The sequence below is a fragment of the Schistocerca serialis genome, chromosome 1, assembly GCF_023864345.2.
Source record: "Schistocerca serialis cubense isolate TAMUIC-IGC-003099 chromosome 1, iqSchSeri2.2, whole genome shotgun sequence".
NCBI lineage: Eukaryota > Metazoa > Arthropoda > Insecta > Orthoptera > Acrididae > Schistocerca > Schistocerca serialis.
The window spans coordinates 1,160,183,565-1,160,327,743 of NC_064638.1; the positions used below are offsets into that span (position 1 = coordinate 1,160,183,565).

At 42.3% G+C, this 144,179-nt stretch overlaps 1 protein-coding gene across 1 annotated transcript; it reads right to left on the minus strand.

The window, feature by feature from the left end:
* Positions 1 to 305: 305 nt before the first annotated feature.
* Positions 306 to 73,719, minus strand: LOC126418187 (zinc finger and BTB domain-containing protein 17-like). Its single transcript, XM_050085174.1, has 9 exons — positions 73,588 to 73,719; positions 73,148 to 73,354; positions 57,045 to 57,384; positions 56,393 to 56,759; positions 34,074 to 34,247; positions 23,979 to 24,182; positions 14,901 to 15,071; positions 8,377 to 8,566; positions 306 to 1,567 (listed from the first exon to the last, which is right to left on the minus strand). Exons 1-9 carry the CDS (start codon positions 73,708 to 73,710, stop codon positions 323 to 325), a joined length of 3,021 nt encoding a protein of 1,006 aa, XP_049941131.1. The 5' UTR covers positions 73,711 to 73,719; the 3' UTR covers positions 306 to 322.
* Between the last annotated feature and the right edge of the window lie 70,460 nt (positions 73,720 to 144,179).

The following is a 144,179-nucleotide window of genomic DNA, read 5'->3' on the forward strand; positions in this document are numbered from 1 at the left end:
ACGCTGATCTAAAAACATGTCTAAAAGCATTTTCATCTTTTTCAGCAGCTTTAGGAGGGCAATTATGATGATGATGATGATATGGATGGAGATGAAAATGCTTAATAACAAAGAGATTACATATATAGGTGAAACATGACTGAGCTGATTTTACAATGCACAAATCTCCACCAAAAGGTGGTTATTAAAAATGTTTGGGCAAAAAATACATCTCTATTACAACATAAGCCCACATGAAGGAACACACAACTCACAGGAAACCACACTGTCTTTGTTAAGCTAATTTTCTACACTAGAATCACACAGGCATAGTGTTTATGATTTACATATTTCCACTCCTTGCATACCCTATGTTATGATGGACATACGGATTCCCTGGGAAAGCTGGCACGGCAACAGTGCCGCTGTGTGCAATTGCAGCGGCTACAGCCGAAGGCATTGCATCACCATGATGATACAAATGATTGAGAGTTGAATATCCTTGTACCTGCAAAGGGGCCACAGAGTCCATGGAAACAGCACCAGAGTGTTGAGTATGTTGCATTCTGCTCAGTGCTGCAGGTTCAGGAAGAGCGCGACCAACGTGTCCCAGGCCGTGATGTTGTTCCTGATGATGGATCTGAATATTTGGATTCAAATTTTGCAGATGGTGACGGGAATTTGCAAAAGAATCCGTCCTCCTCGTTCCTGTAAGGTAACTCGCTTCTTCATCAGTCACTGACGGAGATTCTGGAATATGCTGTGAACGACTGGCATGCACTTCAGACACATTTAGATTCAGAGGAGTTATGGTAGCAAGGCCATGCGAATTCAGTATGTCTACTGCAGTCATGCCACGTCTTGTGAGGTTGGGGTTTACAGTTGACATGTTTCTGTCTGCAGAGCCATCTTCGACAGCTGACATATGTTCGTTTCTTGGAATTTGATTAGGGTTTCTGCAAGAATCATTGACCCTTACCATAGATGCTGCTGAAAGAGCCATCATGGGTGTTATTGTGTTTACACTATGGTCAGTATGTGAAATTACAGGTCCCACTGCTACATGGCCCGCATTGCTCATGCCAGTAGAAGAGATACCATAATCTGAATTTGAGGCAGGAATCACACTCTGATGAGGCAACAAATGGGGAACACTGTTAACAGTTGACGGTTTGACACAGGAACTAACGATAGCATTTGTTTCAAAGACAGCTGGCCTCCCATACTCTGAAGAGGGCACTGAAACAATGATGTTACCAGCCTGCGGCCTTCCGGATGAAGTATTCTGTAACACAGGATTTGCATTCAGCCCTGACAGTGTTTCTGAATTCACCATGGCACTCTCTGATGAGATTAATGTAGGAGGAGCAGGTGTTGTTGCACCTGGGGTCTGAGTGGTGGCTTCACTGGTTCCAGAACCATCATCCTCAGCAGCAGCTGCTGCCGCAGCCAATGATTCTTCGTATACTCGCAGTTCTTCCGGATGCATTTTTCTTTTGTGTGCACGACAGTTGGAACCATTTGCAAATGTTCTGGGGCAAAACATACACGTATACGGCCTTAGTCCAGTGTGAAGATTATGGTGGTTCTGAAATACAAGAAAACCAATATTTCACAATGGACTGATAACATATGAATATCTCATCCATTAAACTGAAAGTAAATCCAAAATCAATAAAATCTTGTCACTGCTGTTATCTTCAATATTCATCAGCAAATCACAATTTTTATGACACTTAACTGAATCAAATTAAAAAGAACAATGACAAACAAAAATACATGTCCTTCAAGTGAAATACACGTCCATCAATTGAAGTGACAAACCTGAAGAAATATGATCAGAATTGTGAAGATTTATTCTTTAACAATAATGACGAGAGAAAGACTGGAAAATTTGTTACAATCTCATGCCTATGAATATCCAGTTTTCTTTATACTGTCCAGTATCACACACTTATAATTGTAACATGATACTAGAACATATTCTGGTTTCAAAAATAACTTACCTAAACAAATGAACTTTATCATAGCAATTAGCATGGTTTCCCAATACAGTGATAATGCAAAATGCTTTCAGACATGATATACCACAAGCCACAGACAGATTTAATGTTCCTTGATCTTTTACCAATATGCAAACTTTTTGACAGACAAAACAACCATCTTATGGATGGCACATCAATCACAGACAAAGAAGTAAATTCAAGTTTTTAACAGAAATTGTGTGGTGAAATCCTAAACTTTTTACAAATGGCACCAATATCTGTGAAAATCAAACAATGGAAAATTAAAGATGGAATATAACAATATTATCTGTTACTTGTGAGAAATATCTCATTAAAATGTCAAGGGTGTAAAGCCTGGCAAGTAATTATTAATACTGAGAACTGTGAAATTCACAAAGCATAAAAATGTAGCTGCCTCTGACTACATATAATTATTTAATCACAATTCACTGGTGTCACATCGTACAAACAACAGAGAGTAAAACCAAGTATTGGATTCGGGGTCCACCTATTATGCAAACAATGGTTATTTATAAATGATCAAATATATGAGGGTTGTTCAATAAGTAATGCCCTACATTTCTTAAAAAGCCATTAATACACATGGATGGCGATGGCTAAAGAAATTTACAGCCTCAGGAAATCTGGAAACAGAGCTCCGTGGTCAGCTACCTACAGGACTTCCTGTCACAGCCACTGCTCCAGACATGCTTTCGTGTGCAGGCCTGTGAACACGGATACTGACACCTTAGAAGACTGAAGTGACCACAGCATACTCATCAGCTAGATGTAGAGGAACAGGCAACACTTGGCCACTGAGTATGTTGAAATACACATCCAAATCAATGTTGAAAGTAACCTGAACAAACGGACCCCAGGTGAGGTACAGAAGGTACTACTGAAACATCACAGCACCACCTCTAACCTGAATTATACCCTCCACAGACTGCAGGTTCAACACTTGTGTAGGCTCTAGGTCTTGTTTCTGTGTTATTTGGTCAATTTGAGATATCCAGCTTGTATGCCACAGAGAGTAATGGCCTTTTGTGAGGTACAGGATGCTAAATGTCCACTGCATGCAATCCACTCACAATATTCACTCAGTAATTGGTCGAGATGCACCTGCATTCACTGACAGCAATGATTCCTGCTGTGTTTGAAACAGTGTGTGATTGAGAAGGTGTGATACTCATCTCTGCTCCCTGTTGGTTACGATCTTTTTACAACCATTGTTACTATGTCATGTTACATAGCTGTACGCGGAACACCATTCCTTGTAGACATGTTGGACAATTCACTTTGATACACCAGCAAATTTAGCAACTTCAATTGTAGTTGGGTCGATGACAAGTCGCGTCTCCAGATCAACACATCTTACTGCACTGATTCCATACAACTGTCACACAATTTCACTGCCACTACTTATGCTGACAGTGAAGCATCACATGACCATCTAGTACCAGTTCTAGGCCAACTACAACATTATGAAGTATCCAGTGCGCTCTTTTGAGAGTGTGACAAATTTTTTTCCTGTGAACTTATTAAATTTGTTGTAGACACATGGTAAGTGCTTCACGCTGCACATGCGTGGACGGCGGGGTGGTGCACCGAGCCAATCCAGTGGAGTATGAGCGCTTGTGTGTGTGTGTGTGTTTGTTTAGACTTTATTGGCACTCAACGGTGAGCTTGTCAGTGGCCTAAAATATTTCAAAGACAACAAATGTGGATAAAATCACTAAAATTGTTGCACACAGCGAGAACGAAATCTACAAAATGACACTCATGCACTGACTCTCACCTCATTAACATTCACTCACACAATAACTCCACCTCACACACCTGAAGACAACAGAGAATGCTTGCAAGGAGCTACATCATGGCTTAAACAGAAGTAAAACAATAGAGGAGCTAAAACAATGGCACAGGGATATCTCACCGGCTGGCTGCTTACAAAACTGTGGGTAAGCCAGTCACCCTGTTAACACATTAAGAACATCTCCCTAAAATTTTGGAAACACAATGGATAAAAGACAAAACCTTAAAAGTCATCACATTCATTTGAACATCACTAGATCTGGTGGCAGATATTCCGCTGCCCTCAGTCCGAAAATAAAACACAGTCAAGTAAAATGTGGCACACAGTGATCTGTATGCCACAAGCACTGCTTATTGGAGGGACGTCACATCGGAGCAAGAAGCCATGCGTCAGGGGACCGTGGCATATGTGAAGACGAATAAGGAGGACATCATCCCGTCTTTGTGGCTGAAAGGAGGTACGCCATGGCTGCAAAGTGGGCTTTACTATATGCAGCTTATTATCTTTCATTTCTAGCCACTCACCTTTGCACCGATGCATGATTCTGTACCTCATTTTCTTATTTATTATTCAGATATAAACCTAAGTACAGATACATAAACATAATTTTGTGCTAATGACACTGGGCAGAGTCACGCAGTCTTTGTGTCAGCACTCTCTGTCAGAGCGCATATGCCAACAGTTTACTGCTCTACACAGCAACTCACAACAATATAGAAGTGGGCAGCCTCACCACACTGTGCACCACTGTCAACTCTGCTACGCTACGCCCCCTACTCAGTCACTCTGAACGGAATAGCAGAAAGTGTAGCAACAGATAATGTACTCTTTTATGGCAAACCCATGCATTTCCTATTGGATAAAGATTACTCTTTCTAACTTGAGAAAGTAATTACCCAGCTTGTTCTGTAAGCTAATAGCTTGTGGCTGTGATGACTCCTCCAAGGGTCTTTCATTGGGCATTATCGACACAGGAGCAAGTCCCTGGGTAAATCTTGGAGGATGCCGAAACTTTTTGTAACAAAAGTGAATCAAGTTATTATTAACAGTTAAACAAGTCGACAAGAGCTCATTTATTTATTCCATTTTTTAATCTGAGTAGACCATCTTTGACATTGTTTAAAATGTCAATCAAAGTTTACAATATTATGAAAAGGAAAGTTGCTACTCACCATATAGCAGAGATGCTGAGTCGCGATAGGCACAACAAAACCACTGTTACAAATAAACCTTTCGGCCATTAAGGCCTACGTCAACAATAGAACACACACACACACACACACACACACACACACACACACACACAACTCTCACAAAAAAACAGCTGCAGTCTCAGGCAACTGAAACTACACTGCGAGCAGTGTTCCACTCTCATCATGCACTGGTCACTGGTGCTGCTGCTCGCAGTGTGGTTTCAGTTGCCTGAGACTGCAGTTTTTTTTTTTTTGGTGTGTGTGTGTGTGTGTGTGTGTGTGTGTGTCTCGTCTATTGTTGACAAAGGCCTTAATAGCCAAAAGCTTTATTTGTGACAGTCTTTTTGTTGTGCCTATCTGCAATTCACTATCTCCGCTATAAGGGGAGAAGCAATTTTCTCTTTCATAATACTGTAACATTCCATTCTGGATTTTCCATTGTTTGACTTTTACTATCAAAGTTCATTCAGTTAAAAATGATGTTTAGATGCTTTATGGTGTAGACAGTTTTTTTTCTCTCTCTTAACAAATATTAATGTGTCTGATGACGATTTTATTCTGCTGCAACAACGGATATTGGCCCAGGAGTGCTAGCAAAAAAAATAAAAAAAAAACTGCATTAGTGTTCAACAATGCCAACTGAGTAATTTTGTGTGATGCATTTGGAAAATGTTAACTGATGCTGAGCTGTGTTCATGAAACTCATGGAAAAGAAAACATGTCCTCTTAACAACAGTAGTTGTGATTAGTTCATGTATGGAGATGACAGAACAGGCACATCCTGGGGAAATTAAATGGAGTGAATTACACTTCCTGATCATACCAAATGGAAATGATTCTAATAGATTCTGGTTTGTGGAGTATAACTGAGCCAGGTGAGATGGAACCTGGTGAAGGTGCATCAGCTGCTGATAAAAAGACATATATATCACACCAAGGTAAGATGCTAGATTGTATTTTACACATGTGACAGGCAGCAAATACAATTAAAAAATCTGGTACACAGCATGATAAAAAGTACAGAGAGAACTTCAAAAATTATACACCCCAAAGGACAGCACCATTTCCCACTTGAGATGAAGCAAGCTGGGATATTTTTACTTCCCCTCTTTTTTTCCATCTGCCTCCTTAAATTCGTTTTTTCACTTTTAACTAATTGCCATTAACATACGTGAATACAATCTGCATTTTCATAAAAGGGAGAGGTTGGCTCTTAGTTTTAAAGAATATAACAACAGATCTAATTTTGTGCTTAGTTTTATGAATGTAATTGATTTACCAATTTATTTTGACTATTCCTAGTTAGTATCTTTCATTATAGGGTGAAATCAGTAATTGTTTCATAACTTAAATTCTGCTGTTGATTTATAAACAAATATAAATTCTGCAATAACCATAAACGTTTGGAAGACTAAACACTAGCATTCTTTAAGTATTTATTTGGCTCTATTAGAAAACATGTTAGCAAAGCTAGCCCTTCATTAATTCCAAAGTAATTAACAGTTTTGTCAAAAGTATTGTTTGCGTACTTGCAATTGTTAATTTCATGATTTAAACAAATAATTCGAACTAACTCTTGTAGCACAAGAAAGGGTTAAAAGGAATGAATTTTTCAATGTATTCAGTTAATTTAATGAGTTAAGTTCTAGTTGCAATTTTGTAAATTAAACATCGAACAATGTGAAGTTTCAGTGCCTATTATTGTGAGGCTGTATAAGGGCCCAATTTTTGGCCCCGAAAGAGTCAGTCCATGGCCGAGTTTCGGACGAGAAACCTGAGTTGGTTAGAACAACAACAATGCATCAGCATAACTGTGAACTAAGTGTAACACAATTCAACCATATGTTAAAACAATGATAGTATATGCTCCATACGCACATTGCTATTCTGTAAGAACTGTGAACTGTGTGGTTAGGTTTTTACTGCTCGTAGATGTTCAACAGGAAACCACTCTAGCAGTATTTGGATATTCCCCTGCAACCTATTAATGAGACTTATCGAATGTTGAACAATAGTGCACTGGCCATATGAATATGTATTATTGGGGGTGTGTGAAAAGTGAAAGTAAATAACTGAAACACAAATGTGCACCTGTTGGCTAGATTATTTACAGTGGACAGTATTGCAGTTCCACCCCCTACTTTTTGAGCCAGTACGTTGACACAGAGGACAACAAGCGAAGAAATAAAAGCAGGGCGAACTGTCACAAGTGGTGTCCCAACATGAGGAATTTTGTACGTAGCCACATTAAACAAGGACTCACAAAATTTGTACAGTGAACTCAAGAGTGGTTTACAGTCAGTGATGCAACAGCCAATCCGCACTTGGGTTTCATGGCCACAGTACGACAGCAGCCCATCAGTGAACAGAGGTTCTATGGAAGCAGCCATTGAGTACAGGAGCAGCCAATCAGCACGCAGGTGGACACAGCTGACCAGGATAAACAAGACGCTTCGCTGAGAGAATTACAACTTGCCACAGCCATGCAGACGATGGACCGAGATGACAAACAGCAGCAGCAGCAATAACAGAGCAGCAGAAGAAGAGTGAATAAGAATAAGGTAATTTCATAGCAAAAGCTGTTGTGTATTAAGTGATACATTATGAGTGACCTTAATGAACAAGGCAGTGCTTATGAATTAATTTACAGTTTATATACAAAATTTTACTACACCAAAAAAGTGTTCATATCAGCACTGAACTTTTTTTTAAAAAAGTACCAAACTGTGTATAAATATTACCTTTTGATTTGGCATTCAGAAAGACAAAGTTACTTTCTTACACAGGACAGTGAAAGAATATCTTCACAGTAATTTGTTGTGAAAATGTTACTGCTTATGAATCACACTGAATCAATGAAGAACTGAAAAAGGCATAACGATAACACACTACTGTGCTCTCTTGCACCCTTTTATTACAGTTGCTAAAATGTAAAACACTGTTCACAGCAAATGTAAATATCTAATTGTCATTTTGGTATGGTTAAATAAATAACTTTGTGAGTTAGAATTCCTTTCAGTTCTGCCTGTGTAGGTTGGGCAAGGCTAAAATGAAAGTTAGGTCCCAGGGAGAGAGGGAACCACATGGTGAAAGGTGGGCCCCACTCATCCTGGGGTCTGAGTGACCTGAACTTCCCTTGAAAATTCTCCAACCAATCCCTCTCTCCTCCCCAAGATAGGAACAAATAGTTACGATAGTGTTGTGCACTTTTACACATTAGTATCAATAATGCTAAATATTTCACATCCAGAAGTTAACTACTGCACAGCAACTCTGTCTCACAAATTTCTAAACCACTAATTTAATGGTCTGATAAATATTTTATCTCAAAGCTGCCAAATACAAACAAGCTGCATTAATAATAGACAAATTTAACACAAACCTTGAGATCCTTTGGGCGTCTGAAGGCTTTGCCACATGTAGCACACTGATAAGCTCTGATATCCTTATGAATAAGCAGATGTGTACGTAATGTGCGACGTGTCGATAACTGGTGAGGACACATGGGGCATTGGTACGGCGTTTCACGATGTGTATCCATGTGAATTTTTAGTCGGTATTTTGTTTTGAAGCTGAAGCAAACAGTAAGTCTTCATAAGAAACACTACAGTATATATTTCTCAGACATACTACAATCATTCCATAAAGCAAAAACTCTTTGTGTACTTTTCCTCTTTCTGAAACAATCATTTTCCTTCTTCAAATACCAAAACACTGAAACAGATTTATGATGAAATAAAAATGGACTGGTTCTGAAAATTGTCTCTGGATGGGAGTCTGAGTAGGAATTTCTGAACACAGTAGGGAGATGCAGGGAGGGAGAGAGAGGGCGGGTAAATATTTTATATATACCACATACAAGTCTCTCATTATAACAGATATTGTCATGTTTACAATGTTTTCTGTCGACTAAGTTCTGTGAGACATCATAGGGGCAGGCGGAAGGGGGGGGGGTTACAGAAGCTACAGGTTGAATAATTCAATAATTATCTTCTCACTGTAAAGTTGCAAGGAAACAAGTGGTGGTATATTTAATCAGAACATCAATAACTTTAAGCAAAAAAGTGTAAGTTAATTGACTTTTATCTCACAGCGTAAAAGAGTCACATATATTTAGATTTGATCTTAGCTAACTGTCCCTATTACTCTAAAAGTATCTGTAGAGCAAACATATTGATATAATGATTCTCTTTAAGAATGCACTTTACAATAAAGAATTCTACTGACACTGATATCAAATGCCAAATTTTCTTTATTTATTACAGCAACACCTTCACAAAAAAGATACACTGACAAGACCAATTTCACAACCCCCTTCCCCAACCAGCAAGTGTGTGTGTGTGTGTGTGTGTGTGTCCTGCACTAAGAAACAGTGAGTGTGTTACTTTACATCAAATACATACATCTGCTCAACAGCCATTTGTCTTGTCATGACAGCTGATGATGCTGCACAGAATTTAGTTAAAGGGAAACATTTATATACTATATTTAAGTCTCTCACCATAACAGATATAGTCTTGTTTATAGTGTTTCCCATTAACTAAGTTCTGTGAAATGGCCTTTAAGCTGAACCCCATTTTTGCATTCCTACATTTTACATTTTACCACTTTTTGCATTCATCTTTGTCGGTCTCAATAGATGTCTTAGTCTCTCAATACAATGCTTTCCCATCATTAACGATTCTGTGTTACAACATTTCCCACAATTTAAGTTTTCTTTGACGTTATCACGACCTTCAACATTGATTTTTATACAGATTTCCTCAAAAAGTGCATTGTGTTCCTGCTCAAAGTCAGCCTTGGAACAAAGCAGAAAATGCAGATTATATGCAAAGTTACTGATTATGTAACATAACACTAGTGCGATAAGCAACATTTTTATTGTCAGCATGTTGGATCATGGCCACCTGCATTATAGGTCCACAGTGTTTGGGAAAATGGGAATGTCCTGACATAACCACAATCACCAGTGTTCGGAGAATATTTCGAAGTATATGGATAGGCCTAGCAGAGAATGCTACAATAGCAGTTATTAGTGATCCGCAAACTGTGTGTCAAACTTGCATAAACATTATTCATAGATAAGGACGCGGATTTATGTTGCATGTTGCCCATCGCTTGCGACACCATTGTTATATTGTAGTTAAGTACTGTCAATCTGCTTCATTGAATTAAAACTACTTATGTTATTTACCTGAATTGTTGTATAGCATTCTGAGAACACAGCATCCCTTAGGCACCCTACACAAGATGAGTGGGCAAGACCCATAGGGCAGGTATGCTAAATCACGATCTTATGACAGAGATTCTAGTAGCAACCTTCCTTCCGCTTACTGTGTTAAATTACAACAGCTTTAATTTAATTTTACAGTCATTTACACAAATAAACACCACTTTTGAAGACAGCTGTCTCTATAATGGGCTTTCACGAATTGTCACTATTTACACATGAACTACGCCAATTCGTTCTAGGCGCATAGTCTTAGTTTGGTAAGACCTGACATCATCAGAGGTAAACATTCCTCCTCGAGATGCTCCGTAACATGGTGATAATTTCCAACCTCTTTCTCACCCAGGATGTCCCTGAGCTGAGTGACTTTGTTGGCAGCAAGCTGTAGGTTACATGCCTATTTTTCTCTGTTTACAAAGACTGCTAACTTTAGTGTTTTAACCAATATCATGTTTCAAGTTTTGTTTACCATAATTTCATAATAATTATGGATAATAAGTCTCACATTTGAACAAAAATATCTTTTTAATGTGGTTGCATGAAACACTTTTGGTTCCGTGTTTTATTTACACCATCAGACGTGACTGAAACCAAGAGGGAAACCACTGTGTGTTTGTGTCAGCACTTGGCCACTGCCTTTGTGAGTGATGATTTTTATAATGTGGAGAGACACTTAGAGCTAACTGCTGTTAGAAAGGAATGAGAACAATTAATTATCTCAGATTTTTTAAATAGGCAAAATTTAAACTGTTTTAATTTCATATTTTGAACAATATAAAGGGAATGATAATAAGAGTAATTTATTCATTTATGCTTGTTGTGGTTCCTGTTCCTTCCTGTATTGTACACTTTTTTGGGTTAGTCTGCTGAAAAGTGTAACAATGGGTTTTTTCTGTATTTCACATAGTGGTGCACTCACAGTTTCTTAGAGTAATTACAAAACTATATATTGTGAGTGCCACAACCTAATATGCAAGCAGGTACAGGTGCAGGTGTGCATTCACCAGATTTCAGTGCTGGTTTGGGGGGGATGTTGAAACTGGTCATATCAGTGTATCTTTATTGTGGGAGTGTTGCTGAAGTAAGTAATAGCACAGAGAACATCTACATCTACATCCATACTCCGCAAGCCACCTGACGGCGTGTGGTGGATGGTACCTTGAGTACCTCTATCGGTTCTCCCTTCTATTCCAGTCTTGTATTGTTTGTGGAAAGAAGGATTGTCGGTATGCCTCTGTGTGGGCTCTAATCTCTCTCTGATTTTATCCTCATGGTCTCTTTGCGAGATATAGGTAGGAGGAAGCAATATACTGCTTGACTACTCGGTGAAGGTATGTTCTTGAAACTTCAACAAAAGCCCGTACCGAGTCTTCCACTGGAGTTTATCTATCATCTCCATAACACTTTCGCAATTACTAAATGATCCTGTAATGAAGCGCGCTGCTCTCCATTGGATCTTCTCTATCTCTTCCATCAACCCTATCTGGTACGGATCCCACACTGCTGAGCAGTATTCAAGCAGTGGGCGAACAAGCGTACTGTAACCTACTTCCTTTGTTTTCTGTGCATTTCCTTAGGATTCTTCCAATGAATCTCAGTCTGGCATCTGCTTTACCGATGATCAACTTTATATGATCATTCCATTTTAAATCACTCCTAATGCGTACTCCCAGATAATTTATTGAATTAACTGCTTCCAGTTGTTAACCTGCTATATTGTAGCTAAACGATAAGGGATCTTTCTTTCTATGTATTCGCAGCACATTACACTTGTCTACATTGAGATTCAATTGCCATTCCCTGCACCATGTGTCAATTCGCTGCAGATCCTCCTGCATTTCAGTACAATTTTCCATTGTTACAACCTCTCGATATACCACAGCATTATCTGCAAAAAGCCTCAGTGAACTTCCGATGTCACCCACAAGGTCCTATATGTATATTGTGAATAGCAACGGTCCTACGACACTCCCCTGCGGCACACCTGAAATCACTCTTACTTCGGAAGACTTCTCTCCATTGAGAATGACATGCTACGTTCTGTTATCTACGAACTCTTCAATCCAATCACACAATTGGTCTGATAGTCCATATGCTCTTACTTTGTTCATTAAATGACTGTGGGGAACTGTATCGAACGCCTTGCGGAAGTCAAGAAACACGGCATCTACCTATGAACCCGTGTCTATGGCCCTCTGAGTCTCGTGGACGAATAGCGCAAGCTGGGTTTCACATGATCGTCTTTTTCAAAACCCATGCTGACTCCTACAGAGTAGATTTCTAGTTTCCAGAAAAGTCATTATACTCAAACATAATATGTGTTCCAAAATTCTACAACTGATTAACGTTAGAGATATAGGTCTATAGTTCTGCACATCTGTTCGACGTCCCTTCTTGAAACTGGGGATGACCTGTGCCCTTTTCCAATCCTTTGGAACGCTACGCTCTTCTAGTGACCTACGGTACACCGCTGCAAGAAGGGGGGGCAAGTTCCTTCATGTACTCTGTGTAAAATCGAACTGGTATCCCATCAGGTCCAACGACCTTTCCTCTTTAGAGCGATTTTAATTGTTTCTCTATCCCTCTGTCATCTATTTCGATATCTACCATTTTGTCATCTGTGCGACAATCTAGAGAAGGAACTACAGTGCAGTCTTCCTCGTGAAACAGCTTTAGAAAAAGACATTTAGTATTTTGGCCTTTAGTCTGTCATCATCTGTTTCAGTACCATTTTGGTCACAGAGTATCTGGACATTTTGTTTTGATCCACCTACCGCTTTGACATAAGACCAAAATTTCTTAGGATTTTCTGCCAAGTCAGTACTTAGAACTTTACTTTTGAATTCATTGGACGCCTCTCGCATGGCCCTCCTCACATTACATTTCGCTTCGCGTAATTTTTGTTTGTCTGCAAGGCGTTGGCTATGTTTATGTTTGCTGTGAAGTTCCCTTTGCTTCCGCAACAGTTTCCTAACTCGGTAGTTGTACCACAGTGGCTCTTTTCCATCTCTTACGATCTTGCTTGGCACATTCTCATCTAACACATATTGTACAATGGTTTTGAACTTAGTCCACAGATCCTCAACACTATCTGTACTTAAAACAAAACTTTTGTGTTGAGCTGTCAGATACTCTGAGATCTGCTTTCTGGCACTTTTGTTAAACAGAAAAATCTTCCTACCTTTTTTTAATATTTCTATTTACGGCTGAAATCATTGATGTAGTAACCGCTTTATGATCACTGATTCCCTGTTCTGCGTTAACTGTTTCAAATAGTTCGGGTCTGTTTGTCACCAGAAGGTCTAATATGTTATCGCCACGAGTCGGTTCTCTGTTTAACTGCTCAAGGTAGTTTTCAGATAAAGCACTTAAAAAAATTTCACTGGATTCTTTGTCCCTGCCATGTGTTATGAATGTTTGAGTCTCCCAGTCTATATCAGGCAAATTAAAATCTCCACCCAGAACTACAACATGGTGGGGAAATCTACTCGAAATATTTTCCCAATTATCCTTCAGGTGCTCCGCCACAACAGCTGCTGAGCCAGGGGGCCTATAGAGACATCCAATTACCATGTCTGAGCCTGCTTTAACCGTGACCTTCACCCAAATTATTTCACATTTCGGATCTCCGTCAATTTCCTTCGATACTATTGCACTTCTTATTGCTATAAACACGCCTACCCCTTCACTGTCCAGCCTGTCTCTGCGGTATACATTCCAATCTGAGTTAGAATTTCATTACTGTTTACATCTGGTTTCAGCCAACTTTCTGTCCCTAGTACTATGTGGGCATTGTGACTGTTTATTAATGAGAGCAGTTCTGGGACCTTTCTATAGACGCTCCTGCAGTTTACTATTAGCACATTAATATTGTTATTCCCTTTTGCATTTTGCCTACTCCTACCTTGCCACGTCTCAGGAGGCATCTTGTCGGGCCTAGGGAGGGAATTCTCTAACCTAAAAAACCCACATGTGCACTCCACACGTACTCCACTACCCTTGTAGCAGCTTCCTGTGTGTAGTGCACACCTGACCTATTCAGGGGGACCCTACATTTCTCCACCCGATAGCGGAGGTCGAGAAATTTGCACCCCAGATCTCCGCAGAATCGTCTGAGCCTCTGGTTTAAGCCTTCTACTCGGCTCCAAACCAGAGGACCGCGATCGGTTCTGGGAACGATACTACAAATAGTTAGCTCAGATTCCACCCCGCGAGCAAGGCTCTCTGCCTTCAGCAACTCCGAAAGGAGGAAATACTTAATTTTAGTCTTCTGAAATTGCTTCAGTGGCAAAAGCCCCAAAATAATTTCTCTCTTCAATCGTTGCACAATGTGGCTAACAAGAATAGTTATCAAATAATATCACGATGTCCCGATAGTCAAACAATAAGTTTTCCTTTACTTTCTTATTTTCTCCTTACATCCTGCAGCGTATCCACACCATTCTTCTCTGTGTTTAAGTTGTATGTGCATAAAAGTTGCTCAAGGCATACATAAATATGATTACTACTTTCAGAAATGTGATGAAAAAATTGAACTTGTTGCTACAGCAAAATAATAATTTTGGTACGAATTACACTGTCGAGATACTCCAGATGTGGATGAAATTAATCACATAATAAATATTAATCGTCATAATGCCTGATGAGGAACTCATAAACTAATGGCAGCTTGTTACCTCTTTTTGCACTTCGTACACCGAAATGGTGTTTCATCGCTGTGGATTGTTAAATGTTCCTGCAGAATCCCTTTTGATGTGAAACTGTGACCACACTGCTCACACACAAATGGCCTCTCGCCAAAGTGGACAGCTTTTAAATGAGAAGATACATTAGACCTGCTGCTGAACCTGCAATATATTAAAATCATCAATCAAATCAAATATGCACTTAATTAGAACAATTTTAATAGTAAATGTAAAGGAATATGCAAAAGTATACACTGAGTTGCAAATAGGCACAGCAAAAAGACTGTCACAAATTAGCTTTCGGCCAGTATAGCCTTTGTAAAAAATAGATGAGACACACACACACACACACACACACACACACACACACTCACTCACTCTGCAGTCTTGTGTATGCAAGTTGCATTTGTGTGTGTGTGTGTGTGTGTGTGAGAGAGAGAGAGAGTGGTGTGTGTGTGTGTGTGTGTGTGTGTGTGTGTGTGTTGTGGCAGTCATTTTGATGTGCCCATCAGTGACTCAGCATCTCCACTATATGGTGGGTAGCAACTTTCCTTTTCATAATATTGTTACATTCCATCCTGGATTTTCCATTGTTTGATTTTTACCAGAAGTATACACTCTTATTTGTAATAAAATCTGCAGAGTGAGTCACTGACCTGTGAACCATGAAAGGGAAAGTATTTGAAGTAGATGATGAGTGCAGTATACAGTGTTTGCTCAAATCTAAGGACTTCTTTCTGTGCATTTTGTAGAAGAAATCACTTGTTTATTGAGACATAAGATCCAAGAGAGGAGAGCAGAAACAGCAGAGGGCAGGAGAAGCAATACAATATACAGGGTCAGAAAGAAGAAAATCTGAGCAATGTGGAAGGGGTGGGTGGGGAGTTGGAGGATAGGTGATCATATTTTGCTGCAATCTCAACTGATTTTTCACCATGCCAAGCACATTCATGAAACAGTTTCATGAGCAAAAAGGATCCAATTGATAGTAGCAAATACTCTTTATCAACGTGAAGACACTAACAACTATCATATTACATAAGCTACTGGATTATCCCTCTCCCGATACGAACCAGCTCGACTGAATGTTGTGTACAAGACTTTTTATTTTTATTTTTGAGTACATTGTATCTGTTCCTGTCACAACAAATTTAGCCAGCTGTGTACTACAATCCACTGTTGTCCCCTCTTCTTTGCCCACTTCTAATAATTAAATTCATAAACGCAAGCTTTTACTTCCCTACTGGTCCTTTTACATAGCTCGAGCCTCAAACTAGAAATCTCCTTCCCCCCCCCCCCCCCCCCCCCCAAACTCCACCCTTAATAATTCAGTTCATCCAAAGAGTGGTCTCAGGAAAACAGCCTCATCAAAAATAGGGGTAAGACAAAAACAATGACATTAAGGACAGAAAGAATCCTGGCAAACAATGTCACATTCACTTGTGGGGAATAATAATCAGAAATTGTCAAAAGCTACAAATAAATAGGGCTTACATGGCAGGTGATTGGCCAAGTGTTTTCCAAGCACACTGAAGATGGTAGTATGAGCAATGAAGGCAACATTTGACATACTGAAGCTGGATCTGCTACCCATAAGAACAATCCTGAGGCTGCTCAACATCTGGCCCACCACATCAAACGATATCCATTGAAGTCCTGATGGCAGCTCATAACCTAATATCTACCCCACAAAGCACCAGCCTCCTTAAAGACAGGCAGGAAAAAATACACAGTACACAGACACATCAGCAACCTTGCAATGACAAATAACGAATGGATGGAAACCAGCTTCCAGCCGTGCCACCTGTAAACAAGGGTAGCAGCCCACAGACTACATGTCTGAGTATGCTCAAAAGAGATAGAATGAATCGACTGGGGAGGATCTCACAATACAAATCACATCACTGAGTGTAAAAAAAATAACACTATGACTGTCTCACTATGCAAATGATGAAAACTTCAATTAACTAATTAATACCTTTTGCACTTGACTGCACAGTCTACTCCCTCTTTACTTCTCTCCTGAAGAAGACTCAAAACGACCTACAGATGAGAAAAACAATCAACAAAATTTTAAGGTATAGGACAACGATAACACTATCAGAAGGTAGTAACAATAATTGATGTAACACAGCAAAAACAAAAGAAAAGAGGGTACACGGTTAGCCTATGTGGCGAGAACGCCAGTAGCCAGAATACTTGCTAAAGCACAATGGCAAGAATGAAAAGAAGAAAAGAACAATCATTAGAAAAATAGGCACACACACAAGCACACCTATGCCCCTATATCTACATGCCACCAGCTGCTTGTGTGAATAGAGGGAAGGAGAGGCAGGATACAGGACAATGGACTGGGATGGATAGCTAATGGCTTGGAGGGAGGAGGCCGGTTTGCCAGCTAGGAATGGCTGGAATATAAGCTAGGCACGTGATGCATGGGTGTTAGGACCAGTGGGGAGTGGTGCACATTGAAGGTGACATGAAATCGGAGGGGGTGATAGAATGGAGCAAGGATAAACTGTTTGGTGGAGTGTATGGGGACTGTGGGTTACTGGATACTGAGGCCTCGACAGTTACGAGAGTGAAGGATGTAGTCCAAGGATAACAGTGTGACTCTGGAGAGTTACTTGATGAAAAAAATTGTGCTGAGGGCAACAGGACAGTTTTGTAACAAGAGGATATTTGATTGTGTATAAGTTATTGCCACACATGGAACACAAAGAGGAATGACACAAAATTCTAATAGCAGCATTGTATGAGGGCGGGTGGGTAGAACTGGATGTGACATGTACTAGTCAGTTGCTAGGAGAGTATTATAATTGTACTACAGTGGATGAGGAGTACACAGAAAAATGTGCAACCCATTTGTAACAGCCGTGAATGATGCTACAGGATATCTCTCAAGGCGCACACAACCACGTTGGTCGAAGGTGAGAGGGGAAAACGTGAAATAAGATGTGGGTGAACAATGCATGAGAGAGATACAGATTACTAAACAGTAACAAAGGAAGGACAACATGGGGTTTGAGATGGAAGGGAGCCATAATGTGGTATAGTTTTATAGGGAAGTTCTGTTAGAATATACTCTAACTACTACATTTCACTTTTGACTACAACCACCCCTCTTCACACATTGCTTCCATTAGAATTTTATGTCTTTCCTTTCTGCTTCGCATGTGTGACATAACTTATGCGCTATCAAAGATCCTCATCACAAAACTATCCTATTGCCCTCAGCACCATTTTACCTCCTTTTCACTTCCCAAATTCACACCCTGTTATCCTTGCAACACTTCTTTAGCTCCCAAAACCATCCTGGCCCCAACAACAGGTAACCCACTGTCCCTCCACCTTCTAGCCAAAAGTTTCCCCTTCTTCCATCCTATCACCCACTCCCAATTCATGACCTCACTTCACCTTCAGTGTATGCCACTTCCCAACACCTGTGCATCACATGCCTAGCCAGTGCACCTGCCACCCTTCCCTCCCACATTCCTAGCAGGCAAACTAGTTGCCTCTCTCTGAGCTGCTAGCCACCCACCTCAATCCCTCTCTCTGCCTCCAACCTTACTCTCCCTCTACCCATCCCACTGAACACAACCCCCTCCCAAACCCAGTCCACCTGCTAAAATGTATGTTCAGGTATGGCCATAGGCATAAGGGTGTGTGTGGGCGGGTGGTCTATCTGTACTTGAGGAAGTACAAACAGCTTGAGAAAAGATTACTCTGAAAGTTAGTAATTTTCTTCCTTTTTTGTGTGTGCCTGTCAATAGCTCAATGCTTCTGCTTTTCAGGGCATGGTCTCCCTAACTCCTACAGTATTTACATTCTACCAGAATTTTCCTACAAAATCAGAAAAATAGTGTGGTTATAAAATAATAAAGAATCACAGAAAATGAATCAAATGATATGAGAATCAATAAACCATGGGGGTGCAAGTAATAACTTCCTTACACTGTGTTTATGAGCTCATGGAGATGCAAATGGATCGGATTTACAAACAGTGCAGGCAAGAGGCCTGAAGTTTCAGCTGACTACATACGAAGTAATTTTGAAATATTGGTCTGATTGCAGATATTATGAAGTCTACATGTATGTTAATGGGAGATTTTCCCCAAGTGAACCTTAGCTATGACGCACTTAATCATGTAGAACAGGGTTATCAGAGAACTTTAATGTGTGAGATGATGTTGAAAGGTTATGGAGAGAGTACATTTCTCACTACCGCAAGCATGACTTTCAATACATTTGGAGGTGAGCAAAATAAACAAGGCAGAGAAGTGGAGTGAAAGACTGAAATTAGATTGGTGGAGGATAGTTATAAGAGGACTTTAGGGAACGATGTCAGTGGTGACAAAGGAAGCCAGGGAATCTTTCTATAATAGAGTAGTGATGAATGACAGATTTGAATGACAATTTTTGCAATTTGCTTTCCATGATGATGATTAGGGAAGAAAACTGCGTAAGTCAGAGAGTTTAGACTGTACTGGGCATGGGTAATCATTTAAAAGTGAAAAACTGTCAGAAACAATCAATATGGGCTTATTAAGGCATAACAGACACAATAAAATAATTTGATGCGCTTCAATATTGGTGGGATGTTCCTCTAGGACTATCGTGCTCAACCCGTTGATCGCGATCGACCTGTCAGTCTGCCACAGCTTTACGAGTCGATCTTTTTAAAACATTGGCTGAAATCTGTTTAAATGAGCTGTTTTTGTGGTATACCAATTTGTTCACACTTAGTGTTTCACACGATATTTGTAGGCAGTAAAGCCGATGACAGTCTCCATCTGCATTTCACCACCTCTAGTGTTTGTACCAAGCAGCAAACACTACATGAGGAGGAGATTCTTACAATGCACTCAAGTTCTTCATTTTTGAAAATGATTTGCCAATCCAGAAACCTGCCCACCTTTCTTTAAGTATCATTAAATCATGCATCAACAAGTGCTTTGTGGACATATTTTGAGACTGTAATATGTTATGAGTATTGCCACAAAAATTATCAATTCAATTCACTCACAACTGCTACAGAGAAGAAAATTTAAGAGTGCTACTAGAAGATTTCATTGACCAGTATGGAGACCTGCTATTGCACACCGAGGTTCAATGACATGAGTACAGGTGTGACACTTAATAGTTTTGAGAACTTCTGCCAGCGATAAAATCTTCTGTGTCTGAAACAGAGGAAGATAACTGCCAACTGTATGATTTAAGCTGTTTGTTGGCTCTGGCATTTGCAATAGTTAAACTAAAAGAGTTAAACAAGAAACTGCACAGCAAAAACCAAACCTTGTGACTCTTTGTCTTCTATAAAGTGTTTCATCCAAACACTTTGCCTTTGGATTGCACAGTTACAGAAATGAAATGTGAGATACTTTTCTCAAAGACATTTAAAACTGCAAGATCGACAAACATCATTGGATCAAAAAGCTGCAAAGAGTACATGGCCAACCTGACAGCACTGAAGACAAGAGTTTGAAAACCAATTTTCAGATTTCAAGGCAATGGAATCCATCCTATCTTTCATAGGTCAACTTTTCCAAAAAATTGGATTTGGAAAATATTTCAAGTAAAATGTGTACTCTTTTCTCTTGTAGTGAGACTGGACTTGAAGAGGAAATAATTTGATTTCAAAGACACACCTGTATAGTCAGACTGGAATAAGGATGACATTTGGAAATGAGAGAGTGTAAGAACTTTCCAGGAGAACGAAAAGTGGCATCAGATGTTTCATCGATTTTGGATCAACTTATCTATGTGAGGCAGTGTTTTCAATGATGAACATAGTGAAATTTTAAGTGTAGAAGTAAACTGACTGATCTTCATCTTTCAGACTGCGTAAGGTTCACTCTGACAAATTATTCAGTAGATTATAATAACCCTGTCAAAGATATATAAAGCCAAGTATCTCACTAAATGTTTAAGATGATGCATATTTTGATTTTTTTCACATGTGTAATGTCTTGAAAATTGAGAGGCCTACAACTTTTGATGGAGAGAAATTACCTCTTATGTACTTTGTGTAATTAAAATGGTTAACTTTGGCTTTGATTTTGTTTTGTGCTTAGACCTCTATGAATTTTTAAGTCAGTAGATCTCTAAATGGATTAGATTGCATGTAGTAGATCTCAAGTGTAAATAGGTTGAGCAACCCTGCTCTAGAAAGGAAAAAACTGCCTACCATTTCCTTTTGGTGGTGGTGAGGCTTGAATAATTAGCGATGCTACCTCACAGCATTTAAGTGAGCATGGAGGATGGGAAGTGTATCAGGTAACAGCTGGCAGTAGACAGTATCGAGGTGGCAAGCAATTCGTACATAATTTACATGCACATGATTATACAAATTAGCCTACAGGAAGTAGTATCTGGCATTCTTTGCCTCTGTAAGTGACTGCTTCCTAATTTCAAAAGTTCATTTAATGTATGGCAGAAAAAGTTTCAGTATTACACTCAAAAAGTACAAATGTGTCTTCTTTTTTTGAATTCTATGTCAGCCATTGCCTTGTTAGTCGTATTTGTACTGAATGCTGCTCCACCAGCAGTGAGCTTCAAAGTTGTGCAAAAAAATACATTTATGGTAATATTTGAAATAAAGACATACATTTAATAATGACAGGATATGACTTTTGTCATAGACACATGAGACTTGTGTGGCCATGGGAGTGTGGGTTTAGTTACCTATGCGAGTGCGTGCACTACTGCGGGAAAAAAAGCAGCGCTCAAAAGGTTGTGTGAATGGTGTTTCACTGTGCAGCACACGTCGACCTGTTGTGAGTGGTTGTCTTTCCCTTATTTTACATACATAGTCTTTCCATTCAGAAAACACAACGTGCAAGCTAATAAAATACCAAGTACAAACAGTAACACACAGAAGGGAAGTATAATATTAAAACTCACAGCCAATTGTCTTTTTACAGCATACACAGCTTGTCTACTCGATGTCAGTTGCCTAATCTCCAGGCAACAAGCTTTACAGTATGTCATATAGTAACAGCATTGTTATATGACACACATATTTAATGGCAATATTGTGAAAAGGACAGACTGCTACCGTATTTACTCGAATCTAAGCAGCACTTGAAAAATGAGATGCGAAATCAAGGAAAAAATTTTTCCCGAATCTAAGCCGCACCTGAAGTTTGAGACTCGAAATTCAAGCGGAGAGAAAAGTTTTAGGCCACACCTCCAAATCGAAACAAAGTTGGTCCATTGTAATATGAGACACAATTCAGGTCGAATAAATGACGATACAGCTACAGTAGTTTGGTTCGAGTTGTAAGCTTAGCAGTTAAGCTTTACCAGGTAGCCATTGCTAGGCATCAGGCGCTCCATCCATATTCATACGGGTACCCTTCCTTTTTCACGTGCTTCGTCTGGTTTGAATTGATTGCTTATTTTTCTTTGATCTGATAAGTGCCATTCACTTTGTTACAGGTGTTTACGTCACTCTAAGCTGAAATTGCATTACTGTACTGTGTCATGCATTGTTTGTCGCATTCTGATAATTAATGTTTACGGCCTGTCGCTGCTTGCGGCATGGCTTGCTTTTGTGTACGCTACCGCCGCTTACAATTTCAAAAGAGAGAGGAATCGCCTCATTATCGAAACAATGGCAAGAGACTGCTATTTGTTGTTACTTACACTGCTGCTTTCTTTGATAATGATCAACAAGAACCAAATAATAGGCTGCATATGATAGATGTTCTGAACGAGAGTTTAGCGAAAATTTTTCTCCGTTTGAAAATCTTTGCAGATGCCTCTTTAGTACATTATATTCTGCATAGAAATTAGTCATTTTAGATTAAAAAAATCTAGTCAATTGCCATGCTTCAATTCTGACTGTATCACTATTAGGCATAAGAATAATACGAATATAAACATGACATGATATGTATAATCTTCCGTGTTTGCTGTTGTCTCACTCTAGTTTCGTAGTTTATTAGGCAGACAAGATTTAAATGAGATAACAGCAAACACGAATGAATACATGACAAAATGTTTATATTCGTATGGTGAAGAGAATACTGCGTGTGATTCACAATTCATAAAAGTTCCTATTAGCAACCATCTCTTCTCACAGGTAGGAAAAAATTCAGAAAGTAGAGTTGGCCATATTGGCAAACATCCCAGTCTTGCCTGTCGGATTTTCGTTGTACATTGAAATGCTGCTACATTCGAAGATGAACAATATGAAATTTGTATTTACTTCGTTGGATAATGTATGAATATGAAGTGGTCGAAACTCGGGGCACAGAAAAAAGCTCGTCTTTCACCTTCTTTTTAGTTTTTTTACTGACGCAGAGATTTTGGCGCCAGTATTTATCTTTGTGCCTGCAAAGCATGCCTGTGCAGCGCTACATATACTGGTATTCGACGGCAGAAGTTAGTTGTGGCGGCACCTACCAACATTTTTCAGAACTTCCACTTACTTTGCACTCGATTCTAAGCAGCAGGCGGTTTTTTGATTACAAAAACCGGAAAAAAAGTGCGGCTTAGATTCGAGTAAATACGGTACTCACCGTATAGTGGAGATGTTGAGTCACAGAGAGGCACAACAAAAATATCTGTCTGGCCTCGGCGGCCAGAGGCAATGATCATAAGTGTATGAGTTGTGCTTGTGTGAATGTTTGTGTGTTACCTACTTTAGAAGAAGGCTTTTTGACCGAAAGCCTCACTTGTTCAGCAATCTTTCTGTTGTGCATGTCTGTGACTCAACGTCTCCATTATATGGTGAGAAGCAACCTATCCTTTTCATAATATTGTCATTATTCCATCCTGGATTTTCCATAGTTTGATTTTGTTTAAATACATATTTAACATTAACTAAGCAAAACAGAAAAGTAAGTATTCTCCCATATTAGTTGCTCATTTCTTTTCACACTTAAACGTAGCCACAAAAATAGCATTTGGTAAGATGTAAATTTAGATTGTGCTGCAACCTTCCAGAAAAAAAAAAAAAAACACACACACACACACACACACACACACACACACACACACACACACACAACAATGCAGTGTGACTTAAACAGCACAGAAAACATAGTTCACACTTTTCCTTACTTTTTGTTGCAAACACTACACGGGTAGATGAGCCTCTCTTCCCGAGGTAGGTGAACTCGCTCATGGTGCCTCAGTAGTGCCTCACAGTGGAAACGACGGGCACACTTGCAACATACAAATGGTTGTTGCTCCTTTGGCACATGTGATAAGACATGTAGGTCATACAGTGACTTGCGGGAGAATGCTTTGTCACACTTATCACATCTGCAACAACAAACATTCCAAAAATTTTCATTGCTGAGTGGCATTAAATGTTTTATAAACCATTTGGAAACAGGCAGAGAGGAGAGGGGAGCTACCCTTATCTGCACATTAGCATAAAACTGATTTCCATAGAGTTCTCAAAAATAAAAGAAATGGAGATGGGCTAAGACTTTAATAAAGGTAAGGGAAATTTATTCATGCTTTAAATGAAAATGTGACAGGTTGCAATCCTTTTCTTTCTCCTGATTACAGAGGAAAGATTATGATACAGATAACAAACCCCAAAACAGCTCTAAATACTAACGCGATCTTCGCAACTAATAATTAAAATTTTTGGTCTGCATCATGTAGCTGCTTCTGTGAGTAACAAGTGAAGGACACAGACAGTATGCTCAGAGGTGAAATATGTGTTCCTTTAATTAACTGCTATGACATCAGTCTTTTATCAATACCAAAATAACCAATTTAACTGGAAATGTCATAAACAGGATTTAGTTACTCCCAAATACATGCATAGCACTATAGAACTTTAGAACATACTCTCTGTGATCAAAAGTATCCGGACATCTGGCTGAAAATGAGTTACAAGTTCGTGGCGCTCTCCATCAGTAATGCTGGAAGTCAATATAGTGTTGGCCCACCCTTAGCCTTGAAGACAGCTTCCACTCTCGCAGGCATACATTCAGTTAGGTGCTGGAAGATTTCTTGGGGAAAGCCAGTAAATTCTTCACGGAGCGCTGCACTGAGGAGATGTATCAATGTCGGTCGGTGAGGCCTGGCACGACATTGGCATTCCAAAACATCCCAAAGGCGTTCTATAGGATTCAAGTCAGAACTCTGAGGAAGCCAGTCAATTACAGGCATGTTATTGTCAAGTAACCACTCCGCCACAGGTTGTGCATTATGAACAGGTGCTAGATTGTGTTGAAAGATGCAATCACCATCCTCGAATTGCTCTTGAACAGTGGGAAGCAAGAAGGTGCTTGAAACATCAATGTAGGCCTGCGCTGTGATAGTGCCACACAAAACAACAAGGGGTGCAAGACCCCTCCATGAAAAACATGACCACACCATAACACCAGTGACTCCGAATCTTACTGCTGGCACTACACACACTGGCAGATGACAGTCACCGAGCATTCGCCATACCCACACCCTGCCATCGGATCGCCACATTGTATACTGTGATTTGTCACTCCATGCAACGTTTTTCCACGGTTCAATCGTGCAATGTTTACACTCCTTACACCAAGCGAGACGTCATGTGGCATTTATCGGTGTGCTGTATGGCTTATGAGCAGCCGCTCGACCATGAAATCCAAGTTTTCTCACCTCCCGTCTAACTGTCATAGTACTTGCAGTGAATCCAAATGCAATTTGGAATTCCTGTGGGATGGTCTGGATAGAAGTCAGCCTACTACACATTGCTGCCCTCTTCAACTGTCGGCAGACTCTGTCAGTCAACAGACGAGGTCGGCCTGTAAGCTTTTGAACTGTACCTGTCCCTTCATGTTTCCACTTCATTATCACATTGGAAACAGTGGCCCTAGGGATGTTTAGGAGTGTGGAAATCTTACTTACAGAAAAATGATGCAAGTAACACCAAACAAACTGACCACGTTCGAAGTCCATGAGTTTCGTGGAGCACCCCATTCTGCTCTCTCACAATGTCTAATGACTACTGAGGTCGCTGATATGGAGTATCTGACAGTAGGTGGCAGCACAATGCACTTAATATGAAAAATGTATGTTTTTGGGGGTGTCCAGATACTTTTGATCACATAGTGTATGTAGCAGTGAAAATATAAACAACATAAATGTGCAAGAATTAATTCGGAATATAATTGTATTAAGAAATTCTCAGTTGATTTCCAATTTTGAAACAACGAGGAACTGTTCTTTTCTCAAATTAAGAAAATTAATTTCACAAATTCAGTTGTATTAGAGCACTGTAAAAAAGCACAATTTTTTATCATGGTGCAAAACTTTTACTTTTTACATGCGTCACTAGTACTGCTTTTTTTAATGAAACATTTGCTGAACTATGTGATAAGGATCAGCCCATTAATCTGAGGCCACCTAAAAAGTAATTACTATTATTTTATAAAAGTGAGTAAACCCACAGTGTCTTGAAATTTCAGATATTTGATTATTTGGTGTTATTTATGGGGTGTTCTCAAATTCCTCTTAGAGTAAAAAGACAGTGTGTGTAAATTAAGAAGTGAATACTGTACATTTCTTGTCTGTCTTAACGAAGGGTGTTGTACCACACTAGTCAGTTGCCTACACATTGTAATAACTGCTACTCTTTCACTCAGCTAGTGCAACAGAGTGGAATTCATTGGCTTACAAGTTTGCTCCTGTAGCATAGAATTCGGATGTCTTTGTTTCTGTGGCGTCACCGCCAGACACCACACTTGCTAGGTGGTAGCTTTAAATCGGCTGCGGTCCATTAGTACATGTCGGACCCGTGTGTCGCCACTGTCAGTGATCGCAGACCGAGCGCCACCACACGGCAGGTCTCGAGAGACTTACTAGCACTCGCCCCAGTTGTACGGACGACTTTGCTAGCGACTACACTGACGAAGCCTTTCTCTCATTTGCTGAGAGATAGTTAGAATAGCCTTCAGCTAAGTCCATGGCTACGACGTAGCAAGGCGCCATAGCAATTGATAGTTATCGTATGAAGCATGTCTCATCAAGAATGATGTATACAAATGATAGATTAAAGTTAAGTATTCCAGAAGCTATGTACTTTTCTTTATAGCATTCATTACGTATCCTGTTTCAGACCTCACGCCATCCTGCGTGAGCTTATAGCGTGCATTTCGGCCTTCTCTAGCAATATAACAAGTGGCAACGAGGCTTAAAAGAGGATTTCGCGTTCGTATTGCTCTAATTTACTTGTCATGGCTTCGCCACAATCTCCAGATGTACTGTCCGAATTTTATCGCTTGCAGAATCAGCAGACGCAGGCGTTATTGGATGCCCTTGGACAGCTCGTCCAGGGTCAACGTGCAATGCAAACCGATGCGGCGGCCGCCGCTTCACCGCTACCGCCGCCACAACATGCTGTTGCACCCCAGTTTCGTCCGTATGATGCGGCGATGGAAACCTGGACGGAGTGGTCACGCCAATTTGGATTTCATCTCGCCGCCTACAGAATTCAAGGTAACGAGCGGCAGCCTCATTTATTGACGTGTGTAGGGGTGCAGACGTACCGTGTGATAGTGAAATTATTTCCCCGACGCGACGTAGCAACTCTGTCCTACGAAGAAATTTTGTCTGCTTTAGATGCCTATTTCAAGGGATCAGTCAATGTAGTTGCAAAACGGTATACGTTCTTTCGTACAAAACGTACGGCCGGTCAAACTAATCGGGAGTGGGTTGCAACTTTGCAAGGCCTTACAAGGGATTGTGCTTTTGAGTGTGAATGTTGACTCCCTTATTCAGATACAATGGTGCGTGATGCAATTGCACAGAACGTTTCTGATGTTCGTATATGGGAGCAAATTTTGAAACTAGTCAATCCCTCCCTTCAACAAGTGATAGACATATTGGATAGGCAAGACACACTTGACTTTGCTCAGGAATCATTCGAAACTTCGCCAGCTGTGTGTCACATTAACCGGCCCGCCACGCGAGCTGCACGGAACTGTAAACAGCCCTCGCGCACGTCCGCGCAGCCACGTGTCCCGCGCCAGCATGCAGATGCAGTAAAATCATGCCCGCGGTGTGCTACTAGACATTCGTGTGAAAATTGCCCGTCACGCCAAGCTCTTTGCTTTTACTGTAATAAGAAAGGACATGTTCAAAGTGTTTGCCAGAAAAAGCTCCGAAAGGACACTCACAACCATTCCAGGCCCTTTGCTTCGCACCGGAATCGAACCAAGAATACTCAGGCTCGTGAACCTTCGCCCATGGAAATTCATGTAGTTAATTCCACTCCGTCCAGTGCCACTCTCTCTAAAAGTGACTGTGTGCGTCCCACAAAAAGTGTGCGTCGACGTCGCCGGAAATCACGTCAATTAGCAAGTGATTCTGTACCAGTGTCTGTTCACGTTGCACGAGACAGTCGCTCTTGTCGTCAGCAGGACAATAAACTGTTTGCAGACTTAGACATTCATGGCAACGTGATCCCATTCCAGCTCGATACCGGAGCTGTAGTTTCACTAATCAATAAAGACACGTACAAACAACTGGGCACACCTCCGTTGCGTGCCGCAAATGTTAAGCTCACTACATATTCAGGTCGCCCGATCCCTGTGTTAGGACAGTGCAGCCTGCTTGCAACATACAAGGGACAAACAAAACTTGTGTCATTTTACGTCCTTCGTTCTTCTTCTGCAGTGAACTTGTTTGGTTTAGATTTATTTCAGTTGTTTAACTTGTCTATAGTAAATCAGGTCCTATCAGTGAACCAGACTGTGCCTTCAGCCAGTGTTTCTAGTCTATGTGAAGAATTTGCAGACATTTTTGCACTGGGCCTTGGTTGCGCTAAGAACTATAAAGCACATTTGGAACTGAAAGTAAACGCACAACCGAAATTTTTCAGAGCGCGCAATGTTCCCCACGCATTGCGTGATGAGGTCGCAAGAAGATTACACGATTTAGAATCACAAGGTGTGATTGAACGCGTGCAGGCTTCTCTCTGGGCTTCACCCTTAGTAATATTGCCAAAACCTTCCAGAAAATTGAGACTTTGCGTGGACTTCAAGGCAACAGTGAATCCACAACTAGTCATTGCAACTTTTCCTTTACCCCGCCCGGAAGATCTTTTTGACAAACTGTGCCCGGGTACATATTTTTCTAAGCTGGACCTAGCAGATGCGTACTTGCAAATACCGGTGGACGAAGAATCCCAGCGTGTGTTGGTGGTTAACACGCATCTTGGTTTGTATCAATTCAAAAGACTGCCATTCGGGTGTGCGTCCGCCACTGCATTGTTTCAGCAATATCTGCAAACTGTTTGTGCGCCGGTCCCTACTGCAGCAAACTATCTGGACGATATTGTGATTTCCGGAAAGACAGAAGGCGAACAATTTAGCAAACCTCCGGACATTATTTCAGGTCTTGCGACAAAATGGTCTTCGCTTGCGGAGGGACAAATGTGTGTTTTTTGCTCGTGACTTACCATATTTGGGACATGTAATCAATGCCCAAGGCATACATCCGAGTCCAGAGCACCTCCGTGCAATACAAGACTTGCCTTCGCCGCATAATTTGAAGCAGCTACAGAGTGTGTTGGGAAAAATTAACTATTACACCCGGTATATCCCACATGCCTCTTCCATTTCAGCTCCGCTTCATCGTTTACGCCGTAAAGATGTTCCGTTTGTCTGGACGACGGAATGCGAACGCGCCTTTCGCCAGTTGAAATCGGCGTTGCTTTCAAATACTTGCCTTACGCCATTCGATCCCCAGAAACCCCTTTTGTTGATGGTAGATACATCGGATTTTGGGATCGGTGCTGTGCTTGCGCAAAAAGATGGCTCGCATGATCGCCCTATTGCCTTTGCATCCAAATTGCTGTCGTCTGCGCAAAGAAATTATTCACAGATCGAGAAAGAAGCTTTGGCTCTCGTATTTGGTGTTACAAAGTTTCATGATTTCTTGTATGGTCGTCACTTTACCATCATCACAGACCACAAACCTTTGACATCGCTTTTTTATCCGAACAAGCCTGTACCTCCACGTACAGTGCAGAAATTTATTCGCTGGTCTATTTTCCTCTCGCAGTACCGCTACGATATCTTGTATCGGTCCACTGCTAATGCACGGAAATGCTGATGCGTTGTCTCGTTTCCTGTTGCTGAGGATTGAGCATTCGATTCTTCCGAACTTGCTTGCATGTTCATTGATTCGGAAACCGATGACGTGGTCGAATCGTTTCCGATTGATTTTCGGCGTGTAGCTACAGCCACAGCTGCTGACCCTGTCCTTGCTACGGTTTTGCGTTTTGTTGCTACGCAATGGCCCTTGTCAAAGTCACGGATCGAGGATCCGTTGGTTTGCAGATTTTTTGCTCACAAGGAGAGACTTTTTGTTCGACGTGGTGTTTTCCTGTTGCGTTCTGATAATGATCAGTCCTGGGTCGTGGTCCCACGTTCGTTACAGTCCTCTGTCTTACGGCTTCTCCACCAAGGACATTGAGGTATAGTGCGAATGAAACAGCTTGCTCGTCAGCACTGTACTTGGTTCGGCATCAATGCTGCGATTACAAGTATGTGCTCTTCTTGCATGGCGTGTGCCGAACAACAATCCGCACCACCGCGGAAATTCTTTGCATGGCCAAAAGCCACTTCCCCATGGCAATGCTTGCACATAGATTTTGCTGGTCCATTCTGGAATGCTCGATGGTTGGTTGTAGTTGATTCCTTCAGTAATTTTCCTTTTGTTGTCAGGATGTCTTCCACGACGTCTTCAGCCACCATCCAAGCGTTATCCGCTATCTTTTGCATTGAAGGTCTTCCACAGACTATTGTTTCCGACATTGGCCCACAATTTATGTCCGCAAAATTTCAGTCATTCTGCAAGGCTAATGGTATTCAACATCTCACATCCGCGCCGTTTTCGTCTCAGTCAAACGGTGCCGCTGAACGATTGGTCCAGATTTTCAAGTCACAGATGTTGAAGTTGAAAGAGTCGCATTCTCGGGAGGACGCGTTGTTGCTCTTTTTGTCTTCATATCGCTCTCAGCCCCGAGATGGTCGCTCGCTGGCTGAGTTGCTCCATGGTCGTCCTCATCGAACCTTGATGTCTTTGCTGCATCCGCCGCATCAGGTTCCTGTGCAGCGGCAGACTCCTGCTTTTGCTCCAGGCGACGTTGTATTCTATCGCAACTATCGCGGTTCACGGCGTTGGCTCGCAGGGCGCATTCTTCGCTGCCTCGGTCGCGTGATGTATTTGGTTCTGGGGGCCTCTGGTGAGGTGCGTAGGCATCTCAATCAGCTGCGCCTCTGTCGTCGCCTGGGTTCTGCCACTCCCCGTCTGCTTTCAGCGACGGTGCCGTCCGATCAGCGCCCTGGGGACCCATCTACTGGCTCGCCTCATCCCCAGGTGTTACCGACGCTGCCTTCCATTTTGCCCCATGGCGACGCGCTGCCGCCGCCTCCTGTTCTCCCACCGATGCCGCCCGCAGTGGACGCGTCGCTGCAGCCGCCAAGCGCCTCCCTGGGTCACGCGCTGCCGAGCGCTTCCCGTGACCAGCAGTCCTCCGCCATGGAACTCTTGCCCGCTCCGGACCACATGGCGTCTTCGCGCGTCGGGTACCCCGACGCGATGGAGGTCGACCCTTCGGCCCCTCCTGTCTCTTTACGGGCGCATACACCGCATGTTGGCGTGCACCCTGGACTAGGTTTTCAGGCGTTTCCTAGATCCCCTCGGACCGAATGGCCGGGTGCAGGTGGCACAGCCTCGCCAGTTGTTAGGCTCCCCACCTCATCGCATACGCCAACATGGGGTCCTCCCCACGGCGGGCGGAGGCCTTATAACACGACCGTTCGCCGATTTGCGGGGGAGGAATGTGGTGTCACCGCCAGACACCACACTTGCTAGGTGGTAGCTTTAAATCGGCTGCGGTCCATTAGTACATGTCGGACCCGTGTGTCGCCACTGTCAGTGATCGCAGACCGAGCGCCACCACACGGCAGGTCTCTAGAGACTTACTAGCACTCGCCCCAGTTGTACGGACGACTTTGCTAGCGACTACACTGACGAAGCCTTTCTCTCATTTGCCGAGAGATAGTTAGAATAGCCTTCAGCTAAGTCCATGGCTACGACGTAGCAAGGCGCCATAGCAATTGATAGTTATCGTATGAAGCATGTCTCATCAAGAATGATGTATACAAATGATGGATTAAAGTTAAGTATTCCAGAAGCTACGTACTTTTCTTTATAGCATTCATTACGTATCCTGTTTCAGACCTCATGCCATTCTTGCGTGAGCTTATAGCGTGCATTTCGGCCTTCTCTAGCAATATAACAGTTTCCTAGTCAAATCATGATCTACATACTGCTCATGTCTTACTACTATGTGCAGTTTTATACTTTATTTATCCATTCTTTTCAGGCCATTATTCTGAAAGTCTCTTTTCTTTTGAGAATCTTCATCATCATCATCATCATCATCATCGTCATAATCATCCTTTCAACTTGTTTAATGTGTTATATAAAGCCTCTTGCTGAAACATATTTATATTGTATACTTTCCAAACGATGCAGGCTTCAAAAGTTTTTATCCTGAATTAAATGTTTTGTCAAGCATATTCCTTTTTCCATAAATATGCAATCAGAAATAATATATTAGTGATTTATATCCAGCTTTATATGTAACCTAATCAATAGCTCTACCATTGCTACTCATACATTTTCATGCACTTACATCATTACTACTGGGTGATTTATTTCTTTAGAAACTGCCAAAGTGCACGCAGAAAGGTTTACAGTTTTATCAACCAAGACAAAAATTACCTATTTTAATCTTGATCTGCACATATCTAGGAGGGGAGAACAATATTAAAAAGTTCTGCCACCAAATAAATGCACCAGCTGCATTTTTCTTTTTCTTTTGAATGCCATGAGCAGTTTTAGCCCCAAAGGCCATTTTCCAGTTGTAATGGGGACATCCTTCTCTAGAATTACTTTTCCTCAACAGTAGTTGTCAATACCAGTACTTATTATTGTTCAAATTTTGCACAAGTCAGTATCATCTCAGTTGCTTTTCAGAAAACTTTCATATAATTTTATACACAGTATAACAGAGATGCTGAGTTGCGATGCTCCTGTGTGTGGTTTCAGCTGTCTGAGACTGCAGATGTGTGAGCAAGTTGCGTTCGCAAAGTTATGATCTGTCCGTTCATTCATTGATGTCTCTGTTCACTGTAATAAGTTTAGTGTCGGTGTTTTGTGACTGCACCGCAAAACCGTATGATTAGTAGACGAAAGTAGTTGCCTCTCCAATGGGAACCGAAAACATTTGATTGCAAGGTCATAGGTCAACCGATTCCTCCACAGGAAAACATGTCTGATATATTCTATATGACACTGGCGATGGCATGTGCGTCACATGACAGGAATATGTTGTTGACCCACCTAACTTGTACACTTGGCGAATGGGTAAAATGATTCTTCTACCTTGCCCGATTTAGGTTTTCTTGTGGATGTGACAATCACTCCCAAAAAAGTGATCGCACTGGCTGGACGGACAGACAGATAATAATTCTCCGGATACAAAAAATTAAACTTTTCACTCAAGGGGAGACTTGAACCAAGGACCTCTAGTTCCGCAGCTGCTCACGCTAACCACGGGGGTCCTGAGCTCACATTATCCTTGACGTTGCCTATCTTGCACATGGGCTACTGAGTTTGTATATTTTGCTTATTTTTTTCATAGTTCCACACAACTTCTTCTTGTTTTCTCGATTGATCTGTGTTCAGTTTTTCAAGGCCTATCCACTGTGCCAATTTATAACTAAATCTGAGGGGGGTGCGATCGGGAGGTTCCCTTGTACGAGTTCTTGGGTTCAGAGTCAGCTGTGTGCACTGTTATTTAATGAAAATTTTTGTGCATACACATTACTCATTATGTCCTGTTGAACTTGAAACTTTTGAAAACATCATAGTGCACCTACATAAAATTGCTGGAAATTAGGGAATTCTTTTTCTGTCCTATATGGATGAAAATATTACGTAAACACTCAACTTGGTACTCGGATTTTCCTAATTAGACTTCTGGTTTCAGTGAATTAATAATTGAGAAAGTACTCTGAATTGTGGATAACAAATAACAGAAAACATGGTTATGGTAACAGAAGAGATTACCACAAATGTCTCTAACATTGAGGGTAGCAAAATGGAAAATAATCTTGAGATTTTTATCTGCCACAGTACCTGTACTGGAAAGAATCAGTGTGAAGCTGCCTATGCTTTATGATTGAACCTCGATTTGATAACACTTGGGAACAAATACAGACGACTTGTGCCTGCACGTCATGCACCTGGCGGCAGTGAACAGCAAGCGAATTCCAGTTGGCAAGCACTTCGTGGCACACGTGGCACTCCCACCTAAAACAATGAAAATTGCAAGCCAATATGTACATGAAGTGTAGCTCTGATTAACATACAATAGGAAAGACTATTTTAAGCACTCAGCAAATACCTCTACTTTCTTCACAGATTCCCTATATGAAGGCTGGGATGGAAGCATGAAGACATATAAACATAAATGCAGGCAATCATAAGTGTTGGCTAAGAAATAACAGTCATACACAACCTGAAAACAAATCCTGACCTAATCATCCTACCTGCAGATAAAGGTTCCGCAACTATTGTTATGGATCACAGTGTCTACCTGGTAGAATGCCTCCACCAATTATCTGACTCCCACACCTATAAACTCTGCCAGATGGATTCTACCCCAGAAGTCCAACACAAACTCCAATTCCTCCTTAAAGCATTAGGTTCTTCACTGAACATCTCCTCACCCTGTCACATCCCACACATCCACCTTCTAGATACTCCCTTCTAGATACTCCCCAAAATCCACAAACCCAACAATCCTGGACATCCCATTGTGGCTGGTTATTGTGCCCCCACTGAAAGAATTTTGGCCCTCATTGACCAACACCTCTAACAAATTGCCCATATCCTAGCCTCCCAGGTCAAAGACACCAACCACTTCCTTCACTATCTCTCCATCATCCCCATCCCTTTACCCCCTGAGTCCCACTTGTCACTGTTGACCAACCTCCCTATAAACCAACATTCCTAATGCGTATGGTCAAACCACTATTGAATGCTACCTTTCCCAATGTCCCTCACACTCCAAAGACACACCTCATTCCTCATACACCTTGCTAACTAACCCACAACTACTTCTCATTCGAAAGAAAGGTGTATAAACAAATCCACGGCACAGCCATGGGCACCCACATGGCACCCTCCTACGACAGCCTTTTTATGAGTCATCTAGAGGAGACCTTCCTAGCCTCCCAAAACACCAAAACCCTAGTCTGGTTCAGGTTCATTGATGATATCTTCATGGTCTGGAGCCAGATGTTGATTTCCTCCTCTCTGATGGCTCCATTCACACCTCTGTCCACATTAAACCCACCAACCACCTACAGTACTGGCATTTTGCAGCTGTCATCCCTTTCGTACCAAAAAATCCTTCCCACATAGCCTGGCCACCCTCGGACGGCGTATCTGCAGTGACAGAAACTCACTTGCTCAGTATGATGAGGGTCTCACCAAGGCCTTCACAGACAGGCCCTATTCCCCAGCTCTAGTCCGCAAACAGATTTCCTGTGCCATTTCCCCTTACACCACCAATTCTCCCAACACACCCATGAGCCAGCCACAAAGGAGTGTCCCCTTCATCACTCAGTACCACCCCAGACTGGAACAACTGAACAGCATCCTTTGCCAGGGCTTTGATTACCTATAATCATGCCCTGAAATGAGGGACACCCTACCAAAGATACTTCTGACCCCTCCTAAAGTGGTTTTCTGTCACCCACCAAACCTCCAAACATCCTAATCCATCCCTATGCCACTCCCAATCCCAACACCTTGCCACAAGGGTCATATCCATGTGGAAGACCCAGGTAAAAACTTGCTCAATCCACCCACCCAGCACTTCCTACTCCAGTTCTGTCACAGGTTTATCTCACCCCATCATGGGCTGGGCCACCTGTTAAAGCATCATTGTCATTCACCAGCTCTGCTGCAATAACTGCACAGCTTTTTATATTGACAGGTCTACCAACCAGCTGTCCACCAGGATGAACTGTGGTCATGAGCAAAATAGACCACCCTGTGGCACACCATGCAGCTGAACAGAACACGCTTTATTTCAATGGCTCTTCACCACCTGAGCTATCTGGATCCTTCCCTCCACCACCAGCTTTTTTGAACTGCACAGATGGAAGTTGTCCTTACAACACATCTTCTGCTTCCATAATTATCCCGGCCTCAACCTACGTAACACACTGTCCACACACTGTCCACACACCCTCAACCTAATAGTTTCCACCCCCTCTGTCCTATCATCGCCTCCCCATTCTCACCTCCCATCCTGTTGATTTGCAGCCCACTCCTCTCCTTTTTTTCTGCACGTCCCTGCCTCAAGACCTACTGACACTGTGCCTGTTGGCGGTCCAGTCCCCCCACACTCCACCAGACAGCGTTGATCTCTCTCTACCCACCTGTACACTACAATCCTGTTCACTACCCGCCCCCCCCCCCCTCCTCCTCCTCCTCCCACTTCATGTTGCAATCTGAACTGAGATGCTGGAGAAGGCAGTCATTTGTGCGTGAGGTGAGCTTGCCTGTGTGTGTGGGAATGGTGTGTGTAATGTTCTAACCAACCCTTGGGTACATGGATTTTTTAATTCTAATCATTTCATTTATGAAGAAAATATATATCCACAAACATAAGCTATATGTATTCAACCAGGTATTTTGTAAAGGAGGTAAGAACACAAGACACAATATTGTCATCTCTACACATAAGTAAGACGTTCTCAATCTGTTCCCAACATTGGTCGTACAGCATGTATTTTAAGTAAAAGACTACCAGCCACACATCAATGAGCCACTCTTCAAAATGACAGCTTAAAAATCCACCTTAGCTAATGATAAATTCTATAAACTCCCTGACCTGTACTGAGGAAAGTTATTCTCTCTTAACACCTGGAGATATCTGGTACTCTATCACATACCAGCATTTCTCATGTACAATATTTCGACAACGTGGATTGTTATCTTCATCAGCTGCTACCTGAGACTGCTTGTCAAGTGGAATAGGCAGTCTGTTTGACGAGCGGGCAATGAAGTCATTTGAGACAGATCACAAGCTCAGATCATAGAAAGATGGGGTAGGAATTTGGTAATGCCCTTTACAAAGGAATCGTCCTGGTGTTTGTCTTAAGTGACTTAAGGCTGCATGGGGATCTGAACAGTCATGGTCCTAAATGAGAGCACAATGTGCTAACCACTGCATCACCTCACTTGTTTTCTTTTTTTCTTCTTCTTCTTTTCTTTCTTTTAGTCCCTTCCCACCCACCCTGCCTCTGGCATTAAGGCAGCAATAGAATGAGGAACTGTATTATGATTTTTAGACAAATAATATTGGATGAAAGAATTCAGTACATCAGTCTTCTCTCTGCCACACTCCATTTTGGCTTCAGTACAACCACTGTGCTACTGTGCTGATTACTTCCAATGATGTACTGGCTTTGTATAAGTCTTAAATTTCCTAGGATTTTGTTTTATTTCCTAGGATTTTGTTTATTGGATCAGGAGGAAGAATTTTGCCCTTGAATTCATTAAATGTATCTCACATTGCTGTCCTTACACTAATTTTGACTTCATTGCTTTTAATTGTTCACTCCATTTACATCTGTAATCACACTCCTTTTGGTTTCATAATGCTGTAGCAACATGGCTACTGAACTAAAGCTTGGGCACCCATCCTTCACAACCTTGTTGAGAACATTCCTGTCTAAAGCATAACATACAACACTTCTGCATTTTATTCAATGATACTCTGCATTTTCAGTCACAGAGTTTGTTGTTGACTGCTGAAGTAGTACATAATCTGTTTCTTTTCGCATTTGCTAATCAGAAATATTGTCTTATTCCTTGTAACACCTGTAGTCATTGGCACTGTAACAGTCATATGGTACATGAATCAAAAGTTTGAGGTCAGCTTGTCACCAAGAGATCTGGGATGTTACTCCCGTGAGCCTTTTCTGCCACTTTTGAATGTAACTTTTGGGTAATGCATTTTGTATGCAATTATACAATTCCCTATCTCCGCCAACCCCCCCCCCCCCCTCCCCCCATGAACCATGGACCTTGCCGTTGGTGGGGAGGCTTGCGTGCCTCAGCGATACAGATAGCCGCACCGTAGGTACAACCACAACGGAGGGGTATCTGTTGAGAGGCCAGACAAACGTGTGGTTCCTGAAGAGGGGCAGCAGCCTTTTCAGTAGTTGCAAGGGCAACAGTCTGGATGATTGACTGATCTGGCCTTGTAACAATAACCAAAACGGCTTTGCTGTGCTGGTACTGCGAACGGCTGAAAGCAAGGGGAAACTACGGCCGTAATTTTTCCCGAGGGCATGCAACTTTACTGTATGATTAAATGATGATGGCGTCCTCTTGGGTAAAATATTCCGGAGGTAAAATAGTCCCCCATTCGGATCTCCGGGCGGGGACTACTCAAGAGGATGTCGTTATCAGGAGAAAGAAAACTGGCGTTCTACGGATCGGAGCGTGGAATGTCAGATCCCTTAATCAGGCAGGTAGGTTAGAAAATTTAAAAAGGGAAACGGATAGGTTACAGTTAGATATAGTGGGAATTAGTGAAGTTCGGTGGCAGGAGGAACAAGACTTCTGGTCAGGTGACTACAGGGTTATAAACACAAAGTCCAATAGGGGTAATGCAGGAGTAGGTTTAATAATGAATAGGAAAATAGGAATGCGGGTAAGCTACTACAAACAGCATAGTGAACGCATTATTGTGGCCAAGATAGATACGAAGCCCACACCTACTACAGTAGTACAAGTTTATATGCCAACTAGCTCTGCAGATGACGAAGAAATTGAAGAAATGTATGATGAAATAAAAGATATTATTCAGTAAGTGAAGGGAGACGAAAATTTAATAGTCATGGGTGACTGGAATTCGAGTGTAGGAAAAGGAAGAGAAGGAAACGTAGTAGGTGAATATGGATTGGGGCTAAGAAATGAGAGAGGAAGCTGCCTGATAGAATTTTGCACAGAGCACAACTTAATCATAGCTAACACTTGGTTTAAGAATCATGATAGAAGGTTGTATACATGGAAGAACCCTGGAGATACTAAATGGTATCAGATAGATTATATAATGGTAAGACAGAGATTTAGGAACCAGGTTTTAAATTGTAAGACATTTCCAGGGGCAGATGTGGACTCTGACCACAATCTATTGGTTATGACCTGTAGATTAAAACTGAAGAAACTGCAAAAAGGTGGGAATTTAAGGAGATGGGACCTGGATAAACTGAAAGAACCAGAGGTTGTACAGAGTTTCAGGGAGAGCATAAGAGAACAATTGATAGGAATGGGGGAAAGAAATACAGTAGAAGAAGAATGGGTAGCTCTGAGGGATGAAGTAGTGAAGGCAGCAGACGATGAAGTAGGTAAAAAGAAGAGGGTTAGTAGAAATCCTTGGGTAACAGAAGAAATATTGAATTTAATTGATGAAAGGAGAAAATATAAAAATGCAGTAAATGAAGCAGGCAAAAAGGAATACAAACGTCTCAAAAATGAGATCGACAGGAAGTGCAAAATGGCTAAGCAGGGATGGCTAGAGGACAAATGTAAGGATGTAGAGGCTTATCTCACTACGGGTAAGGTAGATACTGCCTACAGGAAAATTAAAGAGACCTTTGGAGATAAGAGAACCACATGTATGAACATCAAGAGCTCAGATGGAAACCCAGTTCTAAGCAAAGAAGGGAAAGCAGAAAGGTGGAAGGAGTATATAGAGGGTCTATCTATACAAGGGCGATGCACTTGAGGACAATATTATGGAAATGGAAGAGGATGTAGATGAAGATGAAATGGGAGATACGATACTGCGTGAAGAGTTTGACAGAGCACTGAAGAACCTGAGTCGAAACAAGGCCCCCGGAGTAGACAACATTCCATTGGAACTACTGACGGCCTTGGGAGAGCCAGTCCTGACAAAACTCTACCATCTGGTGAGCAAGATGTATGAAACAGGCGAAATACCCTCAGACTTCAACAAGAGTATAATAATTCCAATCCCAAAGAAAGCAGGTGTTGACAGATGTGAAAATTACCGAACAATCAGTTTAATAAGCCACAGCTGCAAAGTACTAACACGAATTCTTTACAGACGAATGGAAAAACTAGTAGAAGCCGACCTCGGGGAAGATCAGTTTGGATTCCGTAGAAATACTGGAACACGTGAGGCAATACTGACCTTACGACTTATCTTAGAAGAAAGATTAAGGAAAGGCAAACCTACGTTTCTAGCATTTGTAGACTTAGAGAAAGCTTTTGACAATGTTGACTGGAATACTCTCTTTCAAATTCTAAAGGTGGCAGGGGTAAAATACAGGGAGTGAAAGGCTATTTACAACTTGTACAGAAACCAGATGGCAGTTATAAGAGTTGAGGGACATGAAAGGGAAGCAGTGGTTGGGAAGGGAGTAAGACAGGGTTGTAGCCTCTCCCCGATGTTATTCAATCTCTATATTGAGCAAGCAGTAAAGGAAACAAAAGAAAAATTTGGAGTAGGTATTAAAATCCATGGAGAAGAAATAAAAACTTTGAGGTTCGCCGATGACATTGTAATTCTGGCAGAGACAGCAAAGGACTTGGAAGAGCAGTTGAACGGAATGGATGGTGTCTTGAAGGGAGGATATAAGATGAACATCAACAAAAGCAAAACAAGGATAATGGAATGTAGTCGAGTTAAGTCGGGTGATGCTGAAGGTATTAGATTAGGAAATGAGACACTTAAAGTAGTAAAGGAGTTTTGCTATTTGGGGAGCAAAATAACTGATGATGGACGAAGTAGAGAGGATATAAAATGTAGACTGGCAATGGCAAGGAAAGCGTTTCTGAAGAAGAGAAATTTGTTAACATCGAGTATAGATTTAAGTGTCAGGAAGTTATTTCTGAAAGTATTTGTATGGAGTGTAGCCATGTATGGAAGTGAAACATGGACGGTAAATAGTTTGGACAAGAAAAGAATAGATGCTTTTGAAATGTGGTGCTACAGAAGAATGCTGAAGATTAGATGGGTAGATCACATAACTAATGAGGAAGTATTGAATAGGATTGGGGAGAAGAGAAGTTTGTGGCACAACTTGACCAGAAGAAGGGATCGGTTGGTAGGACATGTTCTGAAGCATCAAGGGATCACCAATTTAGTATTGGAGGGCAGTGTGGAGGGTAAAAATCATAGGGGGAGACCAAGAGATGAATACACTAAGCAGATTCAGAAGGATGTAGGTTGCAGTAGGTACTGGGAGATGAAGAAGCTTGCACAGGATAGAGTAGCATGGAGAGCTGCATCAAACCAGTCTCAGGACTGAAGACCGCAACAACAACAACAACAACAACAACAGCAATCTCCGCCACATATTTCAGTTGCATTACTATATAATTCTATAACTGGCAAGTTGAAATCTCCTCCTATTATGTAGCACGGCCATGAGTATTACACAAAATTTGTCAGATTTTCTCTTAAGCATTCTGCCACTATAGCTCTTGAGACAAGTGGGCTATACAGGCATCCAATTACCATGATTGATCAACCTTTAGTAAGTGCCTCTATCCAACTTCGGCTGCATTCTGCATCTGAAATAACCTGACTAAGTATAACTGAGGTTTTTTAAGGCAATAAACATCATTGGTGTGCAGCCAATCCTTGGGGCATCTCTCACAAGATGGATTTTAAGACTTCACTGCCATTCACATCTGGCTCCAGGCAGCTTTCTATTAAAAATACTATGTACAATGAGTAACACTGATGGTGAGAGTTTTCCATTGAGCTCTTGCAGTTAACTAATTACATATTAAAATTACACATTTTGCCCTGCAAGGATTAATGTTCTCTCTGCACTTAACGTGGCTGATTTACTTCTGGACAAACAAGGCATGTAATCGATCACTGGGCTTTTGGAAAGGTTTCTCTAACCTAAAAAGCACAGTTTTCATGACACGGCTAACCTGCTAACTGATTAGCAACTTCCAGTGTGTAACACATGCTTGTCATATTAAGGGTGGGGTGGAAGAGTTTATCTTCACAGTTCTCCACTTGATAGAAGAGTTCAAAAAATCAGGGTGATATGGTTCAAGAAATAAACATCCAAAATTGCTGCAGAATAGTGTGAGTGCCTGATTTAAGCCCTCCACTTGGATCCAGACTCAAGTATCATGATTGGTTCCAGGAACAAAGCTGAAAATCACCTCTCATGTTACTAGTCATTTAACAAAGTGTCAACTGCCATATTTTTGCCAATAATTTTTGTGAATGTCCATCCAGTTGGTATTTATGAAAATAGGTATAGTGCCCTCAGGATATAAAGAACTGGCAGAATCTAATGCTTCACCACGCTCTAAAATGCTATAATCAAAAAAAGTTGGTAACTAGCAATGTCACGTTACTTCCTCATTTCCTCATATCAATAAATTATAGGTTAAGTCTAATTAGACGTTTGGCTTGTAGTGTACATATTACAATAACACGGATAACACCAACTACCATAATGTATAATTTCCCTTTACCGTCTAGTCTGAATATTCCAGATCATTTTGAAATGTGCAACTCAGATGAGACCTCTTCATTGACAAATATTTTCTTATTATTGAAGGTTTCCTATCCACCTTCTGCTGACTGTCTTCACTGGATTTGTTTTTACATATTATCTGCTGGTGGTGGGATGTCAAGTAGTGGAAGAACTGATCAGAGGGGTGTAAGCTGATACTTGCCACAGTAAAGTTGCACCCTCAGCAAGCAAGGAGACACTCACCCTCTTCTTCTACGCTGAAGGTCCGACACTCCTAGAGCATGGATACACCCTTAACAGTGATGTGTACCGTGAGGCACACTGCAACTTATCAAGAGTAAACAGCCATGGCTGCTCATGTGGGAAGTAATTCTGCTACACAATAATGCATGTCCACATGTATCCAAGGTCACACAAAGTGTAATGGCCAAGTTCAAGTAGGGGCATCTTCAGCACTCGCCCTACAGCCTGGACAAGTCACCAGGCAACTTCCATGTGTTTGGTCTGCTATAGAAATATCTCAAAGGGAAGCATTTCCATTTGGATGATGACCTGAAGGACATAGTGGGGGTTTGACTCCTGTCACAGCCACAGGAATTCTGGGAACAGCGAATCCCTTGGCTCGTGAAACAGTGGGATAGTTGTGCTCATGCCTCTAGTGATTTCTTATGAATAATGACATCAATTATACCCACAGTGTCGTTTCATACCTTTCTTTTGAACACCCTCATACCTTGTCACAGTATAGTTCTTACTTTGAGAAATACAGCAACAGAATTGTTTACATGGAAGTCACCATAAGAAAGAGTTTCAAGAAAATGATGTCGTAAGGATACTACACACCTTTTTAGCAGAACGAAGTCTGTTCAAAAAATTCCAGACTGTTGTCCAAAAATTTTTCTGCGCTTACCTTTTACTTACTGTGCATGGTCTCCTTCAAAGCAAAGCACTGTTTGGGAATTTTCTTTTATCACATCTATCATTGCAAATCTTCATCCTTCCAATGGGGTTTTCAGCTTTGGAAATAAAAAAAAGTCTGCAGGGGCAACGTCCGGAGAGTACGGAGGATGAGGCAGCACGGAGATTTCATTTCTTGTGCAGCAGTCACACACCAACAGGAATGAATGTGAGGGTGCGTTATTGTGATGCAAGAGCCATGAACTGCCTTGCCACATTTCAGGCCTTTTCCTTCTCACATTTTCTCAAAGACGTCACAACACATCCCAATAGTATCATCAATTAACAGTTTGTCCCTGTGGCACAAATTCATGATGAACTAATCCTTCACAGTCAAAGAAAACTATCAGCAAGGTTTTCACATTTTACCTAACCTGACGAGCTTTTTTTGGTCTTGGGGAACCTTTCCCGAGCCATTGTGAAGATCATAACTGTAGACCCATGCCTCATCACTAGTTATGATTCTCTTAAGGAACATTTTGTTCTCATTTGCCCAATCCATAAGCTCTTTACAGACTGTCAAGCGAAGTTCTTTCTAGTCTTGACTCATGAGTCATGGGATGAATGTGGCAGCAACACAATGCGTTCCTAGATGCTGTGTCAGAATTTCATGAGATGATCCAACTGAAATGCTACATTCTTCTGCAATCTCTTGGACAGTCAGTGTTAAATTGGCATGCATAATTTTGTTGACATTCCTGACATGAGTGTCATCAGTAGACATTGAAGGGCACTCTGAATGAGGGTCATCTTTAACTTTCATCTGACCATTTATAAACCGTGTCCAGCTTAAGCACTCATCACCATAAGCTTCAGCATCATTCAGTGTGTCTCTGTAAAGGTTTTCTTGAGTTTCACAAAAAATTAAAATCCGGACAGGTTGCTCATCTAAATCTAACAACTCGAAATTCACAAACTGTATGACACAACACTCTATTCACTACAGCACTGAAATATAACTCACAGACATACAACAATGAAACCTCCGGCAGTTACACATTAAACACAGACATGTGCAGGGATGCCAGCGTCATTTCGCTCCAAAACACCAATAGCAAAAAATTACGAATGTCCCATAATTTTTTGTACACACCTCGTACATGATTCTGACAATACATGTTGTAGTAATATATATATGTGCAGTTGCCTGGGCACCCTAATGTAAGGGGGGAGAAGAGCAATGGGGTGGGGGTGGGTGGCAGACAGCAGATAAATGTGGCTGGCTGATCACTGGACTAGAAACGGATGAGCCAATCACTCAGTGACACACTAAAAACTCAAGCCTAAAAGCAATTTATCGCTTAAAATTGCTTCTGCTGTTCTGGTAAAATATGAAATGTACTCAGTTAAAATATGCATACAGTGATTTGTACAAGATGGGCACCACTTACTGGATGATTGCTGGAGTGCCAAGGCACTCTGCACTAGATACACGCTTCAGCTTCCTGGAGACTACCATAAGCAGTTTAAATTGATCTTGTGAGTAGTATAGGGTTGAACAATTCAACACGGCAAATCACCCAAGACTAATTTTTAGAGCAGAGACTTGCTTGGAGGCAGGCTGGAATAATTTGTTTCCATCAGAGAAAGTATTTGAGGTATACTGTGACCACATAGTTTCCACTGGGAGGACAGTACCCAAAGCAGTTCTATGGAACTTGTAAGTACACAAATAAAATAGCTACAAACAAATCCGGGGTATGGCTATTGGCACCTGCATGGCACCATCCTATACCAACCTATTCATGGGGCATCTAGAGGAATCCCTTCTAACCAACCAGATTCCCAAACCCCTCACCTAGTTGAGATTCACTGATGACATCTTCGTGAAATGGATCGAGAGTGAGGACACTCGTTCCACTTTTCTTCAGAATCTCAACACCTTTTCCCTCACTCATTCACATGGTCTCCCCTCAACGCAACAAGCCATCTTCCTCAATGCTGACCTCCACCTCAAAGATGACTACATCAGCACATCCATCCATATGAAACCTACCAACCAAAAAAAAGTAATACCTCCACTTTGACAGCTGACACCAACACCACACCAAAAAGTCAATTCCGTACAGCCTAACCACCTGTGGCCGTCACATCTGTATTGATGAGCAGACCCTCTCAAAATATACCAAGGTTTTCACTGTGGCCTTTACAGACCGGAATTACCATCCTAACCTTGTACAAAAACAGATCTCCTCTGACTTACATCCCCAGTCACCCACCACCTTCCAAAGTCCCACCATCTGGCCACAAAGGAGCATTCTCCTCGTCATTCAGTACTATACAGTACTGGAACAACTGGATCACATACTCCGACACGGTTTCAACTACCTCTCGTTGTGCCCTGAAATGAGGAATGTCCAACACACTATCCTTCCCACCCGCCCCACTATAGTATTTCGTGCCTACTGAAGCTACACAGTAACCTTGTACATCCATACACAACCACTGCTCCCAACCCCTTACCTCGTGGCTCATACCCCCGCAATAGACACAGATGCAAGACCTGTCCCATACATCCTCCCACCACCACCTATACCAGTCCGGTCCCAAACGTCACCTATCCTATCAAAGGCAGGACTGCCTGTGAAACCTGTCACGTGATCTGTAAGTTAAGTTGCAACCACTGTGCTGCACTCTACACGGGGCATGACAACCAACAAGCCGTCTGTCTGCAGGAATGGCTACTGACAAACTGTGGCCAAGAAACTTCTGGTCCACCCAGCCAGTGAGCAGGCTGCCCAACATGGTGTTCTTCATTTCAATGACTACTTTACATCTGGATCCTTACCACAAACATCAGCTTTTCTGAACTGTGCAGGTGAGAACTCTCCCTACAATATATTCCACTTCCCGTAACCCTCCTGGCCTTAAGTTTTGTAGGTCATTGTCCTTTACCCACCTATCCCCTTTCCTGTTCCCATTCCAGTGCTACACAGTCTTCTGTTCTACCAACATACCCACAGTATTGTTACTTCTCTCATTTTCCACTGCCAGCTCCCGGCTCTCACCCTCCTTCTGTTCAACCTCCCAACTGCATCTGCATGCTCTACCCTCTCCCTACTGCATCCCTGTATACTCCTACTCCTACAAGCAGCAGTTTACCATCCCCCACCCTGCTATCCCTCCACCTCTCCACCCCAGCCTCCTCCTTTGCCCCACCATCCAGTTTGCTTCTCTGATCAAGTGCTGCTGCTCACAGTCTGGGATGGCAGCCACACACTGTGGTCATGTTTGTGTGTGTGTGTGTGTGTGTGTGTGTGTGTGTGTGTGTGTGTGTTTTCTAATTCTGATGAAGGCCTGTTTGGCCGAAAGCTTTGTTTGACAGTCTTTTTGTCATGTCTACTTGTGACTAAGCACCTCTGCTATACTGTGAGTGGCAACTGTCCTTTTCATAATACTGTCATTATGCCATCCTGAATTTTGCATTGTTTGATTTTGCCTGATGGTTTTTCTTCCATCCCATAATCCATTGTTTTCTTCCTTAGTTACTATTTCTAACACATTACTATCTCTGTGTCCATCCTCCTTTCTCTACTTTCCTGTGCTTCATTGGTCTCCTTCCAAACAGCAGTGTACGCTTTACTTATGAGCCACACTGTATTAGCTGCGCACAACAGATGGATACAGCACCACGCTGACTGCTGGCGCATCATCTCATGTCCCGTATTATTCCCATTAATATCATTAATCCTAGATCTTCAAATTGATCACTCTTCCTGCACCACTCTTATGTATTTTCATGTGTTATTTTCAACATCTTCCCATGCCACAGCAACTTATATGTCACCCTACCAACCCCTCAGATCAGTGTCCAATGGGAAACTCAGCCAGGCAAGTACTAAAGATGTTAAAAAAGTTCAAGATACTCACAAAAGTAAAGTGAAAAATAATGTTAGTATATTTCATCAAAATATTGGAGGATTGAAGAACAAAATTGATGAGCTTCTGCTTTGTTTAGAACATATAGAAACTGAGAATGTAATAGATGTACTATGCCTGTCTGAGCATCACATTGTCACTGATATGCAAAAGGTTAGCATCAATGGGTACAAATTAGCTGCACATGTAAGTAGAGATAATATGATGAGAGGAGGAGTTGCCATATATGTCAAAAGCTTCCACAGTGTAAAAAATTTAGAAACTAAAAATTTTTGTGTAGAGCAACATATGGAAGCATGTGCCACTGAACTAAAACTAAATGATGGCACTTTCATAATTGTAACAGTGCATAGGTCCCCCTCAGGGAATTTCCAGCTATTTCTAGAAAACTTGGATGCTTTGTTGTGCTATCTGTCAGACAGGGGGAAGCAAATTATCATTTGTGGGGATTTCAATGTTGATTTCCTGAAAGAGTGTAATAGGAAGAATGACCTTGTAGTATTACTCAGTTCTTTCAATTTGAGCTCCGTCATTGATTTTCCTACTCGGACGACAAAGAACAGCAGGACATTGATAGATAACTTTTTTATAGACCAAGATAAGTTTAAGGACATAAATGCGTATCCTGTTGAGAATGGTCTTTCAGATCATGGTGCACAGCTAGTTACAGTACATGACATAGCTCCATGCAGTATATCAAATCAGAATTTCAAAGCAGTGCATTCAATTAACAATATAAATAGTGCAAACTTTAGGGAAAGCCTAAAGCAGCTAGACTGGGATGAAGTGTATATGGAACCCGTTACAAACTTGAAATATAACTTATTTCACGATACATTTTTAAGGGTATTTGAAAATTGTTTTCCCAAGAAAATAGTTAAAACATAATTCCAAGAAAACATATAAAAAACCTTGGCTAACTAAAGGAATAAGAATATCTTGCAACCGTAAAAGAAAACTGTATCTAACAGCAAGAGGGAGTACTGACCCCGAAATTGTTCAAATGGTGCACAGCTAGTTACAGTACATGACATAGCTCCATGCAGTATATCAAATCAGAATTTCAAAGCAGTGCATTCAATTAACAATATAAATAGTGCAAACTTTAGGGAAAGCCTAAAGCAGCTAGACTGGGATGAAGTGTATATGGAACCCGTTACAAACTTGAAATATAACTTATTTCACGATACATTTTTAAGGGTATTTGAAAATTGTTTTCCCAAGAAAATAGTTAAACATAATTTAAAGAAAACATATAAAAAACCTTGGCTAACTAAAGGAATAAGAATATCTTGCAACCGTAAAAGAAAACTGTATCTAACAGCACGAGGGAGTACTGACCCCGAAATTGTTCAATATTATAACAACTATTGTGCGGTACTAAGAAAAGTTATTAAAAAGTCCAGAAGCATGTGTACCATGTCTGAGATCAGTAACTCTGATAATAAAATTAAAGCAATTTGGAATATTATTGAAAGGGAAACAGGGCGACCAAGAGCACAGGAAGACTTTAGTGCCATAAAACTGAATGACAAGTGTACTAACAAACAATCAGAAATTGAAAATATTTTCAATAATCATTTTTTAAATGTTGTGGAGAAAATACGATCTAGATCTTCACTAGAAGAGGCAAGGCTTCTAATAGAAGAGGCCATACCTGTGTCGTTTGAAACAACTGTATTTCCACCAACCTCTCCCTCTGAAATCACTAAAATAATAAACTCACTGAAAAGTAAAAGCTCTTACGGAATTGATGGCATTTCCAGAAAGATACTTAAAGATTGTTCCCCACAGATAAGTAGGATTCTCAGCCACGTACGTAATAGCTCTTTGGAGTAGGGTGTTTTCCTCGATAGACTGAAATATGCCATTGTAAAAGCATTGCATAAAAAGGGGGATACGTTGGATGTCAACAACTATCGCCCAATCTCTCTTCTGACAGCTCTATCAAAAATTTTTGAGAAAGTAATGTATTCAAGAGAAGCCTCCCATATTTGTAAAAATAAAGTACTAACAAAATGTCAGTTTGGTTTTCAGAAAGGCTTTTCAACAGAAAATGCTATATACGCTTTCACTGATCAAATATTAAATGCTCTGAATAACCGGACATCACCCATTGGTATTTTTTGTGATCTCTCAAAGGCCTCTGATTGTGTAAATCATGGAATTCTTTTAGATAAGCTAAATCATTATGGTTTGAGGGGGCAGTTCACAAATGGTTTAGTTCATACTTAACTGGAAGAATGCAGAAAGTTGAAATAAGTGGTTCATGTAATGTTAAAACAACAGTTGATTCCTCAAACTGGGGGGCTATCAAGTACAGGGTCCCACAGGGTTCAGTCTTAGGTCCTTTACTGTTTTTGATATACATTAATGACTTACCATTCCACACTGATGAAGATGCAAAGTTAGTTCTTTTTGCTGATGATACAAGTATAGTAATAACATCCAAAAACCAAGAACTAAGTGATGTAATTGTAAATGATGTTTTTCACAAAATTATTAAGTGGTTCTCAGCAAACGGACTCTCTTTAAATTTTCATAAAACACAGTATATACAGTTCCGTACAGTAAATGGCACAACTCCAGTAATAAATATAGACTTTGAACAGAAGTCTGTAGCTAAGGTAGAATTTTCAAAATTTTTAGGTGTGTCCATTGATGAGAGGTTAAACTGGAAGCAACACATTGATGGTCTGCTGAAACGTCTGAGCTCAGCTACGTATGCTATTAGGGTTATTGCAAATTTTGGTGATAAGAATCTCAGTAAATTAGCTTACTATGCCTACTTTCATTCACTGCTTTCGTATGGCATCATATTCTGGGGTAATTCATCGTTGAGTAGAAAAGTATTCATTGCTCAAAAACGTGTAATCAGAATAATTGCTGGAGCCCACCCACGGTCATCCTGCAGACATCTATTTAAGGATCTAGGGATCCTCACAGTATATATATTCACTTATAAAATTTGTTGTTAATAATCCAACCCAGTTCAAAAGTAATAGCAGTGTCCATAGCTATAACACCAGGAGAAAGGATGCAGGGTTAAATCTGACTTTGGCACAGAAAAGGGTAAATTATGCTGCCACAAAAGTCTGGTCACCTACCAAACAGCATCAAAAGCCTGACACATAGTCAACCAACATTTAAAAATAAATTAAAATAATTTCTAGATGACAACTCCTTCTACTCATTGGCTGAATTTTTAGATATAAATTAAGGGAGGGGGAAAAAAAAACAACCCTAACTTAAACATTAGTGTCATGCAATATTTTGTGTAATGTAATATCTTGTACAGACATCTTTTATTAACCTGACACGTTCCACATCATTACGAAGTGTCGTATTCATGATCTATGGAACAAGCATTAATCTAATCTAATCTACTCCTTCTCCTTTCCATTCCACTTTGTATGTACTAACTTTATCTAATCTAGTCACACCTGCTATCCCCCTTCTTCACACTTATCCACCCACAGATATGCAATCCATATTACAATCCTTTCATTTATTTTTTTCTTTGATCTCATAATGTTTTCATGTTGACTACAGTTGGTTTTCGCCTTTCACTACAGGCTAGTCCCCCAGATTTCATTTTGTTTTCCCATATATCATCTGTTTCATCCTTTTCACACATTTGGTGTATCTTTGAGAATTTTTTCAGATGTATTTCTATGTTTTTTTATGAATTTTTACGAGTTTTTATCCTTCACCATGAATCCTTGCTCCTTCCATCTTCACCAATACAGAAAAGTTTTCTTATTGCTATCCAGAACCCAGTCCCCCATACTATTCCTGCATTGTTGCTTTCCTCATAAAGTCTCCCCAAGTGCAAAGTACCCATTCTCTGGCTGCATGGCTGCAACCTTTCCTTCCACAATGACCTCCATCAGTTCAGATTCTGCCAGTCCTTAACCCTCACCAACACAATCCTGTAAAACCATGTCAATCAGGCCCAAACCTCCTTGCAGTACCTACTCTCCAGCCATAAAATTCTTCTGTTATGCAATCCCAAATTCTTGGATCCCACATCACGCACTGAAACTCTTGCCCTTCAGGAACTAAAGCAGCATGCACAACACAACTTCAAAAAATTCTCCAATTTGTTTACTTCCTACTCCCGCCTAGGAATACCACTATTCACTACCCGAACCACAACCTCTAAACCTCCACCACATCCCCTCACAGCTTACAAACCCAGCCTTGCAAACCTACTACATTTACCCCACCTTCAAAAACTCTGTTCCACCACCACACAGAATCCAGAACCTAAACAGACCTGAAACAGTGTCATGAAGCTTTCCTCCAACTCTTAGCCCCACAAGTATAAGTCCTTTCCAAAACCCTGTATTTTGCCCCGCTCCCAAATTCAATATGCAACACTTGTTAGAGACCCTTTCCCTGTCCCTACAGTGGAAACACTTTTTTGCCACCAACCCTACCATTCAGACTTAACCAAAGACCCTGTTAACTTTCCAGAATTTCTTAACCTTGAACCTTGCCTCACCATCATTGCCCAAATCCCTCAATATGCAAACTAACCTTATGTCCACAGAAAGAACTTCAATCCACCACCTAAAAACTGATCCCATCCTTATAATCCTACCTGCTGATGAAGGCTCCACCACTGTTATTTTGAACCACAAGGATTACCTGGCAGAAGGACTCAGTCAGCTGTAAAGATTCATCCATCTACAAACCCTACCACATTGACCCCATTCCAGATATCTAGCAGGATGTCCAGTCTCTCCTCAAATCCCAAGTACTTAGGCCCAACCCAGACCCTCTCCCCGGAGTCCATCTCTCTCCTCACCGCTACCACTCCCCGCACTCCTACTTCCTACTAAAGCCCATAAACCCAACCACCCAGGACATCTCATTGTGCCTGGTTACTGTGCCCCACTAAGGTAACCTCTGCTATCATTGACAACACCTTTGGCCTATTATCCACAACCTACCCTCCTATATAAAAGATACCAACCATTTCCTCCACCAGCTCTCCAGAGTTCCTGTTCTTTTAACAAATGGCACCCTGTTAATCAATATAAATACCCCCATCCTCTACACTAACATCCGTAACGCCCATGGCTTTGTCAATATTGAATACTACCTTTCCCAAAGTCCAACAGATTCCAAACCTACAATCTCCTTCCTAGTTGCAATGACCAACTGTATGCTCATCCACAATTACTTCTCCTTTGAAGGCATCACCTACAAACAAATCTGGGGTACAGCTATGGGCACCTGCATGGCACCATCCTATACCAACCTATTCATGGGCCATCTAGAGGAATCCTTTCTAACCACCCAGAATCCCAAACCCCTCACCTCGTTCAGATTCACTGATGACATCTTTGTGATCTGGATTGGGGGTGAGGCCACAATATCCACATTCCTCCAGGACCTTAACACCTTTTCTCCTCATTCGCTTTCCCCCTCAACCCAACAAGCCACCTTCCTCAATTTGACCTCCAACTCAAAGACAGCTACATTGGTGCCTCCACCCATAACAAAACCTATCAGCCACCAGGAATACCTCCGTTTCGACAGATGGCACCAATACCATACCACAAAGTACATTCCATACAGCCTAACCACCTGCTGCTGTCACATATGTAGTGATGAGAAGGCCATCTCTAAATATACCAAGCTTCTCACTGAGGCCTTTACAGACCGTAATTACACTCCTAACCTTGTACCAAAGCAGATCTCCTCTGACGTATCTCTCCAGTCACCCACCACCTCCTAAAGTCCCACCGTCTAGCCACAAAGGGACATTCCACTCAACACTCAGTACCGTACAGGACAGGAGCAACTGAATCACATTCTCTGACAGGGTTTCAACTACCTCTCATTGTGCCTTAAAATGAGGAACACCCAAACCACTATCCTTCCTACCCATCCTACTGCAGTACTTCGTCATCCACTGAACCTACACAATATCCTTATGCATCCCTACACAACCCCTGCCCCAAACCCCTTGCCTCATGGCTCATATCCTTGTAATAGACCTAGACGCAAGACCTGTATCATACATCCTCCCACCACCATCTAATCCAGTCCGGTCACAAGCATCATCTATCCCATCAAAGGTGGGGCTACCTGTGAAATCTGTCATGTGATCTGTAAGTTAAGTTGCAACCACTGTGTTGCATTCTACAGGGGCATGACAACCAACAAGCTGCCTGTACACATGAATGGCAGTGGTCCACGCAGTTACTTAGCAGGCTGCCCAACACGGCATTTTTCATTTCAATGAGTGCTTTACCTGGGACCTGGGACCTGGGACCGGACCGCAGTGACGCACGGATGCACGCCAAGACCGTAGGATCCTACGCAGTGCCGTAGGGGACCGCACCGCCACTTCCCAGCAAATTAGGGACACTGTTGCTCCTGGGGTATCGGCGAGGACCATTCGCAACCGTCTCCATGAAGCTGGGCTACGGTCCCGCACACCGTTAGACCGTCTTCCGCTCACGCCCCAACATCGTGCAGCCCGCCTCCAGTGGTGTCGCGACAGGCGTGAATGGAGGGACGAATGGAGACGTGTCGTCTTCAGCGATGAGAGTCGCTTCTGCCTTGGTGCCAATGATGGTCGTATGCGTGTTTGGCGCCGTGCAGGTGAGCGCCACAATCAGGACTGCGTACGACCGAGGCACACAGGGCCAACACCCGGCATCATGGTGTGGGGAGCGATCTCCTACACTGGCCGTACACCACTGGTGATCGTCGAGGGGACACTGAATAGTGCACGGTACATCCAAACCGTCATCGAACCCATCGTTCTACCATTCCTAGACCGGCAAGGGAACTTGCTGTTCCAACAGGACAATGCACGTCCGCATGTATCCCGTGCCACCCAACGTGCTCTAGAAGGTGTAAGTCAACTACCCTGGCCAGAAAGATCTCCGGATCTGTCCCCCATTGAGCATGTTTGGGACTGAATGAAGCGTCGTCTCACGCGGTCTGCACGTCCAGCACGAACGCTGGTCCAACTGAGGCGCCAGGTGGAAATGGCATGGCAAGCCGTTCCACAGGACTACATCCAGCATCTCTACGATCGTCTCCAAGGGAGAATAGCAGCCTGCATTGCTGCGAAAGGTGGATATACACTGTACTAGTGCCGACATTGTGCTTGCTCTCTTGCCTGTGTCTATGTGTCTGTGGTTCTGTCAGTGTGATCATGTGATGTATCTGACCCCAGGAATGTGTCAATAAAGTTTCCCCTTCCTGGGACAATGAATTCACGGTGTTCTTATTTCAATTTCCAGGAGTGTATATTCTATGTTCCTATAATCCTCCCTACTGGCTCAACCTTTGTTAGTCCTTGTCCTTTACCCAACAATCACCTTCCCTGTTCTCATTCAAGAACTACATAGCCCTCTATTCCACCAACGCAACCACACTTTTTGACTTCCCTCTGTTTTCACTGCTCCCCCCCCCCTCCCCCTCCCTCCCACCCTCTATGTAATCTCACAACTGCACCTAGCTTCCCTACCCATTGGTCATCTCGTCCCTATTACTCTAACAAGCAGCACTTTACTGCTCCCATCCCTATCCTGCTATCCCTTCCCCTCCCCGCCCCAGCCTCCCTCTTACCCTCACCTCCCAGTTTTGTTTCTCGCATCATGCGCTGCTGCTTGCAGTCCTGTCTGGCATGGCAGCCAGAGATTGTGGGCATTTTCATGTGTTTTGCATTTGTGTGTATGAGTATGTTGTCTAATTCTGATGAAGGCCTGTTTGGCCAAAAGCTCTGTTTGACAGTCTTCTCATTGTGCCTATCTGCGACTCAGAATATCCGCTATGTGGTGAGTAGCAACTATCCTTTTCATAATATCGTCAAATAAAATAACTTTATGACTGAAATTCCAGTGATTCAAATGACAGGACCAGCCACCAGCCAATTGCACATCTTTCTAGAGCACCATATGCTCAATGTGTTGTAGGCACATGCAGAGCCTTGTACAGTGTGGCAGACTGCACACATCGGCAACACTGGCTCTCCACCCCCCACCCCCGCACAGTCTGGCTGACTGAACATCGGCAACACTGGCTCCTCCCCCCCCCCCCCCCCCCCACCCCATACTGCAATCCGTCAAACATAATTTTATTCTAATCAGAATGTGACTTAACTACATTCAATGTGTGTTACCTCTTTTGAATTATGGCAGTGAGAAATGAAGTTTTAACGTGAAAATCATTCAAAAAGTGAGTGTTGGTGAGCAAACAACAGAGAGCTGAAACTTACTGGCAGGTTAAAACAGTGTGCTGGACTGGAACTCAAGTCTGGAATGTTTCCTTTCAGTAGCAAGTGCTTCTACAACTGAGCTACCCTCACAGTTTTACTTCCAGCAGTACCTCTTCTCCTACCTTCCATACCTCAAACTAGTCTCCTACATAGCTCATGAGACTAGTACGCCTGAAAGATAGGACACGGTGGAGACATGGCTTATCCACAGACTGCGGGATTGTCTTCAGAATGAATTTTCACCCTGCAGCTGTTCTCTGCTGTGAGGGGGGTTTGTGAACTGGGTTTGGCTAGGTCAGCTGGTAAAGGTTCCAGGTTAGAATCTTGGTCCAGTACATAGGTTTTAATCTGGCAGGAAGTATAGAATCAGGGCACACTCTGTTGCAGAGAGAAAATTCATTCTGGAATGACAGATGCATGCAGGGCTTTCTAGAAGAGGCAGGAAAACAAACAAATGAGTGTACAGACTGGAGTAAATGCATAATTATGACTGTAATGAAAAAGAAATGGAAGGGGATTGAACTTATAGCCAGGGGAATTGATGGTAGAAGGACCACTTAAGTTTTTTTTGGTTGGATTCCAGAATATAAGGAAAGAATAAGATGATGACCTAATGAAACGTAGGTGACATTAAAAAACATTGAGGCCCAACATGGATGTGAGTAGCTGAAGGCTATAATATAGGAAAGTCTGGAGGAGGATTTCATTCAGCAATGGATGTCATGTAGCTTTGGTGATGGTGTTGGTGGTGGCAGTAGGCAATACAATTTACAAACCGACTACAGAAGAGCAATTTATTCAGTTGCACTGACCTGAATGTAGGTGTTTTCTCTTGATCAGTTTTTTCTTTATCAGTCTTATCATCTCTGTCATCATCACTGCTATCATCATCTGGTCTATCAACAAAGGCATCAAAGCTTGTATCTGGCTTGTCAACTTCAGATCTGTCTTCTTGTTCTGCAGATGGTGTCCCTGGACAGCTGTTTTCCTCTGGGACATCTGTTTCTTCTACCTTCACAGGTTCAGTGATCATTTCTGTACTGGATGGATTGGATGGTATGGTGTCTTTTGTGCCTGGAGCTTTCTCTTCCAACAGCTTTGCGCACTCTGGTTTAACCACACGAGGTACCTTTGCCTTCCTCTTAGCTGCACCTACAAGGGTCTTTCCAGATCGACTTCCTATAATTATTGTTCAATTAATTTAATAAAACCAGTTTGGTAAAATATTAACATTATTAAAGTAATCAAATTTCAACGGTCTGATCCACTTGCTATACCTGATAAGTACAAAAAAGTACTCACTATATCGTAATAAAAATAACTGTTAAAATGTCAATACTAAGATATATCCCAGGTATTATCTTTACATTGAATGTATGTGTCAATAGCACAATAATAGGCTCAAATATTATAACAATAAACTTTGGATGACATTTAATTTGAAGGAAAGAGAATAGTACATACTCTTTTTGGGGACAGTAATTACATCCCTTTTTGCTTCACCAGCAGGCCTATCTTCTTCTTTCACTTCAACATCACCTACTGTAGAGAATTCATTTTGAGCTTGAGTAACATTCTTCAGTCTTATACTCACTCTCCTCTGAAAATCATTTTCTCCTTTCCTCTTTGTGTGCTTTGTATTTTTTTTTGAATGTGCGGTGGTTAGGAGGGGAGCCTTATTAGCATTTTTCTTGCGGAAAGGCTTAGATTTTGGTTTCTTTGGTAATACTTCAGTACTGCTCTCCACTGGGAGCTGCTGATTATTTTCAACAGCTATATTTTCCTTGCTGTCACTTTCCTGCAACTGAGAAAATTATTTGTTTAAACATCATTACACTCATATGCATGGGATGTCTGAACCTCTATTGCTCAACCTTCATAATTCAGAATGAATGATCATGTCAATACAGACTGTAAAACCAATTTACAGCGGATATTAGAGCAAAATCTGTTAGAAGTAATTTCAAGCATAACACGTTACATTCTTATAATTGAAGGAGGACAGAGGAAGCAGTGGATAAACATTTTTTTCCACCAACCATTCTGACCAACAGTGATCAAAAGCCAACATTCAGCACTGCCTTTGACAGTTCATACCTCTGCCCCACCGCGACCCTCCCCCCACTTCCAAACACCACCCGCTTACCTAACAGGAATTCGCTACCTCTAGCCTGACCTCAAACTCTTTTCTTAGGACCTTCACAACAACACAACCCTCTCAGCTGAGGGAAGAGCAGCCATCTACAACCTTCAAACAGACCATAATGTAACAGTCAACCCTGCAAATAAGGGCTCAGCCACTGTCATGATTAACTGCAGTGATTACCTGACAAAAGGTCTCCTCCAACTGTCTGATCCTAACCTACAGGCCCTTCTTGTCTAAATCTGTCACCATACTTACTTCAACCCAAGCTTCCCAAAGTGTACAAATCCAACTACCCCAGACATTCCATTGTAACTAGTTACAATGTTCTAACACAAAAAGCTTCAATCTTGTTGACCAACTTTGCTAACCCATTGCTCATACTCTACCTTTCTATATCAGGGATGAAACTACTTCCTTAATTGCCTCTCAGTCATACCCACAACATTACTACCTGGAACTCTGCTCTTCACAGTTCATGCCGCATCCTGTACAACAACAATTCTTATGGCTTTCCTGTCGTCAAACATTACTTTTCCCCACATTCTGTCAACTCCAAATGGACAACCTTATTGCAAATACATCTCACCAGCTAGACCCTTAAAAATAACTATTTATCCTTTGAGAGGAAAGTACATAAAAAGATCTACGGCACAGCCATGGGCACTCGCACAGCACTCTCATATGCCACCTTGGTTAAAGGCCATCTAGAGGAAAACTAGCTAGCCACCTATGACTTCCTCAACCCCCAAAATTACCTATCTCCACTCTGGACTGCAACTTGACAACATAGTTCACCAGGACTTCAACTATATACTGTGCTATCTGGAAATGAGGGACAGACAGAGTATACATTCCTTCAAGCCTCTCGCAAAGTGCTATTCCATCACCCACTCAGTTTATAAATATTCTGGTTTGTCATTTTGCCTCAATTACTGCTAACCTCTCGCCACTGTGGATGGCCTACGTGCACTGGTTTGTCATTTTGCCTCAATTACTGCTAACCTCTCACCACTGTGGATGGCCTACGTGCAAGATTTGTCCTATGCACCCACCAGTCCCATCAAAGGCACACACTGTTAGCGGTAGGTTCACTTATGAAAGCACTAATGTCCTATACCTATACCAGCTGTGCTGCAGTTTTTGCACAGCTGTTAAGCTGTGAATAGCCAATGGCCATCAGTCCACAGAATAAACGTCACCATCAAACTGTGGCCAAGAACAGAGTTGACCACCCAGTGGCAAACCATTCTGCTAAAGACAACACACTTGAATTCAATAGCTTTTTCACAACCATCACATAGATATCCCCCCACCCCAAATACTAGCTTCTCTGAATGAAGTAGCTACGAACTGTCCTTACAACATATCTTCAGATCCTGCAATCTTGCAGTTCTCAATTTCCACTTGCACCCTTGTCCTTGACTTCAGTCTAATATCACCTATGCTCTCCTCTATGCAATCTCCTTTTTCCTCAGTTCTACTTCCCTCTCCTAGTCCAATCTTCCACTTCATCATGTGCCACACACAATTCCACATACCTGTGCCAGGGTGAGCTGACCAGTGCCACATTATTATCCCACTCCCATGCTGTCTCACCTTCCTCCCTTCCCTTATCCCTCTCTTCAACTCCACCTTACACAACACCCCATCTCAATTAAGGTGCAGGGCAAACCAATGTAGTTAATCATGAGAATGTAACTGTGTACGTATGCTGCACATATATATTCCAATAGTTTGTTCTGAAGATGAACGTTGTCTTAAAGCTTGGCAACATTTTTAATTTTGTTTACAAGGCTGTCAAAGTTAGTAACTGGCTGTTTAGCATAACACTGAACAACTTGTGTGAATAATATTTGTGTTCCACCTTTTCGTATTCCTTGTCACAATAACACTACAAATACTCAAGTTCAGATATTAATCAAAAGCACTGAACTAATTTTTTTTAGTCATTAATCGTGTGACTGTTTTGATGCAACCCAACGCAAACTCCTCCCTTCATCTCAGAGTTGAACTTGCGTCAATTATTGTATTTTGTTGAGAGAAAAAAAAACTTATTTATTCTCAATAAAGAATAGGTGCTGACAAAAAGCGGTGAGTTTGGTTTTCAAATACTTAGATTTATTTCTGAATCTGGAGGCACTGTTTACACAAGAAGTCACTTGACCAAGGAGCTTCTAAAAACATCTGAGAGTAAAAGTACGAGTGTAGTGACTCAAAACAAAAAACAGAGATAAACAAAACATGGCGCTCATATACGATGTTGATTAATAATTTAACACAAAACTTCTTTTTAAATACGTTAATAAAAAGAGTTTACTTTAACACTTTACCTTGTTAAATAGAAATCAACAAACAGGCAAACCCATAAGATTACAGAATATCTTCATATATGTCTTCGGTAGAGCTTTGGTCACGATGTCCGCTACCTGCTCTTCAGATGGGATTTGATGAACTCTAATTCTTACTTCATAAAGTTTTCATGAATAAAGAAATGCTTGATGGCTATTTGTTTGGTTTGGTGATGAAATTCTGGATTTTCTGCTAACTTCAATACTGCTGAATTGTCAATTCGGAGAACTGGAATTTCAGATAGTCTTGTTGTTTCTCCGAATAGACGAGTTAACCAAATAATCTCATTGACAGCTTCATTTGCAGCAACTAGTTCAGCTTCAGTTGTAGATGTTCCTACCATGGTTTGTCGCTGACTTAGCCGTGATATCACCCCTACTGCGCAGTTCATGACTGCCCCAGATGTTGATCTGCCTGGTTTTGAGCAGCCTCCAAAATCTGCATCACTGTGGCATTCCAGAGTTGTGCTCTTTCCTCTTGATTTGTATGTGATTCCATATTCAGTTGTTACTGATACATAACAAAAAACCCTCTTTACTCTTAATATGTCTTCTTGGTGGGATTCTCGAAAGATCTTGACAGAACACTTATACTGAAGGCTAGGTCTGGTCTTGCACCAAGCGTCAGATACATTAATGCTCCAACTGCTTCTCTGTATGGAAAAGACTGTTTTACCGTGTCATCTTTCCCTGACTGTGAAACATCTGTAACTTTCAACGTTGGGGTAGAAATTGCTTTACACTCTGAACAGTTGAAACATTTTATAATTCGTTGTGCATAAGCCTTCTGGTAACACTTCTCCATTATTTGCCGTAAGCTAAATATATGGTCCTGACAACCTCTAAGAGGCCTAAACCCACACTGATTTTCATCCAATTTGTCCTCAACTAATACTAGCACTATCCTTTCAACAATACCAGAGAAGATTTTACCCACAACGCTGATTAAAGAGATACCTCTGTAGTTGTTACAATCTTTTCTGTTTCCATATTTAAAGATTGGTGTGATTACTACTTTCGTCCAGCCTGATGGAACCTGTCCCGACTCCCACGCCATTTCAATTATCCTGTGTAGCCATTTAAGACCTGACATTCCACTGTATTTGATGAGTTCGGACTTAATTTCATCCATCCTAGCCGTTTATTGCACTGCAATCTATTGACCATTTTCTCCACTTCCTCAAATGTGATCCTATTTCCATCATCATTCCTATCCCATTGTACATCGAAATCTGAACCATTACTGATCGTATTTCCACCTACATTGAGCAACTCTACCAAATATTCCCTCCATCTGCCCAAGGCATCAACAGGATTCACCAGCAGTTTTCCTGACCTGTCCAAAATACTTGTCATTTCCTTCTTACCTCCCTTTCGAAGACTGCTAATTACACTCCAGAATGGTTTTCCAGCAGCTTGACCCAAAGTCTCCAACCTGTTTCCAAAGTCTTCCCAAGATTTCTTCTTGGATGCTGCAATTATCTGTTTGGCTTTGTTTCTTTCTTCAACATAACTTTCTCTGTCTACCTGAGTTCTAGTATGTAGCCATTTTTGATACGCCTTCTTTTTCCTTTTACAGGCTGCCTTGACTGTGTCATTCCACCAAGCTGTTTGCTTCATCCTACCTTTACACACTACTGTTCCAAGGCATTCTTAAGCCACCTCTAGTGCTGTGTACCTGTACATTGTCCATTCCTTTTCCAATGACTGTAATTGACTACTTTCAACTAACTGGTACCTTTCGAAGATCACTGTTATGTACTTGTGCCTGATTTCCTTATCCTGAAGTTTCTCCACTCTTATCCTCCGAAGTTTCTCCACTCTTATCCTCCTACATATGGACCTGACCTCCTGCACTTTCGGCCTCACAATATCAATTTCACTGCAGATTAAATAGTGATCAGTGTCTTCAAAGAATCCCCTGAATACATGTGTGTCCCTCACAGCCTTCCTGAATTCCTGATCTGTTATTATATAGTCAATGACAGATCTGGTTCCCCTGCCTTCCCAAGTATACGGATGAATGTTCTTAGGTTTAAAAAAGGAGTTTGTGATTACTCAGCCCATACTGGCACAGAAATCCAAGAGTTGTTTCACGTTCCTGTTGGCCTCCATATCCTCTCCAAATTTACCCATAACCTTTTCATACCCTTCTGTCCGACTTCCAATCCTGGCATTAAAATCACCCATGAGCAGAACACTGTCCTTGTCCTTTACTCTAACAACTACATCACTGAGTGCATCATAAAAACTATCCATCTTATCTTGATCTGTCCCTTCACAATGCGAATATACTGATACAATCCTAATTTTCTTGCTAGACACTGTCAAATCTATCCACATCAGTCGTTCATTTACATACCTTACTGCAACTACGCTGGGTTCCATTCCCTGCTTTGACTCCTGACAGGTAGATCTTGTATTCTCCCACTTCCTCTTCTTTCTCACCCCTTACCCGAATGTCTCTAACAGCTAAAACGTCCAACCCCATCTTACTTGCAGCCTCTGCCAGCTCTACTTTCTTCCCAGAGTAGCCCCCATTGATATTAATAGCTCCCCATCTCGTTACCATTCGTTTGCCGAGTCATATCTTAGGAGTCCCTGGTTTGTCAATTAGAGGTGGGACTCCATCACCTCCAAAGGTCCGAGGCATTTTGCTCTGATTGTTGCCAGCATCATATTTAAAGTACCAGGGAAGCAGGTTGCTAGCCTTACTTGCCTCGAATCCCATTGAGTTTTACCCCTAACGGTTGAGGGACTAACCAGTGGATTTGGTAGTCTTTGCCGTATAGATCTAGAAAAGGCATATGACCGGGTTCCTAGGGGGAAGTTATTGTCTCTTCTACGAGATTATGGAATAGGAGGCAAACTTTTGCAAGCAATTAAAGGTCTTTACATAGATAGTCAGGCAGCAGTTAGAATTGACAGTAAATTGAGTTCATGGTTCAGAGTAGTGTCAGGGATAAGACAAAGCCGCAACCTATCTCCACTGTTGTTCATATTATTTATGGATCATATATTAAAAACAATACACTGGCTGGGTGAGATTAAGATATGTGAACACAAAATAAGCAGTCTCGCATATGCGGATGACTTAGTTGTGATGGCAGATTCGATTGAAAGTTTGCAAAGTAATATTTCAGAGCTAGATCAGAAATGTAAGGACTATGGTGTGAAGATTTGCATCTCCAAAACGAAAGTAATGTCAGTGGGAAACAGGTATAAACGGATCGAGTGTCAAATAGGAGGAACAAAGTTAGAACAGGTGGACAGTTTCAAGTACTTAGGACGCATATTCTCACAGGATGGCAACATAGTGAAAGAACTGGAAGTGAGGTGTTGCAAAGCTAATCCAGTGAGCGCTCAGCTGCGATCTACTCTCTTCTGCAAGAAGGAAGTCAGTACCAAAACTAAGTTATCTGTGCACTGTTCAATCTTTCAACCAAATTTGTTGTATGGGAGCGAAAGCTGGGTGGATTCAGATTACGGTTACGGTTACGGATGTGAAAGTAGCTAGGATGATTGCAGGTGCTAGTAGATGGGAACAATGCACTATGAACTGAATGCTTGTTTTAATGCAACAGAAACCAAAACATTGCATTAAAACAAGCATTCAGTTCATAGTGCTGTGGAATGTGGGGAAAAAACCGCAAATTGGCATTCATAAGAGGAACAACAACAAAAATGCAACAGGAGCGTAATATGTAAGAAATTGTCCATGCAACCTGCCACTGATGATGCCTTGCAGAAAATAAAGGCGAAATGCGTATGGCACTAAAATTGTGTTTTATTCAGTTGCTGTCAGACGGTCCATAAGTAAAAATTACCAATATACCGTAATAGTGAACAGGGGTCGACAAGAAATTCGTGAACTTACACCACTTATTACCCGAACTGCCCATTTCTGAGCCAAAAATATCCATTTACAATGGGAAGAGTTACTCCAAAATATAATACCATAAATCACAAGTGAATGAAAATAAGCAAAGTAGACTACTTTTTGTGTCGAACTATCACTTTCTTCAGATACTGTACAAATAGTACAGCATTGAGTCTTTGAACAAGATCCTGAACATGGCCTTTCCACAACAGTTTACTATCTATCTGAACAGCAAGAAATTTGAACTGCTCAGTTTCATTAATCATATGCCCACACTGTGAAATTAAAAGGTTGGGTTTTGTTGAACTCTATGTCAGAAACTGTAAAAACTGAGGTATATTATGATTTAGCATTAGTTTATTTTCTACAAGCCATAAACTTATGTTGGATGGTTGGTTTAAAAGAGGGGAAAGGGACCACACTACAAGGTCATTGGTCCATTGTTCCTAATAAAACAATGCCACAAGTGTGGGAATAAAACGGACAAGACATATAACACAAAATGAAAAGAAAGGAAAAACCACAAGAACAAAGGAAAGGCAATGAACACTATAAGGAACAAAAGAGGACAAGAAAACAACAGAGAGACCCTAGAAACAGAAGAGAGTAAAACAAGAAAGCAGATTACAGTGGCTGGCCGACCACGAGAATAAAAAGGAAGAGCCAGCCACTCTGCAACACATTAAAATTTCTACCCTAAAAGCACTAAGGTGGAGGACACAGAGGGACAAAGGAAATACCCTAAAACCTACATTGAAGTATAAACCCCACTCTAACGGATAAAACATAAATCTAAAGCTGCTGCTGAGGCATCATTGCCCAACACCGAAGGCAGGGAGCTGGGAAAAGTTAAAAGTCCGCCGAAGAGCGGCTAAAAGTGGGCAGTCCAGCAAGAGGTGGACGACTGTCATTTGGGAGCCACAGCGATACAGAGGTGGGTCCTCACGATGGAGTAGGTAACCATGCATTAGCCACATATGGCCAATGCAGAGCTGGCAAAGGACAACTGATTCCCTGCGAGAGGACCGCATGGAAGTCTTCCACACACTCGTTGTCTCCTTAATGACACGCAGCTTGTTGTGCATACTGTTATGCCATTCCGTCTACCAAAGCCTGAAAACCCTGCGGCGTAAGACAGAGCACAGGTCAACTTTGGAGATGTCCATCTCCAGAAGCCGTTTCTGCGTCCCCTGTTTGGCCAGCCTGTCGGCAAGTTCATTGCCAGGGATTCTGATGTGTCCTGGGGTCCACACAAACACCACTGAATGACAGGACCGTTCCAGGGATGCAGGGATGGACTCCTGGATGGACACTACCAGAGGATGGTGAGGGTTGCACTGGTCGATAGCTTGTAGGCTGTTCAATGAGTCAGCACAGGAGAAATGATGCACCAGGGCATGAGAGGATGTGCTCATGAGCATGAGATATGGCCACCAGCTCTGCAGTGAAAACACTGCAGCCTTCTGGCAAGGAGTGCTGTTCAATATGTCCTCCATGAAAATATGCAAAGCCTACATGACCATCAGCCACCGAGCCATCAGTGTAAACCACATCAGAGCCCCGGAACACGTCAAGACGAGTGGAAGTGACAGCGGAGAGCGCCGGGGTTAACTGAGTCCTTAGAGCCAAGCAAAAGGTCCAGATGAAGCTGCAGCCGAGGAGTACATCATGGACACATACATGAACGGACCAAGTAGAGGTGGTAAAGGGAAAGAGTCCAGTTCGGAGAGAAGGGACCACAATCATTAGCCTCGATCTGGGCCGCCGATGTGGGAGATGGACCGCCGCGGGCGGGAAAAGGAGACGGTAATTCGGATGCTCAGGAGAACTACGAATGTGTGAAGCGTAACTGGTGAACAGCTGTGCACATCTGATCTGCAATGGAGGGACTCCAGCCTCCACTAGTACACTGGTCACCAGACTTGTCCTAAAAGCTCCAGTCACTAGCCGAACCCCGCAATGGTGCACAGGGTTGACTAAATGCAACGCTGAGCGAATCATAAACCACACTTTCAGCATTGGACAAGGGCTCTGTAGAACTGCAGCAGCGTAGAGTGATCTGCACCCCAATTGGTGTTGCTCAGGCAACGGAGGGCATTGAGGTGCTGCCAGCAATTCCACTTAAGCTGATGATGATGAGGAAGCCACGTCAATTGGGCATCGAAAACCAGTCCTAAGAATCGATATGCCTCCACTACAGTGAGTGGATCATCATGAAGGTAAAGTTCTGCGTCCGGATGAACGGTATGACACCGACAGAAGTGCGTGACACGCGACTTTGCGGCTGAAAACTGGAAGCCATGGGCTAGAGCCCATGACTGCACCTTATGGATGGCTCCCTGTAGGTGCCGCTCAGCAACACCAGTACTGGAGCAGCAGTATGAAATGCAGAAGTCGTCTGCATACAGAGAAGATGAGACGGAGGGCCCAACAGCTGCTGCTAGACTGTTAATGGTCACTAAAAATAGAGAGACACTCAATACAGAGCCCTGTGGGACTCCATTCTCCTGGATATGGATACAACTATGGGAGGCATCAACTAGGACATGGACAGTATGGAGCGACAGGAGGTTTTGGATAAAAAATCAGGAGTGGGCCTCGGAGACCCCACTCATACAATGTGGCAAGGACATGATGTTGCCAGATCATTCCATATGCTTTACATAAGTCAAAAAAGATGGCAACCAGGTGTTGGCGTCTGGAAAAGGCTGTTCGGATGGCAGACTCGAGGGACACAAGATTATCAGTGGTAGAGCGACCTTGGCAAAAGCCACCCTGACATGGAGCCAGTAGGCCACGTGACTCCAGGACCCAACCCAACCGCCGATACACCATACATTCCAGCAGCTTATGAAGAACGTTGGTGAGGCTGATGGGCCGATAGCTATCAGCATCAAGCGGGTTTTTACTGGGTTTGAGCACCAGAATGGCGGTGCTCTCCTGCCACATTGCGGCAGAAAGACGCCATCACGCCAGATCCAGTTGAAGATGATGAAGATATGTCACTTGTAGTCAGATGAGAAATGTTTAATCATCTGACTGTGGATCCGATCTGGCCCAGGAGCAGTGTCAGGGCAATGTGCGAGGGCACTGAGGAGCTCCCACTCTGTAAATGGGGCGTTATAGGATTCACTGTGGCACGTAGTGAATGAGAGGACTTTCCCTTCCAGCCGCCGTTTGAGAGTGCGACAGGCTGGGGGAGTAATTCTCCAATGCAGAGGCTCAAGCAAAGTGGGTGAGCGTGAAGCCCTACAACCAGCTGCTTTTGAGATCTTCAGCCACTGGTGGGTGTCATCTTTCCCACAAGCAGAAACCTGGGAAAGGAGTGACCCATAGGACCCATTCCTAGCAAGAGAAGCTGAAGAAGACTTACTCTTCTCGGGCTTAGAAGTGGGGACCGACATCCCTGATGGTTGGGAGGGGGGGGGGGGGGGGGTTGTTGCTCCCGAAGTAGGTGGTGCAGGAGCAACAAGGAGGGAAATGCCCCCTATCAATAAGGGGGCACGTGTAGTCTTCCGGCTCTGGTAGGTGACTGGGGTTGGCGGAGCTGATGGTGCCAGAACTGTTGTAGCAGCGGCGTAAGATGATGTCAGACGTACAGGATGGAGGCATTCAAATTTTCTCTTAGCCTCAGTGTAGGTCAGTCGGTCCAGGGTCTTGTACTACTTGATTTTCCTTTCTTTCTGGAGAATCCTTCAGTCTGGCGAGCAAGGCAAAAGGTGCTCTCCGCACAGTTGACACTGATGGGAGGCAGGGCACATGCAGTATTGGGATGTGATGGGCGTCCACAACCTTGACATTTGACGCTTGAAGTACAGCAGAAAGACACATGGCCGAACTTCCAGTACTTAAAGCACCACATCAGGGGAGGGATATAGGGCTTTACACCACAGTGGTAGACCATCACCTTGACCTTCTCAGGCAATGTATCACCCTTGAAGGCCAAGATGATGGCACCAGTGACAATCTGATTATCCCTCGGACCCCCGTAGACACGCCGGACAAAATGTACACCTGGCCGCTCTAAATTTGCACTCAACTCCATTGTCAGACTGAAATATGATACTCTTGATCATATTTACACTCTTATAGGGTGCGTGGGGTGTGATGGTTACAGAAACATCCTCCAGCTTGTCAAAAGTGAGTAACGTCCTTGATTGGGGAGAGGATGCTTTTTTGATCAAGACTGACCCAAATCTCATTTTGGACAAGCCCTCCATCTCCCCAAACTTGTCCTCTAAATGCTCAACAAAAAACTACGGCTTCATTGTCATGAAAGATTCCCCATCAGCTCTTGAACATACTAGCTACCAGGGCGAATAAGATCTGCTGCTATCCTTAGCCTGACATTCCTCCCATGATGTGGCCAGAGAGGGGAACGACTTCGGGTAGCACTTCCGTGCGCTGAATTGAGCTCGTGAACACTTTGGGGCTGCTTGTGTTTCACCACCACCAATAGGTGATGGACTATGCTTCACCGCGTGTCATCCACCCCGATGCCACCCACTACAACCAGGGGCCCTCCCCACAGGCGCCACCCAGCCGTAGCAACGGCCACCTGGCAGGATGGCCATTAGCGGGAGTCCCGGTGCCCCAGGGGGATGGGCATCTACCCCTTGGCATATGTGGGGAGTTGCGCAGGCATCAGCAGAGCGATCCCTGTGTGGTAAGGGGGGACCACCACAATGGACTGGCTACCGTGCTGGATATCAGGTGCAAAGGAGTCCATGGTCATCGTCGACACAGAAAGCGACACTGCATACTGCATGGTGGAAAACGCACCCAGGAAGGTGTCCTTCAGACAAGAAAGTGGGCTAAAGATCTCAATTCACAATGGACATGATGCACCATGTACGGCGCCCTTCCCCAATTGGCTCGCTATTCCAGAAAATTTTTAAAAATGGAGGTCAAACCTTACAGGGGACCATCACATAAAGGCCGAAAGGTGAGAGACTCCTTTTAGTCATCTCTTACAACAGGCAGGAATATCTCGGGCCTATTCTAACCCCTGGGCCGCAGGGGGATGAACTTACGTCATGAACTGCATCGTTTGAAGGAGTGCCAATATTGCACACAAAAGCCTTTACTACCAACTAGTGTCATCAGCAAACAGACATATTTTAGAATCACCTGTAATACTAGAGGACATATCATTTATATAAATAAGGAACAGGAGTGGCCCCAGTACTGACCCCTGGGAAACCCTCTTCCCCAAAGGAAACAGCAAATTTTATCATCTCATAGCCACAATGAACAAAAGTTGTTGTTCTTTCACATACAAGCAAACAACGGTTGAGGGCACAGACACAAAAATAGAAACAGTACAGGTACTGAGATAAGTAGTTGCTGATAATACGTAAAAACACAATATGACAGCGCCAGCTGCACTGCACTTATAAAGAGGATGACTATGGTAGACAGTGTGACGGATGCCATGTTGTGTCCACAAGTCATGTGGCCCACTGCAGTTGGCCTCTGCTGGCCGGCCCGCACAGATGTCATCGACAGAGTATTTGAAGTGTTGAGCATTGGAGGCCTAGAGCTTATCCATGTAATATGTACAGAGTTACAGCAGAGGAAATAATAAACAGGCTGGAAACTTCAAAATTCTTAGGAGTCCATATTAACGAGAATTTAAACTGGAAAAAGCCCTGTGTGGAACTTAACAACTTATTTCAGCCACATTGACACTTAGAATAATTACAAGTCTTGGCAAGAAACAAAACGGTAAGTTGACATATTTTGCATATTTTTATTCAATAATGTCACATGTAATAGTGTTATGGGGTCAGTCAACCTTTAGAAGCAAAATCTATGTCATTCAAGAACATGCTGTAAGAATAATATGTGATGATCGTCCACGGTCAACTTGTACACATCTGTAACAGGCGGTGGGCATTCTGACTACTGCTTCACAGTATATTTATTACCTTATGAAATTCATGGTAAATAGTCCACTGCAGTTCACAAGGAACAATGGTGTATATAATTACAGAACCAGAATGGCAAATGACATTCTTTACCAAACATTAAGGTTATCTTTAACACAAAAAGGGACGCACAATGCTGCAATGAAAATTTCTGAACACATACCCCGCGATATAAAATGTCTGACAGATGATGAAACAATCTGAAAAAGTTTCTCCTTGACAACTCCTCCTATTCTGCAGAAGAATTTCAATGTGTAAAAGGCAGAGCGTAAGAATTACAAAATCACATGTACATTTCAAAAACTAAAATTCTTAAAATATTCAGCACTTAGCCATATTTACAAACTAATTTGTGATGTGAATGTATAATGACGCATTTCACATCACTACAATTTGTTTTCGTGCTAAATGATCCATGGAACATGAAACTAATCAATCACTGTCATCTTTCCAAGTCAGATAACAAACACACAAACACACACACACACACACACACACACACACAGAAGCACAATTCACAAATGCATGACTGTTATCTTTGGCTGAAGACACACATTCATTCACACATGAACAACACACACATATGACCACTGTCTCGGGCTAGGGAAAATGGTCATGCGTGTATAAGTTGTGAATGTGTGTGTGTGTTGTTGTTTTTTTTTTTTTTTTTTTTTTTTTTGGAAGAAGGCCTGCTGGCCGAAAACATAAATGTGTAGCACTTTTTTTGTTGTGCCTGTCTGTGGCTCAACAACTCCTCTATATGATGAACAGCTGTCCTTTTCATAATACTGTTATTATCCCATCCACGGGCTACCAGTATTTTATTTTTATTAACTGTTGATGATACTGACTGGTTGTACAGATACTCTGAGATGAATAAAGTATATTATTTATCACAAAAGAAATTTGCATTCTGTGGCTATTTTAAGATATCAGCTGTTTATGACACATGAAAATTTGTGAAAGGCCAGGACACGAATGCAGATTTCACACTTATCAAGAGCAGTTGCCTTAACCGTTCTGGCTATCCAAGCATGCCTCCAGGAAAGATCCAAACTTCCATTTATCACGACATCACAACCTTTGTGCTTGCACAATCCACGATTCTCTCACAGTGAGACAAATAGCCCATGAAGAGGTGGGTACAGCACTGATGGGAACAGTATCTCTACTTATACAGTGTTTGTATCTTCACAATACAATGTCCTTCAGACATACATTCATTGTGAAGATACAAACACAGTATATGTACAGATATTGTAATCATCAATGATATACTCATCACTTGATGGGCTAACACGGCAGTATAATGTTTGTCATCCTGTGTGTGAATCACAATCTGTGCGAGCACTTGTGATAAGCAGGAAATCATAGTTTGTGCCCCAGTTCGGCACAAATTTTAATGTCACAAACAGCTGATGTCGATGCATAGTTGCAGAATGCTAATCTTTTTGCAATGTTTACCCCTGTTTTCACAGTGACTATTTCTTCAGGCATACAAGCATATCTAAAATGCATTGTACTGTGAAGATACAAACAACATATAAACACAGACATTATAATCATCAAATCTCTATTTGTATTCAATTTCAGATTATATTATAAAGAAAGATGTAACAAGAATGTGAAACCTTGAGGGGTACCACATTTTATATTCCATCATTCTGTGTATAGTATTATTCCTGTGGTGAGATTAGTCAATGTGATCCTCTGATTTCTGTCAGATGGTTGTCATTGCTAACATAACATTTTACTTTCACAGATAGAATATTTACAAAGTCTAAAACTTTGGTCATGTCACAGAATATATCAACAGAATAGTTTTAGTTGTCAAGTTCAACCAGGGCGTCATTTGTGAGATCGTACAGAGCTTTTGTTGTAGATCAGATTTTCAAGCAGTCAAACTGAAAGGCAGTTAAAGTTATGCTGTGACAAAATGATTCATTACTGCACTGTAGGCTATTTATTTAATTCTCTTTAATCAAATGGTGAGTGAACTGGGCTTGTAACTAGAGGTTAGAGGCAATATATTTTTGATTAATTTTTCATTCAGTTTCACAAATAGAATGTGGTAATACACTTCAATTCTCAGCCTGAAAATAAATAATGGTTAAACAATAAGGTACCAACTCTTCTTACAGCAGATGAGTTGGTCTGATTTTATCTCTCAATAATTAACACCACGAACAAGAAGAGCAAAGCACCCTTCCTGATGGAGCAAAACCAGTAACAACTGTCATTACAGGTATATCACTACAATTCCATAGCAACAATTACTTGGTGCGTATTAATTCAACGACTGATCAAAAAGTGACATATGATCTCTTTGCAAATCTGCATTACAGCTACAGCTCCTAGTAGATGTTCTGTTTTATTCTAATTCACAGAGAAATATGTGACTGTCAAAGCAAGATTAATGCAATCCATGAAAAATATACTTCTCTTGCATGATTGCCACTGCATTCCATATTTTATCTAAATTCTAATTCATATTGTTTCAATGTAGCCTATATCTGTATGAAGTGGACTTTTCTGAAAATTTCATGATGCATTTCAGTGTACAGAAAACACACCAACCATTTAATTTTTAATATTACAATTTTAATCATGGGATGGTGTCAACGGCTGTCACATAGATTTTCATAATCGAATAACAAAATTGCCAAAAAAAGTTGGTTTCAGTCTATTGTAAAGCAAAATTAAGAATACATAGTTACTTAAGTACTTCCTAGCATGAAACAGAATAAAATTAAACATCAGGCATAATTATTTGCGACAATTGCTCATAAATTCCTCTACACTGTAATAATATTTACTTGATAGGTACTTTTTTAAATGAAGTCAAAATTCTTCTGGTTAGTGATTTTTAAATTTTTCACAGATTTTATTTCTCAGCCTTATACCCATTTGGCCTATGAGTTGGTAACATATACTGATATTTGTCTCTCGTTTCATAATCAATGCTTAAACAGGTTTTTCACAAAAAGTTGTGGGTTTAGTTTAGAAAACTTAGATATAGAGGCCAGGAGCAGTTGTAAGAGCAAAGACCTTGAAGCGAAGTCTGCATGATTGTTTTTTTTTTTTTTTTTTTTTTTTTTTTTCCTGTACCTGCCATGGCTCGAAGGATTTTTTTTCTGTAGCCTAAAGACTGCAGTAAAATTGTTGTTTATTACACGCTGGACGTGGTGCCAAAGAAGAGGATGCATAATAGGCTACTTACATACCGGCACACGAAGATGATCTGAGTCCATATTTATACTCACATCGTGGGACGGCAAAACAGCTTGAGTTTCATTCGGGGATCCTTGACTAACGAAGCCGGCTTTGGCATCAGCGCCGTCCGCTTCCTCAATCATAGTTTTAAACATACTTTGTACACGAAGACACTGATCTGCGTACCGATCAAATGAACCAATCTTTTTCACACAGCTTTCACATACTGACTGTGGTAACACATCTTGAGTCTCAATCTGAAAATAAAGGTTTGCCGAACAATAACATTTGAGGCTTCTTACACTGGACCATTTCTTTCACGATTGTATAACCTCACATTAGTACGGTAAATATATTCAGACTTAGTATCAGCTCACAGTTTCAAAATCATTCAATGAAAACAAGACATTACGAATTACAGTTCACAATTTACATCGAATATTCCGCTGCCGTAAAGTTTATGGTACATACTATAGGCGCCTTTACTTACCAATATAGACAAATACTTAAAAATTTTGTCTGGCAGAAGACGATCCTTACTCTTGAACACAACAGTTGCATTCCCATCAGCACTAGCACACAGACGACACCAATATTTCCATTCTACATGCATCGTAACAAAAACCGCTAAATCACAATAAACAAAATTGACATTTTGTAGAGAACAAAAATTATTCGTCTGTTGTTTGTGTTTCTACAGTGCTACCAACATACACGATTGTTTTGTTTTTTGGAAAGAATTTCTACTTTACTGAAATCAATGAGTAATGTACTAATTTTCTTGTAATAACACAAACGACGTCCCGATTTCTGGAAAAGAAGCAAATGAGGTTCGTTTGTGAGTCAATTTATATAGATGTTCAGCAATGCTAATGAACTGAGACGTTGTCGCAACTGTAAGCGTTATCTAAAGCACTCGCTGTTTCAAAAGTGCAAGACGCTTCATGGTGTCAATGTAGCTTGTGTTTTAAACACGCTCGCAGTTTGTATACAGGACAGCAATAACTAATGAGAGACCTAAGAGATGTTTTCAATGGATATTCTACTTCCAGAAAGTTCCAAATATTGATAATCATAGAGTGTTTTAGGAATGTCGCGGGTTTTGTGTTGAGGTGTTATTGGCAACATTGTGTCAGACTGCATATGTTGTGAATAAACAAACGCAACTAGCCTGCTTAAATAAACCATTATTATTGTTTCTAGGTGTCCCGGCGAACATTTAAGTATCTAGGATTAGTGTAGAAATTGATTAACTTCGCAGTGGGCAAATGTGACACTTTTGTAGGAAAAAAAATTAGTGTTGCGTACAACCGGTAACGATATTTATTATTTCTCGTTCTAAGTCTGATACACTTTTATTTATTTCTTAATTCATCTGTAGATATTTTCCATCGCATAGAAGTTGTCATGGCATACATGATTTCTGTTATATTTATAGATATAACAGAAACTATTTTAATTTAGTCAAATCTATTATCTTCCTTAGACGAATACCCAACATCGATCCGAGATTTCCTCAACGGAAGCTGGATAAGACGATAACACGAATAATTACACTTTGATGCCCACGCTAATTCACCCAAATTTCACAGTAATGCCCTTTGAAGTCTGCAGTTTACACAATGTGCACTAATCTTGTTCTCTGGCTGCCTTACGTTGTAGCATCACGTCTGTTTAAGGCACTTGGAGCAAACCTAAAAGAACAACAATCAGAAGGATCATTCTTGTATAACGAGAAAGTACATACATTGTATATTTATACTTCCTTTTTATGGAGTAAACTTGTGATATTGTGTTGTATTCATCTCATAACATAACATGGATATAAATATGTCTTAATAATTTCTTTTTTTGAAGGAGATCCTTACTACTGTTAAGCTTCTTGGTTTTCTTTTAGGCTATGTAGAGGTGATTTATGTATGATAACAGATGTAGTTTTAATGCCTTTAGTTTTGAGTGGTAATTTACACAGTAAAATGTGCACAGGAATTATGTATTGTTTTCTGGTTAATTTGAGCTGCATCCTGTGTAGAGAATAATCGTCCCTATTTCACTTATTGTATTTGTGTATGTCTCTATTTAACTGCACAGACTATTTGCTTTCAAGTGCATAATTTATTTGTTTATGTAATTGTTTATCTATATCGATCAAAGGATCATCTCATAATGATATAGGAATTGTCAAGGTAATACAACGCAAATTGCTAGCTCAAAATATACAACAGATAGAATACATAACATATTTTAAGAAGCTAGAATTGGTGGTCTATGAAGACAGGACATGTGGCTGGCTATGGCCTTGATTAAGGAACCATTCTGCCATTCCACTAAGTCATTTACGGTAATGCACATCAAGATGTCAGGACAGAGCAATTCCTTCTTCCCAAATATTGAGTCAGAACCTTAAAGATTGCACTGCCTCATTCAGTTGGTCCTTATTGTACACTGTACTTGTGGTTTGTTTCAGGTAACTGGTAATATAAAACAGCTTTGTTTCTTGTTACTACATCTCTCCCCCCCCCCCCCCCCCCCACACACACACACACGTACGTATACACACACTAGAGTGGCTTGTGGACTGTAAAGATACTGCTGTACCCCCTGCACCAACTTGGCTTGTGGACTGTAAAGATACTGCTGTACCCCCTGCACCAACTTAGGTCTGTTAACAAAGCTGTTTCATACCTGCAAATATTCAACCTTGCCCTGCAGCCCATGTGAAAAACTTGAGTCAGCGTCCTCCCATGATGAATATGATTTTGCAGTCAAGAGAAAGTCAAGACATTACCACCATATGTTTTATGTCTTGATACACAACTTCCTTGTAAAAGCAACAAACTATAATCATGTTTTTGAAATGTGACAGGGTGTGATAGTTAACCCTTTTCATTACTACCCACTACTCTGAGTAATCTTTAATTGTGTACTATGCAGTACTTATGAAGAATGTTTCAGCTGCCTTTTCAAACATGCGTTTGTAGGAGTCTTTTTTTCATTTTCTTTGGCAGTTAATTATACAATTTTATTCCCTGATAAAAAATGCTGATTTTGATTTTCAGTTTGTTTTTCGTGAGTGAATATAAGTCCAAACTGACTCTTGTTCTATGATTATGTATAGAAGTATTAGTGAAGTACTGAGTAATATTTTGCATGATACACACCACACTCACTTGGTGCAGCTAGGAAGCCCAATTTTTTAAATAACTCGGAATTACAATGACTATTTCTAGTTGTTATCCTTATGCTCTTTTTCTCGTGTGTGTGTGTGTGTGTGTGTGGAGGGGGGTGTTTTGCACACGCATATTTGCATTTGGATTAGAGAGACAACTCACTGAAAAGCAGCAGCATATAGCTGTCAATAGCTGCACACAAAAGAAAGAAAAGTCGCTAGCTTTCAGAGTTATCCTCAAATGAACTAGAGTAAAACCACACACTTACCTACCTATGTCCCTACCAAGTGGCAGCTGGATTAACGGTGCCAATGCTGTTTTTGGGCATGGAGACAGGTTGTGGTGGGGGTTGTGATGGGTACAGTGGATACAGGGAGAGGGACTGGGGGTGGGTGACTAGTGGCTCGGAGGGAGGTAGCTGGTTTGGTGGCTAGAAATGTGGGAAGAAGGGGTAGCAGGTATATGGGCTAGACACGTGATTCACAGATGTTGGACTGTTGGGGACTGGCACCCATTGAACATGACAGGGGGAGGGGGGATGTGAATTGGGAGGGGCTAATAGAATGGAGGGAGGAGAAACTGTTCAGTGCAGGATGTAGGGATGTGGGTTAGCTGATGTTGGGGCTAGTACACGTATGGGAACAGAGGATGTGTTTGAAGGATAATTCCCATCTGTGTGGTTCAGAGAAGTTGGTAGTGGAGGGAGGGATTCAGATGGCTCAGGCTCTGGACAGCCATTGAAATGAAGCATGTTGGCTTCAGCTACATGTTGTTCCACTATGTGGTCAATTTTGCTCTTGCAACAGTTTGCCAGTGGTCATTCATCCTGGTGGGCAGCTGCTTATTAGTCACTCCTACATAGAAAGCTGTGCAGTGTTCACAGCAGAGTTGGTATATGATGTGGTTGCTTTAACAGTTGGCCAGACCTGTGATGGGATAGGATAACCTGTGGCAGAACTGGAATAGGGGTGCCACTGGCAAGGGGTTGGTATCAGGAGTGGCATATGGATGGACTAGGGTGACGATTGGTTGGCTGGGATGGGATGTCTGGCATTTCAGGGCAGGATGAGAGATAAATCTACCCAAATCCTTCCCACCCCTCAAAAAGTGATCACCCACCCAGTACCTCCTACTCCAGTTCTGCCACAGGTTATTCTACCCCATCAGAGGCCTAGCCACCTGTGAAAGCAGCTAAGTCATATACCAACTTTGGTGCAAACACTGCATAGCTTTTTATGAAGTTTTGTCTACCAACCAGCTGCCCACCAGGATGAATGACCACTGTCAGATTGTTGCCAAATGCAAAGTTGACCACCCATTGGCACAACATGCAGCTGAACACAACATGCTTAATTTCAATGTGTGTCCACAGCCTGAGCCATCTCGATACTTCCCTCTGCCATCACCTTCTCTGAACTACACATGTGTGAATTATCCTTACAACATATCTTCCATTCTTGTAATTGACCTAGCCTCAACCTCAGGTAAACCACTGCCCCTGCACCCTCTCCCCAACTGTTTCTGCTTCCTCCATCCTGTCATTCCCTCCTAATTAACATTCCCATGTCACCTTCAGCATGCGCAGTTCCCCATGGGCTCCTCCAGTCGTGTGTTACTAGCCTAGCCCTTATACCTACCACCCCTCCATCCTGCATTCCTAGCTGCAAACCAGCTGCCTCCCTCCAAGCCGCTAGCTACCCACCTCCAGTTCATCTACCTGCCTCCCACCTTCCTTTCCCTCTATCCAGCCCACCCAAGACTAACACCATCACAACCAGTCCACCTGCCGGAAAACAGCACCATTACTTGTACTCGCTGTCTGGTTGGAGTCGGGGCAGCAAGTACATGCAATAGCAAGACTTAAAGCACCTGAAGAAGATGGCTGTGTTGGTCAATGATATATTGTGCATAAAATGTAAACAATAATTTGACAGAACACCTGGAAAGAGATCATTAATGCAAGTGCTTACTTTTGAGCATACTGTACTGATATGATCCTGCCTTGTCAAGTGTTTATCAACAATGGTATCCAAGAATTTTTGATTCCCTACTTTTTTGAGAAATGACTTACCTAGTGGCTGATATTGCCAGTATTTGTAATTTTAGGTGTTCGTAATTATATCTGTGCTGTCATATTTGTGTTTACAAACAAGATGGTTTCACTGAAGTATTTATAAGCCTCTCTCAGTTTGCAGAGCTAATTGATTCCAGTGTTATTACTGAACCAATTTTTATTACATCTGAAACATACATTCCTACATTGTCACCTGCAGCTAATGTCATATTATTTACATACAGAATGAAAAAGGGGTTCTAGGTCAGAAAAATCCACAGACTTTTCTTAGCTCATCTACTGCCCTAGTAACATAAGCTACAAAGCTGGCTGCACCTGTGGTGGTAGACCTACATTATCTAAAACCATACTGTGCCTCATTATGTATGTCATTCGTCTCTATAAAATGTAAAATTCTATCTTTTGAAACAGTTTCCACAATTTTGATAAGGCAGATTTGGTATTTGAAAGTATAACAATCAAGACTGTACAAGAAATTGTTAAACTAGGACCTGCAGTCAAGGAATAGGGCACAGTGAACCAGGTATATTTCAGTACATAACACCATGTACAGAAATATGAATGGCAATCATGAGCCATAGACAGTCCAGGTTGCATAACACTTGAAAATAGACAGACCCATCAATGAGCCAGAGAGAGAACCAAATAATATTAGCAGTTTTCATCTTAGCATCTGATGAGGCATAGAGCACTTGAACTGGTTGCTTGATGTTGACACACGGAATGTTTTGAAGAGCTCCCAGTTCAAATGTCAGTTAGCACACGTGATGGCATGTGGTTGGCTGTTATCTGGGGGCACGATTTGCCCATGTGCCACTGCTGGCAGGAGCCGGTGTGCGCTATGGAGGCATGCTGTTCTGCATCATGGTTGTTGCCACGCTACATCCATGCAACATCTGTGCTCACTTTACGAGTGTGCAGTAAGAATTGAGGCAGGAAATTAGACATCAGGACCACATCCCTCCCCTGCCGCCGAGTGGGGGTGAGATATCAGCCATGTGGATCACTTGCTGGCATACCATTGATGCTCAGCTGATGAGGCTGACCCAGAAGAAAATGGATCCTCATTCAGCACTGATTGAGGCCCCCCCCAGAGGCATCTGCCTGCGGTAGCCAGGAAAGCTGTCAAAACTGGGATATCCAGGGGTGCCAGCAGCAGCAGCATGAGATGCAGCAGCACTGTCAGGATCCAGTGACTCAGAGAGGGTCACCTCATGTTGATCTGGTGTGGTGGCCTCAAGCAGGGAGCCTATGATGACATCGTGTGGGTGCAACACCCGCGACATGGGTGACTGTGGTTCCAATGACGGGGACTGCACCACTGGCAGATATGCAGATGGTGATTCCAAGGGAGATGCCCCCAAAATGTGGCTGCGACGGAAGTTCTGCTGGTGCAGACTCTGGCAGCAATCCAGTCATGACATCGTGTGCAACTGCAGTCCCAAGCTGCAACTCTAAGCTGCCAGATGTGGCAGCTGCAGTGGTGGCAGTGACTGCGACCCCGATGGGAGTGAAGTGGACAGCTGTGTAGGAAGTGGTGGCAGCAGTGATGGCAAAGTAATCGTCCTATCCCCAGCAGGTACAGACCTGAAACCTGACTAAGAATATCAGTACCCAATTTTGCAAAATATCTGTCATCGTGAGACCAACAAAGAATTGGCCATATTGTCGTCGTCATCGTATCTAGAGGAAATGATCTTTTTTCCTGTCAGTGCAAATGTCCCATGCAATTGAGGTTTTTTTATCACTATGATCATCAGCTACTAACGAACAAGTAACAAGGTATTTTTCACATGGTGAAAAATTAATAAATTGAATTCCGAAATGTGAAAATATGAGTTTATCGAATTTTTCTCCATACCACAAAGCCACACCTTGCTTGTGGAAGGTAGCAAGGTAAGCTCCGAGTGGGGACCATATTGTGTGGGACTCAGACCAGCGATCACGTTCCATTATCAACTCAGGTGTTGGACTGCTGTTGAGCCAAATAGACACTTTCAATTCAGCCCCATGTGAAACACAATACTGGTCAAATGCATCCTGTTCTAGCATGTAATAATGTAGATTTCCCTTCTCGTGCGACAGCTGGGCCTTGGCGAGGTGACTCTGTAGGCAAAAGCAACTTGGCATCAGTATTGGAGTGAGAGGAAGACCTACTAATTCGATTCTGGTGATGTAGCATCCAGTCGAAGGACCTAAACAACATACATTGAATGCCCTCTTATCTCCACTATCATCCTTCTTCTTCATAGAAATATTATGAAAATAAGCCTGTTGGCATTGTAAATGTCGGATTGATTACCAGGGACTCTTTACCACACAAATAGTGCAAGGGATGAAGCAATGTCCATTATTGCTGGCTGTGTGGTAATTCAGGTGGTGTATGCTCTCTGGTGGGCATGGAATGGTAGGAACTTAGAAAAATCAACAAGGTATATTCTTCGGTGTGGCATTCCTTATGCTTGAGCATTTCCTGCTTGAATGTGTGAACAAATTGCTCTGCCTCGCCGTTTGACTGAGGATGGAAGGGGGTGGTATGCACATGGGAAATACTGTTGCGGTTGCAAAAATCCAAAAATTCCTGTGATGTAAATTGCGGACCATTTTATGATACAGTGGTGGTGGGCAGTCCTTTGATAGCAAAGATCAGAGTTACAATTCTGACAGTGGTGGTGGACGTCATCAAATGCGTAGGAACAACAAATGGAAACTGTGAATATGCATTGATAAGTACCAGTCAGTATGAATGTGGAAAGAGCCCTGCGTAACCAGCGTGTACCCTCCGCCATGCTCCATTTGGCATAGCCTGAGTCTGTTGACAAAAGAGGCTGCTCCTTGTTATTGCTTCAGTCTGACAGTCCATGCCCACCCATGCTAGCTATTTCCGATCATTATGCAGCAGAGACTGTGACGTAATAGGCATAAAAGAAAGCTTAGGGCTATAGATAGAGAAATGCTCAATAAAATGCATCTAGCTGTCAAGAGAGTAATACATGAAGCCATCAATGACTGCTGTTGCGGAATATTGTCAAATGACCTTTCCTAAAACCCAAGGAAATTCTGGTCATATATAAAGACTGATAGTGGCACCAAAGTTAGTGTTCAGTCACTCATGGATGTGACAGGAACTGAAAGTAGCAAAGCAAAAGCAGAAATGCTTAACCCTGTATTCAAATGTTCCTTTAAAATGGATAATCGAGGAGTATTGCTGCTATTTAATTCGTGTGGAAAGGTGAGTGAAGTAGATATTAGTGGCAGTAGTGTTGACAAACAGCTGAAATCTGGGTCCGATGCAATCCCTATCAGATTCTATACCTAATTTATAGCTGAGTTAGCCCCTCTTCTAACTATAATCTCTCATAGATTGCTCGAACAAAAAGCTGGAAGAAAGCACAGGTCACAACTGTCTACAAGAAGGGTGCAGAAATGATCCACATACGTCCTGTCCAATATCCTTAACACTGATTTTTTGTTGAATCTTATAACATATTCTGAGCTCAAACATAGTGAGGCATCTGGAACAGAAAAACCTCCTCTGTGTCAACCAGCATGCATTCCAAACACATAGATCATGTAAAACCCAAGCCATAGAACTAGGTGATTTCTGAAAAGCATTTGCCTCAGTACGACACCTATGATTATTATCAAAAGTACAATCACAAGGGGTATCAGGTGAAATTTATGACTAGCTTGAAGATTTCTTGTTAGGAAAGATGCAACATGTTACCTTCTTGGATTGAGAGTCATCTACAGATGTAGAGGTACCTTTTGGTGTACCCCAAGAAAGTGTGTTGGGTCCTTGCTGTTCATGTTGTATGTTAATGACCTTGCAGGCAATATTAATAGTAACTGCAGACTTTTCGCAGCTGATGCAATTATCTTCACTGAAGTAGAGTCTGAAAAAAATCTGTACAAATATTAAGTCGAACATTGATGAGATTTCAAAGTGGTGCAAAGATGGCAAATTCCTTCAAATGCTTAAGAAAAAAAGAAAGAAAATCCTTGGCGTCTTATGAATGTAATATCAAAATTAACGCTTTTGTAGCAACTTGTTGACAAACTGCCTGTTGGCTTCTGTCTCGGGTTCATTGGCTGACTTTTGTTTTATGATTTTTCTGACTTTTACCTCGCACAAGCGGCTAGCATTGTCAAAGCCGTATCGTCCTGTCCACCAACAACAATATAGAGTGGAGCTTTGACAATGCGAACCACTCATGCTGGCAAAACGTCAGAAAAATCGGCAACCAAATCTCAGCTGAAGAACCCGAGACAGAAGCCACAGGCAGTTTGTCATTGTAATGTCACTGAGTCACAGTTAGAATTGGTAAACTGATACAAATACCTGAGTGTAGCACTTAGTAGGGACATGAAGTGAAATGATCACATAGGCTCAGTCATGAGTAAAGTGGTAGCAGACTTAAGTTTATTGGTAGAACACTAGGGGGGATGCAATCAGTCTGCAAAGGAGATTGCTTACAAATCACTCATGCAGTCACTCCTAGAATATTGCTCAAGTGTGTTTCCAATTAGGACTAGCAGGGGATATTGAATGTACACAGAGAAGTGCAGCACGAATGGCCATAGGTTTGTTTCACCCACAACAGTGATGTCACAGAGATGCTGAAGAAACTGAACTAGGAGACTGTTGAAGATATAAGTAAATGATACCGGGAAAGCTTGCTAACAAAGTTTCAAGAACTTGTCTTAAATGATGACACTAGGAACATACTACAATCATAGATAACCCATCATATCCATGAGTGTGCGTAGTCTTCAGCGATTTAATTATTGACTTGATCTCCCATTTGTCACTACCATAGAGGTGTGTTTCAGATAGCAGCCTTGAAAGGCAGTTTTGTAACAGAGTCATAGAATTCTCAATAGAAATAAGACTTTTTTTATTCACCTGCTGTAGTCAGAAAATGATTGCTAAATACTGTTCAATATTATGAAAAGAATAGATTGCTGCTCACCATATAGTGGAGATGTTGAGTCACAGACAGGCACAGGTGGCTGTTGAGTCCAGACTGTGTCCAGCAGCACATGGTGGGAGAAACAATTTGGGTGGTGAGGGTAGGGAGGAGGCTGGGACAGGTGGGGGGAGGGTTAGCAGGGCCACCCCCCCCCCCCCCCCCCTCCATTTCCACTCCATCCCTACCCTGTAACAGACTTTTGCACCAGAGAATAAAACTCCATTATGAACTCTTAGATAGGTATGCATAGTTTATATCGATATTGTTTTCTTCTTGAAATATTGCGATTCTCAGGTTTACAGTTTATTTTGTATGCACTGTTATTAACCACAAATATTAGGAAGGGCCCTTCAATGAGACTAGCAATGCAAAAGCAGAAATGGTGAACTCCTTTGCAAATTTTCTTCATAGCGGGCACCACAGCAGTGAGTTTATTAAAAGAAGATGGCATTTTCCACTTTTACTGTAGGCTAATAATTTTATTTGTTCACAACAAAAATCAAAATCGTGTTCCATCCTGAAAACAATATTAGTAATATTATCAGACACACCACCAGCACCAGAGACCCATTTAACAAATCAGGGATGTGCAGAATTGGATGTGACAACTGTGATAAAGTATACATCGGGCAAATTGGTAGAAAATTTTGGATACATTTTAAAGAACACATTAAATGTAACGATAATGATAGAAGTGCCTTTGTGCTAAATCTCCTTAGAAAGAAATCAAAATTTTCTATCATTTAAAAAGTCAAACAGATGAGCAGACAGATCTACAGAGCAAAACAGTTTCTTGATAACTTAAGTCGCATTCTGCTAATGGTCAATCAAAAATCATTTATACAATAAAATGACATTTAAAATTTAATCTTATGTCACCACATACTCTGGTAATTTTTCTTTTCTTTTTCCTACTATTTTATTTCTTTCTATTTTTTATAACCACCCACAAATAAACAAAAAAATATTCTGTAATTGGATTGATGAAACATCCGCTCACCAAGCGGCGGCAGGAGAACACACACATAAAAGGTAGTATGTATGCAAGCTTTCAGGGCCAGTGGCTCCTCCTCCTGGTAGAAGGGTTGAAGGGGAAGGTAGACAGGTGAAGGAAAAGGACTGGAGAGGTTTAGGTAAAGGGGTACAGTTCGGAAAAGTCACCCAGAACCCCAGGTCAGGGGAGACTTATCTCATATGGGTGAGAAGGAAAGACTGACTCTTGGGGATTGTGCCAGATGAGATTTGAAAATGTGACAACTTGAAGGCATAAGATAGGGTAGTATGCAAGACAGAGATCACTGCTAAAACATTATGCATGAGTTAAAAAGAGTAAAAAGCTAAGATCATTGTATGCGAGAGTTGGGAGGAGATGACAAAAAATACGTTAGAAAGTGAAAGATGTGTAAAACTAAAATGGAGTGAAGTTAGGAATAGTTACTGTCAACAAATGCTGAGGTTGAAAAAATTAAGGCCAGGTGGGTGGCGTGAACCCAGGACATGTTGTAGCATCAGCTCTCACCTGCAGACTTCTTAGAATGTGATGTGTGGGGGAAGAATCCTCGTGGCTGTTTCACCATACACTCTATCTGTTGTAACTCCATGAACGTCAAGTGCAGGTTGATGTTCATGGGGGTAAAATACTCACTGTATTCACTACCACTGCTTATCACAATGGTATGGGGGTCTAAGGATGGTCAAATACTGACCGAAATTGGTTGCCATCGAACTAAATGTCTTTGCTGTTGAGACTGTTTGTAATCCAGTTTTAAAGTAATTATTTTTAAGGTTATAAAGTGAGATATAGATAATACTGCTGTGGGTCCACACTATCAGTAATGCAAGTGAGAGTGAATAAGAATTTTGGCAGCAGGTTTGGTGCACTTGTGGTGAGTATCTTCCAGTTCGCTATGAAAAGTTATCTATTGTTCACACATCAAGTTGTATTTCTGTTTGTTTAATACTGTGTATTATAACAGCACCAATCACCCTCTGCATTTCACTACAAGTATTTCCTCCAGGTAATTCCACAGGGATGACCCCACAACAAACAACAGTAGTTACTAGAAAATAATCAGTGTATTTCATCTGACTGCCTCTATATGACAATGAAGCTGTCCCATCTACTGACTGCAACAGTGACCCACATGTGCATGAACAATGTGCAACATCTTTTGTCCTCAGTGACTATGGTAATTACGCTTCTGGCCATTAAAATTGCTACACCAAGAAGAAATGCAAATGATAAACGGGTATTCATTGGACAAATATATTATACTAGAACTGAAATGTGATTACATTTTCACACAATTTGGGTGCATAGATCCTGGCTGTAATAACGGCCTTGATACGCCTGGGCATTGAGTCAAACAGAGCTTGGATGGCGTGTACAGATACAGCTGCCCATGCAGCTTCAACATGATACCACAGTTCATCAAGAGTAGTGACTCGCGTATTGTGACGAGCCAGTTGCTCGGCCACCATTGACGAGACGTTTTCAATTGGTGAGAGATCTGGAGAATGTGCTGGTCAGGGCAGCAGTCGAACATTTTCTGTATCCAAAAAGGCCTGTACAGGACCTGCAACATGCGGTCGTGCATTATCCTGCTGAAATGTAGGTTTCGCAGGTATCGAATGATGGGTAGAGCCACGGGTCGTAAGACATCTGAAATGTAACGTCCACTGTTCAAAGTGCCGTCAATGCGAACAAGAGGTGACCTAGACGTGTAACCAATGGCACCCCATACCATCACGCTGGGTGATATGCCAGCATGGCGATGACAAATACATGCTTCCAATGTGTGTTCATCGCGATGTCGCCAAACACAGATGCGACCATCATGATGCTGTACACAGAACCTGGATTCATCCAAAAAAATGACGTTTTGCCATTGGTGCACCCAGGTTCGTCGTTGAGTACACCATCACAGGCGCTCCTGTCTGTGATGCAGCGTCAAGGGTAACCGCAGCCAAGGTCTCCGAGCTGATAGTCCATGTTGCTGCAAACGTCGTCAAACTGTTCCTGTAGATGGTTGTTGTCTTGCAAATGTCCCCATCTTCTGACTCAGGGATCGAGACGTGGCTGCACAATCCATTACAGCCATGCAGATACGATGCCTGTCATCTCGACTGCTAGTGATACGAGGCTGTCAGGATCCAGCACGGCGTTCCATATTACCCTCCTGAACCCACTGATTCCATAGTCTGCTAACAGTCATTGGATCTCGACCAACGCGAGGAGCAATGTCGTGATACGATAAACTGCATTAGCGATAGGCTACAATCCGACGTTTATCAAAATCGGAAACGTGATGGTACGCATTTCTCCTCCTTACACGAGGCATCACAACATCATTTCACCAGGTAATGCCGGTCAACTGCTGTTTGTGTATGAGAAATCGGTTGGGAACTTTCCTCATGTCAGCACGTTGTAGGTGTCGCCACTGGCGCCAACCTTGTGTGAACGCGCTGAAAAGCTAATCATTTGCATATCACAGCATCTTCTTCCTGTCGGTTAAATTTCGCGTCTTTAGCATGTCATCTTCATGGTGCAGCAATTTTAGTGGCCAGTAGTGTAGTCTAATGTGTCTTCCCAACAACAAGAAAGTGTTCGTCAGACTGTTTCGTTTTAACAGTCCATCTGTATCAGGCCCAGTCCAGTTGAATCTACTCATAATGCCGTGTGGGTTCCAGACAGCTCAGTCACACAAGAAGAGTCTTTTTTTACCATCCATGTCATGAACAATACAAGGGACCTAGTCTGCTGTCGTCGTCTGACCACATGTACCAACTCCTCTATGACAAAATTTCTGCAGGACAAAAGTATTTCGCGTGCAGGATAAGGTGGCTGATGCGCAGTGACTGGGCGAGTTCATTCGTTTATTTGGAAGGGGAGGCGGACAAGTGTTTGCCACCTTTTTGGTGGTCGGCAATGACAGAATCGAAGTGCACGCCCTGCAGTTTTTCTCAAATGTTTTTATAGAAACCATTCGGTAAAAAATTTCATTTTTGCTTTGCTTGTAGGTTTATATGTCAGGTTCATTATGATGTGTTCATCATTTTATTAATCGTTATAGTTACTGTGATACATGTAAGTAAGGCACTGCGCGAATTTGAAAAACTTTGCAGTGAAAAATAGGAGTCGCTATGATTTTGCGTTTGGTGCATATTACATAAAATGTTGCTGCATTTGAAATTTAGCTATCAATTGAATTATTCTTTAGACTTTGGCGGAGATCCCTATCTGCCTCCAATCTCGAGAAAATTGGTCTGACGCAGCGCACTCATTTGAGATCGCACTGCACCAGTGATAAAACCGGATAGAAATACCCACAACGTTCCATATTTTATTTACGGCTTAAAATATCGAAATGAGATTTTGGAAAATGATAGCACGCAAAGAGGAGAGTATTTTGCCGTATGGTTGTTATGGAAAACTTCAATATCTACCATGTTATTCCAATAACTGCAGACTTTTTCGGTGAAAGAATGAAATTTTTAAATGCCATCGATAGCTGGCGAAACGGGAAATGTTATGGGTTTTGGAGCAACGTAAGTGAAGTCACCAAGGATGTGCTTCTTCATAAGATGATGACCTTACTTTTCCCCAGTTACGTAAGAAACCACTGTTTCAGAATTATTTCGTAACTGCTTCTGTGCAACGCGTTAGTAAAGTGAGATTGTGTAAACTCTGCTGAGTCTTGGCAAAAGAAGCAAATGTTAACGTGGCAACAAGAGAAATGTGTAGCTTTTACTCAAAATTCGCCACTTCTCTGATAGTTACAAACTGTTAACAAAATGGTGCAAATGGCTCTGAGCACTATGGGACTTAACTTCTGAGGTCATCAGTCCCCTAGAACTTAGAACTACTTAAACCTAACTAACCTAAGGACATCACACATAACCATGCCCGAGGCAGGATTCGAACCTGCGACCGTAGAAGTCGCGCGGTTCCTGACTGTAGCGCCTAGAACCGCTCGGCCACCCCGGCCGGCAAACGGTTAACACGCCATGCGAAAATACACTATGTGATCAAAAGTATCCAGACACTCACAGAAACATACGTTTTTCATATTAGGTGCATTGTGCTGCCACCGACTGCCAGGTACTCCGTATCAGAAACCTCAGTAGTCATTAGACATCATGAGAGAGCATAATGGGGCACTCCGCAGAACTCATGGACTTGGAACATGGTCAGGTGATTGGGTGTCACTTGTGTCACACGTCTGTAAGCGAGATTTCCACACTCCTAAACATCCCCAGGTCAACTGTTTCTGATGTGATAGTGAAGTGGAAACCTGAAGGGACACTTACAGCACAAAAGCGTATAGGCTGACCTCGTCTGTTGACTGACAGAGACCACCAACAGTTGAAGGGGATCGTAATGTGTAATAGTCAGACATCTATCCAGACCATCACACAGGAATTCCAAACGGCATCAGGATCCACTGCATGTACTATGACTGTTAGGTGGGAGGTGAGAAAACTTGGATTTCATGGTCGAGTGGCTGCTCATAAGCCACCCATCACGTCGGTAAATGCCAAACGAAACCTCGCTTGGTCTAAGGAGCGTAAATATTGGATGACTGGACAGTGGAAAAACGTTGTGTGGAGTGACAAATCACGGTACACAATGCGGCGATCCGATGGCAGGGTGTGGGTATGGCGAATGCCCGGTGAACGTAATCTGCCATTGCGTGTAATGCCAACAGTAAAATTCGGAGGTGGTGGCGTTATGGTGTGGTCATGTTTTCATGGATGGGGCTTGCACCCCTTGTTGTTTTGAATGGCACTATCACAGCACAGGCCTACATTGATGTTTTAAACACCTTCTTGCTTCCCACTGCTGAAGAGCGATTTGGGGATGGTGATTGCATCTTTCAAAACGATCGAGCACCTGTTCATAATGCACGGCATGTGGCAGAGTGGTTACACAACAACAACATCCCTGTAATGGACTGGCCCGCTGAGAGTCCTGGCCTGAATCGTATAGAACACCTTTGGGATGTTTTGGAATGCCGACTTCGTGCCAGGCCTCACCAACCTTCATCGATACCTCTCCTCAGTGCAGCACTCCGTGAAGAATGGGCTGCCATTCCCCAAGATACCTTCCAGCACCTGATTGAACGTATGCCTGCGAGAGTGGAAGCTGTCATCAAGGCTAAGTGTGGGCCAACGCCATATTAAATTCCAGTATTACTGATGGAGGGCGCCACTAAATTGTATGTCATTTTCAGCCAGGTGTCTGGATACTTTTGATCACATACTGTTAATTGCTGTATTTTTGGTGGAATTCATTTTAGATACTAACCAAAGCAGCAATGACAGATCTTTTTGAATGGTCACCATGCAAGTGTGGACGTGAAGGGGCCCTACTACCATTTACAAAAAATGTGAGTGTAGGCTTCAGTTCAGAATGGCACTTCCCCTCAAGCACTCGACATTTCCCCTACAGCGCCTGTCTGCAGCGCCCACCACAACTGCTCTCTGCACGCTTGCCCTCCTGTCTGCGCATCTACCGGCCACAATATTCTGTGCACACTACACAGTCGGAACTTTCACCTTAAGCTACCACACTTCCAATCAGAACAGCTGGCAATGCGGTTCATGATCATCAAATACATTCTACTGAGAAATAGCATCTTCGACAACACTTCCAATAACGATCATTTAGGTAACAGTACACCATCTCCATTCTGGCATTGAGCCCATACATTAGTCAGTTCAAATCTCACGTCAGACGACATGATATGGACGCTATGGCTCATCAAACTGCCACCACAGATCCAATTGGTAAAGATCTCACAGGAGAGCGACCCAGTGCAAATTAGTTCCGGCTGTTAGACTTTCAACTGTTTGCCAGCACTGGCAATGCCCAAATGTATCAAACAACAATGGTCGCCACTAGCACAGTCCTTAAGCAGGATGCTGGCTGGAGCCATGGGCAGCTGTCATGACCTGAGTGTTTGTGGACACTTACAGGAGTGGCATCGCTAAGCCCCACCATGAGGATGGTGACTTCCTACCAGTCACAACAAACATGCTCTGGTTGGTGACAACATTCCACTGGCAACCACACCAACACGACCCTAGCTGTGCTGCTTCCACACTCACTTCAGTGACAAAGTGTGCAGCTGCACTATGCCATGCAATCACTCAAACAAAAAAATGCATTCTGCAATAGACACTCCAGATCGTTGCATTTGCTTGAGCGACCTACAGTTAAAACACATTGGCCAAAGCAGTTTTGCCCAAGTTCTAAGTGACGGTGGTAGACACTATATGCTAGTTCATTTAACAAATCAACACTTTCTGATCGAGATTGGCTCAGAAGCGAACACCGTTCCAAGGGCAAATCCAGCGACAGAGATTCCTATACCAGTCGTCCAACTGTGTGCTGCAAACGACTCTAAAACACACTATAGACCTTGGCCTCCAAGGAAAAAATTTAATGGCAGGTCTTTGTTGTGCATGTTTGTGAACAAATCTTGGGCTTGGATCTCCTCTGTCACTTCAATCTCTCCGCAGATTTGACATGAGGAACCCTTCACCAAACCAATAGTGTAGAACTAGCACAATGTGTCACTGATAGTCTGCCTGTAAATGAACAGCTACCTTTAGAGGACACTATTCCGAAAGCACCTTCCTCATGCTACGTACATGACAACCATCTAAAACTGCTCAGTGACTATCAGATGCTAGAATCAGAGATATGGGAGGTCACAACATGCTATGAGCAAGTAAGAAAGGAGAAAGTCGAACTACACAACAAAAATCGTGAATTGCACCCCACAATTCTTTCCTTAGGAAGTGGGTATGACGCTATGCATTCATATCTTTTACAGGTTGAAAAAATCAGTCAACCAGTTGCAAAAGCTCTTTGTTTTGCAACTGGTTGGCTGATTTTTTTCAACCTCTTCAGATTTACACAGTTGCTGTTTCACAGCCATGTTTAAGATTTTGATATCTGCAACACTTCGGGCAGGAGCAGCACCTCTGTTCCAGCATAACCAACAGCAACAAGCATGACGTCGGCTGTGGACACACGCATACAGTCCAGACAGAAAGCAATCCGTAATTCATTGCACACACACAGATCAGTACAATGATTTTTTCTTGCAATGTGCATGCATCCAGAGTGTGTGGTGTGTGGTACTCCTGACCCCCCCCCCCCTCCCCCTCCAGACTCACGTGACATTTCAACAGAGAGGGATCTGAGATGAAAAGCCTGCAAAGAATGAGTACTACATCTGGCCCTCCAGTCCACCGCAAAGCATGCAGGCTGGTACCTGATAGACTAAGAATAGCCGAAATTGCTATTGAGGAACTACTGCAGTCTGGTATTGCTTGCCAGCCTGATAGCTCTTGGGCTCATTGCCAAAGAAAGATGAAACATACACAAAATGATGCAGAAGTAACTGTGCCCACCATGTGGGTGTAATGTATGCATCAAAACAAGAGTAAAATGTTAAATAAAGTTTTGCCTGAAATTGGTTTATTTCGAAGTTATGCGGCAGATTAGGGATCACAAGTGCAACACAAAATTAATTATTCTCAGAAAGCTACGGCACGAAGGGACCTGAGATTCAATTCAACTTTACATTTACCCCGGACTTTCAAAATGATGTCCATGTAGACGAAGACAGTGATGTGCTCAACTCCTTATCACTCACAGAATGTCGGAGGCTTCATTCATTTCATTCTGCTCAGTTGCACAACTATTTTTAATTCACTGCTGTAGTTGTGCTACGTTCTCAATTGCAGCACCAAACATGAGCTCCTTGAGATGGTCTCAAACGTATAAGTCTGGGAGTTGAAATCCAAGAGATATGGCGGTCAAGCAACTGGTCTTGCATGACCTGGCCACTTATCGGGATAAGCAACTTTGAGATACGGTACTCGCTTGCCTCTCAACTGAAATGTGCAGGGGCACTGTAGACAGAGCAACATCAACATGCAGGTGAACACAATACACCAAAAGCCTGCACTGGCCCATGAAGTAATGCCTACCACAAATGACATTATGCATCATAACATGGAAATAAAGCAGTTTCAGACAAAACTTTATTTAAAATTTTATTTTTATTTTGATCCATAGATTACACCCACGAAGTGTGTACAGTTACTTTTGAATCACCCTGTAGATTATGTGGTGATTATCAGACTTCCATCTCAAGCACTGATCCCGATAGTTACCCGATACCTAGCATTCAAGTCTTTACCCATATCTTAGCAAACGCTGCCGTGTTCAGCGTTCTAGATTGTAGAAAAACGTACCTGCAAATTCCTGTGGCTACTGAGGACATATCCAAGACAGCAATCATCACATCGCTTCGGCTCTGTGAATCTTTGTTCACGCCTTACAGTTTGAAATATGCTGCCCAAACATGGAAACACTCATTGATAGTAATGTCTTCAAATTTCCTTTCTGTTATGCATACATGGACGATATTCGTTTTTTTTTTCGCCACACCACAGGAACACAAGAAATATCTCACTCTCATTTTCGTGTACCCCAGGAAGATTTCGGTGTGGTGATAAATGATGACATATGCCAACACAAGAAATCCGAAGTAGCATTTCTGAGTCGATTTGTTAGTCATAACGGGTTCTGCCCCATGACATACCATACAGAACTTACCTATCACCTTCCAAGGCCTAAGAATTATCATGAATTACGCCGATTTCGCGGCATGATTAACTTTTACAAACCCTGTGCGGTAGCTGTACAGTCACTGCTGAGAAATGCACTGCCTGGGAAACATTCACGCAGCAAGCGTGACCTCGCATGGACTCCTCAAATGCAACAAACGTTTGACCTAATTAAACTCAACCACTCACATCTTGTCAGTTACTTCTGATGTGAGTGCACTGTGACCGGAGCAGTGCTTCAGCAGATAGTAGCAGGCGAACAACAACGATTGCGTTTCTTCTTCCAGAAGCTAAATTGGTCTCAACGTAAGTGGTCAGCTTATTATATAAAACTGGCATAAAAAGCGACGTGGCAGCTCAGAGACGTTGATGTGGACAGACAAGTTACTATTTATGCTAACTGTCGGATTCCATATGTAATCCAGCAAAAGCCCGACCTTGTCGTTCTGATACCTTGATTACATTGCACAGCTTATGACTGATGCCCAACACCTCAAGGGCGTTGACAACTTCTTTGTTGACTGCTTCTCTCGAGTGCACACACTTCCAGTTGATGTTGATTACGACAAGTCTGCGAAGGTACAACAACATGGTACGCAAATACGCAACCACCTGCAGGATATCACGACTGGTTTGAAGCATGAAGGGTGCTCCATTCTAGGTTACTCCACACATGTCTGGTATGATGTGTCACAAACCACTTTGAGTCACTGGTTCCAATCATAGATGAAAAAGAAGAAATGTGTTCACAATATTGTGGATACGATTAGACTTCAGCTGTACAATTAAGCCACTGGTTCCAGTCGTAGAAGAAAAAGAAGAAACATGTTCACAATATCGTGGATACAATTAGACTTCAATTGCACAATTTATTGGTGACGTGTGAAAATTTGTGCCGGACCATGACTTGGGTTTGGGTTCCAGTCTGGCACAAATTTTCACATGTCACCAATAAATTGTGCAGCTGAAGTGTAATAGTATCCACAATATAGTGAACACATTTCTTCTTTTTCTTCTATGATTGGAAAATTTGAGCTGGACTAGGACCCGAACCCTGGTCCTGGTCCAGCACAAATGTTCGTATGTCACCGATAAATTGTGAAGCCGAAGTCTAATCGTATTCACAGTTTTGAATACATTTATTCCATATCACACTGCTGTAGATCGTAGCAGTGTATGTTCCGTCAGACATGCATACATGTCTGAAGGATGTGGCACTGTGTCCCATAAAACACTGACATTGCAAAACAGTAGTTCCAATCAATATGCATCAACATATTTTTTACAGCTGGCATGAACTGTCGCCCTCGGGAGTCCACCATAAAGCTAAAGTAGTCACTGACCGCCTGGCCGAATATGATAGGAGACTAAATTGTGGATCCAAGCTTGCACAGTCTGTTAACGCTGCAAGGTCAGACGGTACGCACACCCGCTATGTGGTCGATACAAAATACTTAAAGCTCAGTTACAAACTGATGTGGTTGGCCTCCTCCCAGAGTCTGAAGACTTCCAATATAGCCGAGCGGTTCTAGGCGCTTCAGTCTGGAACCGCGCGACCGCTACGGTCGCAGGTTCGAATCCTGCCTCGGGCATGGATGTGTGTGATGTCCTTAGGTTAGTTAGGTTTAAGTAGTTCTAAGTTCTAGGGGACTGATGACCTCAGATGTTAAGTCCCATAGTGCTCAGAGCCATTTTGAACTTCCAATATATTCTTTCTGCCATTGATCTCGCCACCCACTGGGTTGAAGTCACACCCTCGCCAGACTAACGGCGGAAATGATGGCGAGAGCCGTCGTTCACTTGAGGATATCACGTTTCGTTTGCCCCACCTCTATCACACTACCCAGCGTTGCCAATTTGAATCTGCACTATTCTCCAAACTTTGACTCCTTGGTGGGGTCCAACACTACTGCACAACAGCTTATAATCCTCAAAGCAATGGTTTGGTGGAAACACTGGTATGAGACACTTATGTCAGCTCTTATGTGTCACAGTCGCCAATGGACAGAATCTTGACCCTGGGTGTTTTTAGGTGTACACTCCATGTGCAAAGGCGATCTCCATACCTCTTCAACAGAAATTATGTACAGTGAATTGTTCACTCTGCCAACAGACTTCGTTTCACCACCAGTGACTATAGAGCTATCTGCTCTCGTCAACAGAGTGAAACAAGATATTGCTTGACTCATAACCATAAGCACCCAGCTCGACACAACTTTTTGTAAATAAAGCCTTAGCAGTTTGCGAATACGTCATATTGCAAGATGGCTCTGAGCACTATGCGACTTAACTTCTGAGGTCATCAGTCGCCTAGAACTTAGAACTAATTAAACCTAACTAGCCTAAGGACATAACACACATCGAAGCCCGAGGCAGGATTCGAACCTGCGACCGTAGCGGTCGCTCGGCTCCAGACTGTAGCGCCCAGAACCGCACGGCCACTCCGGCCGGCTATTGCAAGATGATACCATCTGACTTGCACTGCGGCCACCGTTTACAGGTCCTCACAGGGTACTAAAACGAGGAAATAATACCTTCGATATTTTGCTATGTGGCAAGCCAACCACTGTTTCAGTGACCCGTTTTAAACTCACATGGATTTTCCAGGATAGCAGCAGTACAGCAGATACAGAGGCTGCATACACTGATGCCCCTGCTCATTATGCAAATCACTTCACTCCACAGCACGATAGAGCACCGGGCAGAACATTCTCAGTGATACTGGACGTGCAGAAATTCCACGTGTATGATATAAAAGAGAAGCTGTTGACGACTTTGTCGCTGTCAAAGGACAGCAAGAGGAACGCCAATTTGATAATGGTATTATTTCCTGAGAGTTTACTTGCAGCTAAAAACTTCCCAGAAACGTTGAACTGGCCTTAATTACATCAAGATTATTGGTTGATGGGTCTCTAACCATCACCACTCCAAGGACACAATACTTGCCTCCAAGCATTCAGGCAGAGTCGGGTGTCACAGTTTCAGCCCACAGGTCCTCCACTGAAACTCGAACTCCGCGCAGACTACGGCCGCCCTGCCAGCTTCCACCATATCTCAGCCAATAACACCTGTGCTGAGACAGGTCGAGGACCAAAGCTTCGCGTTCTTTTCCTAGACGATGTTGACAGCTGCTGCCTCTAGAGACCCCTACTGCAGTGCTCCACAATCCGGGGGAGGGTGGGGGAGGACCTCTGTGGGACTTTAATATCGATAACCAAGTCCAAGTGCGTAAGACTCTCTGGAAGTGGGTTGTACTCCCATGTGGCGAATGTCTTTGAAGCTTTCAGTTTGCTGTGAACAGTTGTCTAGTGCGCATGCGTTCGGGTTGTAACTCCATGTGTTTAATAAAATCTGTTATAACACCATGAATCTGCTCTTTGCATTTCAGTACAAGCATTTCCTCTACGAAATCCCACGCCTTAATTCAATCTTTGCTGAATTTTCGTAAAATGATGCGTATAATTGTTTGTGACATAAACAGAGCTCATATTTTTAATCTTTAGTGCAAACTGGAGTGAAGTAATTTGTATAAACTAATAAGAATTACAGTGTTGAGCTACCATAGTTACTGTTGGCAAGTGGAAGGCCAATTTATTCGTGTCCAAAATCGATATTTTGCAATATTAATTGTTGAAAATACTCATGATGTAATATTTTGTATTGAAAGCGTCTGCATTTGATCAAATTAAATGTAAATAACAAGAATGAAAAATGTTTCTATTATAACACAAAAAAGGCGACCATGACCTGGGTAGAGCTAGGAATGTGAAAGAAGGGAACTACCTTTTCGACTTATCTGGCAGTTTCAAAGACATTTAAATCAAAATATCTTGGCATATTCGTGCTTTTTTACATGTTAGTATTAGTACCCGTTTCATGTAATATAATGCACCGAGTCAAGTAAAGTAACATGTTACATGCATCATGTCATCCAATATGGCATTGGTCTCATCATGCAAAGCGGGACCACGTTTTGTTAAACATTAGGATGCGTGGATCCCCACTCTTGGATACTTCTTATTATAGATACACTCCAACCCAAATAATTCGTATTGTATATGCGTCCCACTCTTTAGAAGCAAATGCATTTCTGTCTATTTATTATTAAACCCCTCGCCATATATGCACAGGCGGTTGGTTTGTGGGAGAAATAGTCCCTCCGAATAATAAAAAATAAGAAAAATTGTTTTAGCGTCCCTCCAGGGACAACTCCACCCACAGGAATTTTATCCTTCCCGTAAGAACATTTTTAGCTGTTACGTCTATGATCTTCAGGCATACGATGTTATATGTTGTTTACTATGGCTGGTGAATCTTCCGGTTTTTGGGCACAGATCAGGGACTTTAGCCTATAAATTTCAAGATGCAAGTGTGCCATTATCTTGGCAGGTAAGAGAGTTCACTGCGCTGGTGAAGAAGGGTTAAGCTGTAGAAGAGTGCGATTATGTCAAGAAATTTTGATTTACTTGTCTTTGAAGCTGCCAGATAAGCCGAAAAGTTAGCTCTCTTCTTTTTACCTCTGTTATTCTGCCCAGAACATATTCTTCTTTTTTGTTCTGTGATAGGAGCATCTTTATTCTGCTTCCGAAGTTTTACTCTATTGTAATTTTGACATTAGATCGCCACAGCTTGGCAACCGTTGTAGATTGTTGTTGACTCAGGCGACGAAAGATCCGATATAGGTTTTTTTTGTCTTTCGAAGCTTGTTGCTTATGTCGTGGCTACTGACAAAGCTTCCACAAAACAACAGGACGGCCATTAATTACATATATTTGTCTACTTTCCTACAAAATTTGAACCGATTCTCACAAGTATGAAACACAGAAGTGGTTTGTGTAAAAACTCACAAAACCGGTTGTTTTTTTTGCACCTAAAATCCGAATGAAGCTAGACGTTTGAAAGTGAGTTTACAATTTTACCGTAAGAATGTATTTTTTATTTATTTGATTCACTTCAACAGTTCCCGCACATTTCATTCACGTAAAGCTCCACTTTAAACCATCGTATCTCGACAATGGATAAAGATTATTGCATGAAAAGTTTTGTTTTGACTATTCATTTATCTACCTTCGTGCAATGTTTGATCGGATTCATCTAAGTTTAAGATATAGAAGCGGGGCGCGTCAAAAACCTCCCAGTAAAAAGTGTATTTTCATGTTTTTCCACGTGATATCCAAATGGTGCACATTCAAATGGCGCCATTAGCTGAGCATAAACTTCAGCGTAATTAAAATGTTTTGCAGAAGGAATTAATCTATTCGCACAATCTGCCTGGACGATAGCTCCATTTAATTACTTAGATATTGGCTGAAATCCAGACCATTAGCTGCTTACTGGCGTTGATAAATATCAATTGGGGCAGTTGAAAATGTGTGCCCCAACTGGGACTTGAACCGAAAATCTCCTGCTTATATGATAAGATGCTCTGACTGAGCCATAGAGGACACAGAGGAAGTGCGACTGCAGGGACGTATTTCTTGCACGCTTCCCGTGAGACCCACGTTTCCAGCTTGCTGTCCACACACTACATTTGTGGTGGCCCTGCCCACTATACTCATTACTCGAGGCAGTCACTCTGCCGATTCCCGTAAGAGTTCGGGCAATGTGAGTGCAACCGCACTGAAAAAGATCATTGACCAGTAAGCCTCATCTATATGAAGATGGTACCTGTTCTTATATCCAAAAGAATGCACTCATATTGCTGAAACTCTTACGGGAATCGGTAGATTGACTGCCACGAGTAATGAGTATAGTGGGCAGGGGCTCTACAAATGTAGTTGTGTGGACAGTAAGTTGGAAACGTGGGTCTCACGGGAAGCGTGCCAGAGATACATCTCTTCAGTCGCACTATTCTCTCTGTACTAGATGACTCAGTCGGATAGAGCATCTGTCATGTAAGCAGGAGATCCCGGGTTCGAGTCCTGGTCGGGGAACACATTTTCGACTGTTACCATTGATGTTTATCAACGACTGTAAGCAGCTAATGGTTTGTATTTCATCGTAATTTCTTAACTACAGTAAGGCCGGTATTACACTATCACATTTCTTCGTCAAAGTTGATACGTCAAAAATTAATATCAAAGAAATTTGATGGTGTAATAGGGAACTTTGTCAGATCTCGACTGTCGTCAAATAAATATGATCAAATCTAGGGCCTCGCTGTAGATTAGATCATAGAAGCTGCAGTGTGAAATGTAGGCGCTTGGAGCGCTGGTGTCGCTACAGCTATTCGGTGTCGCTTGTTTGTAAACATGGCTTCAAAGTTGGTGTGTTTTTTCGACTCTTTTTTTCTTTTTTCTTTAATAAACTTACTTCGACTATGGTGGTGGGCGGGGGGTGGGAGTGAGTAAGGGACACAGTGCATGCTATTAACTGTGGGTTGATGGGGAAGTGGAATATGCTGCAGGTGATGTCCGCAATCACAGCTACAGTCATCCACTTCTGCATCTGGAAATATCCAGATAGCTTTTCAGCAAGCCGGAATAGAGGATACTGTTACACTCTCAAGTAAAAAATTCTTTCTTAGCTTTCCATTCTCGTTCGTCTATTTTTGAAATCTGGGTGCCTGAAGTTAAAAAGCGCTTTATCTGTTTCGTACTTTTTATTAATTTTATATTTGTTGGAACACTAAGACCATTAATTAAATTATTCAAAAAAATAGTTCTTATTGCTCATATAGTGCACTAAACGTTTATTTACCTTTACACACTCCCCGTTCAGAGCATTATAAATCGTTTCTAGAATTATTTTGGTTAATCTGCAATGTGATATTCGAGTGCGGTGTTATAAAGTAGAGTAGCTCTCACCTGTATCAAGAAATCGCAATTTCACAGTTTTCCTGTCTTCTGCAGCTATGCCATTTTCCAAGAGAGTATTCTGTTTTGTAATATGAGAAGCAACTTTACTGAGCAAATTCTGAAATACACTCTCACCCATTCCACCCATTCGTAAGTAATTTATATATAAACTTGACGTCCCCTCCACTTGCAGCTCTCGAAACAAATTTTGCTAAATGCTTTTATTATCTCGATGTAATAACTATATCTTCACCCAAGTATATTTCCTTTTTTCACCACGCTTTTCTTCCAAATCCACATACAATTCAATTGTGATACTAGCAACTGCAGCTCATAATAACAAGCTGTTATTCGCCACATTGAAATCTGACAAAAATATTATGACAGCGTAACACCCCTTTTTAGCGCCACGTCAAAGATCTTAGTCAAAGAAATTTGACGAATATTTGATCATATTTCTTTGTCAAAGAAATGTGATAGTGTAATGCCGGCCTTAGACAGATGTTCGAATGGCTATGCAAATGGCCGCTGGTCCGGACTAAACCAGAAACATTTCATCCCAAGTTCCTAACTCATACAGGAATAGAGAACCAAGACCCCCCCCCCCCTCCCCACGGCAAACCACGATTCTGCGCGCGACATTTCAGACATATTTATTACAGCGCTTGACACTGTTACAATTGTATGTATGTTATGGCTGCTGCGACTGCATAACAGTGACATTACGGAAGTTAGCAGTTGTAGTGTCATTTTTACTCTTTGAGAGTAATTTTGCTGCTGTTGTAGTAGTACTGCTGCATTGTGTGATCATCAGTTGTATTATTGTAGTAGAAATTGTATTTTGAGTGTTTGGAAGTCATGGAGACAGCTGAGGTAGTCGTAGTAGTTGTTTCATGAAAAAATGTGCAGGTGATCTATACACGGGACTGAACTTCTTATTTCGAAGAAATTGCCTTCTCAGAATTCAAAGTTAGGTAAGGGAAAATTCTTACAGCAAGAACTCAGCGATCAGATCGGACATCAGTTTTCGACACTTAATCACACCAGTTAAGTGTACCCATCATGAGTGTAGCATTACCAGTACTAATAATTAGTACTATATGTTGCAAATTTACTTTGTTCACTATTTGAAGCATGCAGATAAATAAGCTAAACATTTGGGATTTTATTAATTTATTCACACGACATGTTTAAGAGCAGAATATGTTACAACCCTTTGACCCTTGTCTCATTTGATTTGCGCCAAACAATAAATTTTAAAAAAGGAATATTTTAGGTTCTCTGGGTTGCTTAGTAAGTTCTTCGTTCTGCTAGCAGTGCGGAGTAACACTAAGCTACATCTACGTCTACGTGACTACTCTGCAATTCAAATTAAGTACCTGTCAGAGAGCTCATCGAACCACCTTCTAGTTATTTCTCTACCGTTCTACTCTCGAATAGCGTGCGGGGATAACAAACACTTAAACCTTTCTGTGCGAGCTCTGGTTTCTCTTATTTTGTCACGATCATCATTTCTCCCTGTGTAGCTGGGAGCCCACAAAATACACTCCTGGAAATTGAAATAAGAACACCGTGAATTCATTGTCCCAGGAAGGGGAAACTTTATTGACACATTCCTGGGGTCAGATACATCACATGATCACACTGACAGAACCACAGGCACATAGACACAGGCAACAGAGCATGCACAATGTCGGCACTAGTACAGTGTATATCCACCTTTCGCAGCAATGCTGGCTGCTATTCTCCCATGGAGACGATCGTAGAGATGCTGGATGTAGTCCTGTGGAACGGCTTGCCATGCCATTTCCACCTGGCGCCTCAGTTGGACCAGCGTTCGTGCTGGACGTGCAGACCGCGTGAGACGACGCTTCATCCAGTCCCAAACATGCTCAATGGGGGACAGATCCGGCGATCTTGCTGGCCAGGGTAGTTGACTTACACCTTCTAGAGCACGTTGGGTGGCACGGGATACATGCGGACGTGCATTGTCCTGTTGGAACAGCAAGTTCCCTTGCCGGTCTAGGAATGGTAGAACGATGGGTTCGATGACGGTTTGGATGTACCGTGCACTATTCAGTGTCCCCTCGACGATCACCAGTGGTGTACGGCCAGTGTAGGAGATCGCTCCCCACACCATGATGCCGGGTGTTGGCCCTGTGTGCCTCGGTCGTATGCAGTCCTGATTGTGGCGCTCACCTGCACGGCGCCAAACACGCATACGACCATCATTGGCACCAAGGCAAAAGCGACTCTCATCGCTGAAGACGACACGTCTCCATTCGTCCCTCCATTCACGCCTGTCGCGACACCACTGGAGGCGGGCTGCACGATGTTGGGGCGTGAGCGGAAGACGGCCTAACGGTGTGCGGGGCCGTAGCCCAGCTTCATGGAAATGGTTGCGAATGGTCCTCGCCGATACCCCAGGAGCAACAGTGTCCCTAATTTGCTGGGAAGTGGCGGTGCGGTCCCCTACGGCACTGCGTAGGATCCTACGGTCTTGGCGTGCATCCGTGCGTCGCTGCGGTCCGGTCCCAGGTCGACGGGCACGTGCACCTTCCGCCGACCACTGGCGACAACATCGATGTACTGTGGAGACCTCACGCCCCACGTGTTGAGCAATTCGGCGGTACGTCCACCCGGCCTCCCGTGTGCCCACTATACGCCCTCGCTCAAAGTCCGTCAACTGCACATACGGTTCACGTCCACGCTGTCACGGCATGCTACCAGTGTTAAAGACTGCGATGGAGCTCCGTATGCCACGGCAAACTGGCTGACACTGACGGCGGCGGTGCACAAATGCTGCGCCGCTAGCGCCATTCGACGGCCAACACCGCGATTCCTGGTGTGTCCGCTGTGCCGTGCGTGTGATCATTGCTTGTACAGCCCTCTCGCAGTGTCCGGAGCAAGTATGGTGGGTCTGACACACCGGTGTCAATGTGTTCTTTTTTCCATTTCCAGGAGTGTATTTTCGCATTCGGAGGAGAAAGTTTGTGATCGAAATTTCGTGAAAAAATCTTGCCATAAAGAAAAATGACTTTGTATTAATAGTTGCCACCCCAACCCCGCATATCATATCCGTTACACTCCCTCCCCAGTTTCGCGATAATACAAAACGAACTGTCCTTCTTTTAACTTTTTCGATTTTCTCCGTCACTCCCATCTGGTAAGGATCCCATACGGCACAGCAGTACTCTAACAAAGGACGGACAAACGTAATGCAAGCAGTCGCTTTAGCATATCTGTCGCACTTCTAAGTGTTATGCTAATACAACGCAGCCTTTGGTTTGCCTTCCCCTCAACATTATCCATGTGATGGTTTAAATTTAAGTTGTTCCTAATTGTAGTCCTAGGTATTTAGTTGAGTTGACAGCCTTTAGATTCATATGATTTGTCACGTAATCGAAATTTAATGGATTCCTTTTACTACTCATGTGGATGATTTAGATTAGATTAGATTAATACTAGTTCCATGGATCATGAATACGATATTTCGTAATGATGTGGAACGAGTCGAATTTTCCAATACATGACATAATTAGGTTAATTTAACAACATACTTAAGTTAATATAACAACTTTATTTTTTTGTGTTTTTCTTCTTTATTTTTTATTTATTTTTTATTTTTTTTAAATATTTTTGTTTTTTTTCCTTAATTTATATCTAAAAATTCCTCTATGGAGTAGAAGGAGTTGTCATTCAGAAATTCTTTTAATTTCTTCTTAAATACTTTATTTAAGGTCAGCTGCCAATTTTCATACCATACAGTTATCTTGTCTAAATCATTTTGCATTGTTTTTGATTTTCTGGTGGCTTTACTAGATGGTAAATGACAGCATCATGTGCAAACAACATACATGGCTACTCACATTGCCTCCTAAATCGTTTATATAGATTAGAAACAGCAGAGGGCGGCCTGTAACACTTCCTTGGGGAACGCCAGATATCACTTTTATTTTACTCGATGACTTAAAGTTAGTAACTACGAGGGTGGTAACTTAAACAGTGGCAACTATTTATTCACAACCGATACAACAGAGTTACATGTTTGCACCTGTTACTGTCCTCCAAAGTAGTCACCAGCGTTGTGTAGAACCCATTGCCAGCGATGTGGAAGGCGTAGTATACCGTTAGCAGTGCCTGTTCTGTTGATGGTGCGAATGGGGCGCCTACTGCCTGTCGAATCTCTGGCACAGTTCTGAAGCGAATGCCACGAAGTGATTCTTTCATCTTCGGATTCAAATCAAAGTCACAAGGACTTAAGTCCGGGGAGTATGGTATATGGTACAGTTCTTCCCAGTCCCATCGACCGAACAGAGCAGCCACAGCTTGCGTTGTATGCGTCCGCGCACTGTCGTGCAAAATAATGGATCGGTTGCGCAGGAAGTGTCGCCGCTTCTTTCGCAAAGCTGGTCGCAGGTGATGCTCCATAAACGGACAGTGATACTGACGGTCTGCCGTGGAGGAACGTAATGCGTTAGGATAACACAGTCTCAGTCGTACACGAGAATCACCGTAACTTTCACCATACTGGGGCTCTGACGCACTTTCGACTTTCGCGGCGACCCATGATGACGCCATTCGTTGGACTGGCGTTTCAGTTTTGGCTTCGTGGCATTCACTTCAGATCTATTCCAGAGATTAGACAGGCAGTAGACCGCTCCATTCGCACCATCAACAGAACTGTATACTAACCTTCCACATCGCTGGCAACGGGTTCTACACGACGCTGGTGACTTCTTTGAAGGTAAGTAACAGGTGCAAACATGTAACTCTTTTCTATTGGTTGTGAATAAATAGTTGCCACTATTTAAGTTCCAACCCTCGTATGAAGTGTGAGTTTTCTGACAGGAAACCACGAATTCAATCGCACAGCAGAGACAATAATCCGCAGGCACATAATTTGATTAGAAGTCACTTCTGAGGGGCTGAAATCTAGAAATATGCAATTAATTTGAGATTCCCTATCGATAGGATTCATTACTTTGTATGAATAAAGAGCTAATTCTGATTCACAAGAATCATGTTTTCTGAGTTCGTGCTGGCTATTTGTCAGTAGATTGTTTTCTTCGAGGTAATTCATAATGTTCGAAAAATGTTCCAAAATCCTACTGTAAATCGGTGTTGGCGATATGGGTCTGTAATTGAGCAGATTACTCATATTTCCTTTCTTGAGTACTGGTGTGACCGGTGCAACTTTCCTATCTTTAGGTACCCATCTTTTGGCGAGCGAGCGGTTGTATATGGTTGCTAAATATTGAGCTGTTAAGTCAGCATACTCCGGAAGGAACGTAACTGGCATACAATCGGGACTCCAAGACTTGAATGAAAACTATACCTATCGTAAAACATCTGGACGTAAGCATCCGCATGGTGGTGAATTTCTTTCTTTACATTAGTGTGCTAATTTTTCTCACTGTGATAGTTCTCTCCTTAGCCAGTGATGGGTAGAGGGCTAGAAAGCCTTCTGACTAATGTAACAGTTCTGTCGCAATGTGATGGGAGTTCTGTGGCTCTATTGGATACATATAGAGCTAAGACTTACTCCTCAAAATCAGGTAGATGCAAATTCCACATATCAAAGACTGGAAAATTCATGACAATCTTGGGGGTAAGCGATACTCTGACAAAAAGGGGCTAAGAAGCGATCTCTTTACTGCTGCTTCTAAGTATTGTGAGCAAACGTATTACTCCCTCCACATACGTCTTTCGAAGTGACCATTCTGAGAAAATTTGGACTACTACGAAAGGTTTTTCACCGAGAGACATTCAGCAGCCGAAGTTCAGTCTTTTGTTTTATCGATGAATATGTTAGCATGAATAGGTAAGGAGGAAAGGCGATATTACTGATACGCTGTACATCTGTATATCGATGGTTGAAGTTTTTTAATGGAAAACTGTTAAAGGCGGTAATCTGGGCAAAGTCGTGTCATCTGTGAAAGAGTAGCCCTTGTGTGGCTGGTGACCTATCTCCTATTAAACTGCGCTGTGAAGGTATCAAATAAAAAATAAATCGTTTCTTTAAGGGAGGTAGGACGTCAAACGGGCCGACTTGGAGCAGGGGAGGCACCACAGGACTTTTTAATTTCCACTGTCTATACTTTTACAGTCCGCAGCTCGTGGTCTCGCGGTAGCGTTCTCGCTTCCCGAGCACGGGGTCCCGGGTTCGATTCCCGGCGGGGTCAGGGATTTTACCCTGCCTCGAGATGACTGGGTGTTGTTGTGTGGTCTTCATCATCATCATTCATCCCCATTACGGTCGGAGGAAGGCAATGGCAAACCACCTTCACAAGGACCTTGCCTAGTACGGCGGCGCGGGTCTCCCGCGTCGCTCCCCTACGCTCTGTAAAGAAGTATGGGACTCTTCATCATCATACTTTTACAAGTAAATTCATAAAACTTTGTCAGCATGACCAGGAAGGATTCAGGATTCACACTCGTAGCAGCGAAAGTTCAAAAACATAACAAAATAATTTTTTTTACATGTGAAATTTCATCATTTTTTCACTTACTATTGGCTGAATTTGTTTCTATAGGTACACTTTTCTTCATAAGTAAGTGAGATTGTTCGATGGATTTTACACAGCATACAAACCATACTTAAAGGTGTCTGAAACTCTAGAATCTATTTAATTTATGAAAAAATGAATGAGCTGTTACGTTTTAAATTTTATGTTTAGAAAAATATCAAATTTTGTAGTTAATTATCTCAATTTTTACCACAGTTTTTAATAGATTTTGAAAATTCTAGAGTTTCATACACCTGTAAGTATGGTTTGTATGCTGTGCAAAATTCATCAAAGAATCTCTCTTACTTGTGAAGAAAAATGTACCTATAGCAACAAATTCAGCCAACAGTAAGTGAAAAAATGATGAAAAATCATATCTAAAAAAAAATTATTTTGTTATGTTTTTGCACTTCCGCTGCTATGAGTGTGAATCCTGAATCCTTCCTGGTCATGCTGACAAAGGTTTATTAATTTATTTGTAAAAGTATAGACAGTAGAAAATAAAATGTCCTGTGGTGCCTCTCCTGCTCCAAGTCGGCCCGTTTGACGTCCTACCCCCCTTAATACATTAATTTGTGCTAAACCCGCAACATGTCTTTAGACACTTTAAATTAGATGCAAAGGTGCAAATCATACCGCGAGAGACAACTTTTTTCCATGAGCTATGTGCACCTATAAATGGAAGGATCGACATTTTGATAGGTAGATTAAATGTACACTGTTGACTCTTAGATAAAGTCCTCCGAATGAAGTTGGCATTGGTCTGCACTATAAAAATTTCGTTAGATTGACAGACATTCTTTCCACCCACCAAAAAAGAGCAAATGAATGTACGAGCAACGAGAGGAAGTTCTAACGTATTTGTATTATAAGTCCGTTAAATGATGATTATGTAATAAATGGCCTTGGACAAATAGCTTGAAGCAGCTTGTAACGTCAGGCTAAACAGGCGAAGTTTTCCAAGGTTTTTTTGTCAGTGACTTGTGAAAGATAATATTAAACATCGCCAACGCAGAGTTGACTTGTAGTTTAGCATTTTATTTCAACTGCTTTGTTATGGAATATAATTATGTTACTTCTACAATTACTATCGGTCTTCTGCTAAGTTGTAGTAGAGAGTTCGTGGGTGACTGAGAAGACTGGGTGGATAGGGCACATTCTTTCGTGAGTTTTGTCTGTAAGTGGATGGATTAACATCTTAATAGGCAGGCTAAGTTTACGTTGTTGATTTATAGATAAAATCCAATGACGACGGTTACGGACTTACTCTGCAGCAAAAAAATTCTGACCAACAGATAGACAGCCCTTCCGCGTGCACTTCAAAAATGGAATTAGCTGAAAACGAAAAAACAATTATGCTTCACGACGCCTAGGAGTGATAGAATGTGTATCTGATTGCTACAATACTGAAACTTAAATCGAGGGGAGAGCTATCTGCCGCAACTGGAACATAACTGGAACCCATTCTGTCGGTATGAGGGAAAGTAAATACTGGAATCCTCTTGCAGAAATAGTAACCAGCCAATCAGTTGGAAAATGGAAAGTTTATTAAAACCCCTTTACCATGGTCTCAATGTTTATAAGAATGTCTTCCTCAGAAGGAAATATTGATAACCTGTTTTGAGAATTTTCAGCTAAATGTCTCTATACGTATTAACAACCTTTGAGACGTGGACAGGTAAGATTTCAAAATTTTGTACATGGGTGGAGCAGCAAACGTAGGAAGAAATATTCTTGTAGAAATGGTGGAAAATGTACAAAATTTTAAAACTTTTATCTGCTCAGCCCTCAGAGGCTTTTTCTACATATAAGGACATTCCGTCGTAAAATTCTCAAAATCAGATGTCAGTATTTCCTGCTGAAGAAGACATTTTTATAAAAGTTGAAACCATGGTAAAGGATTTTTGATAAATCTTCTATTTCGAAGCTGATTGGCTGTTTTCTATTTCCACAAGAAGATTTCATCCTACAGTTGCTGCTCCAGCCATGTACAAAATTTTAAAATATTAACACAGGAGTTGTCAAAACCGTAATTGAACGGGAATTTTATGAAATGCATGGAGTTGTATATCTCTGGAAACATGTAACTGATGATGTATTCTGCATATGCATTGTTAAGGTGTATGCTGTGCACTACCGCAATGACATCATTATTCGTTTACAAAATATGACGCAGAAGATGTAACAAAGCTTATCGTACATGTATTTCTGGATTTCCGGAAGGCTTTTGACACTGTACCACACAAGCGGCTTGCAGTCAAATTGCGTGCTTAATGGTATATCGTCTCAGTTAAGTGACTGGATTTGTGATTTCCTGTCAGAGAGGTTACAGTTCGTAGTAACTGACGGAAAGTCATCGAGTAAAACAAAAGTGATTTCTGGGATTCCCAAGGTAGAGTTATAGGCCCTTTGGTGTGTCTTGTCTATAAAAACGATTTGGGAGACAATCTGAGCAGCTGTCTTGGGGTGTTTGCAGATGACGTTGTCGTTTATCGACTAATAAAGTCATTAGAAGATCAAAACAAATTGAAAAACGATTTAGAAAAGATATCTGAATGGTGCGAAAATTGGCAGCTGACCCTAAATAACGAAAAGTGTGATGTCATCCACATGAGTGCTAAAAGGAATTCGTTAAACTTCGGTTACACGATAAATCAGTCTAATCTAAAAGCTGTAAATTCAACTGAATACCTAGGTATTACAATTACGAACAACTTAAATTGGAAGGAACACACAGAAAATGTTGTGGGGAAGGCTAACCAAAGACTGCGTTTTATTGGCAGGACACTTAGAAAATGTAACAGATCTAAGCTTGTCCGTTCTCTTTTAGAATACTGTTGCGCTGTGTGGGATCCTTACCGGATAGAACTGACGGAGTACATCGAAAAATTTCAAAGAAGGGCAACACGTTTTGTATTATCGCGAAATATGTGAGAGAGTGTCACAGAAATGATAGAGGATTTGGGCTGGACATCATTAAAAGAATGGCGTTTTTTGTTGCGACGGAATCTTCTCACGAAATTCCAATCACTAACTTTCTCCTTCGAATGCGAAAATATTTTGTCGACACCGACCTACACTGGAAAGTAAGGGAAATCAGTGTTCATACGGGAAGAGCGCGCTATACGAGATTGGAATAATAGAGAATTGTGAAGATGGTTCGATGAACCCTGTGTCAGGCACTTCAATGTGATTTGCAGAGTATCCATGTAGATGTAGATGTAGATGGTAGAAACGCTAGTGAAAGTATTTTCACGTTGAAAACAGCTTACCAAGATGACGCTATGGTAAAAATTCAAGTGTACTAGTGGTTTGTTGGTTTAAAAATGTCTACATGTCGATTGGTGACAAACCATTTTCTGAACGTCCATCAATAGCCGGAAAGATCCAGAGCTCGTTCCCCCGTCAATCAGACCTTTTATTTGGAAGTTTTAAGAAGATTGCGCTACAGTGTTCGCCTAAAAAAAGACCAAATTTGTGGCAGACAGGAGATTGGTTCTTCCATCACGACAACGCACCTGCACACACGGCCATCTCTGTTAGTTTTCGGCTGAAAATGTCATGGTTCCGCTGCCCCATACACCTTATTCGCCTGACGTGGCTTCGTGCGACTTTTTCTTGTTTCCACGCATGAAAAGGGGTGTGAAAAAACACCTATTTGACAGCATTGAAGAAGTCAGAAAGAAAAGACGAGGAGGAGCTGTCAGCCTTTTCTAAAGACGACTACAAAAAATGTTTCGAACAGTGGAAGCACCGGTGGGACAAATGTATTAGTTGTAATAGAGAGTATTCTGAAGGGGATAAAATTGAAACTTCCTGGCAGATTAAAGCTGTGTGTCGGACCGAGACTCGAACTCGGGACCGTGCCTTTCGCGGGCAAGTGCTCTACCAACTTTTTAAAATTTTTTTCTTTGTTGTTTTTTTTAAAATTTTTTTGTGCTCTACCAACTTTCCTTTTTTTACTTTTTTAAAGATGCAGGTAAGGAGAAAACAAATAAAAATCTCTTGTGTATGAAAATAAAAGACGACGTTCTTCATAAAATAACACAATATCCTTTGAAAACGTAAAACATAAAAGGTAGCTATATTGCCGCAACGGCCTTCTTTTTTATTATTTTTTTATTTTTATTGTTAACATAAATGAGTATAGAGTCTCACCATCAGCAGCAACCCAAATTTTTTTTGTATGTTATTATTCTTTTTTTTTGGGGGGGGGGGGGGGAGTACAGGATGGAGAAACCATAGGCTGCGGATAGAGAGCTATGCGTGAAAAGCGTAAACATGTGCAAGGAAAAAAAAACTTAGAAGAGGAGGAGAAAAGAGAAGTGAAATAAAATAAGAATACTTTCCGCGCCATACTCCACTTTGGTGCGCCGTCAGAACAAAATGCATTCTATCATTGACCATTAAAGGGGAACGTGGGATCGTCCAGTCTTGGCTGGCACGGTTCGTTGAGATTCGTCCCAGCTGAGCTACCCAACCACGACTCACGAACCGTCCTCACAATTTTACTTCCGCCACTACCTCGTCTCCTACCTTCTAAACTTCACAGAAGTGTCCTGCGAATCTTGGAGGACTAGCACTACTGGAAGAAAGGAGACTGCGGAGACATGGCATAGCCACAGCCTGGGGGATGTTTACAGAATGAAATTTTCACTATGCAGCGGAGTGTGCACTAGTATGAAACTTCTGCAAGGTTCACAGGAGAGCTTCTGTGAAGTTTGGAAGGTGGGAGACGAGGTACTGGCGGAAGTAAAATTGCGAGGACGGGTCAGGAGTCGTGCTTGGGTAGCTCAGTTGGTAGAGCACCTGCCCGCGAAAGGCAAAGATCCCGAGTTCGAGCCTCGGTCCGGCACACAGTTTTAATCTGCCAGGAAGTTTCAAAATCAGCGCACACTCCGCTGCAGAATGAAAATTTCATTCTGGGGGAAAAAGTTGTTTTGTAGACAATTTGAAAATATATAGCTTTTAAAAATTAATTTCGGTTTTCATATTTTTGGGGTATCCCTCGTAACATTCCTTAACAATTGTACCAAATTTAATTACGTTGCCTTGAAAACTTTCTACTATATGAGGTGCTTTTCAAAATATTGCAACTTCGCATACACCCCCCCCTCCCCCCCCCCCCCCCCCCCCTCGCCCGTTAAGATCTGCTGATGATCTACCACTCAGAGGTGCGGCGTATGCAGGCGCTGGACCTGCAGTTGCACGGAATTCATTTATCACGCTATAAGCGACTAGGAGGGATGTAAATTCCCACCAGCGCGGTCGTCCCAAACACGTTGGGCGGGGGAGGGGGGGAGGAAGCAAAATTTTTCATCATGATTGCCGCAGTAATATCTGATAGAGCCTTGACAGCAGGGCTGGAGAGAGGCCCCCACCGTCTCGAAGACGGGGGGGGGGGGGGGGGGGGCGTCGCAGGGGAGAGAGGTCAGCGAGCAGCGAGCTACCGACGGCGATGCGTCCCAGCGGGTGACACGCTGAGTTTGTCCGCTGCTGGTGCGCTGCACGTGGAGGAGTGGGTGGGAGAGGGCGTTGCTCGTGTCAGCAGCCGTTGATTGACGCAGCGTCTCATCATACACACACGCACACACGCGCGCGCGCTCGCTCTGGTATGTGCAGTGCGGTGAAGACACAGGGTGTTGCGCTGTGCGAAAGGGATCACTGTGCGGAGTATGGAAATTTGTCTTACGTATTTTTAAGCGATCACTGCAGCGCGCGGTATTTTTATTTGCATACTGTCCTGGCCATTATCTTGCAGTAGTACTAAAATGCGAAGCAGCCGTGGCTGTTACGAACTGGGGGGTGACAGATGCAGTAGGCGGCCAGAGAAACACAACGCTGCTACGGTCGCAGGTTCGAATCCTGCCTCGGGCATGGATATGTGTGATGTCCTTAGGTTAGTTAGGTTTAAGTAGTTCTAAGTTCTAGTGGACTGATGACCTCAGATGTTAAGTCCCACAGTGCTCAGAGCCATTTGAACCAAACACAACGCTCTACCCGTCTAGCGCAAGCTTCGTGGGTAGCACATATCGCTTCTTCTGTAAGAGCGTTCCAGGCATTATTTTTTACAAGTGCAGTATAACCATATAATATTATGGGAGCTAATAGCTACTTCATACACTATAAGTGCAGAGGAATAAGTTCGTTTTATACTGAAGCGCCAAAGAAACTGCTACAGGCATGCGTATTCAAATACAGAGATATGTAAACAGGCAGGATACGGCTCTTAGGTCGGCAACGCCTTTATAAGACAAGTGTCTGGCGCAGTTGTTAGATAGGATACTGCTGCTACCACGGCATGTTATCAATATTTCAGAGTTTAAACGTGATGTTATAGTCGGCGCACGAGCGATGGAACGCAGCATCTCCGAGATAGCGATGGAGTGGGGATTTTCCCGTACTACCATTTTACGAGTGCACCGTGAATATCAGGAATCCGGTAAAACGTCAAATCTCTGAGATCGCTGCGGCATTAAAAACATCCAGCAAGAACGGGACCAACAACGACTGAAGAGAGTCTTTCAACGTGACAGAAGATCAGCCCTCCGCAACTTGCTGCAGATTTCAGTGCTGAGCAATCAATAAGTGTCAGTGTGCGAACCATTCAGCGAAACACCATCGATATGCGCTTTCGGAGCCGAAGGCCCACTCATGTACCCTTGATGACTGCACGACACAAAGCTTTACGCCGCGCCTGTTCCCGGAAATATCGACATTGTTGATAACTGGAAACATGTTGTCTGGTCGGACGAGTCTCCTTTCAAATTGTATCGACCGGATGCACGTGCACGGGTATGGAGACAACCTCATGAATCAATGGACCCTGGATGTCAGCAGGGGACTGTTCAAGCTGGCGGAGGCCCTGTAATGGAGAGGGGCGTGTACAGTTGGAGCGATATGAGACCCCTCATATTTCTAGATAAAACTCTGACAGGTGACACGCACGTATGCATCCTGTCTGATCACTTGCATCCATTCATGTCCATTGTGCATTCCGACAGACTTTGACAATTCCAGCAGGACAATGCGACACCCTACACGTCCAGAATTGCTACAGAGTGCCTCCAGGAACACTCTTCTGAGTTTAAACACTTACACTGGCCACCAAACTCCCCAGACATCAACATTATCGAGCAAATCTTGGATGCCTTGCAACGTGCTGTTCAGAAGAGATCTCCACACCCTTGTACTCTTACTCATTTGTAGACACCCCTGCAGGATTCATGGTGTCAATTCCATTCAGCACTACTTAAGACATTAGCTAAGTCCACGCCACGTCGTGTTGCGGCGCTTCTGCATGCTTTGCCGGGGCTCTACACGATAATAGACAAGTGTACCGGTTTCTTTGGCTCTTCAATGGAAACTGAAACGTAGACTTGTTGCTGCGAGGGTTATCCGAAAACTAAGGTTACAAGGCATGTAGCTTTAGCATAGAATACAATGGAGGAAGTTGGTTCCACTACCGTGTAGCGGGAAGCCAGCAGAAGGAACGAGAATTCCCAACAATCAGTAGCTCGTCGATTAGTGCTGTAGTGACTGTTAGAAATGAGCGTTCTCATTCTGACTCCGGCCAGGTGTGAAGCGCACTGTGTAATTCGCTACCTAAATGCTGAGGGCATTAACGCCGCAGCGATTCACCGCGAAATTGTTTCAGTGTGTGGAGACGACGTAACGTCGAGGCAGCATGTGACGAAATGGGTACGGAATTTCAATTTTGGAAGGACAGAAATTCACGATGAAGCCATAAACAGAAGGCCGTCTGTTGTGACTGATACTATGGCGCAGAAAATTGAAGCACGTCTTCGCCGCGCGGGGTAGCCGTGCGGTCTCAGGCGTCTTGTCACGGTCTGCGCCGCCCCCCCCCCCCCCCCCCCAGCCTGAGGCTCGAGTCCTCTCTCGGGCATGGGCGTGGATGTTGTCCTCAGCGCAAGTTAGTTTGATTAAGTAGTGCGTAAGCTTAGGGACCGATGACCTCAGCAGTTTGGTCCCATAAGACCTTACCACAAATTTCAGTTTCTAGAACGTCTTCTTCCTTATCGCCGTTCGACAATTGATGACCAGCATGGAGTTAGTCCAAACATTTCACGAACTGTTGTTCCTGAAATCGTAACTGATCGACTAAATTATCGTAAGTTGTGTGCGCGATGGGTGTCCAAGGTGCTTACCGAAGCACACGAAATGAAGAGTTAGTGCCGCCCGCGAATTTCTTGACCGGTTTGAGACTGAAAGCGAGGCTTTTCTCAACTTTATAGTGACTGGAGGTGAAACTTGGGCTTATCACCACACTCCAGAAAGCAAACGACAATCAATTCAGTGGCCCCGTACTCATTCTTCTTCAGCCAAAAAATTCAAAACTCAGCACACAGCGAGGAAAATCATGGTGTCAGTGTTTTAGGACAGAAAAGCGGTTCTGCTCGTTGATGTTTTTGGACAGAGGTGAAACAGTAAACAAATGCTCCTAGATATTGTGAGAGCCATACAAAACAAACGTCGCAGGATGCTGAAAACGGGAGTCTTGCCTCCGTGGCAACGCGCCTGCGCACATCGCTCATGCAACACAAGAGTTGTTGACTTCGTTTGGTTTAAGTCACCCCCCTCACAGCCCCGATATCATACTTAGTGACTATCATCTGCGCACTAAATTGAAGGAACACGTGGAAAACACTTTTCCGCCAACGAAGAGGTGAAAATCGAAGTGAAGAAGTGACTGAAAAAGAAGGCGGCGGGAGACGTCTATGACTCAGGATTTAAAAAACTCGTCGCACGGATGATAAAACGTATTGAGGTAAATGGTATTTATGTGGAAAAATAATTGAAGACCTATACTACAAAGTTTTATTGAAATAAATTCTTTTTTTGTTCTTCAAAAAATTCATGTAACCTTACTTTCGGAATTAGCCTCGTATTTCTCCTTGTGGTGTGTCTTCCTGAAAAAAGGGCTATTTGGGGAGAAAATCGACAAAATTTTTAAAAACTGTAAATACTGTCATATGTCTGTGTGCTCGCAGGGTATGCTCTATGGTGTTAGTTGCTACACATTTAAAGCGCTTAAGTGCGTCCTCTTAAAAAAAAAAAAAAAGGCATATTGAGGAATACTGAGCGAAAATCTGCATAATTCTAACCAACTGTCTAAAAACTGTAAATAGCGTAATTTGTTGATAGTGTTATTAAACATTTATAGCCACTTATTTTTAGATCTGTTTCCAAAAAATATCTATAAAATAGCAGCGAAACCTATATCTGTATGCGTGGTTTTAAAAATTCTACAAAATAATAACAAAACGCAATTTAAAGCGTATTTTCTTAAAAAGTCGGAGAAAACAGCAACGGAACCGGTATTTACTTGTATCTTCTTAGAAAGTGCAGGGAGATCAGTAAAAGAGCAATGAAATATGTATCTTCTTAAAAAATCGGCAGACATTAGCCACGAAACCATTATTAGCGTCGCATGTTTCAGAAAATAGTGTGGATGCCGAACATTCGTAAAAACTAGTCCAATACCGATAGGTGCTATACTGTGCTGGAAATTTTGCAGGATCACCTGCGTTTACTGATACTGCTGCTTACTGCTGCTCCTGTGAGGTCCATGTCAAGAATTCCAGTCTTGGGTTGCTGGGAGGACACTGAGGAGGGGTGGGGCGATGGTGGGGGCGTGGACAATAGCAGCAGCACAATGGGGGCAGCGGAGGCGGGAAGATGTCATGTTTTGGGTCATAAATTACCATAATTAAAATCACGGTTATGACTTTGTTTACATCTATACTTACATGGTTACTCTGCAATTAACAATTAAGTGTCTGGCATTACGCTAAAAGCATTTGTACACCCGAATAAGCATAAAACGAGGCTGTTATCTTGCCTATAAATTATGGTAATCAGTATGACAGTTATTTCTCATTAATTATGCTCTAGGTAAATAGAACGTGCACCCGAGGGAACAGTTTGTTTACATAAGGATCATTAAATTAGGTTAGTGGAATTGGTCAGTTTGTTTACATAAGTGAACAATGCGGTCTTTGTTACAGAACCAGCATTGGCCAATGTTATTCAAGCAAGGCAAGATAAAATTCCTCAAGACCCTCTCTAAAAATTCAGAACTCAACAAGATAAGGTTCAAAATGGTTCAAATGGCTCTGAGCACTATAGGACTCAACTGCTGTGGTCATCAGTCCCTTAGAACTTAGAACTACTTAAACCTAACCAACCTAAGGCCATCACACACATCCATTCCCGAGGCAGGATTCGAACCTGCGACCGTAGCGGTCGCCCAGTTCCAGACTGTAGCGCCTAGAACCGCTCGGCCACTTCGGCCGGCAACAAGCTAAGGTATGAGCTATACGTGACATCAGCCTACTTATGCACCCGTGGTCTAGGGATAGCGTATTTGATTCATAATCAAAAAGTCTTCAGTCCCGGGTTCGAATCCCGTATAATCAGCATTGGCGGCCGAAGACTTCCGGTATAAGAAGTCACCCCCAATCTGCCAACGGCCTTGTCAAAGAGGGCGTAGGAGCGGATAGAGGTTCAGGGCACTCTCTTGTCCTAGGGGTGGGGAAACTGCTCCTAAAGGCGGAAGAATCAGCAATGATCAACGGCATGAGGATGCGGAAGGCAATGGAAACCACTGCATTAAAGACACGTAAGAGTTCGGAAAAGTCCCCCATTCGGATCTCCAGGAGGGGACTGCCAAGGGGGAGGTTACCATGAGAAAAAGATTAACTAATCAACGGAAGGATAACGTTCTACGAGTCGGGGCGTTGAATGTCAGAAGCTTGAACGTGATAGGGGAACTAGAAAATTTGAAAAGGGAAATGCAAAGGCTCAGTCTAGATATAGTAGGGGTCAGTGAAGTGAAGTGGAAAGAAGACAAGGATTTCTAATCAGATGAGTATAGGGTAATATCAACAGCAGCAGAAAAGGGTATAACAGGAGTAGGATTCGTTATGAATAGGAAGGTAGGGGCAGAGAGAGTGTTTCTGTGAACAGTTCAGTGACAGTGTTGTTCTTATCAGAATCGACAGCAAAACAACACCGACAACGATAGTTCAGGTATACATGCCGACGTCGCAAACTGAAGATGAAGAGACAGAGAAAGTGTATGGGGGGTAATACAGTATGTAAAGGGGGATGAAAATCTAATAATCATGGGGGACTGGAATGCAATTTTAGGGAAAGAGGTAGAAGAAAATTCTACAGGAGAATATGGGCTTGGGACAAGGAATGAGAGAGGAGAAAGACTAATTGAGTTCTGTAACAAGTTTCAGCTAGTGATAGCGAATGCCCTGTTCAAGAGTCACAAGAGGATGAGGTATAATTCGAAGAGGTATGGTCAGACAGAGATTCCGAAATCTGATACTGGATTGATAGGCATACCCAGGAGCAGATATAGACTCAGTTCACAGTATAATAGTGATGAAAAGTAGGCTGAAGTTTAAGAGATTAGTCAGGAAGAATCAATACGCAAAGAAGTGGGTTACGGAAGTACTAAGGAATGACGTGATACGCTTGAAGTTCTCTAAGGCTATAGATACTGTGATAATGAATAGCTCAGTAGGCAGTACAGTTGAAGAGGAATGGATATGTCTAAAAAGGGCCATCACAGAAGTTGGGAAGAAAAACATAGGTACAAAGAAGGTAGCTGCGAAGAACCCATGGGTAACGGAAGAAATACTTCAGCTGATTGATGAAAGGAGGAAGTACAAAAACGTTCCGGAAAACTCAGGAATATAGAAATACATGTCGCTGAGGAATAAAATAAATAGGAAGTGCAGGGAAGCGAAGACGAAATGGCTGCAGGAAAAATGTGAAGACATCAAAAAAGAAATGACTGTCGGAAGGACAGACTCAGCATACAGGAAAGTCAAAACAACCTTCGGTGACGTTAAAAGTAAGGGTGGCAACATTAAAAGTGCAAAGGGGAATTCCACTGTTAAATGCAGAGGGGAGAGCGGATAGGTGGAAAGAATACATTAAAAGCCTCTATGAGGGGGAAGATTTGTCTGATGTGATAGGAGAAGAAACTGGAGTCGATTTAGAAGAGATTGGGGTGATCCAATATTAGAATCAGAATTTAAAAGAGCTTTGGAGGACTTAAGGTCCAATTAGGCAGAAGGGATAGATAACAGCCCATCATAATTTCTAAAATCATTGGGGGAAGTGGCAACAAAACGACTATTCACGTTGGTGTGTAGAATATATGAGTCTGGCGACATACCATCAGACTTTCAGAAAAGCATCATCCACACAATTCCAAAGACGGCAAGAGCTGACAAGTGCGAGAATTATCGCATTGTCAGCTTAACAGCTCATGCATCCAAGCTGCTTACAAAAATAATATACAGAAGAATTGAAAAGAAAAACTGAGGATGCGCTAGATGACGATCAGTTTGGATTTAGGAAAGGTAAAGGAACGAGAGAGGCAATTCTGACGTAACGGTTAATAATAGAAACAAGACTAAAGAAAAATCAAGACACGTTGATAGGACTTGTCGACCTTGAAAAAGCGTTCGACAATGTAAAATGGTGCAAGATGTTGGAAATTCTGAAAAAAGTAGGGGTAAGCTATAGGGAGAGACGGGTCATATACAATAGGTACAACAGCCAAGAGGGAGTAATAAGAGTGGACGACCAAGAACGACGTGCTCGTATTAAAAATGGTGTAAGACAAGGATGTAGCCTTTCGCCCCTGCTGTTCAATCTGTACATCGAGGAAGCAATGATGGAAATAAAATAAAGGTTCAGGTATGGAACTAAAATTCAAGGTGAAACGATATGAATGATACGATTCGCTGATGACTTGCTATCTTGAGTGAAAGTGAAGAAGAATTACATGATGTGCTGAACAGAATAAACAGTCTAATCAGTACAGAGTATGGACTGAGAGTAAATCGAAGAAAGACGAAAGTAATGAGAAGTATTAGAAATGCGAACAGCGAGAAACTTAACATTAGGGTTGATGGTCACGAAGTAGATGAAGTTAAGGAATTGTGGTACCTAGGTAGTAAAATAACCAATGGCGGACGGAGCAGGGAGGACATCAAAAACAGACTAGCAATGGCAGAAAGGGCATTCCTGGCCAGAAGAAGTCTACTAATATCAAATATTGGCCTTAATTTGAGGAAGAAATTTCTGAGAATGTACGTCTGGGGTACAGCATTGTATGGTAGTGAAACATGGACTGTGAGAAAATCGGAACAGAAGAGAATCGAAGCAATTGAGATGTTGCGCTACAGACGAATGTTGAAAATTAGGTGGACTGATAAGGTAAGGAATGACGAGATTCTACGCAGAATCGGAGAGGAAAGAAATATGTGGAAAACACTGATAAGGAGAAGGGACAGGATGATAGGACATCTGTTAAAACATGAGGGAATGACTCTCATGGTACTACAGGGAGCTGTAGAGGACAAAAACTGTAGAGGAAGACAGAGATTGGAATACATCCAGCAAATAACTGAGGACGTAGGTTGCAAGTGCTAGTCTGAGATGAAGAGGTTAGCACAGGAGAGGAATTCGTGGCGGGCCGCATCCAATCAGTCAGAAGACGGACGACCCAAAAAAAAAAAAAAAAAAAAAAAAGTAGACATCAGCCTACAAGGCATAAGGAAAAACGACTCCCATACCTCCCACTGAAGTTGGAGCTTACCACCACTCCCTCAGAATTTCCCATCAGGTGCAGCAGTGGATCGGAAACTGCTTGGACCCAGAGGAGTGGGGATAAAAGTTGACAAAACCAGTATCACACTGAGATCCCCAGCTACCGTGAAACTCCTTCAGCTTATATTTTGAAGATGCAAGGCAGATTACAAACTTCGCTGAGAGTGTAGGCGAGCAGAAGTGTTCTACACGAAACTGTGCTAGCAATGTGAAGGGTCGTAATTCAACATCAACGATAATGTTGATATAGAAGACGAAGACGACCTGGACGGGCCCCTTGCAGTAGCACGGCCTGAAGCAGCTGAGGCGACGGAAAGTATTAATTCCCGTTATGTTTTATAGCACTATGCATCTTTACTGGCCAGATTTTCTCTGTCATAACATTAATAATTCAATTGTAGTTTTTTTTTCAGTTGAAGAACATCAACAATTCATTGTGAAGCCTGGGTCTTCCACAGCCCCTTACTCTTTGCCTGAACCTTCCATTGCCCTAGACGCTTCAGCTAGATCCTCTAGTGGCCAAGAAACATTGCAAACATTGCCTGGGTCATCGACAGGTAAATGGAGACGAGTAATAAACCTGCGCATATGACATCAGTACAGGTAATTCTTCATACTTATCTGTCCTTTGCAACCATATTCTGCCATTAAATGCCTTATTTTTTCCAGATGGAGAACCTAATTTGGTGCTCGACATTCACTTATTTCGTGACTCATGTACTATAGTTCACGAGGATTTCATATTATCTTATGTTTGTATTCAGTGGAATGGACCCAATGTGTTGTACATAGACTCTAGCAAAAAAAAGGGGTGACGCACAACGAAATAACTATCCGTATAGGACGTCAACCGGTGGATGTGATGTGCATCTACAGACAAACGAATGTTTACTGTTTCTGAAAAATTGGATGATTTATTCAAGAGAAAGAGCTTCTTAGACAGAGCAAGTCGATAACGAGTTTGTCCACATCTGGTCCTTATGCAAGCAATTATTCGGCTTGGCATTGATCGATAGAGTTGTTGGATGTCCTTCAGTGTCAAATTCTCTCCAACTGGTGTGCTAGATCATCAGGATCCCGAGTCTGTTGGAGGGCCCTGCTCATAATGCTTCGAATGTTCTCAATTGGAGAGAGATCTGGCAACCCAGCTGGCCGAGATAGATTTGGCAAGCACGAAGACAAGCAGTAGAAACTCCCGCTGTGCGAACGAGCATTATCTTGCTGGAATGTAAGCTCAGATTGACTTGCCACGAAGGGCAACAAAGCAAGGCGTAGAATATCGTCGAGGTACCGTTGTGCTGTAAAGCTGCCGCGGGTGACAACCAAAGGTATCCTGCTATGAAAAGAAATCTCACCACCGACTATCACTCTTGGTTGTCGGGATGTATGGTGGACGACAGTAAGGTTGATATTCCATCGGTGTCCAGGGTGTATCCAGACACGTCTTCGCTGGTCATGGGGGCTCAGTTCGAAGCGGGACTCATCACTGGAGACAATTATACTCCAGTCAATGAGATTCCAGGCCGATATCTGGAGGAGATCCAACAACTCTGTCAATCAATGCCCAGCGGAATAACTGGCCCAGAGGTGGTGCAGCGTGTCACTGACTTGCTTAAATTGTAAAGCTCTTTCTCTTGAATGAATCATCCCATTTTTATGAAATTGTAATCATTTGTTTATCTGTAGATGTACATCACATCTACCGACTTGCGTGCCACTCGAATGACTTCTTCGTTTTTCGTCGTTTTTTTGGTCGTAGAAAGAGATGTCAATATTAATTTTTGAATTAACACGCTTTCCCATCAGTTCATTCAGAACGACCTGTTTTAAGCGTAATACGCCAAAAGTATAGCGTCGATGAGAGCGAGGTAGGTGGCAAAGGCTCGTTTCACTGTAGGCGCAGAAGACATTTTTCGTAATTTTCGCTTTGCTCCCCCCCTCCCCCCCCCCCCTTACTGGAAAATCGAATGTTGTGTACATATCTTGTAGGAAATGTAATGTACTTTCACGTGATATAGGGGTTTTACTGATGACATGTAGATTCTTCGAGTTGTAGGGGGTGGAAATGGGCGTTTTTGACGTTTTCGTACAAGGGTAAAAACTCGCTGCTTTTCAGCGTGCTCTGTCGCCGATGCTGCTCATCGGAAAATGAAAACTGACTAGTGCATTAAAAAACTGACTAGTGCATTTTGTCTACTTTAATTTTGTACATAGTGATCACCTTCGAAAAACCCAAAGTTCTCGAGGGATGAGCGAAAAACTGAAGAAATGCGACAATTTCGAGATTTTCTGTATTTTTATGGTTTCATATCTCGATCGGTAAAAAGGAAACCCTTACAGGATCACCTTCTTCTTATCAGTCTGTCTTACATGTTAGACTGTTAAAAACCCTTTTCTCAGGAACGGGTAGCCGTATCACGTGTGAAATTTATGTCACATTCTAAGGTCAATATCCCCTTGGTGGTGCAATAGACGTAAGCTTCTAAGTCAATGCAACCAAAAGATACGGCCATTTATCTCACATATTTTGATATTCGTAAACTCAGTCACGAAAACCTATAGACCTCCATAGACAGGGAATAATGAAATCTGCAAGAAGAAAGTTTTCACAGAACACGTAAACAAAAAAAATCAGAAAATTGTTAATATGTAATTACATCACACAAAAAAGATATTTATTTCCTCAATTGTCATTCTTCAAAATTTTGGAAACCCTGGGACCGACATCTCGCCAGTGTCAATGTCGACAACAGGTAAAAATAGACGTGATACTTATTTCCCAGAATGGATGAACTGCCTATACACATACTTCTTAAGTTTATACAGAAGCCTCAGAGTGCGAGTCCTACTAGCACCTGGCCAATTTTTCGTTGTGAAGCTAACCTCCTACAAGGCAGCAAACCTGATATTCGGATTTGGCACCCCAAACAAGCATATAGCACTATTTAGGAAAAGACTTCCACAATTTTGTTATTGGGAAACTGCCATTCGACTGGGCTACTGTGGACAACTGCGAAGTAACCACGTCCAGATCGGTCGGCACACAGACCCTCGTCGTTTATTCGCCGGCTGGATTCGGTCCCATGCTAGCGCATCTCCCCGTCGCAGAAGCGGTCGCTTTTATATGCACGGCTACCTACCTAGACGGGTTTCCTCGACCATTCCTATATTCACCAAATTCAGTGGATGGACTCACGTGGCCTTCTGGATATCCTATAAGTTTTAAATTTTTTCCTAGTTTGACAGAATGGTTCTTTTATTATAATTATGTTCGGAACTACGCGCCGTGAGAACACTCCGCAGCGGAAGTTGCGAGAAGCAAAGACGCAAGAGGGCGGCAACCCGCACGGCAGGATTGTGCGGCCGGTTGCGTCAGCAGCGCGAACTGCAGAAAAGCCGAGAAAGGCGAAATTGAGTTCAGGAAGCAAGGGCGTAGATAAAAAAACCCTAATGGATTCCCGCACAGCTTGTTTGTGCCGGGCGGCACACTGCACTCATTTTTACAGATCCGCGCCGCTGCGCCGGAGAGATTACTTCCGTGTCCCTGTGAAGTACAGTCTACGCTCTGAACGGTTGTCAGAGCCCCTTTCTCGTTCCTGTGTGCAGTACACGGCAGTACTGCTGGGTGAATTTTGTATTTACAGCGTTTTGCACTTTGGTGGTGTTTTCGCTTGCTGTATCTCCGTATTTTCATACAGAGATACAAAAAAATCCAGAAATCGATAGAACGGTTGCTGTTGGCGTGTGCAGCTAGCGCTTTCTCTTGCCGAATAAACTTGGAAGTAAATTGAAATTTGAACTGATGGAATTCACGCAAGAAAGAATTTTGTTGTTCGTGTCGTCGTTGCCTGCAGTCCGAGGAATGGTTTGACACTCCTCCCCACGCTAACCTATTCTGTACGAGTTTCTTCATCTCTGCGTAACTACTGCACCATACACCCGTGTGAATCTGCTTCCTGTAGTCAAGTAATAGGGTGACTTTACAGTCTTTATCCATTACGCTTACCTCCATTAACAAATTAAAGAGCCCTTAATGCCTCAGAATGTGTCCTCTCAATCGCTTCCTTCTTTCAGTCAAGTTGCGCCAGAAACTTTTTTTCCCCCCAATTCGATTCAGCATCACCTCATCAGTTATCTGATTTATCCATCCAACCACCCACATTCTTCTACATCTACATCGCTATTCAGTAATCCACCATACGGCTATAGCGGAGGCTACTCCGTACCACTACTAGTCATTTCCTTTCCTTTTCCACTCGATAACAGAAAGAGGGAAAAATGACTGTCTGTATGCCTCTATATGAGCCCTAATACCTCGTAGCTTGTCTTCATGGTCCTTACGCGCAGTGCATGTTGACTGCAGCAGAATATTTTGGCAGCCAGCTTCAAATGCCGGTTCTCTATATTTTGTTAGTAGACTTTCTCGAAAAGAAAGTCGTCTTTCCTCAGCGAATCCCATTTGAGTTCCCGAAGAACAACCGTAATACTTACGTGTCGTTAGAACCTACCGGTAACAAATCTAGCAGCCCACCTCTGAATTGCTTCGCTATCTTCGTTTAATTCAACATGGTACAGATCCCAAACATTCGAGCAGTACTCGAGAATAGGTTGCATTAGAGTCCTACATGCGGTTCCCTTTACAGATGAACTACTCTTTTCTAGAATTCTCCCAACAAATCCAAGTCGACCATTCGCCTTCCCTACGACAGTTGGGGGGAAGGAGTAGAAGAAAAGGTTACAGGAGAATATGGGCTTGGGACAAGGAATGAAAGAGGAGAAAGACTAATTGAGTTCTGTAACAAGTTTCAGCTAGTAATAGCGAATACCCTGTTTAAGAATCACAAGAGGAGGAGGTATACTTGGAAAAGGCCGGGAGATACGGGAAGATTTCAGTTAGATTACATCATGGTCAGACAGAGATTCCGAAATCAGATACTGGATTGTAAGGCGTACCCAGGAGCAGATATAGACTCAGATCACAATATAGTAGTGATGAAGAGTAGGCTGAAGTTCAAGACATTAGTCAGGAAGAATCAATACGCAAAGAAGTGGATACGGAAGTACTAAGGAATGACGAGATACGTATGAAGTTCTCTAACGCTGTAGATACAGCAATAAGGAATAGCGCAGTAGGCAGTACAGTTGAAGAGGAATGGACATCTCTAAAAAGGGCCATCACAGAAGTTGGGAAGGAAAACATAGGTACAAAGAAGGTAGCTGCGAAGAAACCATGGGTTGTTGTTGTTGTGGTCTTCAGTCCTGAGACTGGTTTGATGCAGCTCTCCATGCTACTCTATCCTGTGCAAGCTTCTTCATCTCCCAGTACCTACTGCAACCTACATCCTTCTGAATCTGCTTAGTGTATTGATCTCTTGGTCTCCCTCTACGATTTTTACTCTCCACGCTGCCCTCCAATGCTAAATTTGTGATCCCTTGATGCCTCAAAACATGTCCTACCAACCGATCCCTTCTTCTAGTCAAGTTGTGCTACAAACTTCTCTTCTCCCCAATCCTATTCAATACCTCCTCATTAGTTACGCGATCTACCCACCTTATCTTCAGCATTCTTCTGTAGCACCACATTTCGAAAGCTTCTATACTCTTCTTGTCCAAACTGGTTATCGTCCATGTTTCACTTCCATACATGGCTACACTCCATACAAATACTTTCAGAAACGACTTCCTGACACTTAAATCTATACTAGATGTTAACAAATTTCTCTTCTTCATAAACGATTTCCTTGCCATTGCCAGTCTACAGTTTATATCCTCTCTACTTCGACCATCATCAGTTATTTTACTCCCTAAATAGCAAAACTCTTTCACTACTTTAAGTGTCTCATTTCCTAATCTAATTCCCTCAGCATCACCCGACTTAATTTGACTACATTCCATTATCCTCGTTTTGCTTTTGTTGATGTTCATCTTATATCCTCCTTTCAAGACACTGTCCATTCCGTTCAACTGCTCTTCCAAGTCCTTTGCTGTCTCTGACAGAATTACAATGTCATCGGCGAACCTCAAAGTTTTTATTTCTTCTCCATGGATTTTAATACCTACTCCGAATTTTTCTTTTGTTTCCTTTACTTCTTGCTCAATATACAGATTGAATAACATCGGGGAGAGGCTACAACCCTGTCTCACTCCTTTCCCAACCACTGCTTCCCTTTCATGCCCCTCGACTCTTATAACTGCCATCTGGTTTCTGTACAAATTGTAAATAGCCTTTCGCTCCCTGTATTTTACCCCTGCCACCTTTAGAATTTGAAAGAGAGTATTCCAGTTAACATTGTCAAAAGCTTTCTCTAAGTCTACAAATGCTAGAAATGTAGGTTTGCCTTTTCTTAATCTTTCTTCTAAGATAAGTCGTAAGGTTAGTATTGCCTCACGTGTTCCAACATTTCTACGGAATCCAAACTGATCTTCCCCGAGGTCCGCTTCTACCAGTTTTTCCATTCGTCTGTAAAGAATTCGCGTTAGTATTTTGCAGCTGTGACTTATTAAACTGATAGTTCGGTAATTTTCACATCTGTCAACACCTGCTTTCTTTGGGATTGGAATTATTATATTCTTCTTGAAGTCTGTGGGTATTTCGCCTGTCTCATACATCTTGCTCACCAGATGGTAGAGTTTTGTCATGACTGGCTCTCCCAAGGCCATCAGTAGTTCTAATGGAATGTTGTCTACTCACGGGGCCTTGTTTCGACTCAGGTCTTTCAGTGCACTGTCAAACTCTTCACGCAGTATTTTATCTCCCATTTCATCTTCATCTACATCCTCTTCCATTTCCATAATATTGTCCTCAAGTACATCGCCCTTGTATAAACTCTCTATATACTCCTTCCACCTTTCTGCCTTCCCTTCTTTGCTTAGAACTGGGTTGAAATCTGAGCTCTTGATATTCATACAAGTGGTTCTCTTCTCTCCAAAGGTCTCTTTAATTTTCCTGTAGGCAGTATCTATCTTACCCCTAGTGAGACAAGCCTCTACATCTTTACATTTGTCCTCTAGCCATCCCTGCTTAGCCATTTTGCACTTCCTGTCGATCTCATTTTTGAGACGTTTGTATTCCTTTTTGCCTGCTTCATTTACTGCATTTTTATATTTTCTCCTTTCACCAATTAAATTCAATATTTCTTCTCTTACCCAAGGATTTCTATTAGCCCTCGTCTTTTTACCTACTTGATCCTCTGCTGCCTTCACTACTTCATCCGTCAGAGCTACCCATTCTTCTTCTACTGTATTTCTTTCCCCCATTCCTGTCAATTGTTCCCTTATGCTCTCCCTGAAACTCTGTACAACCTCTGGTTCTTTCAGTTTATCCAGGTCCCATCTCCTTAAATTCCCGCCTTTTTGCAGTTTCTTCAGTTTCAATCTGCAGTTCATAACCAATAGATAGTGGTCAGAATCCACATCTGCCCCTGGAAATGTCTTAGAATTTAAAACCTGGTTCCTAAATCTCTGTCTTACCATTATGTAATCTATCTGATACCTTTTAGTATCTCCAGGATTCTTCCAGGTATACAACCTTCTTTCATGATTCTTGAACCAAGTGTTAGCTATGATTAAGTTATGCTCTGTGCAAAATTCTACAAGGCGGCTTCCTCTTTCATTTCTTCCCCCCAATCCATATTCACCTACTATGTTTCCTTCTCTCCCTTTTCCTACTGATGAATTCCAGTCACCCATGACTATTAAATTTTCGTCTCCCTTCACTACCTGAATAATTTCTTTTATCTCGTCATACATTTCATCAATTTCTTCATCATCTGCAGAGCTAGTTGGCATATAAACTTGTACTACTGTAGTAGGCATGGGCTTTGTGTCTATCTTGGCCACAATAATGCGTTCACTATGCTGTTTGTAGTAGCTAACCCGCATTCCTATTTTCCTATTCATTATTAAACCTACTCCTGCATTACCCCTATTTGATTTTGTGTTTATAACCCTGTAGTCACCTGACCAGAAGTCTCGTTCCTCCTGCCACCGAACTTCACTAATTCCCACTATATCTAACTTCAACCTATCCATTTCCCTTTTTAAATCTTCTAACCTACCTGCCCGATTAAGGGATCTGACATTCCACGCTCCGATCCGTAGAATGCCAGTTTTCTTTCTCCTGATAACGACGTCCTCTTGAGTAGTCCCCGCCCGGAGATCCGAATGGGGGACTATTTTACCTCCGGAATATTTTACCCAAGAGGACGCCATCATCATTTAATCATACAGTAAAGTTGCATGTCCTCGGGAAAAATTACGGCTGTAGTTTCCCCTTGCTTACAGCCGTTCGCAGTACCAGCACAGCAAGGCCGTTTTGGTTAATGTTACAAGGCCAGATCAGTCAATCATCCAGACTGTTGCCCCTGCAACTGCTGAAAAGGCTGCTGCCCCTCTTCAGGAACCACATGTTTGTCTGGCCTCTCAACAGATACCCCTCCGTTGTGGTTGCACCTACGGTACGGCCATCTGTATCGCTGAGGCACGCAAGCCTCCCCACCTACGGCAAGGTCCATGGTTCATGGCAACAGAAGAAATACTTCAGTTGATTGATGAAAGGAGAAAGTACAAACATGTTCCGGGAAAATCAGGAATACAGAAATACAAGTCGCTGAGGAATGAAATAAATAGGAAGTGCAGGGAAGCTAAGACGAAATGGCTGCAGGAAAAATGTGAAGACATCGAAAAAGATATGATTGTCGGAAGGACAGACTCAGCATACAGGAAAGTCAAAACAACCTTTGGTGACATTAAAAGCAACGGTGGTAACATTAAGAGTGCAACGGGAATTCCACTGTTAAATGCAGAGGAGAGGGTAGATAGGTGGAAAGAATACATTGAAAGTCTCTATGAGGGTGAAGATTTGTCTGATGTGATAGAAGAAGAAACAGGAGTCGATTTAGAAGAGATAGGGGGTCCAGTATTAGAATCGGAATTTAAAAGCTTTGGAGGACTTACGGTCAAATAAGGCAGAAGGGATAGATAACATTCCATCAGAATTTCTAAAACCATTGGGGGAAGTGGCAACAAAACGACTATTCACGTTGGTGTGTAGAATATATGAGTCTGGCGATATACCGTCAGACTTTCGGAAAAGCATCATCCACACAATTCCGAAGACGGCAAGAGCTGACAAGTGCGAGCTGACAATCAGCTTAACAGCTCATGCATCGAAGCTGCTTACAAGAATAATATACAGAAGAATGGAAAAGAAAATTGAGAATGCGCTAGGTGACGATCAGTTTGGCTTTAGGAAAAGTAAAGGGACGAGAGAGGCAATGCTGACGTTATGGCTAATAATGGAAGCAAGGCTAAAGAAAAACCAAGACACTTTCATAGGATTTGTCGACCTGGAAAAAGCGTTCGACAATATAAAATGGTGCAAGCTGTTCGAGATTCTGAAAAAAGTAGGGGTAAGCTATAGAGAGAGAGACGGGTCATATACAATATGTACAACAACCAAGAGGGATTAATAAGAGTGGACGATCAAGAACGAAGTGCTCGTATTAAGAAGGGTGTAAGACAAGGCTGTAGCCTTTCGCCCCTACTCTTCGATCTGTACATCGAGGAAGCAATGATGGAAATAAAAGAAAGGTTCAGGAGTGGAATTAAAATACAAGGTGACAGGATATCAATGATACGGTTCGCTGATGACATTACTATCCTGAGTGAAAGTGAAGAAGAATTAAATGATCTGCTGATCGGAATGAACAGTCTAATGAGTACACAGTATGGTTTGAGAGTAAATCGGAGAAAGACGAAGGTAATGAGAAGTAGAAAAAATGAGAACAGCGAGAAACTTAACATCGGGATAGATGGTCACGAAGTCAAAGAAGTTAAGGAATTCTGCTACCTAGGCAGTAAAATAAGTAATGACGGACGGTGCAAGGAGGACATCAAAAGCAGACTCGCTATGGCAAAAAAGGCATTTCTGGCCAAGAGATGTCTACTAATATCAAATACCGGCCTTAATTTGAGGAAGAAATTTCTGAGGATGTACGTCTGGAGTACAGCATTATATGGTAGTGAAACCGGAACGGAAGAGAATCGAAGCATTTGAGATGTGGTGCTATAGACGAATGTTGAAAATTAGATGGAGTGATAAGGTAAGGAATGAGGAGGTTCTACGCAGAATCAGAGAGGAAAGGAATATGTGGAAAACACTGATAAGGAGAAGGGACAGGATGATAGGACATCTGCTAAGACATGAGGGAATGACTTCCATGGTACTAGAGGGAGCTGTAGAGGGCAAAAACTGTAGAGGAAGACAGAGATTGGAATACGTCAAGCAAATAATTGAGGACGTAGGTTGCAAATGCTACTCTGAGATGAAGAGGTTAGCACAGGAAAGGAATTCGTGGCGGGCCGCATCAAACCAGTAAGTAGACGACAAAAAAAAAAAAAAAAACGACAGTTCTCACATCCTCGTTCCACCTCATATCGCTCTGCAACGTTACGCCCAAATATGTAAACGACTTGACTGTGTCAAGCAGGACACTAGTAATACTGTATCCGAACGTTAGAGATGTGTTCTTCCTACTCGTCCGCATTAACTTACATCTTTCCACATTTCCGGCTAGCTGCTATTCATTATACCATCTAGAAATTTTGTCTACTTTTCAAATCACATTTAAGTGCCTGGCAGAAGGTTCTTCGAACCACCTTCACAATTCTCTATTATTCCAATCTCGTATAGCGCGCGGAATGAATGAACACCTATATCTTTCCGTACGAGCTCTGATTTCCCTTATTTTATCGTGGTGATTGTTTCTCCCTATGTAGGTCGGTGTCAACAAAATATTTTCGCATTCGGAGGAGAAAGTTGGTGATTGGAATTTCGTGAGAAGATTCCGTCGCAACGAAAATCGCCTTTCTTTTAACGATTTCCAGCCCAAATCCTGTATCATTTCTGTCACATTCTCTCCCATATTTCGCGATAATACAAAACCTACTGCCTTTATTTGGAATTTTTCGATGTACTCCGTCAGTCCTATCTGATAAGGATCCCTCACCGCGCAGCAGTATTCTGAAAGAGGACGGACAAGCGTAATGTAGGCAGTCTTCTTAGTAGATCTGTTACATTTTCTAAGTGTCCTGCCAATAAAACGCAGTCTTTGCTTAGTCGTCCCCACAACATTTTCTATGTGTTCCTTCCAGTTTAAGTTGTTCGTAATTGTAATACTTAGGTATTTAGTTGAATTTACGGCTTTTAGATTAGACTGATTTAGTGTGTAATCGAAGTTTAACTAGTTCCTTTTAGCACTCATGTGGATGATCTCACACTTTTCGTTACTTAGGGTCAACGGCAACTTTTCGCACCATTCAGATATTATTTCTAAATCGTTTTGCAGTTTGTTTTGATCTTCTGATGACTTTATTAGTCGATAAACGACAGCGTCACCTGCAAATAAGCGAAGACGGCTGCTCAGATAGTCTCCCAAATCGTTTATATAGATAAGGAACAGCATAGGGCCTATAACACTACCTTGGGGAACGCCAGAAATCACTCCTGTTTTACTCGATGACTCTCCGTGAATTACTACGAACTGTGACCTCTCTGACAGGAAATCACAAATCCAGTCACATAACTGAGACGATATTCCATAAGCACGCAATTTCACTACGAGCCGCTTGTGTGGTACAGTGTCGAAAGTCTTGTAATCTCCTACAGTCAATCAACTTCTACATCTTCCTATATACCATAACAACATCAGCAAACAATCGCAGAGTGCCGCCCAGCCTATCCGCCAAATCATTTACATATATAGAGGACAACAGCTGCCTTATCACATTTCCCTCGGACACTCCTGATGATACTCTTGTCTCTGATGAACACTCACCGTCGAGGATAACATAGTGTGCTCTATAACTTAAGAAGTCTTCGAGCCGCTCACGTGTCTGTGACCTATTCCATGTGCTCGTACCTTCTATAACAGCCTGCACTGGGCCATAGTACCAAACAGTTTCTAGAAATATGAAACCAGTCCCTTACCCTTCTTCCATAGATTGCAGTAAATCATGTGGGAAAGGGCAAGTTGAGTTTTTCATGAGCGATGCTTTCTAAAACCATGCTGATTTCGTGGACATAAGCTTCTCAGTCTCAAGAAAGTTTAGGACATTCGAACTGACAATATGGTCAAGGATTCTGCAGCAAACCGAAGATAGGAATATTGGTCTGTTTTTTTTTTTTGTGGATCCATTCTTTTACGCTTCCTTTATATTGGAGTCACCTGCGCTTTTTTTCAGTCGCTTAGAACTTTGTGCTGGGCGAGAGATTCGCGATAAATGCAATCTAGGTAAGGGACCAGTGCCGTGGAGTACTCTTTGTAAAATCGAATTGGGATTACATCCGGACCTGGTGACTTATTTGTTTTCAACTCTGTCAGTTGTTTCTCTACGCCAGGAATGCTTACTACTGTGTCGTCCATAATGGAGTTCGTTCGTTGGTCAAACGACTATATGTTTGTACTCTTTTCTGTAGTACCACATTTCAAAACATTCAGTACTCTCCTTCTCTGAACTGTTTATCATCCATGTTTCACTTCCGTGCAAAGATATAATGCCGACCAATACCTTCAGAAAATACTTCCAAGCATGTAAATTCAAACCCAGTGTTAACAAATTTCGCATCTTCAGAACCGCTTTTCTTTTTTGTTGCTTGTCTACCAAGTCCTTTGATGTCTGGGACAGAACTAGAGGGCTATGATAAACTTCAAAATTTTAATTTGTTGCCTTTGTAATTTAATTTCCTTTCCAAATTTCTCAATGGTTACCTTTACTTCTTACGCAGTGTACAGATCGAGTAACAGCGAGGATAGGCTACAACTCTCTCTGAATCCCGTCTGACCTAAAGATTCTCTTTCACGCCCTTCGACTCCGTACTGCAGTCTTGTTTCTGTACAAGTTGTAGTTTTCATCCCCTGTATTTTATCCCTGTTGCCTTCCGAATCTCATAGACTGTATTCGGCAGTTTTGTTAAAAGCCGCCGGCCGCGGTGGCCTTGCGGTTCTAGGCGCTTCAGTCCGGAACCGCGTGACTGCTCCGGTCGCAGGTTCGAATCCTGCCTCGGGCATGGATGTGTGTGATGTGCTTAGGTTAGTTAGGTTTAAGTAGTTCTAAGTTCTAGGGGACTGATGACCTAAGATGTTAAGTCCCATAGTGCTCAGAGCCATTTTTTGTTAAAAGCCGTCTATAAATCGACAAATACTATAAATGTGGACTTTCCTTTCTTCAATCTATCTTCTAATATCAGTCGTAGGGTCAGTCCCGCCTCGGGTGTATCTGCATTTCTCCGGTACCCAGTCCGCTCCCGGCAGCTGAGTGGTCAGCGCGACAGAATATCAATCCTAAGGGCCCGGGCTCGATTCTCGGCTGGGTCGGAGATTTTCTCCGTTCAGGGACTGGGTGCTGTGTTGTCCTAATCATCATCCTTTCATTCCCATCGACGCGCATGTTCCCGAAGTGACATCAAATCGAAAAGCTTGCACCCGGCGAAAGATCTACCCGACGGGAGGCTCTAGTCACACAACATTTTTTTTTTTACCGGAACCCAAACTCATCTTCCCCCAGGTCTGCTTCCATCTGATTTTCCTTTCTTTTGTAAATAATTCTCATTATTGTTTTACAAGAACGAATGTCGGTGGGAAAAAAACGGCCTTAATGTTCGGATGGAAAATGTCTCCCAGCATACTGTCTGCTGAATAATGAGCGCAACATTTGTGTTGAATTTATCTGTTTTTCTGGAAAGTTCAGGAACTTCATCGGTCTCACAACATATGCTTGAATTGTTTTGAATATTTCTCCTTTTGCACAGACAGCATTTTCCTCATGTCAGGTCATTAATGCTCGCCATGGAGCACTATTTTCCGACTCTGTACTTTCTCACCATTTCATTCGCGAGTATCCGACAGTACCCGCATGAACAGAAAACTACGGAACAAGTGGAATGAGCTATGTTCTGTTCCCGTCAGCAGTGTTTTTGGACACTTAAACACATATCCCTTCAGAAATTTAAGTGTTTATGTGTCTCTCAGAGAATGGGACACAGTTTTCAGTCTAGCGGGCTTTTGATAGCACGAGAATAGAACTTGCAGTTTCATAACGGTGGACTCTGTATACAAATTCTCTTGTGTTTGTTGGAGCACGAGCGGATTTTGTTTCCTAAGAAAATGAAACTGCAAGAAAGGTGCAGAAAGGCCTACTGATTGAGTGAAACCAATAGGAAAGTATATTGTAAGGCAGTTAAGACAGGCCACCCAAAATACACTTCCTGACAAAAACAAGTGAAGCACCGGGAAGGCAAAGTCAAATGACAGTATGATGAGTACACATACACTACATCGGTGGGTATTAGGAGTGACGTTCAAAGAATAACATAAGACATTTTTTTCTGAAAGCAGGTTGGTTTTATTCAGGATTGCAATATACCATATTATTCTCCACTCCTTTGGCTGCAAAATCGTATTTTTGAAGATAGCTCTGTTCAATGGGACAGACTTACGCCATCTTACTGGCAGGTCTTATACGCCCGCATGGTACCACTCTACTGGTCGACGTCAGAGTCAACGTCTTGCTGCATCAATAACCTGCCCATTATCCTGTTCAGTGCATCTTCCATTGGACCAAAGAGATGGAAGACGGAAAGCTCGAGATTAGGGTTGTAGGGTGGGTGAGGAAGAACAGCCGAATCAAGTTTTGTGAGCTCCTCTCAGGTGCTCAGACTTGTGTGAGGCCTTGCGTTGTCATGGAGAAGAAGTTAGTTTACATTGTTGTGGCGACGAACCCACTGAAGTCGTTTCTTCAATTCCCTGAGGATAGCACAATGCACCTCAGAGATATCGTTTCACCCTGAGGGAGGACATCAAACAGAATAACCCGTTCAGGGTCCCAGAAGACCTCCACCATGACTTTACCGGCTGAGAGTGCAGTTTTGAGCTCTTGATTCGGCGGCGAGGCGGTGTGGCGTCCCTCCAGGGATTGCCGTTTTGTTTCCGGTTCGAAGTGATGAAGTCATGTTCCGTCGCCTGCCACAACATTCGCCAAAAAATTGTCACGGTTGGACTCGCAATGCGCAAGCAATTCCGCGCAGATTGTCCTTCGTTGCTCTTTATGGTCTTTTGTTAGGCGGCGAGGAACCCACCAGGCACTCATCTTTGAGTACCACAACTAGTGGACGAGTGTGTCAGCACTGCCAACAGACACGCCCAGTTGTGCAGAGGTGCCTGATTGTGACTTGTCGATCGTTTCGAATGAGAGTGTCCGCACGTTCCAACACTGCAGCAGTCACAAGTATGTGCGGATGGCCGACATGCGAGAGATCAGACAGGTTTGTGCGACCTTGTTGCGATTATAACAGGTGCCGTATCCAACGACTCATCGTGCTTTTGTTCACTGCCAGATCTCCGTCGACATTCTACAAGCGCCTCTGAATATCTGCGATGCTCTGGCTTTCCGCCGAAAGAAACTCAATGACAGCTCTCTGCTTGGAACGCACCTCCGCTACAGGCCCCATTTTGACTGCCAGCTATTGGTACTTCAAGAAGCTATAGCGGATGAATCGGGATTATTTCACGATTTCCCACAACAAATTCCAAAACTGGCCGAGAAAAAAAATTGTGTCGCATTATTTATTGAACGCCCATCTTGAATTATTAGAGTTGCAGTTCTCTGTGACAGGCAGAACGTCCTCTAGTGTGCTTTAGTGTTATTCGTGTTTAGTGTTGTTACCAGGCTTGGCAGGTTCTAGAAGGGGCATGGAGAGCGTCGTCAGATGTTGAGTGATCACTATGAAGGAAGTGAACCTGCTGCATACTCATGTGAGACGGAGTTATCAGTCCCTGACACATCTGTAAGGGGGCTCATTGTCGGTTTCCATTTGACCGGCTGGTCGAATCACGCTGCATCCAGATTTGTGGGGCTTTTGGAAGTGACGGTGCCCGATGTTGGACTAAATGGGAATATGAGGGCAGGCACACTCGTCGTCAAGATCCCGACTACAACGAGGGCTGATCGCTGTATTGTGCACCAAGCACACTATAGCCCCTTCGCAGGTGAGCCTGTGTACCTATTGTCTGCGCTTTTCTATGTCCCTCAGACAGTAGGTAGCTGCCACTTCAGTGAAAACGACAAACAACCAGCCATCACAAAAAGTGGAGTTTATAAGATCGCATACCGGGAGTGTCAATCTTACTACACTGGACAGACGGGGACGTCAACCTGCACCAGGCTTAAAGAACATCATAGAAGCTGGAGATTGAAGAAGCCTGATTCAGCCTTTGCGGAACACTGCATTAACGGAAACCACAAATGCATATCAGATCTACAGGAATTACATACCGAGGAAAAGGGTGCTAAACTCAGCCAGTTAGAAATTCTCGAAATTAAAAAAAAAAAAAAAAAAAACCAATTGGTACTTCTCCACACGTTTTACTAAACGAGGAAACCTAATTCAATTATTCACTTTCGGGATGGAAATAAAACTTTCGGTTTCAGTCCATCTGTAGATTAAAAGTTCTAGGCTGATACATAACTTTATTCCTAGGTATGGTTAGTCATGCTAGTGTAATTGCTGAATTGTGTAATTACATATGTAATTTGTCTAAAAATTTGTCATTGAAATAATTTTACATTAAGCCAAGGATCGGTTCATTAAGAAGTTGAGATGATTATATCTTTGCCTTATCGTCATATTTATCTTTGCATTATCATCTTTGGCATCAGTAATGTACCTGAAAATGGGCTTATAATCCGAAACCTAGGTTGTGCAGTAAACATAATAAAATTTGTGAAACAAGGCAAAAACAGTGTTTGTTTGGTTAATTCACAAAATTCTACCCGACACAGATCTCGATGAATTTTCGAAGCACAGTGAAGAATTTGTTTGGAAATTCAGTGTTTTTTTCTTTCCCTGCTGGAGTGGACTGGCTGGATCTGAAGACAGCGTGGTGTTTCAAGTCCTGTGTCAAGTGTCCCATTGAAAGCTCCCACCCACACCTTACTTTCTCGCCCTATCCTCACAATCGCAGTAGATAAGGAAATTTAATTTAGCTGATGCGTTCCATTCTCGCAAAGGAATCCTGTAGTCAGGTTTGAGGTTGGGCGCCAGTCACAATCGGATATAGTTATCACTGACAACGATCAACATGTTAAGCCATTAAGTTGCTGATGTATTAACACGTTGGACTTAATAACAAAAACTTTCACATTCCAGCATTGGTCGAAACACACCATTAATACTGTGGGATCTGCCACATCATTTTTAACGCAACTCGAACACACAAAGAGCCCACAGGCGCTCATACGCCTTACGTGAAAGTAAATTCGTTAGCCATTAGTATGGGGCGTTAAACAATACTACTTGCAGCCTCTACCGCGCTGTGTATTTTACATCATAGTATAACAAACATTACCCTGATGAAAGAAAAGTTGTTTCGTGAATAATAAGAGGTAAGAAATTCACATGTTTTAAATTTTATTTTTCTAAAAAAGTTTTCTCTATAAGTTTCATGTGTTGTGGATACGCTTTTAGCATTACGAATATTTAACTGTGTGAAGTTCATAATATAAAATATATGTTTATGTGTCGCTGCTGAAACTGCGCTACCTGGAAAAAATAGTACACCTGGATGGACGACGTCGATTTTGATCTGATGATGGCATATGTTACCTGTAGGATGATAGATATACTGATAACAGTTTCAATGTCGTCCGCCAACAAAGTGTGTAATGGCATATCTACCAAAGAGCCATCTGCGTGTACCTTTTAGTTGGGAATGCTCCCAGCCAGAAGGCTCGGTGTGGTGCAGACGTGTGAAGCAAGCAGCAACAATGCCAAGGAGATGCACTCGTGCTTCCCACAGGCAACTGAATTACTTTTGATAGGGAGTAAACTGTGGCCTTCCGAGTGGCAGGATGGTACGGTCGAAGAATTGCTACACAAGGTGGATGTGCTGCGTCAGTTGCGCAACGATGCTGATATCAGTGGTCACGTGAACATTCTGATACCCGTAGATGAGGGTCTGGACGTCCATGCAGCACAGACGACCGCCAGGATCGTCGTACTGTAAGGACAGTGAGAAATCGTACAGATATCACAGCACAGATAAGAGGGCTTTTGAGTCCAGACGTGTCAACACGAAATCTTGCGAACCGTTTATTAGCAGTGAGACTACTGGCACACACACCTGTAGCCTATCTTCCACCCAAGATACAACACCGGGTGCACAGCTCGACTCATGCTGACAGAGGACCACATGGAAGACGAAATGGTTTGCTTTGATTTTCAGCGATGAAAGCAGATTCTGCCTGCATGCAAATGATGGGACTTGTACAGTGTTGTTAGACCCATTCTTTTGCCATTTCTTCATCAGGATAGCGATGCATCGCTCCAGCAGGATAATGCTCGCCCATACACTGCCTTTGCCACTCAATGTGCTCTGCAAGACGTGCAGCAACATTTCTAGCCAGCAAGATCTCTGGATTTGTATCCAATCGAGTACATGTGGGACACGATTGGACGAGGAGTGACTTGTGTGACTCGTCAACCAGCAATTCTCACATAACCATGTGAACATGTCGAGCGGCCGCGGGATAACATATCCCAGGACAGTATTCGCCATCTGTGTGATCGAGTGGATGCCAGACTAGCGCTCGTCTTGCTGCCTGTGGAGGCTACACCAGGCACTAATATGGGCGTTTCAGCATAGGTCTGTATCTGGTACCTCTGAACCACTAGTACTATTGATGTGTAAAAGTAATCATTTTATGTAGTCCATATGCATTGTTCCAACAATAAATCTGGAGTGAATTGGAAACCTCTAAAAGGGTTCGGCACTGCATTTTTAGGACTTTACTGATTATGATGTTCATCAACTTTTACAGTCCAAGGCAAAAACGACGCACCACGAAGGAATTATCCAAATGGGACGGGAATCGGTACATGTGATGTACATGTACAGACAAAAAAATGATTTCAGAAAATTTGTATGATTTATTCAAGACAAAGAGCGTCAGCAACTGAGCAAGTCAATAATGTGTAGCTCTATAAGATGGCGTGGTATCCTGACCTTCATTTCTTACATATTCCATCCTCACAATCGTATTCTGCCCATCAAGACGCTTCGTACGAACCCAAACTCGATAAGGTAGAATCAATTTAGAATGAATTCATGTAAGCAATGTGCAAATCTAAGAAGTAAATCACAAGTGCGCGCCGGGGTTGAAAAAGTCGAGGCTGGCATACACAACATGACGGCCATTGAAATTTTTGTTCTAAATAGGAAACCAGCGCGCTGGGAACACTGTCGCTTCAGAGGGCTGGGTCAACAACATACCTACTTCGGCCGAATCGACCGCCCAGAGAGAAGACAGCTTTTGCCAGAGCAAAGGGATAACGACCCCCGTGTTCAACTTAAAAGCAAATTCCGCTACATTGTGTGGGGGTGCCCAGAAGACGCATTTTTTCACGGACCGACTGCGAAGTTACGGAGTTCTTACAGGAGGACAGTATACGCCTAACAGAGATGCTACAGATTTCCGCATTGGTCGACTTAAACGGAACGTCATTCTCCAGTTTAAAAGAGCAACACTGATTGGCGGAATATTTCTGACGCAGAGTGTCAGAGGAGTGAGGGAAGGCAGCGAATGATATACCCTTGCAACTTTTCTAGAAAAAGGGGCCGTTCCGTTGTCGCTCTTGGAGCGAGAACACGTAACGAGAGGAAGTGCACTTGTACATGTACGCAAAGAGTGAGGAACAAGGTTTATCCTCAGTAATTCACTGAGAGAACACCTCTGTCGGTAGCGAATCGGAGTGACTATATTGAGTCGCTCGTGATTAAGCGTTGTTGGCCGCCACACTTATTGTGCGGTGTGAGCACTGGCAGAGTACTAGTTAAACGCCTGCGAGCGAGTATTGAGTGGCATCGCGGTGGACTGGTTATCTTACCGGTGTACCACGCCAATAGTTAGACTAGGGGCGGATAGGAGTCCTTGACTTCATGAAGGTGAAGGGAGAGTTTGATTGGTGAAGGTCAATCCAGATAGAAAGAGATATTTGTGTTATTTGTCAGCAGCGAGCGACGCAGGCAACGGTCGTCGCAGCTCATGTTAATGTGCTCTACAGCGTATGTGAGCCCCATCTGTCCTCCATAACAGTACACTCCATTACATTTCTCACGCGATAGCCTTGACCATTCCTAGAAAAGTTATTCAAGTTGTGTAGGTGCCGCTCTCAGCCATTCTGCCGAGTAAATAACATTCTTAAAGAAAAGGGAGAAAAGGACCTTTCCATACTTTGTAAAATAATAGCATTCCTATCCATAAGAGGCAATCTACTGTTCCAGAAAGAACCCAGAAATTTATTAATTTTTTTCATAAGAAAAAGTTTAACTTGAATGAGATTTTTCACTCTGCATCGGAGTGTGCGCTGATATGAAACTTCCTGGCAGATTAAAACTGTGTGCCGGACTGAGACTCGAACTCGGGACCTTTGCCTTTCACGGGCAAGTGCTCTACCGACTGAGCTACCCAAGCACGACTCGCGCCCCGTCCTCACAGGTTTACTCCTGCCAGTACCTCGTCTCCTACCTTCCAAACTTTACAGAAGCTCTCCTGCGAACCTTGCAGAACTAGCACTCCTGAAAGAAAGGATATTGCGGAGACATGGCTTAGCCACAGCCTGGGGGATGTTTCCAGAATGAGATTTTCACTCTGCAGAGTGTGCGCTGATATGAAACGTGCCTTTGCCCGTGAAAGGCAAAGGTCCCGCGTTCGAGTCTCGGTCCGGCACACAGTTTTAATCTACCAGGAAGATTCAAAAGTTTCACTTGATTCCTCAGAATTTTTTGCAATAAATAATGTTTCTCGTTCTTATGATGTTTTCTTACACTAACTAGTAATACTCCAGTACCCAAGTAATCCACTAGTTACATAAGATAATAGAATATTTTTGTGTCTTTTCCTTATAGCGGACGACTCCAGAAGATATTTGTTGCTGAATGTTTTTCAAGAAGTTCTTGTTGGTACATTAGGAGCGTCTGTCTGACTTCTGTAGTAGTGTGAGGTGGAAATTGTTTTTGGCGAGAGGCAAAGGGTACTTGTTGGATCAATCCATTGCGCAACTCGACAGAATAAAACCCACACAGTCACAACTCTTATGCAAGCAGTAATTCGGTTTGGCACGAAGAGTATCGTCAGTGTACCGCTGTAATGTAAGAGTGCTGCGATTGACAACCAAACATGTCCTGCTGGGAAGTGAAATGGCACTCTAGATCATCATTCCTGAATATAGAGCCGTACGGCTGGCGACAGTCACAGTGGTACCCCCCGCTCTCCAGGCCTTCTCCAAACTCGTCTTCGGACTGAAATCTCAGTGACTGGAGTAGAATTGTCTTCAGTCCCTTGAAATGAGCCTCGATGACCAGCGAAGACGTTTTGGAGTCGCCCCAAACAGCAATGGGATACCGACCTGACTGTCGCAGCCACACTGCGAGGAGTGTTGGTCTGCATAGCACAACCCCTTTGGTTGTCATCCGTGGTACCCTTACAGCATAGCGGTTCGTCGACGATATTGTACGCTCAGTTTTGTTCTCCTTCATGGCAAGTCATCCTGGACTTCCATTTCAGCAAGACAATGTCCTCCCGCACACGGCGGGAGTTCCTACTGTTGTATTTGTGGTTGCCAAACCCTACCTTGGCCAGTTAGGTCGCCAAAACTCTGTCCAATTGAGAATGTTTGGAGCATTATGGGCAGGCGCCCCCAGACAGCTGAGGTGTTTGACGATCTAACTCGCCAGCTGTACACAATTCGCCACTATATCCCTCAGGAGGACATCCAACACTCTTCATTCAGTGCCACGCCGAATATCTGTTTACATAAGGGTCAGAAGTGAAACAACGTGCTATTGACGTGCTAAGTTTGTGAATCTCTTTCTCCTGAACCTATCATCCAATATTTCTGAAACCTTAATCATATCCGTGCCAGTCGGGTAATTCATTCGTGATGCGCCGCTGTTTTTGACTTAGGATGTATTACGGCATAAGTAAAATGTCGAAAAAAATATGTGTATTTTTTTACCTCATATTACGGAGATAACAATTTTTTCTTCATTGTTGCCGGCCGAAGTGGCCTTGCGGTTCTAGGCGCTACAGTCTGGAACCGCGAGACCGCTACGGTCGCAGGCTCGAATCCTGCCTCGGGCATGGATGTGTGTGATGTCCTTAAGTTAGTTAGGTTTAAGTAGTTCTACGTTCTAGGGGACTAATGACCTCAGAAGTTGAGTCCCATAGTGCTCAGAGCCATTTGAACCTATCTTCATTGTTCTCCGTGTATAATGGAAATATCAGTTACAGAGACTCGTCTGCAAATGAAGTTCCAAGAAAAATAGTAGCTATCCCCTACAAAATTCATTAGACAGTTGTGGACCCAGTCAAGAATCAACGTCGTAGAAATGAATCATGATGTTTTGCAGTGCTACAAATAATCGTCATTAAAGTCAGCAGCAGGCTGTATTAGAATAGAGATATCTGAAACTCCAACTTTGAAAAAGGCCGATTGGTTGTTTAAAATTCTAGATGGTTGTATTTTAATTGTTAAATGTAAAAGTAATTATGGTATTGATTCTTTTTTCCCCTCGACGTTTCTGAAGCTAGTGTTACAGGACCACATAAACACGAATCGTTTTCTCTTAGAAGAGGGGCGGAGGGGAGGGATTAGGAAGTGTGAAACAATATAGAGACGAAAGAAAGCTTTACATTTTTGTTTTACATCCACTGGAAAAATGATACAGTCAAGTTGAATTACAGCTCTTTTGCAGGTCTTTATAAGCATTTCACAGTTCCCATATACACCACTTCGAAATACACTACAGATGAATTACTGGCTATACGTGAGCGCAATATCGAAAATAATGGGTTGTTGAAAGAGTTGTACATAATGACACACTTGCCTTGGCAGAATAATGGCAGTCGATCGAGCCGCAATATATTTTGGACCTGTGAAAAATTGGCTCCTACGTGAATGAAAAAGTGTTGGCTACAAACTGGCACATAACTTTTTCCATTTGTAGCTCGTGACCTGCATCATTGGTTTTTCTACAATTAATTCCTCTGATCGTGAAATTGTCTGAAAGAGAGCTGCGCAATAAACTCTTCAACGCTGTGCTGTTCATAAGACACACTGCAGTGTCCAATACTGAATAGAGCATCGGTTTTCCTAGAATTGCCGCCTCGTGCCGTATAAGATTCAGAAACAGAACAACGAAATGAAATTTTCAACTCTATCCGACACATAAGGCACATACTAACTGCCGAAAAACGAATAATATGGGTTAAAAAGAGAGTCGAATTCTGGCATTTCATTGCCAGCTCCCCCTTCGGGTTGAACGGGTGTCTTTATTAAGTTCCGGAACATCAAAATGCACCTTCGTTTAGCAGGCAACCCATCTTTAATAGCTGCTGTTTGGGAAGTTGATGAATAGGCTGTCGTTTCATAGTAAAAAGAAAAGCTTTGGCTTCTGGCAGTCAAAAACAAACAACAGATTATGTGAATCGCATGTTAGGTCACCGCCAACAGTAATAAAACTCTACACGAAGTGAATGAAATTTGCTACTCGAGTAGCAGAGTAACTGGCAACAATACACATATGCTGAATGTCGAAAGAAGAATCACAATGGCCAAATATACTTTAGAGTAATATGAATAATGGACAAACAAGCACTAAATTAGTGAAATAAATAAGAAATTTGAACGTCTATTTACAGTATTTTAAACTGTGAATTTCGGTAGGAAACAACTAGAGGTACTATAAATTTGGACATAGAAAAGAGTCTAAAAGACATCTTGAGTCGAAACGCCCTAAAGTCGAAGAAGTGTTAAAAGAAACAAAGAAAACCGTGATTGAGGAACACCACAAAAAGAAAGTCAAGTAGACACTCAATTCAGTAAACACCCCTATAGTAATACCTCGTAAGAAAAAATTTTGGGAAAAAAGTTAAGTCAGACACAGGACATTCATACGAGAACTCTGATGAGCTTAATTAACTGCGACGGTTATAACATAATAGTAGAGATAGGAAGAGAGAACAGAATTTCAGCATTAGCAATATGTTGTCTTCAGTGACAAATGAGCTGTCCACTGACATATGATCAATACATGCTGCTGCATGTCAACGTTAATGACATGGGCCTGTAATTTAGTGGATTACTCCTACTACCTTAATTGAACGCTGATTGACCTGCGCAATTTTCCAGTTTCT

Bases quoted from the DNA above. Each gene is read 5' to 3' on its own strand.
- LOC126418187 (XM_050085174.1), bottom strand. From the start codon at position 73,710: ATGCATGTAGAATGGAAATATTGGTGTCGTCTGTGTGCTAGTGCTGAT. The intron at 57,385-73,147 runs GTGAGTATAAAT...TAATTTTCTCAG, and splicing joins CTGTTTTGCCGTCCCACGAT to TTGCAGGAAAGTGACAGCAA. The intron at 34,248-56,392 runs GTCAGTGCAACT...TCATTGTTTTAG, and splicing joins GAGAAAACACCTACATTCAG to GTGGGAGTGCCACGTGTGCC.